Source organism: Nicotiana sylvestris, chromosome 9, assembly GCF_000393655.2.
Source record: "Nicotiana sylvestris chromosome 9, ASM39365v2, whole genome shotgun sequence".
Classification (NCBI taxonomy): domain Eukaryota; kingdom Viridiplantae; phylum Streptophyta; class Magnoliopsida; order Solanales; family Solanaceae; genus Nicotiana; species Nicotiana sylvestris.
Genome location: NC_091065.1, coordinates 39160229 through 39304407, shown reverse-complemented (window position 1 = coordinate 39304407; position 144179 = coordinate 39160229). Strand labels below are relative to the sequence as shown.

Genomic DNA, 144179 nt, shown 5'->3' with positions numbered 1-144179 from the left:
ATCTGTATGAGAATAGAAGAAAGAAACTTAGTATACCATCAACTGCATGACATAAGACGAATAAAGAGTACTTTCCTAACACCCTATAGCCTCTCGAAGATAACTACGGACATCTCCACACCGATCCGCAAGAATCTATTAGGCCTGCCCATCACTTGTGAGACCTACGTGAACCTAGTGCTCCAATACCATGTTGTCACGACCCAACTCCATGTCAGGTCGTCATGGCATCCAACACTATTGCTAGACAAGCCAACAGTGAACAACTTAGTGATTTCTCATTTTTATTAAGCAATCTCAACATCTAACTTTACTTATATTTAAAGCATTTGATAAATAACGGATTTTTAAGGCAAACAAAACGGAAACAACTAAGAGAAATCATAACTATAGAAATACAATCCAAAAATCAAAGTCTACTAATATGTACCAAGATTTAGTGTCACAAGTGTGTGGGCAACAAGTAGAATATACAAAAGATGACTATCCTACTCTCTGAAATAGAATAGACAGATACAAGCAAAAGAGAAACTCCGGTATGCTACTGAACAGCTCGGAAGGGGGAAGCTCACCGTGAAGTCTCAGTCCAAGATCAAGTATGCGAGCTGGGCGGATAACTAGATGCACCAGCCTCAGATCCTGTACAATTAAGTACAGAAGCCTAGTATGAGTACATAAACAATATGTATCCAGTAAGTATCCAATCTAACCTCGAAGAAATAAAGACGAGGGGTCGACTTGACACTTACTATGGCTAACAATAATATATTAAAATGTTATGCTAAGCATGGATATTATAAATAAAACTGACAGTCCAATAATAGGAAGTGATAAGTTCTTCTTTCACAAATATAATTTCAATTTCAGTCATATCATTTAACAACTTACATTTCAAGGCATTTAAGCAGTATATAACACGGAGAATTCCAAATAATTAACATGCGCAATTATGCCAAGGTCGTACAGCCCGATCCAACATAATATTAAATTGTACATTGTCGGAGGGTTGAACGGCGCGAACCATAGATGCATCTATTTACTACCGAAGTGCTCGACCCGATCCACAAATAACAGTTATTTTCAAGAAAATACAAGTTTCTCATTTACAGTCAAGTATCTCATACAAACCTTCAAGTAAGTGAATTTAACTTTATACAATTCTTTTTATAAATTCCTAACATGGCTTAAGTGATTACAAACCAAAAATACACACAACCTCAAAAACATTGTATGGACCTACTCGTGCGATCACATCATCAAAATAACATGTAAAATCATTAATTAAACCTCAAAACTCAACATTTTCATCAAGAACTCTCAAAGTCCATAACTCTCCAATCAGAAGTCCAACTCACGTCAAATAAACTCCGTTGTTCACCAAACTTTACAGACAACATATATAAATCATATCGAACCTGTACCGGGCTCCGGAACCATAATATGAGCCTGATACCGCAGGTTTCGCATCATATTTCACTTTCAAAAACCTTTATATTTTTCAATTTCTTTCAAAAATTCATTTCTCGGGCATGAGACCTCGGAATTTGATTTCGGGAATACGCCCAAATCCCCTATTTTCCTACGGATCCTCCAGGACCGTCAAATCATGGGTCCGGGTCCGTTTACCCAAAACGTTGACCAAAGGCAAATTAATTTATTTTATAGTCAAAATTTATCATTTTCACAGATTTTCACATTTAGGCTTTTACGCACCCGGAGTACGCACGCAAATCTAGGTGATACTAAAAAAGGTTTTTAAGGCCTCGGAACGCAAAATTTCATTTTAAAACAAGTGATGACCTATTATCCACCTCTAAAACAATCGTTCATCCTCGAACAGACAGAAGAAGGAAGTACCTGAGTCGGGGAAAAGATGGGGATAACGGCTCCGCATATCGGGCTCAGACTCCCAGGTCAATGCCTTAGGAGGCTGACCACTCCACTGAACATGAACAAAAGGAAAACTCTTTGATCTCAACTGACGAACCTGCCGGTCTAGAATAGCTATCGGCTCCTCCTCATAAGACAAGTCCTTGTCCAACTGGACAGTGCTGAAATCTAACACGTGGAAGGGATTGCCATGATATTTCCGAAGCATGGCCACATGAAACACTGGATGTACGGCTAATAAGCTCGGCGGCAATGCAAGTCTATAAGCCACCTCTCCCACTCGATCAAGAATCTCAAACGGGCCAATGAACCTAGGGCTAAGCTTGCCCTTCTTCCCAAATCTCATCACGCCCTTCATAGGCGACACTCGAAGCAATACTCGCTCACAGACCATAAATGCCAATTCACGAACCTTGCGGTCGGCATAACTTTTTTGCCTGGACTGAGCTGTACGAAGCCTATCCTGAATACTCCTGACCTTGTCCAAGGCCTCCTAAACTAGGTCTGTACCCAACAACCGAGCCTCTCCCGGCTCAAACCATCCAACCGAAGACCGACACCGCCTACCATATAAGGCCTCATAAGGAGCCATTTGGATACTCGACTGGTAGATGTTGTTGTAAGTAAACTCTACTAAAGGCAAAAACTGATCCCACGAGCCTCCAAAGTCAATGACACAAGCTCGGAGCATATCCTCCAAAATCTGAATAGTCTGCTCAAACTACCCGTCCGTCTAAGGATGAAACGTTGTTCTCAACTCAACCTACGTGCCCAACTCTCGCTGAACTGCTCTCCAAAAATGGGAGGTAAACTACGTACCTCGATCCGAGATGATAGACTCGATCACACCATGAAGACAAACAATCTCCCGGATATAGATCTCAGCTAACCTCTCGGAAGAGTAGGAGACCACCACAGGAATGAAATACGCTGACTTGGTCAGCCTATCAACAATAACCCATACTGCGTCGAACTTCCTCTGAGTCCATGGGAGACCAACAACAAAGTCCATAGTGACACGCTCCCATTTCCACTCAGGAATCTCAATCCTTTGAAATGAACCACCAGGCCCTGATGCTCATACTTAACCTGTTGACAATTCAAACACTGAACCATATATGCCATGATATCCTTCTTCATTCTCCACCACCAATAATGCTGCCACAAATCCTGATACATCTTCGCGGCGCTCGGATGAATAGAGTACCGGGAGCTGTGGGCTTCCTCAAAAATCAACTCTCAGAGCCCATCCACATTAGGCACACAAACTCGACCCTGCAATCTCAAAACTCCATCATTACCTAAGGTAACCTGCTTGGCACATCCGTGTTGCACCGTGTCTCTAAGGACACACAAATGGAGATCATCATACTGCAGATCACGGATACGCTCCAATAAAGAAGAACGAGCGAATGTGCAAGCCAACACACGACTGGGCTCTGAAACATCCAACCTCACGAACTGATTGGCCAAAGCCTGAACATCCAACACAAGCAGTCTCTCACCGACCGGAATATAAGCTAGACTGCCATACTGGCTCACTTCCTACTCAAAGCATCGACCACCACATTGGCCTTTCCCTGATGATATAAGATAGTGATATCATAATCTTTCAACAACTCCAACCACCTCCTCTGCCTCAAATTCAACTCCTTTTGCTTGAACAAATACTGAAGGCTCTTGTGATCCGTGAACACCACACATGCCACGCCATAGAGATAATGCCTCCAAATCTTCAACGCGTGAACAATGGCTGCCAACTCCAAATCATGAATCGGATAATTCTTCTCATGAATTTTCAACTGTCGCGAAGCATAAGCAATGACCTTGCCATCATGTATCAACACCGCACCAAGTCCAATGCGAGATGCGTCGCAATAAACTGTATAAGGCCCTGAACCTGTGGGCAACACCAACACTGGTGCCGTAGTCAGAGCTATCTTCAGCTTCTGAAAGATCGCCTCACACTTATCCGACCATCTAAACTGGGTACCCTTCTGGGTCAACCTGGTCATCGGGGCTGCGATGGATGAAAACCCCTCCACGAACCGACGATAGTAGCTTGCCAGCCCCAAGAAACTCGGAATCTCTGTAGCTGATGCTGGTCTAGGCCAATTCTTAACTGCCTCAATCTTCTTCAGATCATCCTGAATCCCCTCTGGATATAATGTGACCCAAGAATGCAACTGAACTCATCCAGAACTCACACTTTGAGAACTTAGCATATAACTGACTATCCTCAAGGTCTGAAGAACCACTCTGAGATGCTGCTCGTTCTCCTCCTAACTACGGGAATAAATCAAAATATCATCAATGAAGACTATCACGAACGAGTCCAAATAAGGCCGAAACACTCGGTTCATCAAATCAATAAAAGTTGTTGGGGAATTTGTCAACCCAAATGATATAACCAAGAACTCATAATGCTCGTACCGAGTGTGGAAAGCTGTCTTAGGGACATCGGATGCCCTAACCCTCAACTAATGGTAGCCAGATCTCAAGTCAATCTTCGAAAATACCTTGGCCCCCTGAAGCTGATGAAACAAATCATCAATTCTCGGCAATGGTTACTTATTCTTGATTGTAACCTTGTTCAACTACCGGTAATCAATACACATCCTCATCAACCCATCCTTCTTCTTAACAAACAACACTGGCGTACCCCAAGGCAAAACACTAGGCCTAATAAAACCTTTTTCAAGCAAGCCTTGCAACTGCTCCTTCAACTCTTTCAACTCAGGTGGGGCTATACGATACGGCAAGATAGAAATGGGTTACGTGCCTGGAGCCAAATCAATGCAAAAGTCAATATCCTTGTCGGGTGGCATACCCAGCAGGTCTGAAGGGAATACCTCAAGAAACTCGCGAACAACGGGAACAGAATAAATAGAAGGAACCTCAGCGCTATAATCATGAACATATGCCAAATAGGCCAAACAACCTTTCTCGACCATACGCCGAGCCTTCACATAAGAGATAACACTACGGGTAGAATGACCAGGAGTCCCTCTCTACTCTAAACGGGGTAAATCCGGCAAGGCTAAGGTCACAGTCTTGGCATGACAGTCCAAGATAGCGTGGTAAGGTGATAATCAATCCATCCCCAATATAACATCGAAATCGACCATGTCTAGAGCAACAAATCTACACGAGTCTCAAGATCCCCAATCACAACTATACAAGAGCGATGGACTCGATCTACCACAATATAATCACCCAGCGGTGTAGACACATGAACAGGAGCACACAACGAATCGCTATACATGACCAGATATGGTGTAAAATAAGATGACACATACGAGTATATAGACCCTGGATCAAATAGCACTGAAGCATCTCTATCACAAACCAGAACAGTACCTGTGATAACCGCATCTGAAGCCTCAGTCTCGAGCCTGGCTGGAAGAGCATAACATCGGGTCTGGGCCCCACCACCCTGGACTATATCTCTGGGATGGCCTGCAGCTGGCTGGCCTCCACCTCTAGCGGTCTGAGCTCCACCTCTAAATCCTCTACCTCCACCTCTAGCACCTCTACCCCCACCTCTAGCTAGTTGGGTGGGATGTGGAACACCTGGTGCCTGAACCATAGTACATGGACCCTGCTGCTACGATTGAGTACCCACCAATCTCGGACAAGCCCTCTTGATATGACCATACGCACCACGCTCATAGCATCTACCTGAGTGTTGCGGTGAGGAAACTGAGACTGACCTTGGCGACCTGAATGACCACCCCGAAAACTCTAAAGCGGCAGTGCACTGTGAAGAGTTGGTGGTGCACTGTAGGACTGCTGATCAGAATATTGCATCTGCAGACCACAGCTACCTAAAGCACCGTGAGAAACCTGAAGGGCTGACTGAAAGGGCCTAGTTGGATGGCCTCTACCATAAGAATCTCTGCCTCCAGACGAGGCACCACTGAATCTACCTAAATGATGGGGCCTCTTGTCCGACCCATGACCACCTCCCTATGATAGGACCATCTCAATTCTACGGGCCACATGGGCCACCTCCTGAAAAGTAATCTCACTCCCAGCCTCCCTAGCCATATGAAGATGAATCGGCTGAATAAGACCGTCAATAAACCTCCTCACCCTCTCTCTCTCGGTAGGAAGTATGACAATAGCATGGCGAGCCAAGTCGATGAATCTGGTCTCATACTGGATAACAGTCATGGAACCCTACTGGAGACGCTCAAACTACCTCCGATAGGCCTCTCTCTAAGTAATGGGGAGAAACTTCTCCAGAAATAGCTACGCAAACTACTCCCAAGTCAAGGCTGGCGATCTGGCTGGTCTAGCCAAGCAATAATCTCTCCACCAAGTCTTGGCGGATCCAGACAAGCAAAATATAGCAAAATCAACCCCATTGGTATCAACAATCCCCATGTTCTTAAGAACCTCATAACAGCTGTCTAGATAATCCTGGGGATCCTCAGTAGATACACCGCTGAAAGTAGTAGTGAAGAGCTTGGTGAACCTGTCAAGCCTCCACAAAGCATCGGCAAACATAGCCGCTCCATCACCGATGTGAGCTACCACACCCGGATGAGCTACTCCAACTGGTTGAACCGCTAGGGTCTGAATCTGAGGAGCTACTTGCTCCGGAGTGCAAGTAGCAGGAGTTTGGGCTTCTCCTCCATCCTGAGAGACAGCTGGTGCTACGGGAAGCAAACCTGCCCGGGTGACACTCTCCATGAGGCCCACTAGTCGGACCAGAGCATCCTGAAGAACTGGGGTAGCAATAAACCCCTCTAGGACTTGAGTTTGTCCCACCAGAACTGCTGGGGCCGGAACCTCCTCATCAAAATCAACCTGAGGCTCCGCCACTAGTGTTGCTACTCGGGGTTGAGCTCTGCCCCTACCTCGGCCTCTAGCACAGCCTCGCCCTCTGCCACTCGTGGGAGCTGCTGTTGGGGGCTCGGGATGCTAATTAGAGGATGAGGAAGCTCGTGTTCTTGACATCTGCGAAAGAATAGAGTAGAAACTCAATTAGCATTGAGAAACAACACCACACCACAAGAAAGAACAAATGTGAAGTTTTCCTAACTCTGTAGCCTCCGTACCGATCCCTCAGACTCTACTAAGATTGTCCTTGAATTGTGAGACCTATGTAACCTAGAGCTCTGATACCAACTTATCATGACCCGGATTTCCCACCCTCGGGAGTCGTGATGGAGCCTACTCGTAGAAGCTAGGCAAGCCACGAAATTTAGAAAATTTAACTCTTTTTGTCCTTTTTAACAACTTGTAATAACAGGTGATCAACATTTAAATAATAGCGGAAGATAAAATCAAGCGGAAGACTTAGACTAATATAATACCCAAAATAAATATGGAAATGCCAACATGCGTCTCTACCCAGAAACTGATGTCATAATATTCACGGACTATCTATGAATACTACATACAGATGTCTGAAGAAAAGAAATACAGTCTGCCTCGGATACAAATGAAAATAGAACAGATAAGTAGATAGAAGAGACGCCGGGCCTACGGACGCCTTTAGGACTACCTCGGGATCTTTGTGGACTGAAGGTTGGCTCCCCAAGTGCTACTGTCCTGGTGCTGCTCCGATATTTGCACAGAGTGCAGAGTATAGCATCAGCACAACCGACCCCATGTGCTGGTAAGTGTCTGGCCTAACCCCAGCGAGGTTGTGACGAGGCTAGGACCAGACTCCACAAAAAACCTGTGCAATTATATAATATACAATGGAAAATATATAGGTAAAAGCAGTTTAAATGGGAGGGGGTGCATGCTTCGGGGGGGACACATCGAATCCAGCTGAAATAAAGAGAAATATGAGAGAAACAACTCAAAATCTACAACAAGTAATAATAACACTGTTGCGGCGTGCAACCCGATCCAATATGTATAACATTGTTGCGGCGTGCAACCCGATCCAATATATATATATATACCTTAAACTCAACTGTACCACAAGTCCCGGCAAGGGATCAACAATAAACTACACTATCCCCCCGCAAGGGAGAATTATCTATAACCAATATTAACTCAACTCCTACTCATCTCAGTTAAAGCCAATACTAAATCATCAGTAATTTCCAAGAAAACAAACTAAATATTTGCTCAATATTGGGAATCACCCATTAAGCATCCGTAGAATCATTTAAGAACACAACAAATATCAATTTAAGACTCACGGTCATGCTCGACACCAACGTATAGATACTCGTCAAAATGCCTATACGTTGTACTCAAAAAGAATCAAATAGCAAATAGGACACAACTCCTAATCCCTCAAGCTAAGGTTAGACCGAACACTTACATCGATGTCACGAACACAATTCACGATTCAATTATAGCTTTACCCCTTGATTCCACCACCAATTCGCTCGTATCTAGTTATAAGTTACTTAATTACATCAATAAACACTAAATGAATCAATTGGAATGCATGAAAATGAGTTTTCTAAAGTTTTACCCAAGAAGTCAAAAATTGCCCCCAGGCCCACATGGTCCAAACTCGAGGTTCGAACCAAAACCCGATTACTCATTCCCCCACGAACCCAATTATATGATTTGTTTTGAAATCGGTCCTCAAATCGAGGTCCAAATTCCCAATTTTTGAAAAACCTAGGTTCTACCCAAAACACTCAATTTCCCCCATGAAAATCATTGATTTTGAGTTGAAATCATGTGAAAAGATGTTAATGATTGAAGAAAATAAGTTAGAAATCACTTACTAAGGTTTTGCAGAAGAAAGGTTATTTGAAAAATCGCCTCTTATGTTTTTTTGGGGTTTTGAAAAATGAAAAATAACTGAAAATCCCGTCTTAATATACTCCTCTCAGACTCCCTTGCGCGGACCGCACAAAATCAACTAGGGCCACACAGTCACCAGTGAACCTGTGCGGACCGCACAAGATCCATTGCGGCCGCACAGCCACCAATGCGGATAGCACAAAACCAGTGCGGACCGCACTAGCAGGTTCAGAGAGCTGCAATTTTTCTGAACCTCCAATAGCCATGTTTAAGCCTAAGACAACCCGGAACCTACCCGAAACTCACCCGAACCCTCGGGGCTCCAAACCAAATATACACACAACCTCAAAAACATCCCACGGACTTATTCGTACGATCACATCATCAAAATAACATGTAAAATCATGAATTAAACCTCAAAACTCAACATTTTCATCAAGAACTCTCAAAGTTCATAACTCTCCAACCGGAAGTCCAACTCACGTCAAATAAGCTCCGTTGTTCACCAAACTTTACAGACAACGTATATATATCATATCGAACCTGTACCGGGCTCCGGAACCATAATACGGGCCCGATACCATAGGTTTCACATCATATTTCACTTTTAAAAACCTTTATATTTTTCAGAAAATAATTTCTTTTAAAAATTCATTTCTCGAGCTTGGGACCTCAAAATTAGATTCCGGGCATACGCCCAAGTCCCCTATTTTCCTACGGACCCTTCGGGACCGTCAAATCACGGGTCCGGGTCCGGGTCCATTTACCCAAAACGTTGACCGAAGTCAAATTAATTCAATTTATAGTCAAAATTTATCATTTTCACATTTAGGCTTTTTGACTACGCGCCCGGACTGTGTACGCAAATCGAGGTGATGCTAAAAGAGGTTTTTAAGGCCTCGGAACGTAGAATTTTATTTTAAAACAAGTGATGACCTTTTGGGTCATCAGAATCTCAAACTAGGCTCTCCGACCTCGACGGGTATAACTGTGTCAGTCCCGTAGACTCGTGAATATGGTGTCTCACCTGTACTGGATTTTGGTGTTGTGCGATATGCCCATAATACTTCTGATAGTAGTTCAGGCCATAGCCCTTTGGAGTCCTCAAGCTTCTTTTTCAATATATTCAGTATTACTTTATTGGATGATTCGGCTTGACCATTACTCGCGGGATGATATGGCGTGGAGAGTATTCGTTTGATGTGCCATTTCTCGAAAAACTCAATCATTTTCTTTCCGACAAATTGAGGTCCATTGTCGCAACTGATATCTTTGGGGATGCCGAAACGGCATATTATGTTTTTCCATATGAACGCGATGACCTCTTGCTCACATATCTGCGTGTATGCACATGTTTCCAAACATTTAGAAAAGTAATCAGTTAAAACCAAAAGGAAACATACCTTACCTCATTCGGCTGGGAGGGGTCCGACTATATCCATCCCCCACTTTATGAATGGCCATGGTGAAGTGACGGAATGAAGGAGTTCCCCTACTTGATGTATCATAGGGGCGTACTTCTGACACTGTTCACATCTCCTGACATAGTCCGCGGCTTCTTTTTCATGGTGGGCCAGTAGTATCCGGCGCAGATGAGGCAGCGGACGAGGGCGCGGTTTCCCGTGTGGGCACCGCAGTGCCCTTCATGTACTTCTTCCAGTACTCGTCTTGTTTGATTTGGCCCAAGGCATTTGGACAAGGGTCCACCGAACATTCTTTAGAAGAGCACCGTTTACAAGGTTATATCTAGTTGCCTATATCCGAAGCGTTTTGGCTTCTTTCTTATCTTGCGGGAGCGTTCCGTCCTACAAATATGCTACGAGGCGGTTGCACCAATCCTAAGTCAGGCTTACAGTATGTACCTCGACGTGGTCTATTGCGGAATGGAGAAGGGTGACCACGTTTTCCTTGTTGATATTTTTGGTGGCTGTCGTTAGCTTGGCGAGGTCGTCTGCATCGATATTCTACGCCCTAGGTATTTGGTCGAGACGGCATTCATCGAATTCTGGCAGCAATTTGTGAATTTTCGACTGGTATTTTTGTATTCTCTGTTCTTTGATTTGGAAAGTCCCAGTGACTTGGTTCACCACGAGTTGAGAGTCGCAATGGAGGACGAGTCATCGGGCACCGTATTTGAGGGCTAATTTAAATCTTGCAATCACAACTTCATACTCGGCCTCGTTGTTAGTCATCTCAGGGCATCGTATGGACTGGCAAATTACTTCTCCCGTAGGAACTTTGAGGACGAGTCTCAATCCCGATCCCGAGGCATTAGAAGCACCGTCGGTGTAGAGGACCCAGAGGTCGGTGTGTGCGGAAGCACAGAGCGCTTCCTGCTCTACTTCAGGCAATATTTTTGTGCTGAAATCAACGACGAAATCAGTCAACACCTGTGACTTAATAGCAGTTCGCGGTTGGTATATTATATCGTGTTCGCTTAGTTCTATGGCCCATTTGGCCAATCTACCCGATAACTCAGGTTTGTGTAGGATACCCCTTAGGGGGGAGGTTGTCACCACTTTTATGGGGTGACATTGAAAATATGGTCTAAGCTTTCGTGAAGCTACGACTAATGCCAAAGCTAGTTTTTCAAGGTGAGGGTACCTTATTTCAGCATCGATTGAGGTTTTGCTGATATAGTAAATCGGAGATTGCATACCTTCATTTTTGCGGACCAAGACTGCGCTTACCGCGACTTCAGAGACCACTAGATACACAAGTAGACATTCACCTAGGTATGCCTTGACGAGTAGGGGTGGCGAAGATAGATACGCTTTCAGTTTTCTCAGGGCGTCGACGCATTCTGCATTCTATTGCAGTTCGTGGTCTTTCCTTAGCACATTGAAGAATTTATGGCATCTATACGATGATCGTGAAATGAACCTCGACAAGGCGGCTATTCATCCTATTAATTTCTGCACCTGCTTTTTGCTTGTCAATACATCCAGTATTCCTTCGATGGCTCTAATCTGTTCCGGGTTGACCTCGATACCCTTTTGTGACACTAGAAAACCAAAAAACTTTCCTAAAGTTACGTCAAAGGCTCATTTTTTAGGATTCAGCTTCATCCCGTATTGCCTTAATATCTCGAAGGCCTCCTTCAGATGGCCAATGTGATCCTCTTTCTTTGTCGATTTTACTAGCATGTCGTCGATGCAAACCTCCATGGTCTTACCGATTTGTTCTTTGAACATCTTGGTGACTAACCTTTGATATGTCTCCCCCACATTCTTGAGTCCGAATGGCATTACCTTGTAGCAGTACGTTCCTCGATGACTGATGAAAGTGGTCTTTTCTTGATCTTCTTCAGCCATTAGAATTTAGTTGTAACCGGAATAGGTGTCCAAAAAGCTCAGTAGTTCATGCCCCGTTGTTGCGTCGATGAGCTGATCGATGTGTGGTAACAGAAAGGAATCTTTCGGGCATGCTTTGTTCAGGTCGGTGAAGTCAACACACATCCACCATTTCTCATTCTTCTTTTTTACCATGACCACATTGGGGGTATTTTAACTCTCTGATGGAACCATTGGCGAGTAATTTATCAACCTCCTCGCTAATCGCCTCATTGATGGTGGCATTGAACTTTCTCCTCATTTGTCGTACCGACGGGTAAAGAAGATCAACGTTCAACCTGTGTGTGGCGATATCCCTTGGGATTCCTGGCATATCTGAGTGGGAAAAGGCAAATAAATTGGCGTTGTTAGCTAAGAACTCATGATATTTACCTGGTTCTGAGAGGTTATGTCCGACATAAGCCTTTTTTATGTTATCGGTATTGTCCAGTTGAATAGGATCAAGATCTTCTATGGTTGTTTTGCAAGCTTCTATGACGCCCGGGTCTTTGATGGCTTCTACTTGTGCGTCGGGTTTGGTTCCTGACATGGCTGATTGCTATGCCTCCGCACTTTCCCCTTTTAGTTGTTTGGTGTGTGTGTAATCTTGGGCTATTCGGTAGAATTCTTGGGTGGTGCATGGCTCGCCTCGGATGCTGAATATCCCCCATGGGGTGGGAAATTTGATTACTTGATAGAAACTTGACGGGACGGCGCGCATGGCGTTTATCCATGGTCGTCCTATGATGGCATTGTAGGCTGTTTCTTGGTTCATGACATGGAATGTCGTTTCCAGGGTGACTCCTCCTGCAAGGATGGGAAGCACTATTTCCCCAGAGGTTCATTCCATTGCATTATTAAAACCCGTTAGTATTATGCAACGCGGTATTATTTTATCCTCGAGCCTCATCTGCATGAGAACTTGTGGGTGAACAATACACGCGCCGCTTCCGTCATCCATCATTATTCTTTTTACATCGGTATCTGCGATGCTTAATGTTATAACCAAACATCATAGTGAGGGAAAGATACACCGTCGGTATCCGACTTATCGAAGATGATACTGTCTTCAAAGTTGTCATACCATTTGTGGGCAACTGTCCGTTTGAGTTAATGTATGGTGGTGAATTTCACATGGTTGATTATTGTGTCGTTGCCGCCACCAATGATCATTTGTATGGTACGAGCTGGTGATGGTGGTTTAAGAGGTCCTTGAGGTTGATCGCGTCCACGAGCGAAGTTGGCCCTTTCTCGGTCGCTCAACAGTTCTTTCAGGTTTCCCTAGTTTAACATTCTTACCACTTCTTGTCGTAGACCTATGCAGTCTTCGGTCTTATGTCCTCTTTCCTGGTGGAATTCAAACAGAACGTTCGACCTCCTGGTGCTCGGATCCGACTTTATCTTTTGCGGCCACTGCACCTTCGTGCTGAGCTTTTCCAGTGCGTACACTATTTCTGAAGGAGAAACACAAAAATTATGAGCAGATAATAGTGGAGGCATACCTCTTTCATTTCGGGGGGGGGTGCGGTATGTCGAGGCGTGGCGTCTGCATGTCGTGGAGGAGGTGGATTAGGTGTTCAGATATAGGGCTGGTGCCTTTCTCGGTTGAAATATGGTAGTTGATCCCTTCGACCATCATTACGGCGATCTCTCCTTGTCTTGGTTTGGACTGATGTTAATCGCTGGAGTAGACCGTTTAGGTCATCCTCGTCTGCCCTCACTTCGGCGCAACAGGCATTATGGATCTCTTCCTATGTGGTATTTCATGAGTCTACTTAGTAGTTTTTTGGTTGCTTTTGACCTGTTTCTATTCAGCCCATTTTGAAAGGCTGCTACTGTCATCCCTTATGACACGTTCGGTAGGCTCATCCTTACCCTATTGAATCGGGCTAGGAAATCCCAAAGTCCCTCGCCCGTCGTTTGCCTGACGACGAAGATATCGTTGACCCTGGCCTCTGCCGTTTTCGCCCCCACGTGAGCGGTGGCGAACTTATCTTCCATCTCTTCGAACGTAGCTATCGATTGCGCTGGTAGTTGGGAATACCATGTCAATTCTCCCCCTGTCAGAGTTTCGCCGAACTTTTTCAGCAGTACAGACGGCACCTGGCCCTTTGATAAATCGTTACCTTTTACTGCAGTAACATAAAAGTGATCCTCCGGGTCCGTCGTGCCATCATATATTTTTAAATATGGCGGCATTTTGAAGTTCTTTGGAATAGAATGGGGAGATGCCCCTTTTCTATATGGATGTTCGACGAATCGGCCTACATCGCATTTTGGTAACAACTTCGGAGCGCCTGATATTTTATCAACCCTTTTTTGATGTTCCTTCATCTGGTTGTGGAGTGTTTTGTTCTCGTTTTCCATCTCTTCCATTTTCTTTCAGATGACCGCAAGTGCATTGTTTCCTGCATCAGCAAAAGTACGGGTGTTACATGTTCGTGTAGTGTCTGGCTCATCGGCAACAGCTGCGGTTTTTTCGAGTAATATGTCTTCAATATCTCTATGAACGGATTTCTCGAGCATGTTGTTCAAGGTGTTTGTCAACCATTCTTCTAATAGCCTTTTCACGGCCGGTGGCGCTTCTCCTGCTGCAGATGTTGATGTTTCCCTCTAGCGCAAGATCGTAAGATCCTCATGCGGGGGAGGTGAGATCTCTCCCTCAGGTGTAATACTTGGTGTTGCATTTTCATTGTCTTCTCTACTGGTTTCATTGAAGGAATTCAAGAGGTTGTTTGTGACACCCACTATTGCCTTTAGCCTTGCTTAATTCTCCCTTTCCCGCCATTGTTGGCCTTTATGAGGCTAAAGAATAGTAATTATTTCTTTCAAGAATCTAGATGAAAACTACGATTTCAGCTATAGAAATCCCCACAGACGGCGCCAAATTGTTTGACTCAAAAGATATCGAAACCTTTTTGAACAAATCAATCACAATTGAAGGGTTAAATCTTAGCTAAGTATAATAATCTCTAGATTGGAAGATAGGTAAGGAGAAGATGGATAATAAGATTTCTTTATCGATCTGAATCAGTAAAATCCTTTCAAGCACACTTCTCATTCATAAGTAGAATTATAGCCAATATTCTTCATTCCCCCTTACAAAGTTATGGTTCACTGTATATATAGGGAGTCGGTCTCCTCTAAGCTGTAAAAGACAGATTCTAAGGAATATTCTTAGTATCCCCTAACGGGCCTATATTATTACAAGGGTCGTACAATCTCTTGTTTGTCTCAAGATCGTCCTATGCAAGGCATCAGGTTATGGGAAACTCGCCGTTTCATCGTACTCGTCGATGGTCGTGGTTGTTCAAATTTGGACACATACAACGTACACGCCAATGCGCAAGATTCAGAGTATAGCGTTGCATTGCGTGAATGTATGGTCAAAAACTACCTTACGTGCAATACAACAGCATAAACCATCTTAATTTGATTGATTTAGGTATAAAGCTTGAAGTGAGCAAGAGGGGCCAAAAAGATTGAAGAGGATCAAGTTTTCAGCTAAAAACAATAATTTTCAGAACTGCAGAACTTGGGGCAAAATGTGGAGACGATTTGTAATCGTCTCAATGATTGAAAGCTATCAAAAAATAAGGAAATACTGCCAGGTCCCCCTTTATTGAGTAATAAAGCTTTTTTATATCCATTACATACGTCTTACAATTCTCAACTAATAAAAGACTTGATGCATTATATACAATCATATATCCTTAGCTACTTGTGCGGTGCCTTGGGTGGCTTCACAATGAGAATGGGGCAATGCACATGATGAGCGCAATAGTCACTAACACTTCCTAGAAAAGCCCTGCAAGCCAAGTTTAAGCAGTGTAAAAAGGTTTTTACTTCAAAGATTTATAAGTCGCAAACTGTTATTACAAGCTGACTAACCTCGTCATTTCCAAAAGTATACAACACTTCTACTTAAACATCACAAAATAAGAATGTTTCATTAGTATCAGGGTCTACCTCACTTAAAATCTAAAACTACTTTTAACATTTTGATTGACGTTTATTTTGTCAAACTATATAATCCTCCTATATAATATAAGTTTCTTTAGAATCATCTCGTAAATAATAGTAAGAGTTATTTTACATACCCTGCGTTTTCTGTCTCTTCCTTATTTGTTTTTCGTACTGGACAAGGACTTTCAGATAGTATAAAATTCAGTGTTCCATATCTAATAAAGTTATTCAATTATGTGCTTCCACTGCTGTTTGTCTCACAATTTATTTGGAAAATGAAAAATTACCTTTTGATTTTGCCAAGCCCTCGGCTACCCATCACTAGAAGGTCAACGTGCAACTCATCAGCGGCTTGACATATCTTATCTTTTGGGTCCCCTTCAAGGATCAGAGTCTCCGCCTTCACCTGAAACAATCATACATATTTACTTAATTAATCAAGGTTAATTTAAAAACGAGTTACATAATCACCAACTAGAACTGAAATTTCAAACCAATTTATATGGCGTAAAATATTTCCAAATCCTTATCCAACAACAAGTACGGGGAAAAACTAATGCGAAATACTTGTCCATATTTTTACCTGATATGTAGCTTGTGTTTTCTGTTATTACATGAGTTGTACAAGGACATCATTTAAAGAAAAACTATAAGGAATAAGGAGATATTGCTTGATCTATTACATTTGGTATGTTTATTATCTTATCAAATCAATTGTGTTTTGTGGTCACCAGGGTTGCATTTGAAATACATTACATTTCCTCAATAAGTGTACAATACATGCATATTAGGTGATGATTGACAAACTACGTGTACAAATTAGATATTTATATATCTTCCACACGGTAATAGCAATATAGCAAATTGTTATAATATAATAATAAGTCATGCCTTATAATATCGAGATTGTGATACCAAGTTACAAACATGAAGACCTAGCTTCGTCATGATATATTAACATGTATATTCCAATTCTACGATCTAACTGGTATAAAACATACATGAATTCTCGTATAAGTTAGGAAAATGTAAGTATACAAGCTTAAAACGAAAGCTAATAAATGGTAATAATACAGTGTGATAATAATGAAGAGTTCCACACTTGAAACCAAATGTTGTATAATTTTTTTCTTTTTTTGAGGAGTTATATTTTCTTATACTGCAAAGCAAACGAGCTCCAAAAATATGAGTTAGCTAGACCCATCCTCAAACAATTTTAGTTGAAAGACTGGACTCATCCGCCAACTTATTTTGCTTTCTACAAAATATTGGTTGAGACTAATTCATTTTTTTTATGTGCATAAATAACGTATAAAAAATTAAGAAATTAAGAATGACAAGGAAATGGTTAAAGATACCCTCTTTTGTGTGCACATACGGAATGCCCGAGACAGTATTGTAGTTGCATTCTCTTGTTGTGCTTTTTTCACGGCTTCTACCATAGTAGGTGCTGCAAAGACAACTATAAACATAAACAGAGTTAGTATCATCGGGCAACGATCAAATTTAGGTAACCAAATTCCCATTAAATGAAGCATGGATCGGATCATGCAGAAAATTATCAAAACATGAAACTCATTTTCAATTTAATTCAATTAAAGGAAGGGGAGCGAGATTAATGACATATATGTCTCCAATCTGTTGCTTTAATAAATGAAGTTATATATGCGCTTATTTAATAAATACTTTAAATATTCTTCGTCATATGTAATTTCAAATTGGATTCTTTGATTTTAGCTGATTGATACAGATATTTAATTCAATTAACTTTTTATCCTTTTTGTAATTAAAGATCATGGCCAATTATATCTTATGTTAGCACACGTAGAGCTAATGTGCTAGATGCTAGAGGCAAAAGAAGGGGAAAAAGAAGGATGACAAAACTTATTGAGATATATGCTTTCCTGTATTTGGGCTTACTTTAGCTAGTTTCATTTTTGTATTAGACATGTGATTAATTATTGTAATTGAAAACCCATTTATGTACGGGTTTTAACCCAACACTCTTGTGACTTTGTATATAATGAGAATTGGCTCTACTTTGGAGCCTTAGTCGTTCATTTCCACACTTTTCTCTAGAACATTCTTATCTCTTCTTCATTCATCTGTTGCACATATTTTTGATCCTGAATCGATTCGAACATAGTATCAGAGCCATGGAAATCACGTAGCTTAGTTCATGTAGTGACTTTCGTGGTGAAGTTCATACGCTAATTTTCACGAAGAATTTTTGCTCAAAAAAAAGAAAAAAAGAAAAAGAAAACCCCTAATATTTTGATCAAGTTTTTTTCTTTTCGTCGATCACATATCGGAGTTTTTGCTTGGAGGATTTGTCTCCGATAATCAGTTTTTTGGCGAATTCCTTTTTTGTTCTACTTATTGCTACAGTTTGCTCTAGATTTGGTATTTTTTGCTGAATTCGATCCGGCGATTTGCTGAAATTTTCGTCTTTCTGGCCTTTTGCTACTGGATTTGTGACGAAGTTTCATAAGATTACCCTTTTCATCTCTTCAATTAGTGCTGCTTTTGTGAGGTTTGTAAGTGTGTGATAAATTGACCTTACAATGGGGGATAATGACTCTGCTAGCAGTGATAATGAATTCATAGACCACAGTAATGAAATTACTTTCCATCCTTCGCATCCGAATATCTCAGTTCCTCTGATAATCTAGGACTTATGTTAGGTGCTAAGCAATTTAATGGTACATGTTTTGGGGCCTGGAGGAGAGGGATTATAATTGCTCTGTCCGCAAAGAAGAAAATAGGATTCATAAATGGTAGCTTCCCTCAACCTGCGCCAACCTCTCCTCTCCTTGATCAGTGGGAACAAGTTAACCACATGGTCATCAGTTGGATCCTCAATTCTCTAGATCCTGAGATTGCACAAAGTGTGATATTCACAAAGACTGCAAAAGGAATTTGGGATGAACTAAATAAGAGGTACGGGCAGTCAAATGGTGCTAGGATGTATGAAGTTCAGAAGGACTTGGTTTCAGCCTCCCAGAGTTCATCTGATGTAAGTGGTTACTTTGACAAAGTGAAAAGACTTTGGGATGAGATGGAGTCACTGGATGCAGAGTCCTACTGTATTTGCAACTGTAATTGCGGGGGTAAACACAAAATGATGAAAAGGATGCAGAATCAGAAGCTAATGCAATTCCTCATGGGACTGAATGAGATTTTCAATAATGCCAGAGGAAATATTTTGATGATGCAACCTCTTCCTAATGTGGGCAAAGCTTATTCATTGGTCATCCAAGATGAAGAACAAAGAGACATTCATAATGCACCAAATTTTCAGCCTGACTCTGCTGCTTTCTCTGCTGAGACTTCCTCTTTCTCTGTCGGTTCAAGTTCCATACCCAAACCAGCCTACAACAATGCAAACCAACATCAGAAGTATACTTTCAACAATCAAACTCATAAAAGAAATTTTGATCCCAAAAAGCTATTCTGCAGATACTGCAAGAACAATGGACATACTATAGATAAATGTTTCAAACTGCATGGATTTCCACAGAATTTCAAGCTCAACAACAAGAATATGAGAGTTGCTGCTAATTTCATTACTACCCCAGAGCCTAAAGGAGAAGAGAATCCACATAACATGGCTACTTCAACCACCATAACCGCAGAGCAGTATAAGCATTTGATGAACATTCTTCAGAATGTGCAAGTCACTGATGGAGTTCAAAATACAAGAGCATCCTCTGCTACTGCTAATGCTACTTTTGCAGGTATATTTGCTTCCTGTTTTATGAGTTGTGGTACTTGCACTTGTCTAAGTAGTATGCTAAGTTCCGATGTCTGGATATTTGACTCTGGTGCGACTAACCACATGACCTCCAACAAATCATTGCTTTCAAACTTAATCACTTTACCAACACCACATCTTTTCTCTTTACCTAATGGATACAAAGTAAAGGTTTCTACTATTGGATCTGTTCATTTAACCTCGTCCATCACTTCGACCAAAGTCCTGCTTGTGCCCACTTTCAGCTATAACTTGATTTCTGTGAACAAATTTCTTTTCGATATTTTTTATATTGATATGCTTCTATCCTTCTCACGATATTATTGTTTCCTCCGGGGCCCTTCACTGAAGAAGCCATTGGTACTTGGTAAGGTGGCTGAAGGGATTTATCTCCTCCATCTCAATGAAGACTCATTTTTTGAACCCAGCTTTTTTGATCCATCTCCTATGTCTTCTGTTGTGTCTCTTCCTTTTTCTGCTCATGTAAATACAATAAGTGTGAAGAAAACTCATGTTTTGTGGCATCACAGACTAGGCCATCTTCCTTTCTCAAAATTGCAAAAGATAGATGCTTTAAATGTGCCTTCTTGTGATAAACAACCTTTTCTCTGTCATGTTTGTCCCCTTGCCAGACAGCAAGGAATTCCCTTCTCTACTAGTCAATCTCATTCTCCTCATATTTTCGATCTTGTTCATGTGGATGTGTGGGGACCTTATAACACTGTCACACAAAGATGCTACAAATATTTTCTAACTCTAGTAGATGACTGTAGCAGGACTACCTGGACATACTTACTCAACAATAAGGGAAATGCCTTATCCATTCTCAAATCATTCTTTTCTATGGATGAAACACAATTTAATCTCAAAATTAAAGCTATTAGATCTGACAATGCTTTAGAGCTTGGAACCAGTCTTGAAGCCACACAATTTTTTCAGTCCAAAGGTGTCTTGCACCAAACTTCTTTCCCTTACACACCCCAACAAAATGGGATTGTTGAAAGAAAACATAAACATTTACTTGAAACGGCAAGGGCTTTACGATACCAATCAAAACTACCACTTCATTTTTGGGGGGATTGTATCCTTACTGCTACATATCTAATAAATAGATTTCCAAGCACTGTGTTTGATGGTAAAACCCCTTTTGAAATTCTTTTTGGACATAAGCCTACTTATAATCATCTCAGAAGTTTTGGATGTTTGTGCTATGCCGTGATTCCTAAGCCTCTCAGAAAAAAGTTCTCTCCCAGATCCACCCCTTGTATTTTTTCCTTGGTTATCCCCCCGGAAAGAAGGCTTAAAAGTTAACGCAACTTTCTGATAAGAAAATTATTGTTTCTAGAGATGTTTTCTTCCATGAGAACATCTTCCCATATTCCGAATCATCTTCTCAAAGCACTATTTTTCCTAAATGGCCTATTTCACCACCTTGTTCTCACATCTTTCCTCATTCTCCAGATAATGGGATTCTTTTCCCTAGCTCTCTTGATATTTCTTCATCTTCACCATTTCTTTCTTCTCCTCCTGTTAATCATGACATTTCCTCTTCCCCTGCTAATACAGTTTCACCTCTTCCATCTTCTTCCCCTGTTCACACAGTTATTCCACCCTCTATGCCTAGATATCCTACAAGGATTCATCAACCTCCTTCCTATCTGAAAGACTACCATTGTAGTTCTGTTCAATCTATACCTTCTCCAACCTTAACCTCCCTTTCCACCATCCCTCGGTCAGTATGTTTCAGTAGTATGAGTTCCATTAATCAGAATTTAGTCAAAATCTTAGATACTGTAAATGAACCTTCAACTTATCAACAGGCAACAGTGCACCCTGCTTGGCAGAAGCTATGTTGCATGAGTTTGTTGCACTTGAGGCTAATCACACTTGGGACCTTGTGCCACTGCCTCATTACAAGAAACCAATCAGTAATAAATGGGTATATAAGATTAAACATAGGGCAGATGGGAGTATTGAAGGGTTCAAGGCTAGATTAGTAGTGAGGGGGGATACACAACAAGAAGGAATTGACTACACTGAAACCTTTTCACCAGTTGTTAAAATGATAACTATTAGAACTGTAATTGTTGTAGCTATAAAGAAAGGGTGGAAAATGTACCAACTTGATGTTAATAATGCTTTTTGCATGGGGATTTAGACGAAGAGGTATATATGAGAATACATCAAGGCATGGTTGCCCCTGGTCCCAACATTGTCTGCAAGTTAAATAAATCCTTATACGGTTTGAAACAAGCTTCTAGGCAGTGGTATCAAAATTAAGTGATTCTCTTATGTCTATGGGTTATGAGATTTCCAAAAATGACTACTCCTTGTTTTTAAAGTCTGTTGGTGCTTCTTTTACTGTTGTGGCTATGTATGTTGATGATATTCTTTTGAGTGGAAATGATGATAAGGAAATAGCCTCCCTAAAATTGTTCTTAGATACCAAATTCAAGATAAAGGATTTGGGACTTCTTCACTATTTTTTGAGACTGGAGATCCTAGCTGAACCTGGAGGTGTGATTATTTGTCAGAGAAAGTTTGCTACTGACCTTCTGTCTGAATTTGGTTATTTGGACTGTAACCCGTTAGCAGTCCTCTGGATGTTACTTTCAAGCTTCGGGTTGGTGAAGGAGAGCCTCTATCTGATCCAACATTATACAGAAAATTGATAGGGAAGGTAAACTTCCTTACTAATACCAGACATGATCTTGCCTTTCTTGTCCAATATCTTAGCCAGTTCATGCATGCCCCTATTTCTGCTAATCTTTCTGCTGGGTTTCATGTTCTTCACTATGTTAAGGGCACTTTGGGGCAAGGTCTTTTTATGGCAACAGATCCTGATTCCACTCTTCAAGCCTACTGTGATTCTGATTGGGCTTCTTGCCCTACTTCTCAAAGGTCTGTTAGTGGGTACTTGGTCCTCTTTGGTGGTTCTCTTCTCACTTGGAAATCTAAGAAGGAGCACACAATGGCCTTATCTTTTGTTAAGGCAGAATATCGCTCCATACGGCGGGTGATTGCAGAGTTAGCTTGGCTCACTCATTTACTTCCATGAGTTGTCTTTTGTTTCTGTGGTACCTGTGCCTCTTCATTGCGACAGCCAATCTGCCATCTATATAGCAAAAAATCCTGTTTTTCACGAACGGACTAAACATATTGACCTGGATTGCCATTTTGTTCGTGAGAAGCTTCATGATGGCTTGATTTCTCTTTCGTTTGTTCCCAGCAAGCTGCAACTGGCTGATATGCTAACAAAGCCCTTATCTGGTGTGACTTATCAGTTCATTTTAAGCAAGTTGGGTGTGGCTAACCACCCTCCAACTTGAGGGGGGATGTTGAGATATATTCTTTCCTGTATTTGGGCTTACTTTAGCTAGTTTCATTTTTGTATTATACATGTGACTAATTATTGTAATTGGGTACCCATTTATGTACGGGTTTTAACCCAGCACTCTTGTGACTTTGTATATAATGAGAATTGGCTCTACTTTGGAGCCTTAGTCGTTCATTTCCACATTTTTCTCCAGAACATTCTTATCTCTTCTTCGTTCATCTGTTGAATATATTTCTGATCCTGAATCGATTCGAACAAAAATCTACGCAGAGAAATTAGAGACTGGTGTGAATTTCACGGGTAACATTCAGCTAGAGCAAAAGACTTGATAACTTTATGGGTTCACATCGATGATTCTACCACAACTCATTTAACTTATTAGTCTCGAAATCAATTTTACCACATATATATACAAGGAGCCAATTATATTAAAGTTACTAATTTGAATGAATCCACATCTTCCTGATCTTTACAATCCGCCCATGCACAAAACTTTGATGTGATCTAGGCAACACAAATGGACATATCGCTGAGTTGGGACTCACGCACTAGTGTTAGGTAGCGGAAAAATTGAACCTGGCCTAGCCCCCTTGTACTGAAGTCGTACGTAAGGCTTCATGCAGTCGCGATTACACTACTGCACTGCCGTGATACTTCTCTTATCACAACCATTTGTTTTTCCAAAATCCTTCATGCTGAGATCACAAGTTCTTTATTACACTCCTACAATTCGATGTTTTTGCAATGGCCAAAAGCCCATCCTCATCTAAACAAACCTTGCAACAAGCAGAATATATAAAAAGTGACAATAAGACCATCGCAAAGTGGCTCCCCCTCCTTACATTAGGACTCTTTGGCTCTAGTTATTGATAGAGGCAGAGAATGCTTGGGTTGACTAGGATTCACGGATATATACCCTTTTTATGTCTTTCTTTAGCAGATCCCAGAACTATTGTGTTACACGGAATTTTCAAAATACGTCCGGACCTCGATCCCCAAAACTCAACTTTCATCACATCATAGACACTTATATCAACTCTATGGCATGTCTCATGCATGGTCAAATAAAAGGAGAGGTTGGAGTGCCACATTTTAATTAGCTGAAAAGCAGCTTTGGTGCTTATTAAAAATTAAAAAAATTTAAAAGATAATCTTACCTGCTTTTACCCAAGCGCCCTCTTAGAGCATATGAATAACGTGCGAGTGCAAGTACCGTCTCCGTCCCACTTTCATATTTATTTTTTCATTTAAGGAAAGAGGAATATTTTCTCTTTAGCAGTAAGTATCCTTTTACAAGTACGTACTAATTATTGTTAGAGAAGTGTGGTGTTTTACTGTCTAAATAAGCCACCATTTTGGGACATGTATAAATATAGAATTACGAGACAAATTAGATAGAGAATACCTGGTCCAGCAGGATAAACCATGGGGCTAAAAGGAGGTTGGACATTGATCAAAGTGATAATAGTGGTTTCTTCTTCAGAATTGTTGAGCAAGTGATCCAATGCCCACTTGAGAGCATAGAAACTCTCTTCGCTCTCGTCCATAGCAACCATTATCATCTTCCTCTTCGTCTCCCCCGCTGCTGCTGCCATGTGCGGTGGCTGATCCACCGTCACACTTGCCGGAGCTGCGCTTGTCTCCGCCGCTGTTGCGTCCATTTTACAGTCTGTCTGTCTCTCTCTCTCTCGGTTGGTCTTTTCTTTCTCTTTGGTAGCTTTTTATATATCTTTCTTTTTGGTAGCTTTTATATATCCTGCTTTCTCTTTTGACACAATTTTGTCCCGAGTTCTGGCGTAAAATGTTTGGTTGGCTTGAATGGAAAAACACAAAACCACTCAATATATACCAGGGTCCAGTAATTAAATGACTCGACGAATAATGCAATAGTATTAATAAAGCATTTTTACCGTATTATTGTTTAGAGATTCAAATAAAACTATTTTTTATTAATTTTATAAAAATATTTTTTAATGTTTTAAGTTATTAACTGACTTATAGTATTTTTATATAATTTTTAATTTTTTTAAAAAAAAATTCTGTTTGAATTTGTATAAAAAATTAATTAGTTTAACTGTGACACTCTGAAAAGATTCGGATTACTGAAAGGGAATACTAAAAGAAATAAAGTTATGCATATGGACACCTCTCATATTTTTACATTTAAAAGAAACCTTTGGTGCATATTTTCGTAAGATTTAGGTTTAAGGGAGTATATGGTTACAATATTAAAAGTATTGTTTGAAGACATAATAAAATTATTGTTTTTTTATCTTATCACTCCTTTTTAAGTAATTAATTTTGTGACAAAAAATTAATAAAAAAGTTATTCACGTACTTGGTTAAGTAAAGACGTTGTCAAAGAAACTAAATCCAATTTACGTCGACTTGCTCATCGGCAACTTTTAAGTGGGATCACTGTACCAAATATGTGCTCGATCGATCCAGTGGTTTAATTAAGATGCCTTCCAAATTGAGCGTTAAAATAAGATGTCTTGTTTATTAAATTCGAAAATAGATGTTTTATCAATAAATAATATTTTTTCTGTTTTAATTGATGTATCATTATTTTACGTTATGCACGAATTTAAAAAAAGTAAAGATTTTTTTTTAATTATATTTAGTAATATGGGAAGAAATCCATTCTGCACTAATACTGCTTTTATCTTTGTTCAAGTGTCTTAAACTAAAAATATGTTTAATATACCAAATTATTCTTGAATTTTGTTAATCTTAAATATGTCACGAAGAATTTAGAGTTAAAGAGCTATTAAATATATAAAAAAAAATATTCTTTTTAAAATAAACTTTTAAAAAATAAGACACATTAATTAAATTAAACATATAAGTACTTTAGAGGGTACTTTTACTCGTTATTTTGTGTGGACCTTCCAGTGTTTTCATCCAGTTCAATTTTCAAAACATCTTCGGTTGATCGAGTTAACAGTCCATACACAGGCTCAAATTTTTAAGAACATAAGATATGGATTGATTTAACAAAGGAAAAGGGTGGGGAGAGCAATAACTTTGAGGAAGAGACGTGGCTGCCATGCACGCAAGTAGTAGCCATTCGGGCAGACATGCAAAAAGGATGCAAAACGCCAAGTCGACATGCAGTAGTGAGGAAGCAAAAACTCCCCACGTTAGCTTCAAACCTGTCAAATGCTACCATTGTTTTCTGGTGGGCTTAACTTCTTAACTCTTATCCTCACTTGCGATAAACCCAACTTGTCGTCATACCCCTTGTACATCTTTTTGTCTTTTTCGGTTTTGTCGAGTACCGTATTATATTGCTCCCTCCATTTCGGTGGGAAAAAAAAATTAATTTCTGGTTTTAAATTACGTCTTTTATATATAACAACAATACTGTATTGGGGAAAAATTGAGTCTGAATATTGAAGATGACGTGTCATGACACGTGGACTGGTCAAAAGGTCAAAACGCAATAAATAGCCAAGAGGCACGGGCGACAACAGATAGGGGGAAAAGAAAGCAACATAGGTGTGGACCGTTACTAAAATAGGTACGAGTCTCGTACCTATTCGAGTCGTTTAAAGATCAAAGATCAGAAGAAGTTGAAGACACGAATCTGATGACTTAAAAAAGTCTAAATACAGCATTAAATGTCAAATACGTTAGAGAATCTGAATTAAATAGAAATGATTGTGTAACATTTCTTTTAAATATCATTTATTGCCCATAATTGCCTCATTAAGACAAAGACATTATATTTTCTCCTAGAATCAACTATAAAAGGGGAAAGACTCAACATCTGTAAGGACACGAAATACTATTGAGATCTTACTGAAATACAAAACTATTTACTGCTTTACCATCATTCTCAAAAATATTTTATTTTCGTCTCCTGATTATCAGTAACCCGAATTTCTTTCTAGCTTTGACCAAAGACTCAGATTTTTGGTTAAACAAATTGGTTCCGTTACCGGAAATCTGATAATCTTTTCTTTTAAGCTACATCTTGTCCATTATTATCACCATGTCAAACAACAACACCAACAATAACAATGAAAACACTTTGGGAAACCCTGAAAATCAAATCCATCAAAATCAAGGAGATTTACATAACATTAAAGTGGTTCCCTCCCCTCAAAATTCACCACGTCAATCTCGTGAAGGCACTCCTGAATCTCGTGCTGATCAACATGAACAATCTGAACACTTTGAAGGTGGTACAAATGAAGCTTTACAAAAGCTAATTGATGCACAGGTCGGCAAAGCTCTTCAGGCTCTAGTTAGTCGATTGCCTGCTGCACCACCCACACCAACTCCTAATAATAATACATTGGAGAATCCCCGTTCTGGTCTTGTTAATTCTGGAAATGGAGGAACCACCAGTGAACCACAGGAAGGGGAACCAGGTAATTCAAATAATTCCTATTTGCAAAATTTAGTACTAACCTTGCAGAAACAGATTAAGGAACAAAATGAACGTATTGAGCAAATCCCTGGAGTTCCGCCTGTAATAAAAGGAGTTGACATGGACAAATACTCACAACAACCTTGGAAGCCAAGTGTTGCTCCCCTTCCAATTCCGAAAAAGTTCAAAATGTCTGACATCCCGAAATATGATGGTACTACAGACCCACGTGATCACGTGACTGCATTTACAACAGGCGTAAAAGGCAACGACTTGACCAAACAAGAAATTGAATCAGTACTGGTCAAGAAATTTGGAGAAACACTCACCAAGGGTGCATTAACCTGGTATTCTCTTTTATCTGAAAATTCTATAAATTCTTTTGCTGAGCTTGCAGATTCTTTTATTAAAGCACATTCGGGAGCACAAAAGGTTGAGAAAAGAATGGAAGATATTTTCAAAATCAAACAAGGAGATTCAGAGTTGCTCAGAGACTTTGTTGATAGATTCCAGCATGAAAGAATGACTCTACCCCGTGTGCCTGACAACTGGGCTGCAATAGCTTTTGCAAGTAATTTAAATGACAAAAGTTCTGAAGCCACGAGAAGACTCAAAGAAAGCCTTCGAGAATTCCCTGCAACCACGTGGAATGATGTTTACAACAGGTATAGTACGAAGCTGCGAATTAAAGAAGATACCGTACCTAAATTTCATCATGAAGAAAGGGGTGGTTCCAGAAGATCAGAAATCGAAAAAAGATCAGGTAAAAACAGGTACGATCCATATATGGGACCTGTAGGAAAAGACCCACGGTCAAAACAAGATAGCCAGTAATATGATCAAAAATCGAGGAATAGGGACTCTGGTTCTTCATCGAAATTCAGAAATGATCGGAACAGACAAGAGTCACGAGATGATGACAGAAGTTTAAAGGCACGGTTCGGCAAATATAACTTTAATGTCACTATCTCCGAGCTCGTGGATGTTTTGAGAAGTATGGGAGATAAGGTGCGGTGGCAAAAAGAGATGCGGTCAAATCCAAATAGACGAAATCCAGATCATTGGTGCAAATTCCAAAATGATCACGGGCACAAAACTTCAGAATGTAGATTCTTGCAGAGTGGAGTGGACCATCTATTGAAGCAAGGGTACCTCACTGAGTTATTTAGTGAAAAAGGTAAACAAGCCTATATGAAAAATAGGCAAGAGCCACCAAAGCCTCCTTCACCCAAGAGAACAGTGAATGTGATAAGTGAGGGAGAAGATATTCACGGCATAACCTACACGGCCTCCAACAAGGTTTCTAAAGTAACAATTACACACGGGAAATGGGTACGGTAGGTTTTAGAAAATGAAAGTATTTCATTCGATGATGCAGATACCGAAGGAGTGAAAACTCCACATAATGACGCACTGGTAATATCTTTATTTGTACATGATACTAATGTAAAACGAGTATTGATTGATCCAGAGAGTTCCGTAAATATTATACTACTAAGGGTATTGCGTGAAATGCAAGCTAAAGACAAAATGATACCCAAGGCGCATACCTTGTCAGGCTTCGACAATTCAAGTGTGGTAACAAAAGGAGAGGTAATTCTAACAACCTTTGTTGCAGGTGTTGTTAAAGAAACTAAATTTCAGGTGGTAGATATGGAAATGGCTTACAATATGATCATGGGGAGACCGTGGATACATGATATGGATGTTGTCCCATCAACTATACATCAAGTTATTAAATTCCCATCACCATGGGGAATTTGCCAAATTCGTGGGGATCAGCTGACAGCTAGGAGTATCAACGCTGTAACAGGTACGAGCACTGTAAATAAAGAAAAATAGCAATTACATGAAACAGTTGAAGGACTCAAGGATCAAACCTCAGTTGAACAAGAAAAGACGGATTTACACTCGAGACCTGATATAATTCAAGAACCTGAAGAGAATGAAAATATCAAAACAACAATTGAAGAACTCGAAGCTGTGATATTATTCGAACAGTGGCCTGAACGGAAGGTTTACATTGGAGCCAATTTAAGCTCAGATATGCGAGGTATGTTGATTAAATTTTTAAAAGCTAACGTGGACTGTTTTGCTTGGTCCCATGCTGACATGACAGGGATACCACCGGATGTGATGACTCACAAATTAAACGAAGATCCATCCTTTACACCAATAAAGCAAAATAAAAGAAAGCAAGGGGCTTTCAAAAACCAGGTGATTCAAGATGAGTTCTAGAAGCTATTAAAAATTGGGTCAATCCGCGAGGTAAAGTACCCCAATTGGTTAGCCAACACAGTTGTTGTACCTAAGAAAAATGGTAAGTGGCGAGTCTGTGTAGATTATACAGATCTTAATAAGGCTTGTCCAAAAGATTCTTTTCCTTTACCACATATAGATCAGTAATTGATGCAACTGCAGGACATGAACTTCTAAGTTTTTTAGATGCATATCCAGGGTACAACCAAATTAAAATGGACCCTAGTGATGAAGAAAAAACTTCTTTCATTACAGACAGAGGGACTTACTGTTATAAAGTAATGCCCTTGGTCTCAAAAATTCTGGGGCAACCTATCAAAGGTTGGTCACCAAAATGTTTCAAGAATATTTAGGAAAGACAATGGAGGTATAAATAGACGATATGCTCGTCAAAACCCAACAATCTCATGATCATATTTCTCATCTATCTGTTACATTTGAAATTTTGCAAAAATTTAATATGAAACTCAACCCACAAAAATGTGTATTTGGAGTTGCGTCAGGTAAGTTTTTGGGTTTTCTTGTTTCTAACCGTGGTATTGAGGTAAATCCTTCTCAGATCAAAGCAATAGAAGAAATCCCTGATATCCTTACTAATAAAAAGGAAGTTCAAAGATTACGGGAAGAATTGCAGCTTTGGGGAGATTTATTTCCAAATCCTCAGAAAAGTGTTTTAAGTTTTTCTCTGCACTCAAAAAGCAAGATCATTTTGATTGGAATGAAGATTGTCAACAAGCCCTTAGAAATTCGAAAGCTTATTTGTCAAAACCACCGTTATTGGCAAAACCAAAGGTGAGAGAAAAGCTTCTCATCTATCTGGTTATATCTGAAATTGCGGTAAGTGTTGTTTTAGTCCGTGAGGACCAAGGTAAACAATCTCTTATTTATTATGTAAGTAAGTCCTTATTAGATGCTGAGACACGATATCCACAGCTAGAAAAGTTAGCATTAGCTTTTATCATGACATCTAGAAAATTAAGACTTTATTTTCAATGTCATCCCATTATTGTAGTTACTGCTTTTCCGCTTCGAAATATTTTGCATAAACACGAACTGTCAGGAAGATTAGCAAAATGGGCTATAGAACTAAGTGAATACGAAATCATTTATCAACCCAGGTCCGCTTTAAAATCTCAAGTACTAGCTGATTTCGTGGCTGATTTTAGTCAGGGGATGCATTTAGAAACAGAAAAAGAATTACAAGTTTTTAATGGTGCAAACCCGGGGACTTGGGTTTTACTCACTGATGGTTCATCTAATATAAAAAGAGCAGGTCTGGGTATAGTTCTCATACCACCTACGGGTGAAATTATTAGGCAAGCTATAAAATGTCATTCTATAACTAACAATGAAGCAGAGTACGAAGTTGTAATTGCAGGTTTGGAATTGGCAAGAGAACTCGGCATAACACAAATTATAATCAAGAGTGATTCTCAACTCGTGGTCAATCAAATGTTGGGGACTTATACAGCCAGGGAAACTCGAATGCAAGAATATCTCGAAAAGGTATGGGAACTAATTAAGCAATTCCAAACTTGGAGGGTAATGCAGATCCCAAGAGATGAGAATGTGGAGGCAGATGCTTTAGCTAATCTCGCATTTGCAGCTGACGTAGCAAACGACGCAAATGCTCTAGTCATACATATATTTCATTCTGTTCTCGAACCTGATAAGAATGAGGTAAATTTTAATCATCTAACATGGGATTGGAGAAACTAAATTATTGCTTTTCTACAGCACGGAACCGTGCCTATTGACAAAGGGAAGGCTCACGCGCTTCGCAAAAAAGCCGCTCGATATTGTTTTTATCAAGGAAATCTTTATCAAAAGATGTTGGATGGACCACTAGCACGGTGTCTCGGACCCTCTCAAACAGAATATGTGATGAGGGAAGTGCACGAAGGACATTGTGGAAATCACGCAGGAGGAAGGTCGCTGGTAAGAACATTGATTCGAGCAGGATATTATTGGCCTAAGATGGAAGAAGAGGCAAATAGTTTTGTGTCCAAATGTGATAAATGTCAAAGATACGGCAATAATATGTACAGACCAGCTGAGTTACTACACCCTGTTATAGCCCCGTGACCCTTTACGAAATGGGGAATAGATATCGTAGGTCCACTTCCACAAGCAAAAGGTCAGGTAAAGTTTCTACTTGTACTCACAGATTATTTCACTAAATGGATAGAAGCAGGAGCATTTAAACAGGTACGAGAGAAGGAAGTTAAAGACTTCATATGGCGAAATATAATATGCCGTTTTGGAGCACCAAAGGAGATCGTGTGTGACAATGGACCACAATTCATAGGAGCTCAAATCACAGAATTTCTTCAAAGTTGGCAGATTAAAAGGATAACGTCTACGCCATACTATCCAGTGGGTAATGGACAAGCAGAATCCACTAACAAAGTCATTATCAACAACTTGAAGAAGACGTTACAGGATTCAAAAGGTAATTGGCCTGAGGTATTACCTGGAGTATTATGGGCTTATCGTACAACGACAAAAACAAGCACTGGAGAAACACCATTTTCAATGGTTTATGGTGCGGAAGCCTTAATTCCAGTTGAAATAGGTGAACCAAACACACGGTACGTTCGGGCAACGGAGGAATCTAATGATGAAGAGATGCGGGTCAACCTTGATTTGCTTGAAGGAAGAAGAGAAGCTGCATTGATAAGAATGACAGCACAAAAGCAAGTAATTGAACGATATTACAATAGGAAAGCACGCCTCAGATTTTTCAAAATTGGGGACTTCGTGCTTAAAAAGGTGTTCCAATCTGCAAAGGCTGCTAATTCAGGAAAGTTAAGTCCAACGTGGGAAGGACCATACAAAGTTCGTGACATTGCGGGAAAAGGAGCATACGAGTTGGAGACAATGGACGGAAAAGTTTTACCCTCACATTGGAATGTCGTCCATTTAAAGAGGTATTACTTCTGAGAAAGTACCCACGGTCAGGTATCGCCATGTTAAAAAAAAATTCCTTTGAATTATTAAGGTTTTACTAACGATTTTAGATGCTAGGCAAAAACCCTAACTCGTGCCAAATGATGAGTCACGACCTGCAAGGCAAAATGGAGTGTTCTAAAATTTCTAGCCCAGGGTTACAATTAATCTGATGGAAAGACACACGAGTTAGGCAGTCTTCATCTATAATCACACCTCTGAGTCCCGTATCTTTTTCTGTTTCAGGAAAAGGACCAAATAGAAAGAAATAAACAAGTGCTCGAGGCTTCATACTTCAACGCTCAAACACTTGGGGGACTATATATTATACACAAATATGTGTAGATAAACAGATACAAATATCGAACAAAAGTCGGCCACAAAGAGACAAGTGTTGAGAAAAAATTACGAAGTCTTCAGCATTCATCATCGTACTCAACAAACACAAGACATTCATCATAATGTTTTTCCCATGAGAACAACAGAGTCATCTCTCAAACTCATAAACGAAGTCACCTCTCAAATCCTTCTTAATATATAAAGATAGGGTCTTGGCTATGTGTGAGCACATGATTTTTGCTTCACGGAAACTACTCCAAAAGAAATCGGAAAAGAAATAAAACAAGTTACCTTGGGTACAATTTTGAGGATTTATGTGACATTTTGATAATTGTTCTGTCCGTAAATGCTCGCCCTGCTATAGTTAGAAAATACAAAAAAAAATATACATGTTGCATACATTTGGGAATTAATTAACCATTATCTGGTGTGTAAAAGCGAAAATCACAAAAATAGGCATTTTATTTTATTTTGTTGTCATGGTAATTTTATTAAATGTTTTAATTCGTGTGATAACTATTGTTAGGTGTTAATTAATGTTGGTGTAGTTTAATTGTTGGTTTTTAGAAAATTTTGTTTAATTATAAGAGGGAAAGTATCAGATTTGGGCCAAAAATTCAAACGAAAAGCAGGCCCAATCCGCTGCACTGACCCAGTCCGATCACCTGACCCTTCAGATGCACCAAACGGTGCCGTTTTGGCTCCTCAAATCAGAGTCGTTGATCTGTTGTAATCAAACGGTCCAATGCAGCCCCTGCTAAGTCGAAACGACGCTGTTTTAGGCAAGTTGATCTGAGCCGTTCACCTACATGGATCCAACAGTCCCTGGCTTCCCTCATGACCCGACCCACCCCCTTCTTAAACTGAACCCCCACTTAACCAAACGACACCGTATGGATAAGCTCCCCTAATCCTGGCCATCGATCTTGATTGATCCAGCGGCCAGGATTACACCATCCACCCCATATATAAACCTAACCTACCACCCCACGCCCCAAACTAGACCCCCCCCCCCACACACACTATTCACCTTCGTCCTCAGAGCCCCCCCTCAAACCCTAGCCGTCTTAGGTTTCCCCCACCATAAACCTGGCCACCCGGACTCCGATGGCCACCAAAACAACACCCCTGATGCACCCAACCACCCTGAACATGAATCCACCAACCGTTTACCTCGAATCACCCTGCAACTCCTCGAATCTTCAATCGAAGATTCGAGCAACAAACAGATCTACACCCACCGACCCCAAACTCACACCACAACACCTCTTGACCTTCCTCGCCCCCTAAATGACCTTGGTTCCGTTCGAATCTGACCAGAACTGAACAAATCCCAAATCAGACCCCCAATAACCCTAGAACTCAGATTTATGGGGGTCTGTCCAAATCAACAAAAGATAAGGGTCTAATAGACTTTAACCGAGGTGTTCTAAGTTGAGAACACTGCGATTAAAGTCCATTTGACCCCAAAAATGGTCGAGTCCGAGTTCGAGCCTGAGGCAGTTTTAATTTCAAATCCCTGAGGTGATTTTCCCTTTTCTTTTGTTCTCTTGTGGATTCTATCTGTCTTTCATGTTTGGTGGTTTGTTTCTGATTTTTCTGTCAAATCTGTGAACCCTGAGATAGTGTTTAGTTTGTTTTAATGTTTTATTTGATTGCCTGTTGTATATCATAGCTTGTGTAGTCGTTTAAATAAGTGTCGTCAATTAATTTGTTTAAAATCAGAGGATACATGATAATAGTTCATTGATGTTCTCCATGTATACACCAGTTCAGCATCTGCTATGCTAACTTGCAATGAACCCGTTGAATATGTTCAGTTTTTGTCTTTGAACTAGATTGCTCGTTCATTCAGTAATCCCCTGTTCTTCATAGTTGACCATGGAACCTGATTGCCACTATTTCATCATTTTTGCTCCCTGTCGTTTGTTTGATTTAAGTTGATCAGGATTGGTTCCCCAATTTGATCAACTTATTTCACCTGATTGACACCCCTTTGTAATCTGATTTTAAGTTGAACTTAGGCTGAGTATTGGATATAGCTGTAGAAATCTAGGAGATCAATCAGAAATCAGTGTTAAGCTTCAGTTGGTAAGTTCAGACAAGTAAGGCTTAGGATAGTACAGTAATATGCAAGGGTTAAGGGGTAATTCTGGGGATTTAGTAACATACTAACAGGCTGTTAAGGATGGGGTCTGCTTAGGGGTCATTCATTAAGCTTATTTTAATGACAATGGGGAACAAAACAACAAGACATGGGAATTAAGTGAGTATTATAATACACCCATGACTCTTGATTAAAACAAATAGGACAAGCATGAGGGACAACATAGTAGGGATCAATAAAGGACACTTAGGCATGGGAATCAAAGAGGTATGGGCAAGAAAAGCTGAAGGGATCGAGGCAGCCTAGGGGCTTGCCATTTCTGGCCTATTAATAGGCTGATTTTTAGAGAAAAAGGGGCTGGTTTTTTCTTTTGGCTAAAATCTTAAGAGACCAGAGAGAAAAGAAGAGGATAAAAACTGGAAATTTAACTTTAATAGAAGGAGTAGGCTAGAGTTTCCTACACTAAAGTTCAGTGGTTTTGATATTTAAGAAGGAAAAATCTGCTTCATTTTACGGTTAAAAAATCAGTATCTACCTCGGTTACTGTGGCATTGAGAGATGTGGGAATTTTTCTTGAAATCTGTGGGTCTATCTTCTGTTGCGAACTCAAGTTTTTTTTGGGTCATTTGGTGTTGTTGCATGGTATTTTCTGAAGCTGTTGTTGGGTCTTGATCTATTTGCTGGGCTGTTTTTGGTTACTGCTGTTTGCTGAATCTGCTATTGTGCTATTGCAACTGCAGCTGACTTCTTTTTCTACTCTGTTTCTGTTCCTCTATCAGGTACACGACTTTATCCTGTTTGTTGAAAGCCGAAAAAATGTGAAGCATGAATTCATGTGAAAGTTGAAGTTGAAATGGAAACCAGAAAAAGCAAATCTGTTTTGTTTAAAACCTGTTGTTACTGTTTTATTTAGTTCCTTAAGGCATTGCTGAATCTGTAATTTGTAAAATATAATTTCATCATTCTAGTTATTTGTAAGGGACTGCATAAAACTGCTAGGCGTTAGATCGTGCATTGGAGTAATGTAGTTTAGCTCGTATTCAATCAGAACTTGGCCATGTAATGAATGTTGGATATAACTTCCGATAATTTGCAAAATAGCACTTGCGGTTTGATCCCGGAAATGGCTAGTAGGTTGTTAACTAATCTCGGATTGTAGCATGATTGTTTGAGTTCTCGGTCAACTAGATCTTAGCATTAATCTTACCCTCGATTGTTACTCATAAGGTATTGCAACACTTTAAGGAAAAAGAAGCATAGTTGTAAGTCTAAGATTGTTAGCTAAGGTAACGAGCAAGAGTAGGCTCGCGTGATGTGGTGAGTTAGCAATTTCCGGTGGCTCGAATCATGCCAGGATTCCGGTACGTTTTACTCTGTAACGACATTTCAGAACTAATCGAATTTGCAGAAGTTATTAAAGGGCCCGGACTTTTCAAGCATGTTGAACTAATTAGGACTTTATTTTTTTCATATTTAGAGACAAATTTAATAGAAAACCTTAGCCACTTCTAGGATTGCCCTTTTAATAATAAGAATGAGATGAGCCTCACCGAATAAAAATGCAAAAATTGCGGGGCCCTCAGTAAATATTTGCTTTAAAATTGCTTAGATTCCGGGACGGGCCGTTTAGCAAATTTCACGGCCCTACCCAAAATAATGATACGTTAGTCGCTTTAGGCGCGTATTTAATAAATTACATTCTTAAACTCGGGTGCACATTTATGTGACCCAAATCCAAATCTCAGCGGAGTCGAAATGCGTCTTTAATCACGGGTACATTGACTATAACGTGACTTAAGATGTATTTTCACAACGTTGCAAATTCGCCCAATAATAATAATAATAATAAATAATAATAACGAATGAGACGAGCCTCGATAAACGAGAATACCCAAAGTGCGGGTCCCTCAACGGATAGTTGTTTCGGGTACTTAGATTCCGGGACGGGGCGTTTAGCAAATTTCACGGCCCTACCCAAAATAATGACACGTTAGTCGCTTTAGGCGCGTATTTAATAATGTTATCTTCTTAAACTCGGGTGCACATTTATGTGACCCAAATCTCAATCTCAACAGAGTTGAAATATGCCAACAACCACGGGTGCATTGAATGTGACGTGGTTCGAGATGTGTTTCCACGATGTTGCAATTCTTGATAAAAAATAACAGTAAATGATAAAAGCGGTTAAAAGTTAAAATTCGCACATAGGTTCAACATGTATAAAATCAGATAATTAAGCCGAATATGACAGTTTGGCGACCGTGCTAGAACCACGGAACTCGGGAATGCCTAACACCTTCTCCCGGGTTAACAGAATTCCTTATCCGGATTTCTGGTTCGCAAACTATAATACAGAGTCATTCTTTTCCTCGATTCGGGATTAAATTGGTGACTTGGGACACCCTAAATATCCCAAGTGGTGACTCTGAAATAAACAAACAAATTCCGTTTCGATTGTCCTTTAATTGGAAAAACTCCTTCGCCCCTCGCGGGGGCGGAAAAAGGAGGTGTGACAGCTCTGGCGACTCCGCTGGGGAGAAATAGGGGAACCCAGAACCACTGGTTCAGGGTTAGAAATTCGAGCTTAGAATAATTGTTCTATTCGGCTTTGTTTATTATCTGATATTTTTATGAGATATGTGCTTCCTGTGCAAAATGATGTGTGTTACCGCTTTGATACTATTTGACTGTATATATAAACTGTGCCGAAACTCTTCTCTTCTTACCTTCGGGGATGCGGCTCACTGGTTTGAGACTCCCTATTCTGTTAGTGTCATGCCCAAGTAGAAAGAGGCTCGGATAAGTTACAAAGTCGGACGATCCCGCGGGCCCCCGGTACGTAGCCCCCTCCTCGACTCGAGTTGTCCGCTCGGGTAAGCCAGGTCTAGAACAAAGCCCAGTTTGAAACTTAGTAAAACATGACTTCATGCCGGATCCCTAGTAGGAAAACGCTTATTTGCATCACGTTGCATCTGACTTAGGGGGCTCAACACAGGGGTTGGGCCCGTCTAGGAATAGTAACCTGGAACAAAAAGGCCATCTTGTTGCATCTTGTCTGTTGGCGCATTTAATTTGCTTCGAATTTGCATGTTGACCGGTGGGTGAAAACGGGAATTTTGAAAAATTACGAGTTGCTCACTTAAGAAAAATCAATGTCCAAATAATGTGAGAACGCTGCCAAATTTTGATTTTTGAGGAAAGAAATTGGATTCAATTAATTTTTCTTACCCGAACTACGTCGGTTTGATTCTCACCGGATATGAGATACGTAGGCAACCCTTATCGGGTCCAACTTCCTATTTTTGCAAATAATATTATATATAATAAAAAATAAAAAATAAAAATAATAATAATAATAAAAATAAAAAAAATAATAAGAAATAATATATATACATATATTGCTTCTCTCATAAAAGAGTCGGGTGATGCCATTTTGCGGAAATAGTCGAATGTTCCCGAAAGGGACGCCGGAAGGCTGTCTTTGCACAAACGGCCGCTTTTGGCCATTTTTCTTACTTTTTGGCCGGTTAAAACCCCACTGCCTTAAAATTTTCATCCCTGAAGAGCTGAAAAGCCGTATTGGGAAAGTCAGTCTTTCTTTTCTCAAAAATTAAGGAAAACGGGAAAAATAATTTTGGAGTCAAAATAAAGGTTTCTTGCTTTCGTCTAAATCACCTTAATAAATGTGCAGAATGAGCACGAGTAAGAGTTCGTCGGGGGCCATTATAAACAGAGTCCCTTTAGGCTTATGCATGTGGTGGAACGACTTGGAAGAATCAGGGCGAGATACTGTCAAAATATACTTAGGAAACTTGGTTGGATTGCTGGACATCGATCCGCTAGGGGACATTATAAGGGATTTAATTTCATTCTGGGACTCGGCACACAATGTATTTCATTTCTCGGACTTTGAGCTCACCCCGACGCTAGAGGAGCTGGCAGGGTATATCGGATGTCCTAAAATCCCTATGAGAGAACAGTATCTTATTGCACCAAGGACCGTGACCATACACAGGTTCCTAGACACCATAAAGATCCGCAGAACTGTACACAACCCAGAGTTATCAGAAGGGTTTTGTAGTTTGGCATTTCTGTACGACAGGTACGGTCATCTTGGAGGGTTCAACAATCCCGAGAGTAAGATCTGCAGTGGGGAAAGCCGACCGAAATGGGAAAGACATAGGTGTATTGCTTTTATGATAGCCTTTCTGGGTTTTCTGGTGTTCCCTAGAAAGGATGGGAAAATTAACATACAAATCGCTGGGGTTGTCAGCACTTTGCTCAAGTAAGACAACAGCACTCTGGCACCGATGATAATAGCAGACATTTTCCGCACACTCACTGTTTGCAAAACCGGAGGAGGTTTCTTTGAGGGATGCAATATACTACTACAAATGTGGATGATAGAGCATCTATGTCATCGCCCTAAGTTTCTGAAATATGGGTCATCACAAAAGACTTGTATAGAAGAGTTTTCCACCAGGGTCGACGGGTTCATCCTGCCAGAAGGGGTCGTCGAATGGGTCACTCTGCTGCGCTCCGTTTCAGCAAACCAGATAGAATGGGCATTTGGGTGGCTACCCATAGATAAGGTCATACACATGTCAGCCGTCGAGTCTTATTTGTTGTTGATGGGTCTCCAAAGTATCCAGCCTTATGCGCCAAACAGAGTATTAAGGCAGTTGAGGCGATGTCAAATAGTCCCGAAGGAAGAGGATCTCAGTAGCCAGGTGGTCGAAATCGGGCCTGGTGGGCAGTTCCCTGAAGCAGTCGTTCGGAGAATCTGGAATGAATGTCAAACCCTGAAAGTAGATACTTGTGTACATGATCGGGCCAAGGGCGAAGTGTCGCTAAAATACCTCACGTGGTACAGAAGAAATCTTGAGCACCAGAGACCAACTAAGAGAGCTCACGTCCAAGACTTTGCAGAATCGTCGCATGCACAGTGGGGCTGGTTAAGGAGGGAGGAAGGCTACCGGGCTGAAATCGGGAAGCTAAAGTGACAAGTTGAAAGGCTTATTTTTGAGAACAACGTGCAAGTCGCCTCTGAGCATGGTGAAAAGAACAAATTAGCCAAAGAAAACCAGACACTGAAAGCCCGCATTCGCCAAGTCAGTAAGAGTAACAGCGACTGACAAAAACGTCGCTCTGACGAAAGATTGATAGCAGAGTTGAGAAATCAAGTCAGCAAAAGTCGAGAAGAATTAGAGAGATCGGAAGCTTCCATAGCAAGAATAAAGGTCAGATGGGCAAAATGTACAATGGCCCGGAGGAAGCATCTGCAACAAGTCATACGGGATTCTGAAATGAGCATCGGGATATTAAGGAAAACGAACTCCACTCTTTAGGAGCGGATCTTCAAACAAGCACGAGATGCCCAAGCTGACAAAAGGCACTGTTACGATGCGATGACCAGAATGGAAAGACAAATGGAGAAGTTCCAGGATCGACTCGCCGACAATGCTCAAGCACTGGGATTAAAGAACCGGCGAATAGAGCAATTGTTCGTTGAGAGGGACAACATTCGAGGAATGATTGATGAGATTGGGCACTACATCTACATGAGATGCCTAGCATGTGAGCAAATACCTCGGGATACCCTCCTTGCTTCCATCATGGGCTACGTCCACCGGATCATGAATGAGTTGAAGAGCTTGCAGAGAGGCCTTACACCAAAAGTCTGCGGAAAGGCCGAACGATGCCTCGCGAGACCTAAGTTGGAATTTTAATGTATCCCTAGTTCGAGTCTTGTTTGTTGGCTTTATTGTCTTCCCATATGTTGTTTTCTTTTTCTTTTCATCGAGTCAGGTTAAGAACTTTGGAGTCTGTACTATTGTTGTTCTTTGTTTGAGATAAGTAATTTGTAATAGCAAATTTTGGTGATGAATTGAATGATTCCAAAAAAAAATTGTGTCTTTACTTTGTGGCAGAACTACGCCCGGTCTGATTCACGTGGGGACGTAATACGTAGGCAATCCACATAAGATTCGACCGCCACTAAAAAGAAAAGAAAAGAAAAGAAAAAGAAGAAAGGAAAAGAAAAAAAAGAGAAAGAAAAGGAAAGAATAATGGAAAGAAATACAGGGGTTCCCAAAGCACTTTAAAGGTGCAAATAAGCAAGCCGGGATGACGCATGTGTTTGAAACAAAGCATGTTAGAAATGGTTAACTGCCTAGGAGCATTGCATCCCCAATATGCTATTATCAAATCTGTTAAAACTCTAACGCTAACAAGTTTGTTGTTTTACCACAAATATCAGACAGTTAGTTGTTAAAGAATTCTGGTAACACACCCTTATCAAACCAGATCCAAAGGACCAGTACCAACAAGCATGACTACTTCGGAAAATAGTACCGAGGAAGAAAGGCCGGTAAGCCAGTTGTTGAAAGAAGCGATGGAGAAGATAGAAAGGATGGGACTGGAGATGAATGCAATGCAGTTAGCTTTGGCCAAAGCACAAAAGAGCCCTGAACCACTAGGGCATATGCCGGAATACCCTCACTCTGGCCCTTCAACAAGCCTCCCGAATCACCGCTATCATCAGGAGAGAAGCCCCCATGATTCCCAAGCTCCACCACCCCATCAACCTCTCCCAACACCGAATGTTCCCACTTTTATGGGACCCACATCATCCACCCTACAAAGATCAACCAGCGAGCCGTTGTTTCAGGCTCACGATACGCAATACTATCCCCCTGAACCCACATTCAATGCACCAGAACCCCATACCTACAATCCGCACTTGGAGGTACCGGCGGAGATTGAAAAGCCGGTTAAGGTCCCAGAGCAAGATGAGGTAATGAGGAAGTTCAAAAGCCTGGAGCAATCCTTCAGGAGCCTGCACGGATTGGGCAACCAGGTCAGCGTGGCCTACAAGGATCTATGCCCTTTCCCGGACGTCCAACTCCCGGCTGGGTTCAAGATGCCTAAGTTTGATTTATATGAAGGGCACGGTGATCCCATGGCACATTTGCGGGGCTTTTGTAGCAAAATGAGGGGGGCAGGCGGCAAAGATGAGCTACTGATAGCTTATTTCGGTCAAAGCTTGAGTGGATCGGCATTGGAATGGTATACCAGGCAGGATTCCAGCAGATGGTACACTTGGGATGATCTAGCGCAGGCTTTCACGGGTCACTTTCAATACAATATCAAGATAGTCCCTGACCGTCTCACATTGCTGAGGATCGGAAAGAAGCCTGGGGAAAGCTTTCGTGAGTTTGGTTTCCGCTGGAGAGAACAGGCAGCCAGAGTTGATCCTCCCATGAGAGAGGGAGAAATGGTGGACTACTTCTTGCAAACGCTGGATCCAACTTACTTTGGTCACTTGGTGACGACGGTTGGAAAATCCTTCAATGAAGTAGTAAAGATATGGGTTATGATCGAGAAGGGGCTGAGGTCTGATAAAATCCTGAATTACTCAGCACTCAAGGCAACGACCCAAGCTATTCAGAGCGGCACGGGAGGTGCGCTGGGAAGGAAGAAGAAAGAAGAAGTCGCCACGGTTGAGGCAGGCCGTTGGTCCAGGTCCGGCAAACCATACTACAACCAACCCAGACCCCACAGGCCAAACTACCCATACAGCCCACCACAGCACTACTATCCACCTCAAGAACCACACTTCTCCATGCACCAAGCCCAAACATACACTCAGCCTCCGATTCGCCCGCAATAGCGCGCGTCGGCTCCCCAGAACACATATGCACCCCCACAAAACACCTACCCTCCGCCACAAAACACCTATCCTCCACCAAGAGCATACAGGAACCCTCCAGGGGCGAGCTTTCGAGGAAATCACGCTGCTAGAAATGACAGGTTACAGAGATAGAGAGCTTTTACTGAGTTGGGAGAGACCTATACCGCCGTGTTCCACAAATTGAGACTGCTAGGTTTAGTGAGTCCTGTCGAGCCTAGAGATCCAAACCCCCCACCCCAAAATTTGGACCGATCGATAAGTTGCGAGTACTGCTCGGGAATGCTGGGGCATGATACCGAAAAATGTTGGAGGTTAAGGCAGGAAATACAAGATCTTATTGATGCCAACAAGATCAAGGTCCAGGCGCCGGAGGCACCTAACATCAATCAGAACCCATTGCCAACACACCACGAAGCTCACATGATCGAGTTGGTGTATGAGGGAGGAGAGCCGAGGAAGCCCTCGCAGACAGTGATGATGATCCAGGCCGCTCCAAAAGAAGAATCGACCGGCGGAAGACCAGGGGTATAGTTGAAGGGGGAAGGTGTCAAGCCAGTGGTGATATTGGGAAAGAGTCCGTCCACAACAACAAAGAAACCAGAGCCAGCCAAATTGGTAATATCAGGGACATCACCAACACCCGCAGTTGTGTTGAAAGGGGTATGCAAGGAACTGGTCACCATAAAGCCGGTAGTCCAATTGCCAATGATTGATAGCAAGGTCGTGCCTTGGAAGTATGAAAAGACAGTGGTGATGTACAAGGGAAAACAAGTGGAGGAGGATAGTTGTGAGGCGCAGGGACTGACTCGATCAGGACGGTGTTTTGCTCCAGTGGAGTTGAGAAGATCCAACCCAACTGTGACAAAGAAACCTGTGTCAGAAGAAGAAGCTGAGGAATTCTTGAAAAAGATGAAAGTGTAGGATTACTCCGTGGTCGAACAGTTGAAGAAAACACCGGCCCAGATCTCGCTGCTATCATTACTGATCCATTCGGATGAACATCGCGGGGCCCTGATGAAGATACTGAATGAAGCTCATGTGCCCAATGAAATTTCAATAAACCACCTTAAAACGATTGCCAACAAAATTTTTGAGGTGAACAGGGTAACATTCTCTGATGATGATCTGCCAGTGGAAGGCACGGAACATAATAAAGCTCTCTACTTGACTGTCAAATGTGAAGATTCGGCAGTTACTAGAGCACTGGTGGATAACGGCTCAAGTGCCAATATTTGTCCATTATCCACCCTGAATCAGCTAAAGATCGACCACGGTAGAATCCACAAGAACAGCATTTGCGTCCGAGGATTTGACGGAAATGGAACAGCCACCGTAGGGGATATTATACTTGAGTTGACCATCGGTCCGGTCCAGTTTACCATGGAGTTCCAGGTATTAGATGATGCGGTATCTTATAACCTTCTGTTGGGACGACCGTGGATCCACGCGGCTAAAGCAGTGTCATCCACCTTGCATCAAATGGTCAAGTTCGACTGGGATAGACAAGAGGTCGTACTGCATGGCGAGGACACTGCGTGCACCATGGGAGGCGCCATTGTGCCCTTCATAGAGACCAATGATGACAAAGGTCGCTGGGTTTACCAGATTTTCGATGCAGTGTCGGCAAACAAGATTCTCGAGGGTGAGATCATTCAGCACCCTAGGGTAGCTTCCGCAACGGTCATGATGGTTTCAGAAATGCTGGGTAATGGGTTTGTGCCAGGAAAAGGCCTGGGGGCTGAGCTTCAGGGTATTGTCCAACCTGTCTCCTTGCCAAAGAATTTGGAGACCTTTGGACTGGGGTTCAAACCGACTGCGGCAGATGTAAAGCGAGCGCGGAAAATGAAGAAGAGAGTTTGGTTTCTTCCCAAACCAATACCGCGTCTCTCAAGATCCTTTATTAGAGCAAGTGCCAAGGGGTCACCGGTCCCAAAAATTCTCGGACCATTGATTGGTATGGACGGGGATTTGAATCAGAGTTTCGAAAGGCTGTTCGCTGATGTCAATATGGTAGAAGTTGGAGAGGGTTCGAGCAGAGCAGACATACAGTTTGTGGGGCCTGGGGCCAAAACCAACAATTGGACGGTTACTCCTCTTCCTATCCGGGGGAGTCCTGGTAGTAGGCTTTGATTTTTGCTTTCTTGTTTCGGATTATTCCAGGGTGTAATCCAAATCTCATTTTATTTTGTAAAGTGTGAACCCTGTTATCCCGCATTTTTAATAAAATTCTCTTCTCTTGTCTCATTTTAATTTTGTTTTGTTCTTTTTTCTTTCTGAACAGTTCTCTTTTTACTGGTTCTAATGACATGGCATGCACAGCGGATCTTCGACCTAGTCTAATAAATCAATCTGAATCCGACTCAATGATAAAAGAGGTCGATTGTGACAATGAGTCTGAATATGACGAGGATGAAGCCTTCGAAGAAATAAACCGAGAACTGTGCCAATTTGAAGAGAAACCCAAGCCTAATCTGAATGACACTGAGGCTGTGAATCTAGGGGATGCAGATAATGTTAGAGAAACCAAAATCAGCATCCACATTGAGCCAAACGTCAGGGATAAATTAATCAAAACCCTCATTGAGTTCAAAGATGTTTTTGCATGGTCATTGATGATATGTCGGGATTAAGCACCGATCTAGTGGTTCACAAATTGCCCACTGACCCGGCATACTCTCCGATCAAGCAAAAACTGAGGAAGTTCAAAACAGAGATGAGTGTGAAGATCAAAGAAGAGGTGACTAAGCAGTTGCAGGCAAAGGTTATTCGGGTCACTCGATATCCCGATTGGTTGGCCAATGTGGTACCAGTGCCGAAGAAGGATGGAAAAATCAGGGTATGTGTCGACTACCGCAATCTCAACAAAGAAAGTCCTAAGGATAATTTTCCATTGCCCAACATCCATATCCTGATCGATAATTGTGCCGGGCGCGAGATCGGATCCTTTGTGGACTGCTATGTAGGATATCATCAGATCTTAATGGACGAAGAAGATGCGGAAAAGACAGCTTTCATTACACCATGGGGAACTTACTGCTACCGAGTAATGCCATTCGGACTGAAGAACGATGGGTCAACGTACATGCGAGCAATGACTACTGTGTTTCACGACATGATACACAAAGAAATTGAAGTGTACGTAGATGATGTGATCATAAAATCTTGGCATCAGGAAGATCATGTAGCGGACTTAAGGAGGTTCTTTCAAAGACTTCGAAGGTATGATATTAAGCTCAACCCGGCCAAATGCGCCTTCGGGGTTCCATCAGGAAAGTTATTAGGATTCATCATCAGTCGACGGGGTATTGAGCTGGACCCATCCAAGATCAAATCCATCCAAGATTTGCCACCGCCAAAGAACAAAACAGAGGTAGTGAGTCTATTGGGAAGACTAAATTATATCAGCAGGTTCATCGCTCAACTCACGGCGACTTGTGAACCCATATTTCGGCTGCTGAAGAAAGATGCTGCGGTAGACTGGACGGCGGAGTGTCAAGAGGCTTTCGACCAGATCAAAGGATTCCTGTCCAATCCACCTGTGTTGGTTCCACCTAAGCCGGGGAGGCCATTAATTCTTTATCTAACTGTCCTGGAGAATTCGTTTGGCTGCGTGTTGGGGCAACACGACATTACAGGAAGGAAGGAGCAGGCCATTTATTATCTTAGCAAGAAGTTCACATTGTATGAGGTCAAGTATACTCAACTCGAGAGGACATGTTGCGCCCTAACTTGGGTGGCTCAGAAGTTGAAGCGCCACTTGTCCTCGTATACTACTTATCTCATCTCCCGTTTGGACCCATTAAAGTATATTTTCCAGAAACCTATGCCTACAGGGAGGTTAGCAAAATGGCAAATTTTGCTCACAGAGTTTGATATCGTCTACGTGACGAGGACGGCCATGAAAGCCCAAGCGCTGGCCGATCACTTGGCTGAGAATCCCGTTGATGAAGAATACGAGCCTTTAAGGACGTATTTCCCAGACGAGGAAGTAATGCACACATGTGAGCTGGAATTACCCGAGGAACCAAGCTGGAAGCTTTTCTTTGATGGAGCCGCAAACGCGAAAGGGGTTGGAATAGGAGCAGTACTCATTTCTGAAACAGGACGTCACTACCCTGTTACAGCTCAGCTACGCTTCTATTGTACCAACAACATGGCAGAGTATGAAGCATGCATTTTGGGTCTGCGACTAGCTGCATACATGGATGTCCAGGACGTTTTGGTCTTGGGAGACTCGGACCTCCTGGTGCATCAGATTCAGGGTGAGTGGGAAACACGGGATTTGAAACTCATACCATATCGACAATGTTTGCACGATCTGAGCAAGCGATTTCGATTAGTGGAATTCAAACATATCCAGAGAGTTCATAACGAGGTTGCCGATGCATTGGCCACCTTAGCATCAATGTTACACCACCCCGACAAAATGTATGTTGACCCCTTGCACATCCAGGTTCGTGATCAGCATGCTTATTGCAGCGTGGTAGAAGAGGAAGTGGATGGCGAGCCATGGTTTTATGACATAAAGGAGTACCTCAAGATGGGGATATATCCAGGGCAGGCCACTGGGGACCAAAAAAGAGCCCTTTGGCGTTTGTCAAATGGTTTCCTCCTCAGTGGAGGAGTATTGTACAGAAGAACCCCAGACTTGGGATTGCTAAGATGTATAGACGTCGGTCAAGCCATGACAGTTATGGCAGAGGTGCATGCTGGAGTTTGTGGGCCACATATGAGCGGATATGTATTGGCAAAGAAGATTCTTCGAGCAGGGTACTATTGGCTCACTATGGAGCATGACTGTATCACTTTCGTGAGGAAATGCCATCAGTGTCAGATACATGGAGATCTGATTCATTCTCCGCCGACAGAATTGCATACAATGTCAGCACCATGGCCATTTGTCACATGGGGCATGGATGTCATTGGGCCTATTGAGCCAGCAGCGACCAACGGCCACAGGTTCATTCTGGTGACCATCGACTACTTCACCAAGTGGGTTGAAGCTAAAACTTTCAAGTCGGTAACAAAGAAGGCAGTGATGGATTTTGTTCATTCCCATATCATCTGCAGATTTGGGGTCCCAAAAGTGATCATCACGGATAACGGTGCCAATCTTAACAGCAATTTGATGAGAGAGGTATGCCAACAGTTTAAGATTACACACCGCAATTCCACCCCATATCGTCCCAAGGCGAATGGAGCGGTCGAAGCAGCCAATAAGAACATCAAGAAGATACTGCAGAAGATGATGGAAGGATCTAGACAATGGCATGAGAAATTACCCTTTGCCTTGTTGGGTTATCGCACTACAGTCCGGACTTCCATAGGTGCAACTCCTTATTTGTTGGTATACGGAACTAAAGCAGTGATACCAGCAGAGGTCAAAATTCCGTCCCTCCGAATTGTCGCTGAAGCCGGGATTGACGACGACGAATGGGTCAAAGCTCGACTGGAGCAGTTGAACTTAATAGATGAAAAAAGATTGGCAGCAGTGTGTCATGGCCAGTTGTATCAGAAAAGAATGGCAAGAGCATACGATAAGAAGGTGCGCCCCAGAAAATTTGAAGTAGGGCAGCAAGTATTGAAACGGATCCTCCCACATCAGATCGAAGCAAGAGGCAAGTTTGCCCCAAATTGGCAAGGGCCTTATGTCGTGACCAGGGTGTTATCCAACGGTGCTTTATGTCTAACAGATATCGAAGGAAGATGCGTCGACATGGCTATCAATTCTAATGCAGTCAAAAGATATTATGCGTAATTTCTTTGATTATGATAGTTATTGGTTCGCTTGTTTGTACTTGGTACTTATTGGATAATGAAATGACGGAGGCAATTCTTTCTTCTATCCAAACACTTTTAACCTTTGCTTCCCCCCTTTGAGCCTTAGTTATTTCTTTCATATCCCTCTTCTGGAATCACTAAATGAAAAAATACATGAAAAAAAAAAGAAATTAAGAGAAAACGAAAACAAGATAAAGATCATAAGAAAAACAAAGGAACCTTAGGAACTACGTTTTGACCTGATTCCTCAAAGAGGATACGTAGGCGTCTCACGGCTCGGTCATAAGTGCACCATAATGTGCATAGTGTGCATAACTCCACATAGTGAAAATATAATATATATATATATATATATATATATATATATATATATATATATATATATATATATATATATATCCCCAAGCAAGAAAACTGGGGCAGGAGTTATGTTTTGAAGTTTCAAAAGGGGTTTGATTCCAAGAGTTGTAGTGTTTCACCCGTCGAAGTGATTTTTGAATTTTGATAGCTTTTCTTTAAACCCCCGCAAAACCAATGTAGATGTCCCAAAAAAGACCTCCCGATCAATATCCGAGAGGTGTCGAGTCAAGCAAATGAACACCGAGAGTAATACACTGATCCCCAGCAAAGAGGAGGATCATAAACTGGAAATGAATTGATAGCCGAAAAGAATCTCCAAAAGAAAGAGTCATATCGGCAGCACTCCAACCCCCCGCTAGAAAATAAAATGAGAGAGTCTTATCGGTGAAAACCTTCATAGGCACCATAGGCGACGAAAGATGAGAGAAATAAAATGAGAGAGTCTTATCGGTGAAAACCTTCACAAGCACCATAAGGCGACGGGAGCTGAGAGAAAGGAGAGATCCTTATTAGTGAAAACCCCTCGAAGGGCACTATAAGGCGCAAGATATATCGTCAAAAAGGATCCGCATTTGCGAAGAGGTGGGCACCTATTTATCCCCAGCAAGTAAGGCCATCAGGAAGATTGATTGATATAGATAGACTGGGTCGATTAATCCGCAATGCACGACATGATCGTTGGGACCGTTCCTACCATCCAGACAAGTTCTTTCCTTTTCTTCTTCCCCAGCATCTGTTCAGAAAGATTTTTCTCTTTGCTTTTCATTTTTTTGTCTAAAAGTATTTTTCCAGAAATTTGTTTTGAAAAGGATTTTTCAAAGTTTACTACCAGGGGCCAAAATGGTGCAAAGCAAAATGCGAATGGGACAGGCCAAAGCCGAGGCAAAAGACAAAAGGCATTTGTTGCAAAACCAAATGACAAACTAGATTGGAAAGTTAAGGGGGGACATGAAAAGAAGCGGAAAACGACGGTTGAGGGACTTATGAACCAAGTTCCAAGAAGACCCCCAGCAAAACTTCGATAGATCACGGACCAAGGTCCGAGGTGGCCAAACACCGCAGAAAGGGTGGAGGAAGAGAAAATTAATCCGCTGCAAGATAACCCTAACAGTCATCTCCCCAATAACGTTATCCCCGGGTGATAACATTCTATGCCCTGCATGGTTGGGAGAAAATAAACTTTCAAGGGAATAGTTTTGAAGCTGAAGAGGACTCCTACAGCATGTTCTGAAACAAAAGAGTGGGGAAGGGATAAATGGAAAACCATCCCCAGCAGAAATACCATCCCCAGCACACATATCATCCCCAGCAAGCAACTTTATCCCCAACCAGTTTTTGGGAGCACAGAGCAAGGGAAAGGGAAAGGAACAATCATCCCCCCAGCAGGAGTGATACGATCACTCACCATGTTAAAACTAACAAGATTCTCTTTGATTTCTACAGGAAAATAAAGGTTGATGATGGCAGAAAGACACGCCACAAGAAAGGTCACCAAAAACGGGGCAGAAAATATTCTGCCGTTGTCCAAAAAAAATTTCTCAGAGGAACGAGGAAACGAATTCATACGCATTTCTGTCTTTACATTTAATGTTCTAGGTCGCCCACCAGTATAATGAGGGTATACACATTTCTGTCTTTACATTTCATGTCCTAGGTCACCCACCAGTATAATAAGGGTATGCATTTCTCTTTTCATTTCATGTTCTAGGTCGCCCACCAGTATAATGAGGGTATACACATTTCTCTTTTCATTTCATGTTCTAGGTTGCCCACCAGTATAATGAGGGTACACATTTCTGTTTTCATTTCATGTTCTAGGTCGCCCACCAGTATAATGAGGGTATGCACATTTCTGTCTTTACATTTCATGTCCCAGTCTTTACATTTCATGTCTCAGGCGCCCACTTGTATAACGAGAGGAATACTTTTCAGTCTCATACTGCAGATCTTGAAATCAATAACCCACCGGAAGGCAGAAGGTTACAACAAGAATCCCCAGCAGGAAACAATAAAAAACAGCACCAGAAAGCAGAAGGTTGCAGCAAAATGTCCCAGCACAAATTCAAGCGCATGAGTCAAAAGGAAGAAAGGACGCGTCTTGAAAGAAGCGGCCTGTGAACATTAAATTATGCTCAGCACAACAAGTCTGATGAAGAAAGCCATATCCCCAGCGGACCAAGCAAAATGATGAAACCAGCGGACCAAGCAAAATGATGAAACCGGTATTCAGAAAAGTAAAAGGCCAGTGTCATCCCCAAGTTCTCGGAAGAAAAGCACCGGAGGAAGCACGAGCCGGCAAGAAAGCAAGGCAACAAGAACAAGTTTGAAGGCAGATGAGATCTCATGATCCGTAGCCTAGTCTAGCTTCTTGATTTTTCTTTTAAGAACGGTGTAACAAGGAGATCGGTAAGCAGTAGTAATAGCATGCAACAGCAGTAACCTTGCAGTTCCAGCTACAAAAATTTCCCGAACTACATTAACCTGATTCCCCTTTAGCCAGGGATATGTAGGAAACCTTTGAAGCAAAGGTTCGGTTAAATCTTTTTCCAAAAAATGCTTCACAGGGAGTATTCCAACGGGTAAAAATCGCTCGTATCCGCTCACTTTATCTTTGCACGAAAACTCTTTGTGTTTTCGGCCAAAGAGGGGCAGCTGTGAGCACATGATTTTTGCTTCACGGAAACTACTCCAAAAGAAATCGGAAAAGAAATAAAACAAGTTACCTTCGGGTACAATTTTGAGGATTTATGTGACATTTTGATAATTGTTCTGTCCGTAAATGCTCGCCCTGCTATAGTTAGAAAATACAAAAAAAAAATATACATGTTGCATACATTTAGGAAAAATGGTACATTTGGGAATTAATTAACCATTATCTGGTGTGTAAAAGCAAAAATCACAAAAATATGCATTTTATTCTATTTTGTTGTCATGGTAATTTTATTAAATGTTTTAATTCGTGTGATAACTACTTTTAGGTGTTAATTAATGTTGGTGTAGTTTAATTGTTGGTTTTTAGAAAAATTTGTTTAATTATAAGAGGGAAAGTATCAGATTTGGGCCAAAAATTCAAACGAAAATCAGGCCCAATCCGCTGCACTGACCCAGTCCGATCACCTGACCCTTCAGATGCACCAAACGGTGCCGTTTTGGCTCCTCAAATCAGAGTCATTGATCTGTTGTAATCAAACGGTCCAATGCAGCCCCTGCTAAGTCGAAACGACGCCGTTTTAGGCAAGTTGATCTGAGTCGTTCACCTACATGGATCCAACGGTCCCTGGCTTCCCTCGTGACCCGACCCTCCCCCTTTTTAAACCGACCCCCCACTTAACCAAACGACACCGTATGGATAAGCTCCCCTAATCCTGGCCATCGATCTTGATTGATCCAGCGGCCAGGATTACACCATCCACCCCATATATAAACCTAACCTGCCAGCCCACGCCCCAAACCAGACCCCCCCCCCTTCACACACTATTCACCTTCGTCCCTAGAGCCCCCCTCTCTAACCCTAGCCGCCTTAGGTTTCCCCCACCATAAACCTAGCCAACCGAACTCCGATGGCCACCAAAACAACACCCCTAATGCACCCAACCACCCTGAACACGAATCCACCAACCGTTTACCTCGAATCACCCAACAACTTCTCGAATCTTCAATCGAAGATTCGAGCAACAAACAGATCTACACCCACCGACCCCAAACTCACACCACAACACCTTTTGACCTTCCTCACCCCCTAAATGACCTTGGTTCCGTTCGAATCTGACTAGAACTGAACAAATCCCAAATCAGACCCCCCCAAGAACCCTAGAACTCAGATTTATGGGGGTCTGTCCAAATCAACAAAAGATAGGGGTCTAATAGACTTTAACCGAGGTGTTCTCAGTTAAGAACACTGCGATTAAAGTCCATTCGACCCCAAAAATGGTCGAGTCCGAGTTCGAGCCTGAGGCAGTTTTAATTTCAAATCCCTGAGGTAATTTTCCCTTTTCTTTTGTTCTCTTGTGGATTATATCTGTCTTTCATATTTGGTGGTTTGTTTCTGATTTTTCTATCAAATCTGTGAACCCTGAGATAGTGTTTAGTTTGTTTTAATGTTTTATTTGATTGCCTGCTATATATCATAGCTTGTATAGTCGTTTAAATAAGTGTCGTCAATTAATTTGTTTAAAATCAGAGGATACATGATAATAGTTCATTGATGTTCTCCATGTATACACCAGTTCAGCATCTGCTATGCTAACTTGCAATGAACCCGTTGAATATGTTCAGTTTTTGTCTTTGAACTAGATTACTCGTTCATTCAGTAATCCCCTGTTCTTCATAGTTGACCATGGAAACCTGATTGCCACTGTTTCATCATTTTTACTCCCTATCGTTTGTTTGATTTAAGTTGATCAGGATTGGTTCCCCAATTTGATCAACTTATTTCACCTGATTGACACCCCTTTGTAATCTGATTTTAAGTTGAACTTAGGCTGAGTATTGGATATAGCTGTAGAAATCTAGGAGATCAATCAGAAATCAGTGTTAAGCTTATATAGTTGGCAAGTTCAGACAAGTAAGTCTTAGGGTAGTACAGTAATATGCAAGGGTTAAGGGGTAATTCTGGGGATTTAGTAACATACTAACATGCTGTTAAGGATGGGGTCTGCTTAGGGGTCATTCATTAAGCTTATTTTAATGACAATGGGGAACAAAACAACAAGACATGGGAATTAAGTGAGTATTATAATACACCCATGACTCTTGATTAAAACAAATAGGACAAGCATGGGGGACAACATAGTAGGGATCAATAAAGGACACTTAGGCATGGGAATCAAAGGGGTATGGGCAGGAAAAGCTGAAGGGATCGAGGCAGCCTGGGGGCTTGCCATTTCTGGCCTATTAATAGGCTGATTTTTAGAGAAAAAGGGGTTGGTTTTTTCTTTTGGCTAAAATCTTAAGAGACCAGAGAGAAAAGAAGAGGATAAAAACTAGAAATTTAACTTTAATAGGGGGAGTAGGCTAGAGGTTCCTACACTAAAGTTCAGTGGTTTTGATATTTAAGAAGGAAAAGTCTGCTTCATTTTACGGTTAAAAAATCAGTATCTACCTCGGATAATGTGGCAATGAGAGCTGTGGGAATTTTTCTGGAAATCTGTGGGTCTATCTTCTGTTGCGAACTCAAGTTTTTTTTGGGTCATTTGGTGTTGCTGCATGGTATTTTCCGAAGCTGTTGTTGGGTCTTGATCTATTTGCTGGGCTGTTTTTGGTTACTGCTGTTTGCTGAATCTGCTATTGTGCTATTGCAACTGCAGCTGACTTCTTTTTCTACCCTGTTTCTGTTCCTCTATCAGGTACACGACTTTATCCTGTTTGTTGAAAGCCGAAAAAATGTGAAGCATGAATTCATGTGAAAGTTGAAGTTGAAATGGAAACCAGAAAAAGCAAATCTGTTTTGTTTAAAACCTGTTGTTACTATTTTATTTAGTTCCTTAAGGCATTGCTGAATCTGTAATTTGTAAAAATATAATTTCATCATTCTAGTTGTTTGTAAGGGACTGCATAAAACTGCTAGGCGTTAGATCGTGCAATGGAGTAATGTAGTTTAGCTCGTATTCAATCAGAACTTGGCCATGTAATGAATGTTGGATATAACTTCCGATAATTTGCAAAATAGCACTTGCGGTTTGATCCCGAAAATGGCTAGTAGGTTGTTAACTAATCTCGGATTGTAGCATGATTGTTTGAGTTCTCGGTCAACTAGATCTTTGCATTAATCTTACCCTCGATTGTTACTCATAAGGTATTGCAACACTTTAAGGAAAAAGAAGCATAGTTGTAAGTCTAAGATTGTTAGCTAAGGTAACGAGCAAGAGTAGGCTCGCGTGATGTGGTGAGTTAGCAATTTCCGGTGGCTCGAATCATGCCAGGATTCTGGTACGTTTTACTCTGTAACGACATTTCGGAACTAATCGAATTTGCAGAAGTTATTAAAGGGCCCGGACTTTTCAAGCATGTTGAACTAATTAAGACTTTATTTTTTTCATATTTAGAGACAAATTTAATAGAAAACCTTAGCCACTTCTAGGATTGCCCTTTTAATAATAAGAATGAGATGAGTCTCGCCGAATAAAAATGCAAAAATTGCGGGGCCCTCAGTAAATATTTGCTTTAAAATTGCTTAGATTCCGGGACGGGCCGTTTAGCAAATTTCACGGCCCTACCCAAAATAATGATACGTTAGTCGCTTTAGGCGCGTATTTAATAAATTACATTCTTAAACTCGGGTGCACATTTATGTGACCCAAATCCAAATCTCAGCGGAGCCGAAATGCGTCTTTAATCACGGGTACATTGACTGTAACGTGACTCAAGATGCATTTTCACAACGTTGCAAATTCGCCCAATAATAATAATAATAATAATAATAATAATAATAATAATAATAATAATAATAATAATAATAATAATAATAATAATAACGAATGAGACGAGCCTCGATAAACGAGAATACCCAAAGTGCGGGGCCCTCAACGGATAGTTGTTTCGGGTACTTAGATTCCGGGACGGGCCGTTTAGCAAATTTCACGGCCCTACCCAAAATAATGACACGTTAGTCGCTTTAGGCGCGTATTTAATAATGTTATCTTCTTAAACTCGGGTGCACATTTATGTGACCTAAATCTCAATCTCAACAGAGTTGAAATATGCCAACAACCACAGGTGCATTGAATGTGACGTGATTCGAGATGTGTTTCCACGATGTTGCAATTCTTAATAAAAAATAACAGTAAATGATAAAAGCGGTTAAAATTTAAAATTCGCACATAGGTTCAACATGTATAAAATCAGATAATTAAGCCGAATATGATAGTTGAGCGACCGTGCTAGAACCACGGAACTCGGGAATGCCTAACACCTTCTCCCGGGTTAACAGAATTCCTTATCCGGATTTTTGGTTCGCAGACTATAATACAGAGTCATTCTTTTCCTCGATTCGGGATTAAATTGGTGACTTGGGACACCCTAAATCTCCCATGTGGCGACTCTGAAATAAACAAACAAATCCCGTTTCGATTGTCCTTTAATTGGAAAAACTCCTTCGCCCCTCGTGGGGGCGGAAAAAGGAGGTGTGACACTATGTACTAAAACAGGTTATGAAGAAAAACCTTGTTTATTTTATATTATGTAAAAATCTGTTACAAGAAAAACAGTTATGAGAAAGTCATAGATGGATTTTAATACATGTAATAGTCAAAAAAAAACTTGTTAAAGTTCATGAATAAATCTTGTCAAAGTTGTTTCATACAAAACATGTGTATTCCTATTTCTTTCATCGTATTATAACACCATTGTGAAGTTGAGACGTCCTCTTCATTAAGTGTCGATAAAATAAAAGGGCCCTCTTTTATAAACCTCATGTTAATATGTCATAAGAAGAATCATAAAGCATTTTCAAAGGATAAAAATGCTAAACTATTCTATAAGTCCTAAATAAGTAAGGAAAAGGCAAGGATAGAACACATTGAAGTACTAACAAAACTTCTTAATATAATTAAAAAGACTAAGTAGAAACTTAGTCAATAAAAGTTTATACAAGTGCCCCATTATGATAACTGAGGACTTTCACCAAAAAATACCTTAAAAACTAAGGGATAAAACCATCATCCAATTGAAGGGGTTAGCACATCAGAAGTTGCAATATTAATTTCACTTTCAGCCACAGGCACGGTGGCAACTTCTGAAGAAGCAGCAACAGGAACGGTTTCAGCTGAGCTTGAAATGTTAGGATCAACGAGGGAAGCAAGAGTCACGGAAGCTTCAACTTCCACAGACTGAGTCATAGAAGTTTCACCCTCTGAAGCTGGAATTGCAACATTTTCAACTTCAACTGCCATAGCAACGGCTTCTTCATTTAAAGGTTCTTCAGCCACGGGAGCTTCAATTGACGGAGAAGGAAAGTCAAGTGGTTGTTGGGTTCTCTCAATGGTCTCTAAAACTTTGGCCAACTCTGAGTTTAAATCAAAGTTTTCTTGACTGACCTCCATTAAAGCATCACGACGAGAGTTTAGAAAAGCCCAACTCACCTCTATGTTAAAATTCTCCTCAAGAAGTTCATACTCCCTTTCCCACATAGCAAGATCATTCTTTAACACTTGATTTTCAGCTAAAGAGGATTCAAAGGATGCTTCAAGGGAGGCATGAGAACTCTCTAAGGTACGTACCTTATCAGAAGAGATTTTTAAATCAGCTTGAGCTTGAGTCAAGCTTTGCACTAACTCCCCTGCATACTCTTCTTTCTTGGCCAAGAGTACCTTAAGTTCTCTGATCTCTTCACTACAATTTGATAGTTGTTCTGAAAATGAACACTCAAGGCGCTCCTTATCTTTCTCAAATTGGCTTGAAGAAGCCTTGACACCTGCTAGCTCAGAAGTCAGACCTCGCTTTTGTTGCTCCAGGAGATTTCTACTCTCTAGCAATTCTTCTATAGTTCCCTGAGCATTCTCAAACTGCTCTTTCCAATTGGCTGCTTCTAGCTGTGCTCCCCTGGCTATTTTCTCAGCCTCGTGGATAGACTTTTCAGACTCACGGGCTTTCTTTTCCAAAAGGGAAATTCTTCCCATCAATTCTGTACCAATGAGGTTAGCCTGCAGTGACAATTCATAGAAATAAGAATTTTTTTTAAAAAAACAAACTTGTTAGTAAGTAAAGGAAGAATACCTTCAAAGTAGAATGAACAATGTCATTCATCAAAGTTAAGCAGCTATGACTGTCCATCTTCTTCTTCTCAATATCTCCAATCAAAGGCCTAAGCCAGTCATCTGCTCCACCAGACTTCCTTAAAAGGCTGTTGTTAGCAGGAACTTCAAGCGTAACGCTCCTCATAGCCAAGCTTCTGCTACTAGAACCCTCCTCTGCATATTGAACAAAGGAAGGGGGAGCTATAGAAGGAAGAGTGGTAGAAGAAGTGAAAATAACAGGAGTCATAGGACTCGAAGCAGGTAAGGGAGTAGAAGTAGGTAAAGAGCAGGAAAAGAAGGAATGGGAACAGAGGAAGAAAGAGGAACTTCATCTAAAACTGGACCTAGTTCTCCACTTTCAAAACCACCAACGAAGAGACGATGAATAGATTCGTTGGTGTCCCTCGGAGTGGTTTCATCTTCAGAGGGAATGTGAACAGGTTCAGTAAGAGAAGCACAGACAGGGGTAACTTCAACTTCATTCTCGGAAACTATGTGTCTCCTGGCTCTTGGTCTAGCTATCAAAGAGGTGTTTTCGTCTTCATCGTCCTCAGAATCTTCTTCTACAACTTTCCTCTTTGACAGCCTAGCTTGTGTTCTCTCCACAAAAAGAGAAGTACCAGAAGAGGCTCAAAGGGCAGTAGCCACTTCGGTTGTCATTCCTCGAATAGCAAATCCTGACAAAAACAAGGATTTTAACAAAAAAGTTAGAAAAGATAAAGAACTTGTCATACGAAAAATGATAAAGAGATGCATACCGTGAGTCTTCACTTTCCAACCATGTAAATTGGAAATGGATTTCCACGTTCTCGCCTCCATAGGCACGACTTTCATGATTAAATCTACCCAACCACGGAAATTAGGAACGGGTTCCACATCTCCCATGGTTGCTATAGAAAAGCAAAAAAGGATGAAATTAGAAAAGAAGTTTAAATTCTTAAGAGGTAAGAACGGTAAGTAAAAAAAAACTTACGAGCAAAGTTCCACTTCTTAGAGAAGGGGATATTTGTTTCACCCACCAAATCAATTGTGTGTACCGCAACATAACGAGTGTACCACCCGCGGTCCTTGTCATCTTCAGGGCTTACTAAGACCCTTTTACTTCTTGCAGTTAGAGTAAAAACTCCATTGCGAAATAACTTGGGGTGGTAAAGATGAATAAGATGGGGAAAGGAAAAATCAACACCGGCTTTAACAGATAAATACCTCAAACAAGCCACTGTTCTCCATACAAGGGGACCAATTTGTCCCAAACAAATTTTGAAAAAACGACTGAAATCAAGTATGATTGGGTCAATAGCAGGAATAAATCCCAAAGTGAAGGGGTAAGTATAAACAAAAGAAAATTCAATCCTAAAAGAAGATATTCTTTGATTTGGATTAGGGATTACTATACGAAAATCACTTCTCCAGTTGCAATCTTTTCGAACAATAGAAACCAAAGGTTCAGTGATTAAAGAAGGAAAAGTGTCAGCTTTCTCTAAATTGACAACTTGCTCACGAAGAGATTTCCTATCATTCTCAAAAGATAGGTCGTTGGGTACTATTTCCTCAACTAAAGGCTCTTGAAGAGGCTCAGGAAGTTCTTTACCTTTAGAGGAAGATTTCTTAGAGATAGAACCTCTGGAAATAGTACCGGAGCTAGAAGAAGGCATGACAGAACCAGAGGCACCACCACGAACGGATCCTAGGCTACGAAGCCTGCCCCCTCTTTCTCTTCTATGTCTCACAGGGGCATTGGGGAAGCTATCAAGAATTGGAATTCTTTTAGGGTTAGGATTCAGAGATGCCATTGTAGAGAAAAGGATGAACTCAAGGAGAAAGGAGTAGTAAAGGATCTGTTAAGGGTTTATGAAGAAAAGGACAAAGGGAAAAAGGATATATATGTATATAATAGCAACTGTCAAGCAAAGAAGTGCAATGATGGAAAGCCTATAATAAAGGCAACTATCGCTTCGTGAATATAAGGGATGAATAAACCTTGGAAAAAGGCTGCAGAATTACAAAACCAATCGGAAGGTGACACGTGTGCAGAGCATTAAATAGAAAAGACAACTGGGGCGTCAGTACTGTTATAGCATTGATTACAACAAAAAAATCCCTTTTTATGAAGGTCCACTTCCCAAATATTTAATGGATAAATAAATGGAAAGTGGGGGGACTATCTGTATTGAGAAAAAACTGAGTCTGAATATTGAAGATGACGTGTCATGACACGTGGACTGGTCAAAAGGTCAAAAAGCAATAAATAGCCAAGAAGCACGGGCGACAACAGATAGGGGGGAAAGAAAGCAACATAGGTGTGGACCGTTACTAAAATAGGTACGAGTCTCGTACCTATTCGAGTCGTTTAAAGATCAAAGATCAGAAGAAGTTGAAGACACGAATCTGATGACGTAAAAGAGTCTAAATACAGCATTAAATGTCAAATACGTTAGAGAATCTGAATTAAATAGAAATGATTGTGTAACATTTCTTATAAATATCATTTATTGCTCATAATTGCCTCATTAAGACAAAGGCATTATATCTTCTCCTAGAATCAACTATAAAAGGGGAAAGACTCAACATCTGTAAGGACACGAAATACTATTGAGATCTTACTGAAATACAAAACTATTTACTGTTTTACCATCATTCTCAAAAATATTTTATTTTCGTCTCCTGATTATCAGTAACCCGAATTTCTTTCTAGCTTTGACCAAAGAAGTGTTTTTGGTTAAACAAATACCCAATATACTTCCAGGTCTAAAAAAGATTTTAAATTACGTCTTTTTAAATTTTTAAGTTATATTACAAGGTTAAATTTCCTTTAGATGTAAAATGTTTTTAAAAATAATTAGCAAGAAAGTAGCGTCTAACTAAATGAAAAAGAGAGAATACGTTTTATGACTATGAGAAACGAGATCATTTTTTTGGATTTTCACCTGCAAAGAAAGTTTTATTTTCTAAAATTGAAATTTAATCTTTCTTTTTTTAAGAATAAAAATTTAGGTTATAGTATGATCACAATATCTATAATAAAAATAAAATATTTTTGGAATTTTCAATTTTTATTAGGCAAATTGACACTTGATAACTGATATCTTATAGATTCGGTTATCGATTCGATTATCAGTTTAACATATTTATAAACCGATAAATGGTACGTTGAACCGATAATATCATAGTAGAGCTAAACCGATCGATATTACCCCTACTTGTACTTGTATGCTTTAATATATGTTGTAAGCCTTTATCAGCAACAAAAAAAATTAAAATACATTTAGAAAACTTAAGCATTACGTGATAATATATACTCCTTATTATGTAATTTGTCATTTTTAATTTATTGTATTGTCAAGAAAAAATTCTAAACTTGAATTCAAATTAGCTTTCGAAAAGACCAATTTTACCTTTAAAAATTAAATCTACTTGATACATAAATTTTGACCATAAATCCTATAAACATTAGCTAAATGAGATATTTAAAGAAGAACATGTTTAACATTGCTGTCGTTGGGATTTCCTTATTTTCTCTTAATACAATTATTATCTTTCTTTAGTATTGGAATATTGGGAATTTTTTATTTTATTTTTTTATATTCAAAGTTTTTGTTTTTATTGAGCTCTTTATTTATTTGTTATTATAATAGATATATTTGAATACATAACTACCACTTATTTATAATTAATATCTTATATTTTATTCATTGAATCACCTGAGCATGACAAACAAAATTAATTTAATGTAATCATCTAATTTAATGTCGAGGAATTAAGAGCCCGTCTCGACATAAAAAAAATGAATTTTTTTCACTTTTTTTCGAAATCAGTGTTTGACCATAAATTTTTTAATTTTCACTTAAAGTTGAATTTTAAAAATTTTCGAAAATTTGAAAAATTTCAAAAAATTATTTTTTAAAATTTTCGCTCATATCACTCACGAAACTTCAAAAGCAACTCAAAATATATTTATGTCCAAATACAATTCTAATTTTCAAATATCGTTTTCACTTAAAAAAAATTGATTTTTTTTTAATTTTACATTTCTTATGTCCAAACGCCCACTAACTCTCCCATTCAAAAGTCGTGGTTGTAAAATGATGAGCCGATGCTCTAAGTAGCAAACAATGGGCATGATGCAAGTGGGACCCATAAATAATAGTACTCCTAGTATGTTAAGGGGTGCAATTGCCTTGACAAATGTGTAAAGCAGAGGTCAGAAAGTTTGGGTGGGGCCAGGACGTGCTGTCCTCGTGAGGGACTACAATAGAATTCCTTTTGACCAATTATATTGCTCCATTTTCACTGCAATGACTAAATTACCCTTAATATCCCAAGCAGGCATGTTGACCATCAACTCCTTGCTTATCCTCACTAAAAATATATATATAATAATAATAGATTCTAAAAAAATTTAATTTGTGCATAAAGTTTTGTAGTTTAACGGTTATAGAGGTAAAATGTAATTACTTTAATATGACAAAATAATTTTATATTTTTATTTTTTAGGAGGAAAATTCAGTAACAATACATAAAATAATCCAAACATTTAACTATTACATTGTTTCATTTGGAATGAAATCCCTCTGTCCTATGAAAAAAAAAAGAAGGAAAAATACGTTTGCAAATATTACACAATTTAGGTTGCTATAAGAAAAGTAGTATTTTTTCCTTTTTATTTTATGTGGCAATAGTGATTGATGCATAACAAAAGGGGCAGCTTGCTCCACAAATCATCTTGCGTTCATGTAGAATACGAAAAAAAATTACATTCCAAAAAATATAGTGTAGGTTAATTCATGTGTTCACGCAAACACCTCGCACTCATACAAACATCAATAGCTGATTCTACAAATCGAATCTGTAACTGATTGGTGCATAATTTAATAAATAAAAAAGACTCTTGATACATAAATTAAATTTGAATTTATTAAGTTTTATATATGGCAATATAAAAAATATTATTCCATCCGTTTCTGACTGGTCAAAGAGTTTATAAAAAGAGAGAAGACTTTTGAATTTGTGGTATAAAATGAGGTGCATATATTTTGTGTGGCTATAAATAATTGCATTAAGGTAAATTATTTTCAAATAAGGAAAAGAATCATTAAATTATTTTCAAATAAAGAAAAGAATCATTCTTTTTGTACGGACCAAAAAAGAAATAAATTCGTATAAATTAAAATAAAAAGAATATTAAATTACCATCAAATATCTACATGCAAGCCTCTAAAAAAAAATATGAAATTTATAAGCTTAAAAATATATCACGTTACCTGATATAAAATAAAAATTTATTTTCGTCTTTACTATCAACAATAGTATCGGTCCTGAATCATATAAACGGAAGGGAAGGCGGCGTAATATTTTCGGAACGAACTGAGGGAACAGGAGTCGTTGCCTTGAAGTCGTAGAACACTCTAGTGCAAACTCCAAAGGTAAATTCCAAAATAGCTTACAAGAAACGTCAAGAGGTTGTCAATCTATATGGGCGTTTGGACATAAGAATTATAAAATTCTAAAAAAATTAAATAAAAATAATATTTAAAAAATAAAATTGTATTTAAATATAAATATAATTGTTTTTGAAGTTTTACGAATGATCTAAGTAAAAAAATTTAAAATAATTTTTAAAAATATTTTAAAGTTTCAAACAATTTTAAAATTCATAAAAATTGAAAGTTGTATGGACAAACTAATTTAAAGAAAAAAAGATCGGAAAAGAATAAAAAATTCTTATGTCCAAACGGGCTTGTATATCCAAAGAAACTGATGCACTCAAACCAAAATTAAGAAATAAGAAAAGAAGAAGATGAGAGTGCTAGTGGCGATTGACAATAGTGAAGAGAGCTTCAACGCTCTAAAATGGATCCTTGATTATCTCCTCAGGCAGCCATATCATACAACGGAGGAGGTGAAGGAGCCTTGTATAAAGCTCAGTCTTGTACATGTAATGGAGCCATTCCCTCAATACGCCTATCCTGGTACTCATGGTCTGTACTCCCTTTCTCCAAACTAACGGTTGGCTATTTTCATTTCGAGAAAATAACAAAGAGACAGACTCGTTAACAAATAATATTTTGATTTTCGACCATAGGCTTGTCGATTGAAGAAAAATAAATGAATTCAAGTGAAATAGTTTTTTTTCCGAACGTATTTGATAAGCTGGAGCCATACTGCAAGTTGCTTCATGCCATGAATAAAACGACGATTTTAGGCTTCCTAACTTGTTGATGTATTTTTGTGTTTGGGCAATAGTGATAGAATCAGCAACTCGGGCGCAAGCGCAAGAGGCGGCACGAATACTGGCGCGTGCCTCTGAAATGTGCAAAGACAAAATGGTTGGTTATTTCTCTAATCTATCCTTTAAACTTTCATAAGTTATTATGGCATTTTTTTCATTTAGAAAAAGTTTTATTCAATAAAATTTGACAAACACGGGTGAAAAAGAGTGTGTGTATATATATATATTTGACATTTCAGGCGAAAAGTGTTCGTCAATTTCGATGATACATTGTGCTCTACATATTATGCTACCACAAGTCGACATGCATGCACAATTTAAGGGAATGTTCCCTTTTGTTCCTTTTTCTCAATTTTGACTCATTTTGTTTAGTAAATTTATGTTTCATGTTTAGATCAAAGCAGAAACTCTAATTCTTGAAGGTGATCCAAAGAACATACTGTGTGAAGCGACAGAAAAAATGAACATCGATCTTCTTGCAGTTGGTAGCCGTGGACTGGGCCAAATAAAAAGGTGATTTCAAACTTTCCTAATATATTTTCCGATAATGCTTTTTTGTTGAAAAACAAAACAGAATTAGCTAGTTGGTTTATATTTATTAATGCTACCTGGCCGTAAGTATTTATTAACTCAAAATACTCGCGTTTTCAACCGAACAACAGAATCTTAGCAATTGAGTTCCCGGTCCGGAACTTTCAAACTTCAATTGGATTTTAGCAGTTAGTAACTGTTAATCACATCATTAATTTCAATGTCAACTCAATGTAGATTCGAAAGCCAGCAGCTATTTCTTTTACGCAAACCTTCAGCTCAACAACAATTCTAAAAACTCTAATTAATCCCATGGAAACACCCACCTTTTATCCTCCATCACCATTAATCCTTCTCTTTACCCTACCACCACTGCTTTTTCCAGAAGAAGAGAAGCAGAGTTTGTGTCAAACCCAGCAAAATAGAAGGAAAGTATCATTTCAATTGTCCAAAGACAGTAGTAGATAAGTACCAAAGCAACCACTCCAAAGAAAAGAAAGAGAAAATTTTCCTTAAAAAGTTAACAGAATAAGAACCCCACAAAAAATAGAATCCAAATGGAGAGAACAAAAGGAGAAGAGAGAAAAGTAGAATACAAAGAGATAAAAGCTAAAGAGAAGCCGAAAAAGTATATATATGAAGACACTCTCATACAGAGACGTGAAAAGAGAAAAAGAGATAGGTAGAGGCTGCCAAAAAGTTGTCAATTTTTACCCAGCCCGAATGTTTATAATGAATAAGGCCTTTTATTTTAAATAAGATTAAATGGGTTGTTAAATATTTTGTATTTTATAGCTTAGTGTTTTTCGGGGATTAAAATTTTTAGGACCCTTCAAAACTTATATAAATTTTTAAGACAAGAGTGTTAAGAATGGGATAGAAGGGACACTTTAAAACCCCAAAGTTTTCTTATTTACAAAAACGTCTTATTTCTCCTCCACGCCGATGGATATTTGAAACATCTCCCGTTACGTTTGAAACATCTCCCGGACGTTTGAAACTATCCCGATGGATGTTTCAACTATCCTGAGAGATGTCTCAAACATCCCAGGGATGTTTCAAACATTCCGGGAGATGTTTGAAAACATCACGGGAGATATTTCAAACAACTTTGAGATGTTTCAAACATCATGGGAGATATTTCAAACATCACGGGAGATATTCAAAATTACCCCCAACTTTTGTTATTTTTAATTTGACCCTCGAACTTCTTGTGTCCTGTATTCTTACACCAGACTTGAGAAGTCTTTTTTTTACCTCTTTTCATACGTCTACAAACCTGCATATGGGTTTTGTAAATTCCTACTACTTGTTAGATGGGATGGCATTTAGACCTAATGCTTCCAACGTGTAGTACACCGAGAAATATTATGATGTGTCTTAGTCTATAAATAAATAAATTTTGTACCGAAATTCTTTTCACTCGTATGGATAATTTTCTTTTCCTGTAAAGCCACTAATTCGATTTTATCACTAAGGTTTTGTTGCTAAACACGTTTAGAATAATTTGCTTTACATTTTTGAAGTTCACAAAAATGTGTTCATCAATTGAACATCCACAGACTTAGAATTCACTACTGTTGTGGATATCCATTTAGTACTCCATTTTCCTATAGAGACTTACAAACCAGCAAGTAGCTAGCAACTTCTAGGAAAAGCTTACAAATAGCTTCAAGGAATTTTGTAAGTAACTTACTGAAGTATCTTATAAATTCTTGCAAGCAAGAAGTTTCAAATGGCTTGCAAGTAGCTTCGTGAAGTAGCTTGCAATAAGTTTGAAGTAGCTTACAAATAAGTTTTTGTTGTGGTGTAAACAGGGAGTTAAATTTAATTTATTTTGTGCATAAGTTTAAAGTGAAATAATATATCAGTCTTTCCTTATACTTTTCTCTGTTTTACTTGCTTTATAATGTTATTTTAAACACGTTATGAACACGACACTATGTCATCTTGCACAAAATACTTCGAAAAAATTTAAGACATGAATTTTCTTCTTTGTGCATCATGACAAATCTGGCTAAATTTGAATGCATAACTCTGGATATTTCAGGCAAAAGTTATTTGTCATGGTATTATATTTTGAAATTCATCCTAATGAGATGTGTTTTGGAGACCTCATCAAAGATAAAAATCATGTATCAAATTAAAAATGTGCCAAAGCAATGATATTCCTAGTCCCCACCTTGATGGAGGTTTAAAAATAGGATATATTATTGTGATCCGAAGGAACCACTTATATTGTGGAATACCTGAAAGAAAGATATGACCCTGGGAAGATAGTCATGCTTTCATAAATATGTTGTGATTGGTCCATCTAAGCCAACAAGATTTTATATCAATTAGTGACTATAATTCTAATATATTCAGAATTATTTCAGAATTGAAATTATATGGACAAAATGTCATTGATATGATACGTTGGAGAAAATATTCTCCACTTTTCATGTCTCGATAATGCGCATGCAACGGCAATATCGAGAGTTGAGATTCAGGAAATATTATAAACTAATTTCACATTATTCATGGCGAAACTACATAATGAAATATTTATGAAAATCATGAAAGTTGATTTACTGATTCTATTTCATTCCTTAAAGTAAATGAGATGATACTACGTTAATCTAAGCATGAAAAAGGGTGGTATGTACTATTTGTGATCGAGGAAGAAATTCTTATCAAGATGGTCATTAAGCGCCGAAGAATACCTTTCACCACCGATAGTGAAAAATGACAAAATCATGAAGCAATGCAAATAAAAATTCAAAAACAAAATCAATGTGGAGCACGTCTTAATGTTTTGTGATGGTATTTCTTGCGCATATAAAGCATATTCAAGAATTCATGGATGAAAAATATTTGGTTTATGACGAAAAATAAATTGTGTCAGAATCATTTATGATAATTTGTTGGTATGCAATCAACAAGTGTTGCTGCATATAAATAGCATGATTATAAGTAGTGCCCTTAATATTAGTTGTAAAGTGTTTGATAAATGACTCTATAAGGTATTTTTTACTATGAACAGGGACCCAAAACTTTTATTCCAACTAATAGAAAATAATCATCAAAAGTTTGAGATGAGAATCTCCAACGTTATCAAGGGGAATACCCTTAATGGGATAACTCAAAAATTGGGCTCCTGATCGAACTATATGTGAGTTGCGATGATGGCACACATGAGATCATCTTGAAGATGCATTGAATTTTCTTATGTTATATGATGGTGGTGCTCGTGTCGACTTGCCTAAACTTTGAGTAATTTTAAATGGTAGGTGCTGCCTCCGACCAACATAATTACCGAGTGTTTCTACCCGACAAGATTTTGACAGATGAAAATATGTTATCTAATTTTTTTTTGCCTCCACTGAAGTTTTAATCTGGTCTAAAAGATGCATCTCACAATAAAATTAATAACTTGTAAGAATCTTCAAGTTCTTTAATGGTTGTCCATTTTAATTTCAATGTACAAATGTATTTAAATTGATTAATATCTAGGTTATGACAAAGTATTCCTCATTGTGCTAATTTATGTAAAATTTAAGTCAGAAGACAAAATTGACTTTTTCTGAAACATATTTCTCACCGAAGGTATTCTTAGTAATATAGAGATATTCAACATTTACTTCATTTATTCTCTAAACTTGATAACTATTTTGGCGGTTATATTTAATATCTAATAAGTTTTTTTAGACAGAGAAGAATAATGCACCGTCTATAATAAGCAGGGGCGGTCCATCCATAAAGCAAGTAAAGCAACCGCTTTATGCCCCATATTTATGGAGGTCTATTTTTTGTTACACCTAATAAACTATGTATAATTTTAAAAGAGTTCTGTAAAGTGAAAAAGTTTGATTTCTTTCTTTAACAAATATAGAGAAGAAGGATTTGGAACTGCTATGATTTCTACCAAGAAAATTGCACTTGAAATGAATATCAAATCCGAATTTCGTAAGAAACGTATGATATATGGGAAGTAACAATTTGATGCGAATGTTGATAATGAAATTTCAAAAACTTTCAAAGAGTCCTTTAGAGTTGATTACTTTTATGCATAATAGACAACGCTATTTTTCACTTCAAAATAGATTTGAACAATTCCAAGCATATGAAAATATTTTTGGTTTTCTATTTGGCAGTAAAACTAAGATCATTAGTTGTTGGAAATTTGAAAAAATATTGCATTATTCTTGAATGTTCCTTAAAACACAATAATCAATTCGATATTGATGGTTTGAATTTATTTCCTGAATTAAAAGTATTAAGGAAAATAGTACAATTAGAAGATAACAGTTTAATTGATACACTTAATCAAATAAAAAAATTTAATTCTTTTCTAAATGCCTAAATTGCTTGTGAAATAATGTTACTGTTGCTTCAGCGGAAAGAAGTTTTCAAAATTAAAATTGATAAAATCTTACCTAAGAACAACAATGTCACAAGAAAGGCTTAATGTATTAGCTATATTGTCAATTGAGAAATACTTATTAGGAGTTTTTGATTATAAGAAAACTATTAATAACCTTGTATCGAAAAAAAACTAAAAAAATAGACTTAAATAAATAAATAAAAAATTTAAAAGTTAAGGTCCATCATAAAGTTTGACTTTAGGCCACAAAATTCATCGGACCGCTGCTGATAATAAGTTTGGTTCTATAAGGCAGAAATATATTGGCTCTTTGGAATCTTCAATAAAATTTGCATTACAGAAATTATAGTGACGTTTGTCTTTCCTATTAGCAAATAAGAAAAGTATTTCTGACATTTTCATATAACATGTGTTGTTCCATTGTCAATTAAATAAATGTCTTCGTGTTTGACTAAACAAAACTTGAGAAAGATCCATATATTCTTCAAAATGAAACGACATAGATAAGTGAATATTATAGTAAATGTCATTACCAAAATAAAACATGACTTGTACTTTATTTACAGGAGTCATGATCATATTAGTTAGAACAAATAACAGAAATTAACATCAATATATTTAAGTTTCCAGCTACAGATCCATCATATATATGATCTATTCCTTTTTAGAGTGTTCAAGGAAATCTACTACGACTAAGTGCATAAAGTCAATATAATCTTCAGAAATAGTGTTTCAACATTATTTTCTCTTCTTTAACATTCTTCATAAAACTCAATCACATGCTTTGACGTACAAAAATGTATGTGATCAGTGTCCTTTTCCTTCATATCGAAAATATATACTATTTTTTAATTTTTGTTTGCATCGTTTTATGCTTTCGCCCTTCTTCACTGCTGATGTTAAAGGTATCCTTTGGTACTTACCATTATTTCTTTAACATTCTTCATAAACCTCAATCACATGCTTTGACGTACAAAAATGTATGTGATCAGTGTCCTTTTCCTTCATATCGATATTATATACTATTTTTTAATTTTTGTTTGCATCGTTGGTGTTAAAGGTATCCTTTGGTACTTACCATTATGATAAGAATTGTTTTCTCGATCACGATTGGTACTGCGACCCTTTTGATAGAGTACACAAATACTTGAGTGATTTTGGCTGGATATCCCAAATTCAATGTCACAACCCAAAATCCAACCAAAGGTCGTGATGGTGCCTACTTGCTTGCTAGGCAAGCTAATATACAACAATAATAACATAAACAAATTATTAAGTCTTAAATAGATTCATGATATAAATAACAATTCGGAGTATGCCTCAAAGCTCAATATCATAAATACAAAAGTCGAGACAAGGTCATATCTGTCTAACAACACCCGAAGTTTGGTGTCACATCACGACGAACATCTAATAAGAGTAAACGGTGTCAATCGAATAACAAGATTTGTCTGAGTACATAGATAAGGAGAGAAAATATGGGGAAGAGGACACCAAACGGATCAAGTAAAATAGCTCACCGCGAAGTCTCCACACTAAACTCCTATCAGCCAAGTGGGTACCTCTAATACGTGCCTCAGATCCTGCATAAAATGTGCAGAAGTATAGTAGGAGCACAAAATTAAAGTACTCAGTAAGTATCAAGTCTAATCTCGAAGAATTAGTTGAGCAGTCGACATAGACACTTACTAAAAGTATAATAATCAGGCGAAAACATAAATAAGATACGGAATAAAGCATGATATCACCAAATAGGCACAAAAACTAGGAATACCATATATGTAGAATTAGACATACTTTGGAGATAAAGAGATCGAAACAGATATAAAATACTTCAATTCTCGCGCAGAAACATGATGTACGTCAACCAATAGCTATATAAAAGTTACGACATCAGTCATATCATGCTCAAGATCCCTTCTCAACACGTCACAACACAAAATTCATGTGCCTCATACATGCCACGTGTCTAAAACCAAGCACCAAAAATTCGGGTGCCTACGCTCACAGAGCTCAAAGTAACATGAGTAATCTCCGGACTTCCAGGGAACAGATCCATATCCAAGCGTTGATCAATTTTACAATCAATGATCAATAGTCAAAATCAATATCCATTCATAGTCCATAGTGCCAAATTTTTTAACTTTTTACAATAATCAACTCTCCAACTCATGCATATTTGTGTGAAATAAGATAATAAAAGAGCATCGGACATAACAATAAGGATGCAGCTAAAAGTTCATATGGCTATGGCTAATCACGTGATTCAATTTATCACGACGGCTCAATGAGCTAGTTCAACGAGCATAAGTCTTAATTTTATTATTTAACATGAGCAAATTAAGTCATATAACCACCAAATCATGAAGCAATTAAGGCAAGTGTATAGCTACATATTAATAATAAAGCTCAATATAGCAAAATAATTCTCTACACGAAATTCAATAAGTTATAACCTTAAGCATGTTTTTAAGTCAAAATTATGAGTTATCACATAGTCATAGATTCAATAAAATATGGATAAGTAATTTACACAATCCAAACAAGGCATTCAAACTCTACTTGATACGATCATAACCTAGCTAGGCATATGTGCTCGTCAACTCGCATATACGTAGTTCCTAAATCCATTAAAGTAGCAAATAGATCACCTATGGGGAGAATTCCCCCATATAAGGATAGGCAAGAGACTTATCTTCATCCGGTGAGCTTTACACAATCAACAGCCGCCTTCCGTCCAAATTTAACTCTAAACGACTCAAGTCTAGTCAAATGTAACTCAATAATGTCAAATAATGCAGTAGAAATCATTTCCAAACAACAAAGCTTCAATCCTTTATCAAATCCTCCAAAACTCAAATAAAATTCAACTTGCGCCCACGAGTCCAAATATATGATTAGATTCCAAAATTGACTCCAAATTGACCCTCATATCCCTAAAGTACATTCTTTTAAAGAGCAGACAAAATTTCAAATTTCTTTTTAAAATTTCATGTTTTAAGTTTATAAATCTATGAGAATCAAGATATATAAACAAATTAACCTCAAAGTAGTAGTAAAAATCTCCTTCAAATCGCCTCTTTCTGTGCTCCAAAACTCAAAATAATGAAAAATGAGCGAATTCCCAAAATATGTAGTGTGACAGGCAATCTTGCATCTGTAAGGTCGCATTTGTGGCTCTGTTTCCTGTCAGCCTACCCTCGCACCCGCGACTCACCATCTGCTTCCACGGCATTGTAGGTGCACATTCCACTAGCCAGTTCCCCCATCGCAGGTGCGCGACCAACTCTGCTTTTGCGACACCACATCAGCGCAATCGCCTCTCAAATGCGGCCACCCACTGGATTAAGCCCAAGCGCATGTGCGCGCAAATCCATCGCACGTCCGACTTCGCACCTGCATACTTATGCACGAGACACATGCGAGGCCTTTCGCGATCTCGTCCAATCATACCAACATGTCCCCATATCCAATTCAAACTTATCCAAAAACTCAAAACACTACAAATAACAAAAAATCCAAGAATCGAAGATAAAAATTCATCTTTTAACTTTCAAACATTCCAACTTCGCCAAATTCATCCGAACCATGCCTAAACATTTCGGATTTCAATAGAACTTTGCACACATGTTCCAATCGACTAAATGAACCAATCCAAGGTCCCGAAACAATAGGCGAAATTTGATGACACCAAAGTCAATTTCCGGTCAAACATATGAACTTTCAATCCTTCCAATTGTCAACTTTCGGCAAATAGAGTCAAAACCTTCTAGGAACCTCCAAATTCGAATCCAAACATATGTCCAAATCTAAAATCACTATATGAACCTATTGAAACCATCAAATCACCAATATGAGGTCGTCTGCTCAAAAGTCAAACCTAGGTCAACTCTTACGACTTAAGCTTCCAAAATGAGAGAAAGTGTTCCAATTCACCTATGAGCCTTCCCTAAACTAAACAAATCATCCCCGCAAGTCATCAAACATCAAAAAAAACATACGGCAAGCATAAAATAGGGGAACAGGGTCATAATACACAAATATTACATAAAACGACTTGAGTCGTTATTACATTCAAGAAGCAAACTTCCTCTGGTTAAAGAATAAGAAAAATAAAACTTTTGACAAATTTCACTCTCTTACAACCAACTATCCATTTCGAGAGCTCATGATAAAGAAATTTTTTCTATGTTGCAGGGCGTTTCTGGGAAGCGTAAGCGACTACTGTGCCCACCATGCGAAATGCCCTTTGCTTATTGTGAAGCCAACTAAGAATTTGGTTCAAGAAGTTGTTCAAGTTTAAGTATAAGAAGTTGCTGTAAGTATAGGATGCGCATAGTGCAATAAGGTAAAAGTAAAGGAAACGTTTTCTCCCCCTTCTCTCTGTTGTAGAATATGATCTGGCTGTTGTAGAATATGTAGATAGTTCATGTCATAAAAGCTTTTAAAGAATCTTTTTTTTGTTCCTATTGTCCTTTAGATTGTTGATGATTATAGATAGTGTCTTTTGACGTAAAATACAATGAAGTGAGGTGTACAACACATTAACTCCACTCTCAGGCTGTCATACACCAGTATATTTGGTACACAAGTTCTTTCCGTATTCGTGTCCGTAGGGTTTAATTTTCGTTAGCGGATTGCAGACCATATTAACAACATTTTGGACTCTCTGTGGAAGAACTGCTATGCATATTAAAGAATAGAGGGAAAGTTGCTTCACTAACCACTGACACCTCCAGGCGCCATATCGTTTACTACTAAATATCTCATAAACGAAAGTATTATCAATTTAGTTAATGTACTTGATGTGTGATGCTTTTATCTCCGGCAATTCACTAGAGTTTGTCTGAATTTTAAAAGCGATCACTCTCCCCCACGACGAAGTAATTTAGAAAGACTTTTACCGGAAAGTTACCATTATATGCATAGGCATATGCTGCATTCCATTTTCTCGACAACCGCTACCGGTCTGTTAGTTTTTCCATCTCTTCGGTTCCCCGGTTTTCGTTCGAGTTGTAAGAGGCAAAAACTTGTACCACATACAATTTGGAGGACCCATTATATAATTTGGAGCCCCAGAGGTGGACCTAAGTTGGTGGCAGATGGGTTACCGAAATATGTTAAGCCTCGACAAATATATACATACATATAGGACCCATTATATAATTTAATTGTGTCCCTCAAAAATGAATGCAGGATGGTTTAGCATGGAGAATTGGCTACTTTCCGTGGCCTGCTGACCCAAGACCAAGACAGAGCCAACATCAGCACTTTGCTCTTGTTTTTCCCCCCTTTCTACTAGGTGCCCCGCTATGCTCAAATTTTGTGTCCACCTCTGCCAGAGTCCCATCCCATCAATAAGGGTGCGGCTTGAGTCAACTAATACAAATTTTTAGAAATACCTTTATCGAAGATGAAAGTTACCATTGTATCCATAGGCATTAATGAAATTAACCGCATCTCATTTTCCTGACGTCTACAGCAGCAGCAGCTTTTTAAGGGGACTTAAAGAAGAGAGGTTAAAGAAAATAGTGCATATTGTCATCTTCTAAGTTTATTTACTCCACCCTCAAATTGACTCATATTTTTTTTCTTCTGAAACCTAACTCTTGGAAAAATCTACAGGTATATTACCGAAGAGTGAAAAAGTAGTTTGCCGCAACAGCAATTTACTCAACAAAGCTACTTCAGCTGTAACAATCAAGCAACAATTTGCCGTTATTTTGAACCATCTATATCTAAAAGAAAATCACAAGTCATGCAACCTGTCATAGTTGACTATTTAAATAGGTCATCATGATGACCAACTGTCATAATATTTGCCTCAGAGAAACATTGAAAATCTCCTAAATATGGATTATTCCTTTTTTGGTAAATCCTAATTCTGGATTAATACTTATGACCGTTGGTTCTCCCAAAAAAAAAAAAAAAAAGAAATACATGTTAGAAAAGAGCATCATTCACTAAGTCAGCTGCAGCATACAAACGTCTTTATGCAACTTACGGACAAAGAGGCACTCGTGCTTTCAAAGAGGACGAAACAGAGACGATCAAAACAAAGGAAACCAAGAAACATATACTTAACTATATATTACTACTATAAAAAGACAAAATTTTACAACCCATTGCCCATTGACACGATATTACATACAGCTGGAAGAGGGGACGGGAGAAAAGGATTAACAGATATCACAAATCTATAATGTGCCGGACTATCAACTATACATTCCCTTCAAAATCTTCTATGCAGATGAAATAATGCAAAAGACGTGAAAAGAAAAAAGATTTGAAACAAAAGGGGGGAGGGGGGAAGAGGCCCAGCCCTCAATAGAGCAATAACTCTGAAGATTGACGACGATAACTAAAGCCATATCCTAACCACAAAGAAAGAAGCGAGTACAACATTCGCTTCCCCAACCAAATCAAAGGAAGAATAATAGCCTAAACTGAAGAAATCACCTTGAGAAAACAGAAGCAAGTCCCCTTTATGTAACTGAATGAACTTGATGCCACTTCTCTGCCTTCCTCATCGTCATTCCACAGCTGTCAAAACTTTTATGTGTCCCTTCTATATATAGAAGGGTCATTTGCTAGCTCCATTGCACGGGCAGTGAATTACAAGACCTTTCAGTTGTATATCTTGACAGGCTTTTCAAAGGTGTGTCGATTCTGCAATTATAATTGAAGATTAAGCATGAATACTTTTTTGCTTTTCGGAGATTACATACACACTGAATCCTTGTCTAATACTTGATGAAGGCTGTCAAGCAGAGGCGGATTCCGGATTTGATGGCTACGGGTGCCACTATATTAATGCAAATCGACCACTAGTGAAGGAGATTGAATTAGGATGTACATACAGTCAACTTGATCCACTTTAGATTAATTCAGTTGGTTTCGATCAATTTTGAATTAATTCAGTTCAATTTGAAAGATCTTTTATGCATAAATGAATATGGGATACGCCCCTTCAATCTACATGTAGATGGTTAATATTATATCTTTGATGCATCACTCTAAATATTTTCTGAAATTAATAAAATAACATCTGATGGGTAAAAAGAGAAAATGATTAAAATTAGAGCTAAATAAAAATTGAAGATCGAGAAAAAAACAAAGGAAGCACAATTTAAATAAGCAATAAAAATGGCATTGTACAAAAAAAGTCAATAACAAAGATGAAGAAAAGAAAAGAAATTAAGAAAAGGAGCATAAAGAAAAGAAAGGAAAGGTAACAAAGGAACAACTAGGACCCATCATAATCCAAAGAGTCGATCTTGAGTCTTGCATATGGGATTTTAGCACTTCAACTGTGGCACTAACAGTCATTTTGTGATTAGGGGTGCCACGCGTTGTGTATGTAGAATTTTTTTAGGAATATACATATATATAAGATTTTATCCGAGCGACCGGGTGGGGTGTCATCCCTAACCATAGATCTGCCCCTGCTGTCAACTGAATTCTTATCTCATAGTAAACCTAAAATAGGTCCTGATCACTAAAACCCAAGCTCTATATGACAAAATTCCTCTCCCAAAAGCTTGAATAGACATACATAACCACTTCCATTTTAATGTCACCATATTGTTTCATAAACTATTCACCTTTCATATTCCTACTAGTATTCAAATATTCCGCAATCTAGGTCTAGTACAAATATGTATTTAATCTCTATACCTAAATCTCCACGAAATCCAGGGGAAAAGAAACTCGTTTCATTCTAGAAAAAAGAGTAACTTGTTAAAATGTTAAAAAGGAAAAGAAAAAAAAAACGAGTAGCAGATTATGTTGCAATTCAACATTTTGGTTTTTTTTTAACTTCTGGATTTTGCATTATAAGTGAATAACTACTGGTTTTCTTTTGGTTCCTCATTTTCCATCAAAGATGGAAGCATGTCACACATTGTCATTCATCTTTTTGCATTATTTACTCTTATTCATGTAATTAGGATGAAAAGGTTGGGATGGGGAGTTACTCATCAAAAAAAAAATGTTGGGATGGGGAGTTTCTGAATGAACTGATTTTGACATTTGCCAAGCATAGGTGCCTGTTAGACTCAACATCTGCAGAAATATTTTTATGAGATATAAACAACGAAGTTCCCATACAATAGACAACAACGAACACATTTTTCTAGAGTTAAAGATTTACCTCTCTTTAGCGAAGGCTAAATCTAAGGCACATGAGTTTGTTGTTTTTTTATTTATTTATTTTTTGGTTTTTTATTGTCTGTCTCCTAATCAGTTACTTAGGTGCCATTTATACTGCTGACATAGAAGTGCTTTCCAGTTATTAGAGATCACAAGTCAGCTTTAAGTAATAGAAAGTATACCTGGCTAACTGAGTAAGCTCTCTTAGGTGTATTATCTGCATGCTCCAACCCAAGATACTGTTCCCAAGCACCATAAACATCTCTTCTCTGCATACGGGAATATTTAAGCATTTTCGGTTTGGGCAGGAAGAAGAAACAATGAAAACAGAAACCTAATTGAACCCGTAAAAACTTGCGATCAATTTCTGGGGGGAAGGAAACAAAAAATGAACTTTAACCTGGAAACGACTGGATACAATGTCAGAGTCCTGAAGGTAATCTGGGCGGCCCAATGACAAAAATGCAAACTTCCACTAGTCACAAAAAGAGCACACAGTCAGTCATAAGACTCTTAACAGTTAACAGCAACGGCTAGAAGCACAAAAGCATGGGTGTCAAGTATGTATACTTGACTGCAAAACATTTTGCTGCCTGAGCAATGTACCTTAGAGAACTCCTCATCTGGAACCTGCAATTTCTTTTGAATGCGCACTTTAATCTCAGCTAAAGTTTCACCTTCATGGATAACCAGAAAGAAAGGTTCCCCGAAATTCTGCACTTGCTGTTGAAAACCAATCCAATTAGTAATATCTATTGCTAATGCAGCAGAATTCAGAAGTATTGATACAGTAAACATAGACGAAAAGTAAAATACCATTTGATTCTGTGGAGTCTCTTTCGTGAAATGGTAAACATGAATTAAACGATCATGGGGACCAAGATTTTTCTCTTCTTCTGGTATCTAGTAACAAACAACGGTATGGTTAGCAAGTAAAGAACAATTATAAGTGCTGAACAGTATCCCAGAAGCTCTCAATTGCAATAAAGGTGGGTGTATGAGAAAAAAACAACATAAAAAGTTAATTTCTAACTACTTTACTTTTGTGAATGCACATTCAACAATTAAAGCTGACATGGGGAAAAGCACTGAATTGAGTTATAGGATGAGTCCTAGATTCCCTATATTGGAAGTTTGGGGGCTTGTGGAGTTGAGTGAGGGAGAAGCTTAATTTCTCTGCATAACTTTCCAAGACTCCCGCCATTTTAAGGAGGTTTTTTCTTCTTTTTTTTAAGAAAAAACAGACGAGGATATGAGGGAGAGAGAAGAGCAAGCATATAAAACCAAGAGAACTCACCTCCTCTGCCCGCAATGTCCAGTACTGGTCATTTATATTCTCAATTTTCTCAGTGAGTGGAAAGATCTGCACATCAACAATAGCAAGGGTGAGATGCGCAGACACACCTAAAGATTAAAGTTTAAACATTCTTTGAAAGATCACCTATGCTATTAAATGTGCAGAACTAAAATTTAAGCATAAAGTAGAATTAATGACAGAAGGATTGTACTTGTCCCGGAATCCTAACCTTATAGATCTTGTGATAGAAGACTTCAAGTAATCTAAGTTCTGCATCTTGACGAGACAAGTCAACCTGTTTCAGCGGCAACAGTTAGTAATTATTTCACATGCATAAAATAGATGATAGATTTAATCTCATACTATAAGTAAATTTCTGAATGATTCTTTTCCACTTTCGTTTCTAGATGGTAACTAAGTCCATAGGCAGGTAGAACTCCTGCAAAAGGAGGAGGTACAGATGTCCTCTCGACCAAATAACCAACAAGAGACCATCTCTATAGACTGAACATTGATCAAGCAATGGTTGCTAAACAAGATAATCAGAATACTCCCTCCCCCTAAAATTATCATTTTTTCCAGTGGTCTAAATGATAAATGCAAAAATTTGCAGTTTTATGACTAAATTATAGTTTGTAATCTTCATTCTCAAAAGTAATTTGACCAGAGCCAATTCCACTCAGAGAGAAGGTCAAGTAGACTGTTCAGAAGAAATATCCCCCAATCAAACTGAGAAAGAAGGGGAATCATCCCAATTAGCAAAAAAGCAGACAATAGTCTTGTGTGGGATAGATATATATTTGAACAACTCATCGAGAGGAAAAAAAAATTGAACACCGTAAAATTTTGAAAAGAATAGGAGATACACAAGACTGTACTTTCTAAATGCGGTTTAAAAATAACCTGAATACATTAAGGAGTCATCTTGTTCCATTAAATAAATCACTGGATTATTGTTGGTTAATCATAATAAAATTTGGATACACGGTGTATAGTTTATAAAAATTATTACGTAGAATGGTTTTGTAAATATATATATATATGTATTTAGCTCGAGTCCCCTATGTGATAGGAGTAGGTTATATATTATGTGTACTTATAAATAGGGTTCATTGTATTACAATTAACATCAATAATAAGATTTATCTCCCGTGCATTCTCACATGGTATCAAAGCATTGGTGAGATAATTATTGTGGTGTGTCCTTCCAACGACACTCGAGAAGAAATCAGTCGTCGCCGTGCAATTTTGCGGTGACCTGAGAAGCTGTTCGCGTCAAAACTATTTTTTACCAGTGTTGTGCGTAAACCAACACCACAACAGTGTTCTCCATCCCCGGCGACCAAACCCTACAAAACCCCACCAGAAAAACACCACCCACGCGCCGACCAAAGTGAGAATTTTCCGGCGAGATCTGTCCACGGGCCGGTGCGTGGACCACCTTCCGGTCAGTTTCCGACGAAGCTCCTTTTGGACAGCTTTCTCAGGACGTTATTTCAAGTCCGTCTATTCAAGTTTTATCAAATTCCGGCAACCTTTTTTTATTTTCCGGCGAGTGAACAGTGTTTTCCCCAAAAAAAGGAAAGGTGTTTCTGATATGGCATTCAAAGGTTAACCATACAAGTTGTAATCAAGAGTTTGAGAAATTGGTTGTAGCAAAATGGAATCCAATACTATGAATAGTTGGATGGTTTCTCTACCGGATTATATTGAGTTCCTTCAATACAAAGCATGTAAACAGACATCTTCGGGGATAGCTTCCGTTGTTCAAACAGATAGTAGCGTGTTGTAAGTCAGTTTATGGATTCTCCCTGTGATAGTCATTGGGATGCAGTTATCCGCATTCTTTGGTATATAAAATCAGCTCCAGGCAAAGGACTATTGCTTGAGGATCGAGGCCATGACCAGATTGTTGGATACTCAGATGCTGATTGGGCAGGATCACCGTTCTACGTCTATTGTGTTTTAGCAGGAGGTAACTTGGTGTCTTGGAAGAGGAAGAAATAGAACGTCGTTGCTCGGTCTAGTGCAGAAGCAGAATATCGAGCAATGGCTATAGCAACATGTGAGCTAGTTTGGATCAAATAGTTGCTCAAAGAGTTGAAATTTGGTGAGATTAGCCAAATGGAACTTGTGTGTGATAATCAAGCTGCCCTTCATATTGCATCGAATCTGGTGTTCCATGAGAGAACTAAACATATTGAGATTGATTGTCACTTCATCAGAGAAAAGATACTCTCAGGAGATATTACTACAAAGTTTGTGAAGTCGAATGATCAGTTTGCAGATATTTTTACCAAGTGCCTCACTGGTCCTCGTATTAGTTATATACGTAACAAGCTCGGTACATATGATTTGTATGCAGCAGCTTGAGGGGGAGTGTTAGAATGATTCTGTAAATATATATGTAATTAGTTCGAGTCACATATGTAATAGGAGTAGGTTATATATTATGTGTATTTATAAATAGGGTTCATTGTATTACAATTAACAACAATAATAAGATTTTTCTCCCGTGCATTCTCATAAAATCATATATTATTTTTAAGTAAGAAAAAAAAATTAATTCTCCAATAATACTCTTGACCTACTTACCTACTTTATCAAATTAATATTTCAGTTATTCTAATTGGAAAATTGTCTAATATAATTAAAAATCAAAATATATTTTAATTACCTATCTTTTAATCATCTCAAATAAAGACCACCATAGGACGAACTTTAAGGTGAGCGGATACTAAATCATGGTATAAATGATTAAATAAATATAACTAAAACATTACTCTTCTAAAAGTGATCCATTTTGCTAAGGTGCTCTTGTAAAATTGATTAAAAATTATAAGCTAAATATAATTTAAGAATAAATATAAAATATACTATCATTAATGTTAATTATCTCAAACATACAACATTTTCAGCAATGTTAAGGTAAGATATGCTAAAAGATGAGATAAAGAATCTGCTACCCCCTTTCATATATTCAATGCAGAATTCAAGATAGTAAAACCCCGGTACTTACCTTTGATTTGATTTCATTAAGCACATCACCCACAGTACTCTGCTTAGGCAATCTTATGTTCAGAATTTCAATCTGAAAGCAATGTAAAACTCAATTAGAGAAAGCACTAATCAAAGAAGAAAGAACAAACTTGGTCATCTCAGACGCACCTCATCCTTTGTGGAATGATGAAAGGCGACCTTGAGTGTCTTCAGACATTGCAACTCTGGCAGAGGGATGTCCAGAACTTCATAATACAGAATATCAGAGATCTGTAAAGGGATAAAAATAACAAATCAGAAAGAACAAGAAAAGAAAATCTGAACAGAGTAAGTCCATAGCCACATGTATCATTGTAACAAAATACTGTGCTACTTTGTCATGTTAATTAAAGCATACAAAGAGCACCTATACACTTCCCTGTTGAAGTCAATCCATGTATACGAACCTGATTGTAGTGGATAAGCATGTCAACCAGATGATCGACAGACCGATACTTAATGGGGTTGGGCTTTGGTTGCTGTGAGTAGCAGTTATGAGGAGTCAGCCTAATTTTTGAAGGATCATCCACACCAAGACGCTGAGCTACTTTGTCCACTACTTCATCATATGTGTTGCTTTTTGCTCTGAAATTCATTAAAGATGGATGAATCATTAGAAGCAAGTGCTTTGTACTACTGCCGGCAAGCCATGAAAACATCAAATATACTCACAACTCCAGACAGAAATCAACTTCCTTTGGTTTCTCCAGAGCTCTGAAATGGACAATCTGTAATCAATTTTTTCAAATATAAGCAATCAAAATTGATGTCCACAATGGAGACACTATAAAGAACCTGCTGCACCATACACAGGCATCCAGAGAAAATTAGCGTTGAACATTAGTATTCCCCTCCTCAACACACGGGCACCCGTAACCAAAGCATAAATGGAAGAAGATATATCCAACTAAAACAGAAAGGTACAGTCGCAAGAACGGGAGCCATAATCGAAAGTTGCGATTCACCTGGCGATTTTTCACATATTCCAAAAATGAAGAAACATCCGGGTATCGGACTTGTTCTTCAACTTCAGGAGAAGGTTTCTTCTGAAAGCAAATAATGTCTCCATCTTCAATCTGTCAGAAATAGGAAAGTCGATAAAGCTAATCTGAACAACGAAAGATAAACAATTAGCGTTAAGAGTGTGTGTGTGTGTGTGGTTGGGGGGGGGGGGGGGAGGAAGCAAAGACCTGGCTAAATCGAAATGAAGCCTTCTTGTCTAGGCGTTCACACATGACAGAAGGTTCAAATTTTATTTCCTGTAGTGGATCAATAACATTAGATATGTAATCACCATGGCATCAATAACAAAAAGAAGGCAGCATTAACACACCTCAAAAAGCTCAATTTCTTGGTTGGGAGCAAATCCAGCCAATTCATTCAGCTTTCCAAGTATATCAGTTGGCTTACTGGAACTCTTCACAAACAGCCTACCAATATAACTGGAATTCCAAATTTGAAAGAAACTGAGCTGCTAAACCTCCACAAGAAAATATGTAGCATGTATTCTCGAATAAAAACACACTTACCGTAGTTCTTCTTTCGCAGGATCATAAAGTTTGAAGAAAAGGAGTATATCATCTTTACTTTTTTCAAGTAGAGGAATAGGAAGCAGATCCTGATATTTTTCCATGCAAGTCGTCAGAAATAGCAAACTCAAAAAATACCTGTCAACAGCGAGAACTAAAACTAAGCAATTGGAAATATAATCTTTAGGATATCTAAGGAGGTACCAGCCCATGGTTCACTTCCAAAAATAACTTCAGTTCCGCAGTGTTGGTTTTGTTAGAAACTTCTCTTAACTGCCCAACCTGCACGTGCAAACGGTTCTCGTATATGATAATATTCACAGATTAATGAAAAGATAAAGGCGAATTCTTAATGAACTGGAGCATCAAGCTCGACAAGGCAAATGGTGAGGGTTGTCATAAAAGCATTGAAGAACAATTAAGAAAACAACTGGTAAGGAAAATAGAACCATTAACAAGAATATAGTTCAAATTATCGATATGTTTGTATAAAGTAAGAATCACTAGGTGATAAACAAGGATATACTGAAATTCGTTCTACACAACACAAGTGAAAATCTTATTCGCATGATCCAGACAATTTAAACAACAACAACAATAACAAACCCAGTAGTTTCCCACAAGTGGGGTCTAGGGAGAGTAAGATGCACGTAGCCTCACCCCTACCCCTGGAAGGGCAGAGAGGTTGTTTTCGATAGACCCTCGGCTAGAGAACGACTGAATAAGAAAATGTAATTACAACATAGGAATAACAGCAGATGAAATAAGATCGAATCCAAGAATGCAGTCAAACTCTAGGTAGTAATAGCCATCTATGAATAAAAGATATCATACTAACACTAATGCTAGCGAACTGAGTAAGACAAAGAGAAACGCTCGATTATGAACCTTTTACTCTAATCTTTGACCTTCACACCCTCCTGTCTAGGTCCATGTCCTCATTCACCTCCAGCAGCGCCATGTCCCGCCTAATAACCTCTCCACAAGGCTTCTTAGGCCTACCTCTACCCTTATTGCTGCCCACCGAGACTAACCGCTCGCACCTTCTAACTGGGGCTTCTATACTTATCCTCTTAACATGCCCGAACCATCTCAACCTCGCCTCCCGCATCTTATCCTCCACATGGGCCACTCCCACCTTTTCCCGAGTAACTTCATTCCTAATTTTATCCAACCGAGTATGTCCATACATCCACCTCAACTTCCTCATCTCAGCTACTTTTAGCTTTTAAGTCATGTAGAATATTGGAATTAGAGAGTTACCAAATCTGGAAAGAGGCATTCTTTTTTAAACAAACTAAAAAAGAAAGTAAGACACTAAGAATGTTAAGATAAAATTTGAAATTGAAAGTGATACTACTCATTTAGCTTTTAAATCCACAAGTTTAGTCAAACAAAAATCTTAGTCATTGTTTAACAATATAATGGAATTGATAAATTAGAAATAGAGGAAGCAAGTGATTGACATTAAAGAAAATCCTTTGAATTAAAAGTATCAGACATAATTAGTAAGCATTCCTGTATTCTGACTAACAACATAATCACACTCACTTGATACTCTGATTATAATGTACAGTTCGCATGTTTAGGACTACCCGTCGCAATTTACTTTTCAAAGATTTTGATTAGGTTGTTAGAAGAAAATAAGTAACCAAAACTAGTTATGAAACCACTGCGGGAGGATCAAACTTTTGTAAAGGATCAATATTTATTACTACTAGTCTAAACATATATTGGGAAACAATGTTCACACCTCCAATAAATTCTCAACTATTATAGTTATGCAAAGGATTTATGAAAGTACATCCTTAAATAACTCAAGAAAGCTGAATGGACAAGCCTGCAGAAAATAGTATTCCAATAACTATTCCATGATTAGTTGGACAAGGATGCACCCAAGAGTGTGGCCTAGTGCAGTGTTATCAAAGGCGCGCTTAAGTTCTGAAGCGATGCTCAAAACATGTTAAGCGCTTCGCCTCGCTTACGGGACGCTTCAGTGTTGTCATCAAGGCTCTAAGGCATACTTTTCCTTGCCAATGAGCGTAATCCTGAAGAGGCGACACTAAACAATTGATTTCACTATAATAAATTTTCTTCAATTTCTTTGTCCGTATATTTGGTATTCATGCTTATAGATATTAGTCTTGGACTACACTTGTAGTTTTCCATTTGTGTCTATCTTCATTAAAGCCCACGCTTTATTTGCGCTTTGCGCTTAACGCTCCAATAGACATTATAGCTTTTTGCACTTTCCGCCTTCGATAATACTGGCCTAGTGGTCAATGAAGTGGGTTGAGAACCTGGTCAAATCCAAGCAGAGGCAAAAACACTAGGTGATTAATTCCCATATGTCCAAGCCTTGGTGGATAGAGTTACTTGGTACCTGTTGTTGGTGGGAGGTAGCAGAAATCCCGTGGAATTAGTCGAGGTGCATGCAAGTTGCCCGAACACCACAATTGTCGGAAAAAATTATTTGCACAAGGATATAAAACAAATAGAATAACCTTAGAGAACTTTGCAGAAAATTGAATATTAACATCAAAGAGCCGCCCTAACAATTCTTCCCCAAATTTGATTTCCTAATATCAGAAGCGGATCCAGGATTTGACTTTCAGTTCATATTCGAAATTCTACTACATCCAATCTAATTTATTGGGTGCAAAGTCTATTATTTGTACTTATTTAGTAGGTCTTTTAACATATATATGGTATCTAGGCCAAAGCTATTGGGCTCAGATGAAAACATAGCTCCTCCACTAGATCCACCTCTGCCTATTATTTCGTTTAATATTTCTCATTCTACCGAAGTGGCAAGCATGAAAATGCTAGTGCAGCTCTACGAGAAAAGAGACTCAAAACATTTTTCTTCGTCACCACAGGGAAGAAAGCACAATCCAGTAAATATTGGTTTAGTGAACCCCTTCCTTTTTATGGATGGAGGAAGGAACAATGTTTATATCTCAGAGGAATGTTACTGACTTTTGAAGCAGTTTCTGGGTTGAAAATCAATCTGGGGAAGAGCAATATTTATAGCTTTAATGTTGATGACAATATAGAAGAACTAGAAAATATTCTAGGGTGCCGGATGGATAAACTCCTTACAGTTTATCTAAGATTCCCACTCGGTGTGAGAACAAATGACCAAAGTATTTGGCAAGGGATTTTGGATACGCGTGCTAATAAAATGACTCCATGGAAGAAGCAGTATCTATCATTTGGAGGCAGACTAACTCTGATAAATATATTTTGGATGGGAAGCCTTCCTACTTAATGTCTTTTTTTCCTATGCCTACTGCAATTGAAAAGAAGTTGAACTCCATATGGAATAAGTTTCTATGGGATGGAAATAATGAAAATAAAAAGATTCACTTAATCAGAGGGGGGGGGGGTGTCAGGAACTTGAGACTTCATAATAAAAGTACGATGTTCAAGTGGTTGTGGAGATTTCATAGGGATGAAGAAGCAGATTGGGTTAAAATAATTGAATATATTTATAGTAGTCGACAAGGATGGAATCCCCCTTTCAGTAGCATGTATACACGAGGGGGAATCTGGAAAGAAGTTTGCAAACTATGGGAGGAGTTCAAGTAGTTTACTAGCCTGAAGGTGGGCAATGGAAGAAAGATTAGATTTTGGATTGATTTATGGAATGGTGAGGAATGTTTGAAAAATAAATTCCTGTTTTATTTAACTGCTGCAATAATAGGGATGGAGTGGTGGCTGATTTCTATTCAGATTCAGGCTGGCGGATAAACTTCAGAAGGAATTGAATGATTGGGAGATAGAAAATTTCGGTCAGTTGCTCCTTCAGTTGAGTTCTACCCACATTGATCTTAGTAAGAAGAATTCATTAATATGGAATGCTAGTAATGACAGAAAGTTCTCGGTCAAAAGCTGTTACAATTTGCTAAGGAAAAATGCAAGTCACTGAGAACTTAATTGGCCTTGGAAAGTGATGTGAAGGAATAAAGCTCCTGTAAAGGCTGCGTGTTTTGGTTGTACTGCTGCTTGGGAAGCTTGTCTTACCCAAAATAATCTTCAGAAGAGTGGGCTTTGTTCTTTGTAGCAGATGCTATTTGTGTGAAGAAGAACGGGAGACTACTAATCACCTTCTTTTGCATTGTAGATATGCTAGACAGTGCTGGGAGCTTTTTTTCAATATATGTGGGATTTCTTGGATGTCAGGCCCTATGAATAGTTGGCAGCATCAGAAGACACATAAAGCTCTTAAACAGATTTGGAGAACCATACCTCTGTGCATATTCTGGACTATTTGGCTAGAGTGAAATAGCACTTGCTTTGATGAAATATCATATCTTTAGAAAAAATTAAGTGTTTGCATAATCTATTTCCTTGGTGTAATAGTAGTATGGTAGATAGTATTGATCATTACATGGACTTTATGGAGTTAATAAGAAAATGCTATAATTAACTGCATGGATATTCCCAGCAGTTTGTATTTCTTTCTGCTACCATCTTGGTACTCATTTAATAAAACTTTACCTTTTCAAAAAAAAAAAAAAATCACTAAAAAGAAGCAGAATAAGCTCTCCGGAGTTGTTCTAAACCTTACTTTCTAAACTAACCCTAATAGCTTTAGTAAGTTTTTTCCTACACGAGATCTATTTCCCTCAAATCACAAGGTCAATTCCGAGATGAAGCAACTTTACAGCGAGCTTATCAACCAAAAAAACCTGAAGCACTTCGACGGAAAGTTTAAGCTTCGACATCAATGCAAACTCTAAAATAACTCAAAATAGGTTGCTAGAGATCTCTGTTTTAATTAAATATACTTTACCAAGAAGGCAATTCAACATCATTACATGTATTTCCGTTACAACAGACCAACTCAAAAAAGGACCAAAAAATTTATTGCTTTGCCGGAGGTAGTCAATTTAACATTGGGGCAAGCAAATGAATCTCTTATACTCTCACCAGCAGATACTAACATACAACTGACACCAAGTGACAAATCACACAAGCATTTCCACTGAGCATGTTAGAGTGTCAAATATTGGTTGAGGGAAGTTGTTGTCTTCTTATATGGTGTTGGACAACCCTTACCTCATGAGCTAACATTTGGGATTGACTTAGATCCAAGTTCCATTGTATTAACATGGTATCAGAAATGCTGGCTCCATTGTCTTAACATGGTATTAAAACTAGAACTTACTGTTTGTAGTTCCTCCTGTGAACTCAATGGACGATTAGGCCGATAAGTGTGATTTTGCCGCTTTGCCCAAATCCAGAAACGCTGAAATGGAACAGGTATACCCAATTCCTTTGCAACTTCCTCCTGCAACAACCAATAGTTTGGTTAGGTATCCGTATTTCAAGGGAAGTGGAACAAAAAGTTAACATACATAAGATATTTACAGATATAATAGTAATACAAATGGCCCAAAGTAACATAATAAGAGTGAGGCGTTCATAAGGAGAAATTAGTACAGTTTTCCTAAGCCAGCAGCAACTAGGAGGAAGAGAAATGCTTCATTGAATGCAAGCTTCATTAATTAGGTTAAGCAAATTATGCTTATGGAAATCTAATGGTTTATAGAAACATATGTTCCAAGTTACCGAAACTAAATTTTCAACTCTCATACTTCTATCATTACAACCGCTTTAAATCTCTCGTCAGTTGGAAGAACAAAAAAATTCACAAATCATGAAGGATGATGTGATATGCTATGCCGTTACAGGAAAACCAACAAAAATCACAGGTTGGTATGACCTCAAGGCTCTTGATACAGCATATAGTTCGCCAATAAGAAACCAAAAAGATTGAGGAGAAGAACAAAAAACTGCCTACAACCTAGAGTCAAAAGGCATTCAGAAAAAAGTATCACCCCTTGGCTTTTGTTACATTCTACATCCCTTCTGGCATAGTTTATACAACTGGCAACCTCTGCAAATCATATTTGTTTCGACTTCACAGGCTTAAATTTCTGATCAACTTACTTTGGCACTTCTGTTATGCAACTTATTTTTCTTTTTGTGAAAAGGTAAGTAATATGTAAATGCAACTTATTTTTCTTCTTATGTTGTGTAACTGCGGAGACTTGCTTCCGGTGTTTTGTGTGATAAGAAGGTGCAGCAAAACTTAAAGGTACGTTCTACCGAGTGGTGATCAGGCCGACTATGTTGTATGGGGCTAAGTGTTGGCTAGTCAATAGCTCTCATGTCCGTGGAAGGAGCTACATCTCTCAAAGATCGACTCGAAGGTAACCATATTTACGATATAAGTGGACTACCCGCGATATCGAAAACCATGAGAGATAAAGCAGAATCGGTCAACCTTTGCATCACGACGTCGAATCATCTTTCAATGAAACGACGGTATAATGCGAGGAAGCCCGTCAGCGTCAATGATATAGCGGGTGATATCGTAATGGCCTTATTTGGGGCACTTCTATCTATTATTTTGGAGATTTATAATTCTTCCATTTTATTGGATGGAATTTCAATGAATTAGATCTATAAGAACAGCAAAGTTCTTGCTTTTGAGTCCAAAAGAAGAGTGTTTACGATCAGAGCTCTTCTAAAGGTAGCAGAGATGAGGATGTTGAGATGGATGTGCGGGCATACAAGGTTAGATAGAATTAGAAATGAGTTATTCGGGACAAGGTGGATGTGACCCCTATTGAGGACAAAATGCGGGAATCGAGGCTTAGATGGTTTGCACATGTGAGGAGTCGGAGCACAGACGCTCCGGTCAGGAGGTGTGAGAGGTTGACATTGGAGGGCCTAAGGAGAGGTAGAGGTAGGCCGAAAAAGAATATGGGAGAGGTGATTAAGCAAGACTTGCCGCAGGTTCAGCTGACCGAGGACATGACCCGTGATAAGAAGGTGTGGAGGTCGAGGATTTGGGTAGCAGGGTAGTAAGTTTAGTGTTCTCCCTGTCATACCGATTGTATTAGTACGTACTTCCGTATTCTGTTGGTATTAGATTTATATGACCACCTGTTAATTCAGGTTTCTTTCATTTCGGTCATCTGACTATCCGATTGTTATTTATGATGCTTTGACATGGCTTCTCGTTGTTGCTCTTCTTGTTTTTCTCTTTAGTAATGTGGTGCTTATGCTTCTCTGAGCCGAGGGTCTATTGGAAACAACCTCTCTATCTCCACAAGGTAGGGGTAAGATTGCGTACACACTACCCTCCCCAGACTCCACTATGTGTGATTATACTGGGTTTGTTGTCATGTTGTGTAACTGCCCCAGTGTCTGCAGGCTGCATCACTATCTACTTAGTCTAGAGAAAACGATACAGACCCCAAGCAGGCCTCAGTCATAACATTCCATCAATATCTGGGAACAGGCATCCCTTCACTGGACAATCTTCATATGAAACTACCGGCCAAACCACTAAAACAAACTCAGAAGTGTACTACGACTCCTTTTGCCTCTAGGAACCTTCTATCCTCTATTCACAGATATTTTTGCCTCTTGTAAATGTTTCTTTTTCTCATTCACGGACTGTTTACCCCATATATGCGTATACATTCATCTCTCAGTCCCCCCCCCCACCTCCCACCAAATCTCTCAGGGGTGTTACAGTAGAAAATATATCCTTGTTTCATTTAAGTTTGCAGAAAAGGTATAGATGAGGTCCAGGTCAATCACTGGATGTAATGCTTCATCTCACCTGAGTTAGCAATGACAAACAGAAAGTAATCAGCTATGTTGCTCGAACTCTCCGAAAATGTGGTCGGATACGTGTCGGATCCTCCAAAAGTAGTGCATTTTTGAAGGATCCGACACGGGTGCGGCTACATTTTGGAAAGTCCGTGCAACATAGGTAATCAGTACCTTGAAAAGGTTAAAAGGCATCTGTTTCTGAATCCGAAAGCTATGAACTTTGTCATGATCCACAAGATCAAAATATATCTCCCTTCCAATCTGTTCCTTAAGATCTTCATCGCGTGCAACCTACAAACACGAGTGGATTCAACACAACATTTTGTAGGAGACAGATCAATTTTTAATGAGAAATTTAACTTTTCAAAATGACCTTGATAATTGTATAAAGGTGGGCCTGCGCTTTGTATCTTCTCTTGTCCTCTTTCTCTTCTTGTTCTTTCTTTAACCTTATCTAAGATGATCAAAAAGGCATTTATTTATATGTAAACCGAGTAAACGGTGTAGACAATATATTTCTAGACCAGGCAAGCCTTAAAACTTACTCTCAGATGTTCTGCAATGTCCTTCTCATCCACATCACATATTATTTTATCCTTGTCGCTCTCACGTATGTAAACCAGCATGTAAGCATTTGAGTATTTTGTAAACTTAAAGGGAGCGTTATTGAAACCTGGATTTGTCTGTGGCAACTGTTGCACAAAAGCAAAAGTGAATCCAAACGAAAGTATGGACACAGAAACACAAAGTTATAGAATCATTGAGACATACCTCCTCCTCACCACCATACTGTTCCTCTAAAGCCCTCTTCATGTCTTCTTTTGTCACCCGTTCATCATCAAACTTGTACCTATCATAGAACAACAGATCACATTGAACAGAGTTTACCAGCATTGGCTAAATATAGCGGTCTACTGAAAACTCAAATGGCATTGACTTTAATTGTCTTACCCACAAAAGCGTGCCTTTTCACATATAAAAAAGAACTACCTAGTAACAGTCTCTTCATGATATCTGACCCCACAACAAAGCTATACATGTAGATGCAGCCCCTCTTCTCATCACCCCACCCAAACCAACTCAGCTCTTTTTTACCTTACGGCTACCTCTCCTCTAGTTTATGAATATTAAGCCGCCAAAATCTTACGTTTAAATCTCACGGAAACATCCATTTTTTAAAACTTCCATCATAAAGACCTCCACTACACTTGTTTCTTGGTAAAAGGTCGACCAAGAAAATATGATTTCAGTTGAAATTAATGACATATTGCCAAAACTTCCCTTCTCCCACTTGATCAGTATCATTCTTCTTGGTATAACATTAGCCTTAACTTTAATCTGTTATTATTCCGTGTAAAATCCTAATTTATCTTTAAAAATAGTTTCCAATTATATTCTTATTAAGTAATAATATACAGGAACACGTGCTGCAAATACCAATTTAAAATTCTCAAAATTCCTTTCCACCCAGCTAACAGAAGCAAGACATCATGATAAAGAAATATTTCTCTATTGACTGTATAATTTAACTAATTTCAGACTGTCTTCCTTAGATAGAGTTCAGAATACAAAATTATTTATTTCTGACTCGAGAGAAGTGCTAAAAAGTGTTTGCTCTTCAACGAGAGAAATACAAAAAAAGAGATTTAAGTATACAATTTTGTTAGGAATTTGGAAGAAAAAAGTGAAGGTTGCACTACAGAAGAAGGAGAAAACAAATACAAGTAATCAAGGAAGGATATAATTGTCGTTCAGATATTCTAGCAACCTCAATGGTCCTTTTTAGTAAAATGGCTGTCAGTTTGAGTTTCTATAAACAGGAGAGGAGGTGTGTCTTGTAATCATACTAAACTAGATGAAAGTGAGCTGTTACAACAACAGAATCTTAGAAATAGAGGTGATGAAGGTATTTTTGGATTCTCCTAGAGCTCAACATTCTTATAGTATATAATATTACATACATCAATGATTTCTGAATGCATGAGCAAAGTCGTGTCACGGGGTTATGTGCCTGTCAGCGAGTCTAAGTGGGGGATTAAAAGAAATATAAACAGAGACGAAGGAAAGCATACCATTGGTCTGATAACGTTGGCCTGATGAAAGCATAATAATGTCCACCATGCACCCCACCACTATGAACCAAAACACTGAGAAAGAGAAAAGAGCCAGAAAATGCAGTTAGCCTAAAGATAAATATAGTGGCTTGAAACTGTAGTTTATCTCATTTCATTAAAGAGAAAACAACAACATTTTGAGTACCTGGCATCTAACAACAGATTATGTCTAAAACATCAGAATATGTATAGCATCCACATCCATTAAACAAAATTGTGATAAACAATCTATTAACGAGTTAGCCAAACCTCTCAACAGGAGTGTGTACTAATTTGGATTAAACCGGCAAACCAGACCAAATAGAAAATTATGGTTTTCGGGTGTGGTTTGGATTAATAAATTTAAGATTTTTGGTTTTCCATATAGCCTCGGATTTCTCGAAATAAAAACTGAAAAAAAACAGAGTACTTACCTACTATCTAACTATCGAATTTAAATATCTTATGCTTACAGAGTTAGGATTAATAAATTTGCTTAAACCTGAACAATTTTTTTCAGAGTTCCAATCTTTTTTTGTTTTTCTCATTTCCTTACTTCCGCAATTGTGAGCTACTTAATGGTTGGCTTCGGAAGTATGGAACTTAGAGAAAAACTAATGTAAATGTATATTCAAATAATACTTACTTAGTTTATTTGTAATTTTGTATTGAGTACTAAGATTCTATCTTTCTTTATTTGTTTGCTATAGTTTGTCATTTTTGATAGTGTGAAATATGTAAGTGAGTTAAGCATCTGGATGGTGGTTTCATTTTCCAATATTTTTTGGTCATAGTGATTTCCTGATGGTTTTATTTTCCTATGTTTCTTGGTCATAGTGAAAATTAAAAAGGGCGGTTTTCAAAATATAAGATAAAATTTTATTAGTTTGCTTGATAAAATATTTGTTTAAGTATCTCTCTTCCATCAAAAAACTCCTTAAGACAATCCACATTTTGTTGTTTCATGAAATTTTCTCTTTTTCTTGCTACTACTTGTTATCAGTACCCCTTTCATATTATTTGTTGTTATCTTCGATTTAGTTTTCTAATTATTGTCTTGCTATTACTTGCTACCAGGGTTTCTCTCAACTTCTTTAGCCGAGGGTCTATCGAAAATAGTCTCTCTGCCCTTCCAGGGTAAGGGTAAGGCTGCGTACATCCTACCCTCCCCAGACCCCACTTGTGGAACCACACTGGGTTGTTGTTGTTGTTGTTGCATGAAATTTTCTCTTTTTCCAGAAAGCATTTAAATTACAATAAGTTTATGACCCCATCTAGTTTGCAGTTACTAATCCATTCAGTACATCGATGTGGTATGCTCAAAATTTGCGATATACATTATTTTACTCAATCTCATAGCTAAATAAGCATTAATAATGATAGCACTTAAAAAGAGAAAAGTTGTACTTTCAAAATCCCAAAAAAAGCAGAAAAACCAAACTGTAAAGAGAGAAATATAAGAAACCGAACCATAAAGAGAAAAACAGAACTAAACCAGTTCAATTTGGACTAGATTACATTAATTCAAAACCAAGAAGACCGAATCCAAATAATACAAAACCAAATGCAGATCCGACCTCTCAGAACAATGAGATACCATTTATCGTTATGTCTAAAACATAAAACTAGCAGTATGGTTGAGACACTACTAGATTAACATATACTCCCTTTATCCAATTTTATATGATACATTTCCATTTCCAAAGGTTCCAAAACATTAGACACCATTTCGCTAATAGTATAATTACATACAACTTTGAGTGATTAATGAAGTGGGTGCAAGTGATTTTCTGCCTAAACCTTGATGGGCAAAGTCAGCCGGCACTTGTGCTAGTGGGAGATAGCATAGTAGGTGCATGCAAGTTGGCTCAGACACCATAGATATCAAAAATAAAACCAACATTTAATCCATTTTAATAATTTCTCCCACTATTAGACAAGTCAAATCATTATATTAAACTTCATGGGACATTGAATAGTGTCAACCAAGATGGGATAGAGTAATTTATTAAAATAATGAATGCTTTATAGCCACAAGCATGTTTAGATGATACCTATTTGGTTTAAAGTACAAATAATTCAGACATCAAACTGCAGATATGTTTGCAGCAACTATGGTATGCACAAAAAGTAAAAAAATCAAAGGGAACACGTGTTTATTTGTCATCGCGTGTTAGTCATTGTTGGGGTCTACATGCAATGGGGAGAGAGTAAACTTAGAGAGGGAGAGAGAGAGCTAAGTTTACCTATGAAGTGTATAGAGGTTTCGGACACTCCTGTCTGCATCGGGAGATAAATATTTGCCATTCTCCCTATCAAGGTCAAGTTCCAGAGGAAATTCGTAGCGGTCATTTATCTGTGTGCCATAGAAGGAAACATTATCGAGGTGCCATAGAAAGAACCTGGACACCATAATTACAAGACTAAATACTCTTTCATTTATATTAGGGGAATTTTTAAGCAACGTTTGAGACGCAACATATTTCCTGCATTACATGGACTCCAGTATGGGAATGAATGTAGAAAGAGTGAGGACAAGTATCTGACATAGATAAATCAATTTTCAGCATGTTTTATATATTTTGAAGGATATGAATGAAGTATCCATACTTTGTTGCAGCCATTTAACGCAGGTATGTCAAGGCACATTAAGAATCCACATAATATAGGACATTTCACAGTGAATGATGTTTAACAGAGAAAACTAAAGTTCTCAGTTTCCAAAGTTCAAACAGAAATGGAAAATTATTAGTTGCATACTAGTAAGAGGTGTTATCTGGGTTGTTGCTTAATAAAGGTAATAGTCAATCACAAGAAATATTAGGGGTCAATCGACAAATTATATAAGGAGGAGTAATAGTGAAATTACCTTACATATTACATTTTTTGATAGTTAGAAAGACATCATATAACAGATAGTCATTGTAAAAGTTCCGGTGATATTCTTTAACTGGTAGAAAAGATTTATGAACATAGACAGAACAGTACCCACATTAGCCAACTGTAGTCCTAAAAATAAGAAACTCTATCATCGAAAATCCCCCCCCCCTCCGACCTCCAAATACAGGACCTCACATATGGGAGAAGGGAAACATCACATTGAATAAGTAAATACTGTGGTTCTGGACTTTTGACAGATAATGAACCCAAGAAAAACCCTTTGTGACTGACGCTTGTCCACCTTGATTTTCTTACTTTGTAATTTCTGATTTTTTAATGCTTTCTCTTTCTACATTTTCTCATTAGCAAGCCAAGTGCGGTCCCTGAAAAAGCATACTATAAATGCTTGAAGCAAAAAATAAGAAATGACACCATTCCCAGTAGGGAAAACACGAAACCAGCATGAGCCTAACCAAACTGGCAATAGAAAAAAGTAAAAAGTATAAAGTCATCTAGAAAGAATAGGAATCAGACGCCAACAAACTTGCAAGTACTAACCTTAACCATTGTATCTCGCATGAAATCATATTCAAACCGCTTTAACTGAAGCTGGAGAACTGGAGGAAAGTCAATAAACAGTACACCCTTCTTAGCATCCTGAAATAAAAACAAGAATCCCCTTTTGTAACAGAAACAAGCCAACAAATACGACACAGTTTCTGGCTTAAAGAAGTCCTTTGCTACACTCTATCTTAGTCTCTGAATTTCTTATGAATGAATTGCAGAAAGCTCTTAGAGGTTCAACACATCGGCACCCTAATCCTTCTCGTACTGGCGATATCTTTCACAATTGCATTTTAGACCCAACCTTAGCCTCCGCCTCAGTCCCCTCAAATAAGATGTCTCCCCTTAGACTAAACATATTATTCCCCATGCATTTTGCAATCTTCGGTTACATGTGATACCCCGTACAACCGCACCCCCACCATCCCCAAAAGACTGAAAGGAAAAAGAAAGGAGGAATCAGGCTCCAAAATTTTATGCCTATCCAGTCCAGCAGATTGAAAGTTTTATTGCTTTCTCACAAAGATATCACGTGTAAGGTTATCGAGAGCTGTTAATAAATCACGAGCTCAAGTTCAGGGGTTTTGGATTGAAGTATCCAACCACCACCTTAAGCTTCTACTTTACAATACCGTATTTCTGGAGAAAATAAATGGTCACCATACTTAAGATTAAAGCTAGGGACATCCCCACCAAATAAAGCCGTCAATTAAATGCTAATAGTAAGGAGTACAAGACCTGCAAACCATGTTCTTCAGCATGGTACTTGTTATCGCCTTCTAGACGTTCAACTTCTACATACTTGTCAAAAGAGGCATAAACATCGCGACAACCTTTGACATCAAGTTGAAGATCTGCAGAAGTGCATAAAATGAATAAAGGTAAGTCTATGAACAGGCCAGTTATGATCCTACAGAAAACACAAGTATATATAGATACCATAAAATGACTCTTTTCTCGTCGATTTAAAGTCCACATTAATACATTCGATGTAATTCATGTGGTGGCCCTCAAATAACTTCTGAATTGTCCCTTCCACAACCGTGCCCTGACCAAAGCAATTATTAGAAAATCCAACAAGATGTCAAGAATGAGCAAGTCATATTTTTTGAATTATACCTTCATCTTGTCTTCAAGCTTTTCACACAAAACTCTATTTAGTTCTTGCACATCATGCTGCATAAATGAATCATAAGTGTCCCAGCCAAAGGATTTTGTTAATTCTTTTGTCGCCACACTCGTATCACTGTACTGGAGCTTATAGAATAAACTCTGCAAAGCTAATGGAATGCTCCCTGAAGGCATATCATTCTCTGTAGTCGGCATATGGTACACAGCCTGATGAATTATAATCAGGGTGAGAATCACTTCATTCAAGAAAACCAGTGCCAAGAATCTACAATTTCTAAATAACTTAAAACACAATCCAACCTTTCTAAAGTAGGGAATATGGTATTGGGTTTGTAGGAGAGAGTTCATGTAACAAGTAGCTCCCTGATTTTTAAGCCCAACATATCCAGTCTCCTTCTTCGAGTCATATGTCCAGTAATCAATGACCTTACGTACAGCAACATCAGCTTCAATAACAACTCTATCATTTACGAGATATCCCTTGTTGGTATCATAAAGCTCACTTAGAAGCATGAAAGATGTGAAGCCCCAGTCACTCTCTCTTTGGTTAAACTGGTGTTGTGTCTCTGCAAACCAAAAAGAGTCCAAATGTAATGAGGATGAAAAAGACACGATCATTCTACATTAACTGGCATTTTAGGCTTCTCCGAGAGCAAAATGAGCAGGATGTTCTTGGTTTGCATTCTCACAATCAGGCCAATCTTTTATACAAAATCGTAAACACTAATCCGACATAAGTTTCACTAGACAATGTAATTGCTTGGATACAGTCAAATGCTCAAGAGCCTTTTTCTTGCAAATTTCCGTTTAAAGTGCGTTGTTTACAAATTTATGAAATCTTGAATCAAGAAGCACAAATTCTCTACTTCAAAGGTTAGGTCCACACACAAAGTTCTCCATATGTCATGCATGTGCGTTGCACATGTATGACGAGTCATATAGTACACGCTTTTGTAAAATAATATAAATATTATTAAAATAAAATTGATAAATAACTATAAATGAACAGATAAAATAGAAGTTTTTCTTAATGATCAATGGATCATCATATGACGACTTTTTCTTTTGTCAAGATCAAGATGATTGAATATTGTCTAAACCTACAAAATAAATAATTAAAGCTTAATTAGATACATGAGATTTTGGGATCACGTATTAAAAAGGTTGGTTGCCACTGTAAGTAATTACTTATTGTGAGGCTTTAGTCCCATCCATCCCTTTTGAGAACTCTACAACTTGCTTTTGGCAAGTCTTTTCATTAACGGATCCGAAAATGTTTCTTGAACAATGAACAAATCCAGCTCGATTACTCCATTTTGAAATATTTAACTTGGAATTGTTTTGTACCTCGAGCTGGATGTACTCGTTTGCTCATTTGAGTCCTTTGTTTGAATTTCCAATAGTGTTGCGCCGTTTCATTTAGGCTTATCATCTCAAAATTTCATATATCAAAAATGACAAATACACGTTTACTTGTTATAAGATTTCTATTTCATGAAAATATTCATTTGAATGAAATTTCTCACACATCATCCTAACCAATTTAAAAATATGATATGCCTCCACATGTTAAAATATTATTGTATGATCAAACCATTTGAAAATAAGCATAAGTCTCGAATACATTATAACATCATGAGACACAAAAACATTTAACACCATTTTTGAGTTGCAAATAATTCACACGCGATTTAAATTAACCCTCACATTTTATATATTAACACATGAACTCCAAACCATGTTATATGCATGCATGTCAAGCAAAGAACACAAATTAATCCTACTATGCGTCCACAAGGTAATATCATTATGATTTGATATGCACATTTTATCATGAAATAGGAACATCTAAGATGTGAGAATATTTACCTTTTTTCAGTAAGTGTCAACTTGCAACTTTATTATTAAATAAGTTATGCCCAGAATTGGACCGAGTATTATATATTATATCAATGAGTTGATGGGCTATGGGAAACAACCTCTCTATTTCACACAAGATAGGGATAAGGTTTGCGTACACCCCACCCTTCCCAAATCCCTATTGTGAGATCATTTATATGATACCATCCATGCATATAATTCTATTACTTGAAAGTGATCTTTATATGATTTCATGCATGTATTTTATATGTATGTCAACTAATTTGCATAGAAATAATAATAACTTTTAAACATATATTATCGTAATCATAACACATATGTATGTTCAGTTAAATATCTTGAGATCGTCACTTTAGTGTCTACCCTATTATTTATAGAGGTTGAACTTTATCAAAAATCACATGAAGTAGTAATAGATAAGAAAATAATAAGTGAACTTAAGAAAGTAGAACCTGATTTAAGAAAACACAAAGTACAAATTTTAATTTTCTATACTAAAACTGAAAACTACGTTAAAAATTAAAATTATGATCTATAACCACTTTAAAAATGTAAAATAGTCCTTTTTCGCAAACAAAAGTGCATTTTGATACATATTTCTTTAAAAAAAATTACTCTAGTTTTTTTACTTTAAATTTGTTAAATTATAACGTACTAAAATATTCTAAAGTAAATTCAAAGAGCATAATTAATAAACTAAAGTAACACAAAACAAAAAGAGAGCTATAAAGTAAATACAACTAAGAAAGTGTAATAGAACTATAGAAGAAAGAAAGTTTTGCTGGAGGGAAATATATACGTTATTATATAAACTATCCAAGGAAATATATACGTCAATAACGGATTAGTAAACCATATATGCGGGCTTATAATTTTTATTTTTCTCAAATAAACAAAAGTTCAAAATTCAACAAAAGTAAATATCAATAATTTATACGTATAAAAAAGAAACTTGATAACTGGGAAAAGGGGAGGAAAAATGAATCAGCACAAACTAAAAAGCACAACTTTATGGAGATTTTGAACCTGATCAACCATTGCTCCACAACTATTGTAGATGTCAAGCATGTTCATTAGTTACTATACATAAGGAGTTTTGTCTTCTTTTTTTGCAGTATATTTTTATACATATAAATTGAAATATTTTTTGCAAAGCGGATTGTCAATTGTACACCCCCCCCCACCACCACCACCACCCCACACACACACACGCTCTTTAACGTAGTTTTGCCCCTGCTGTTAAAAAATGGGAGTGACAATTCAATCTCAAAGTTAAGAAGAAGATAGGTTTGCAATAAATGATTGTAACTTTTGGTACAGAGTATGAAGAGACAAGTTTTTCAACCAATCACACGAAAATTCAAAGTGCTTCAAACTTTTACGCCTGACAACTTGACTGGTTTATTTCACACCTCTAAAACAAGTGCTTTTGCAGAAAGATATATAGTGTGGTTTTTGAAAATGAGAAACGAAAAGATAAACCTGGATGGGAAATACATTATAAGTTGCATTTGGCAGATGAATTTGATCTTTACAGGGCTGGCAATAGGATCAAGCAACTAAAGCATATGCTTGAGGCCCCCATTTTTACCAAAAATAGGCTAATAGGTTAGTTTTTTTGGAAAATAATGACTACTTTTAAACAGAAAAGTAGATATTTTTATAAAAGGAAGTAGTAGATTTGAGTAAAAGTTTGGTAAATGTGAATCACTTATCCAAACTTTTACGGTGGATAAAAAATCTAACAAGTGAAATCACTATATTCTACTTCTTACCTTCATTTTTTTCATCAGAAAATATGTAGTACAAACTTATTGTTTTATACTATTCACTCTCTTTCTTGGTTTGTCCAAGAGTCAATCTCTCACATAACATTTATACTCTTCTATATTCTCTTTCTTGCTTTTTCTGAATTCTTGTATGATAAGTTAGTAGTATTATTCTTAGAAAAATCATAGCTTAAGAGAACTATTGATAAAATATACTGCACCACTCTTTTTTCCCCACGTTTCAAGCATTGCGATTTATTGAAGGAGCAATAAGATATTTTAGAATCAAGTCATCAATTTTCTTGAATTAAATTCTATTATTCTAAACTTCAGATGTTATTATTATCTCATATTTGTTAATTTTGTTATTTTTACTTCATAGTTGATAGTTATATATAGTCTTTTTAATCATTTATTGGAATTTACATATGTCAACTAAACAATATGAATCTATTTGTTCAAAACCAAAAGAAAAGAGTTAAATTGTAATACAATCCTAAAAAAGATTATTAGGAGAAATCGATTATAAAAAGTTATTAATAATTTTGCATCTCAAAATGCTAGTAAAATAGAATCCAATTAAGTGTGTGCGCGCGTGCGTGTATATATATATGATTTTGTTTAAAATGCTTAAGGCCTCTCATCAATGTTGGTTTTAGGCCACAAATACTGCTGAGCCGCCAATTCTTTAAATTTACGAAAAGTCATGTTGGTTAATATATGATTTGATTTAATGTATATTAATTAACTTAAACATTGAGTATGAGGTAATTTTATTTTGGTGAAGGGCAAAAAGGACAATAAAATTTGAAGGATATTTTTGTAATTCAACTTTTGAAGGTCTTCCCACTTTTAGTATAGTATAAAATAAATGTGTGTGTATATGTATTAATTGTGCATTATATATTGGACAAAATAACAACTTTTTGACGGCGGGCAAACACTGGTACACAAATGGTATACAAAATATTGGAGAGCTAACACAACACTATCGCAACAAATGTTACCAGATCGCAGTTTTCAGTTTGAATTCCCATGACGCAAAGGCATGTTAGTTCTCGTGGCTAGCAAGAAGAGCGATGGTTTGGATAGTTGAAAATGTGAAGGAGAAAAAAAAGATTTTAACAGTTAAGTGAGAATTGAGGATGGACAATGTTGAACCTGTTTAGAGTATAGTGGTCAATGCGGAGAATAATTCAGGATAAGATACATAGCTCATAGCTGGACAACCAAACGTAGAAGGAGATGTCGAGCATGGAACATAACCCTTGTAGCTCTTATGTGGGTGCATTGGAGATAGAAGAATACAAGGGAGCATTCGTAAAAAATGATCTCTTGTATTAGTGGTTGTCTCGTCTTTTTGGTGCATACTTGGTGAGCCGACAAGGTCCTTGTTAGTGTAGATAATTGGTGTCACTGTGTAGAGAACTATATCTTTTTATAGATCCTACATTATTTTGGAATGCCACTCGTATATTGGTTCTTCCTCACAGCAACAATAAACTTATTACCCCTCTGTCCTAATTTATGTACGGTGTTTGATTGGGCACGGAGTTTAAGTGATGTTAAACAAGGCATAGACATTGTATGGCTATATATCATCTCATCAACGGTAAAATAAAAAATTTAAAGTAAAATTGTTTCTAAAGGTAGAAAGATGTCATTCTTTTTGGACAGACTAAACAAGAAAGAGTGTCACATAAAATAGGACTGAAGAAGTACTTTATTTATTTAGAAAAAACACAAATTAATGTAGCAAGATCAAGCATACACAAAAGTTTTGCAAGTTTTATGCAATAAACAAAAACACTTGCAATACCTTTGGTCTTAGTCTGGCAGAAGAAGGTTAGACTAATGCTACTGTTCCCTCTTAATTCTGTTTTCCACTCTAACCTAAGCTGTTGACCCTATAGTAGCAAAAGAAGAGGATGCACATTCCACCCCCGCACTCAAAAAGTATCGCCAGAGTTCTATCCTTCTGTCACCATTTAGGGAAAGAATTCCACACCCCAATTTAACGGAGTACAACCCCTTTCGATCATGAGTCCGTCTCAAAGTCTTCTCCATTGATCACCCAGTTGCTATTCTTTAATTTTGTGATAACCTGAATCAAGCTCTTCACTCCCAATCTTGGCAACTCCTTCTAAGGAAGATGCTCCAACTTGTCCAGCCTACACTGAGCTGTAGTCGCATTAGGATGAACATATTTTTAGGATGAACTTGTTCTTTTTTGGGCATTAGGATGAACTTGTTTTTGACAAATAGTAGCATTATAAACTTTCGATGTAACAATATCAGGATAATCATTCTTCAGACAGTTTGGCCAACCAAATATCCTCCTAGAATCTACTCTTCTGCTCATCCACAACTCTCAGAGAATTATTAATTTGAAACCCATGCCATAGACTACTAATATATCTCCACAATCCATGACCATGTGGGATCCAACTCTACTAACGCACCAGCTATCACTTTCCCATCTCAAAGTCTTCCTCTTGACTATATCCGCACAGATATGTAAACAAATATCTTTATTACTGGGAATAAGGATGGCCTTGGAGAAAATTTGGAAATGTAATGCATCCCCTAGAGTATCATGCTTTGGTTGGATTGTTTTAAAGGAAGCATGTATAACTCAGAATCTTATAAAAAGTGAGATTTATTTGTGCAGCAGATGCTTCATGTGCAACATGGAAACAGAAGATGTAGATCAGTTATTTCTGCACTTCAGAATAATATCAGAACTCTGCAAAATGTTCTTGAACATTTTGTAAGTTTAATGGGTGATGCGCACATTCAAATGTCAATATTTCTAAAGCTTTGGGAAGTTAAAAAGCTGAAAAAGGAAATAAAAGCCATCAGGGAAACCATAATATGTGCATCCCGTGGACCATATGGGGAGAGAGAAACACCAGATGTTTTTAAGGCAAAAGCAGATCACTTCATCAACTAAAATATTACTGTATACATCCTTTAAATTGTTGGTGTTAACTAAATGATGGGAAGAGTACTGAAAATCTCAGACTTTATTACTCCCTCCGTTCCAATTTATGTGGAGGTGTTTCATACGGGGCAAAGTTTATGAAAAGAAGGAAGACTTCTGAAATTTGTGGTTTAAAATAAGCCATAGATATTGTGTGGCTGTAAATCATTTTATTAAGGGTAAAGTATAAATTTTAAAGTTAAATTATTTCTAAATAAGGAAGTATGACATTCTTTTTGGGATGGACTAAAAAGAAAAGTATGACACAAAAATTAGGACAGAGGGAGTAACTTTTTAATTCTTTTTGATAAACACAAACTCTTTAACTCTATAAATAGATGAAATCTATTTAAAACTCTTATATTGTATATGGCACCCTCTTGGTGCTTTTACATTAATAAAACTATGTCGTACTTCCTCAAGAAAACTCTATCTTCTTTATTGTGTCTATGCACTAATTTACCCAAAAAATAAGTAGAGCATCTCAGTGTTGTCAAAGGCGCGCTTAAGCTCTGAAGCGGGGCTCAAAACATGTTGAGCACTTTGCGGTCGCTTCAGCGTCGTCATCAACTTTAAGGCATACTTTTCCTTGCCAATGAGCGTAGTTCTAAAGAAGCGATACTAAACAATTGATATTTCACTATCGTAATTCTTTTTCAATTTCTTTGCCCATATATTTGTTATTCAAACTTATAACTATTAGTCTTGGACTACTTATCAAAAAAAATATATTGGTCTTGGACTACACATACATATTTCTATTTATTTGTTTTCCATTTGCGCGTTTCTTCATTAAAGCGCACGCATTATTTGCGCTTTACGCTTAAAGCCCCAACAGACCTTAGAACTTTATTGTGCTTTTCGCCTTTCACAACACCGGAGCATCTACCAAGTCCGAACAAAACGATGGAGAAACAACGAAAATTCAAGAAAGAGAACTTGATATAATGGTAATACTAAACAGATTTTTTAAAACGAAACAAAAGGTCACAATAAAGATGGTTTGAGCAGATTTAATTATTCAATTGTGCCGATTCTCTTGACCATGGAGAATAAAGAGTATTCTGACTAATCATTTTGCTTTTATGCAGTTTCTGGATGAGACAAAGCTGATTAGATGATAAATTTTTCTAAATTTTGTTGATTTGTGTCGTGTAATTTTTTATATTGAGCAGAAATAGATACCTCGATAGGTATGAAAATTAAAGAAAGTATCTAAGTTTACTTGATAACAACAACAAGAAGCCCAGTGAAATCCCACAAGTGGGGTCTGGGAAAGGTAAAGTATACGCAAACCTTACCCCTACCTTATGACGGTAGAGAGGTTGTTTCCGAAAGACCATCGGCTCATGAGAAGTGAAAAATATGATGATAATTGCGTCACATCTTGTGTAATAATAGTGATAGTTAATGTGCATTATGAAGTCTTGAGCTTTATCGAGTGGTTGGAAGAAGAGTGGAGAAAAGAATGAAGCAGTGACATAGCCAGTGCCTCGCACCCACTATAGCACTAAATTCCAGTGCTATCCCCAGTGCCCAGCAGTCACCATAGCACTCAATTTCAGTGCTACCATTCGTGCGGCGCACCCCGGCCATTTCGGAGGCCAAGTTGTTCCTATTTTGCTTGGATTCGGTTAAAATCATCTAGGACTTTTCCTACACATATAAATAGTCTTTAAACTCAATTTTTTTAGGGGAGTTTGACCCTAGCAAAGGAGAAACGTTGTCGGGCAATTTAGGAGTCGAAAATCATAGAGTTTTTCTTCCTTTCTCTCACTACTAGTTTTATGCTTTCAAACATTCTTTATGATGATTAGCATGACTATGAGTGGCTAGTTCTTTTTGTTCTGGGTTATGGATGCTACATGAATGTTGATGTTTGAAGTTTGCATTGACAATTTTGATTTTATCATATTGGTTTGTTTATTTAATCATGCGCTTAATTATTTGTTGCGTAGCTAACAGTGAAATACTATCTACGATTCTAGAGTTGAACTCGAAAATGAGAATTCTAAATTGCATATAGGATTAAATAGAGCAAGTTCTTGAACCTGGACATTGGGAAATGGATTCGCGGTTAGGATCGACATATACCTAATTGCTTTGCTTGGTTGATATACAGGAATTATAAATGCGTTCTTGTTAGTCATAATTCCATAGACATATAAACGTTAGGTTAACTTGAATAGGCGAGTAAGAACTCGACGGATTCTTACGAGTAACATCAACAAACCTGATAAATCAATTAGTTGGTTTAAGCAGAGAACGCATATAGGATTGTTAGCTAGCCTATAACCCTGGAATATCTTCTCCCATAGATTTTTATCCCGAGTTGCCCACATGCTTCATACGATCTCTAGTTTACTTGATTGATTTATCAACAAACCTGATAAATCAATTAGTTGGTTTAAGCAGAGAACACATATAGGATTGTTAGCTAGCCTATAACCCTGGAATATCTTCTCCCATAGATTTTTATCCCAAGTTGCCCACGTGCTTCATACGATCTCTAGTTTACTTGATTGCTTTACAGTTTATTTTGTGGTTAATTAATCACTAACATACTTTGAGTAAAACCACCTAAATAGATAATTAGTTTGAGTTTAATTTAGTTAATAGTTAGTCATAAGTCTCTGTGGGAATGATACTCTGTGGGAATCATTAGTTTGTGTTGCATCTGCCTCTGCCTTTGACAACCCTAAGAAAAGGCGAGTAATGATAAAGAAACCTTTTTTTAAAGAAAGTTTAAGATAGGCGCATAGCATACAAACATAAAGGTACAACTGAGAATGAGTTAACAGTTAAAAAGTGAAATTTTATACTTTCTTCCAAAATAAATCCCAATAAGTGCTTCAAACAAGAAGGCTTCCTAATATATAAAACGGCAATGAAGAACAAAGCACACTGAAATACCACATTAATACATTAAATAGATCTGGCATTCAAACTTGAAGTGCACAAGATAATACCTTTTTTCACAGTATACTTGGGATTTACTTGATTCACAACAGCTAAGCTGAACTGGGCATACCTACTCCACCCATATGGAAGTGTAGCTGAATCTGCTACATCTAAGTACATCGACAAACAATCCACATTATTTCCTTTCGGAAATATTAGCACTCTCCTGAAAAAAACCAATGACATACGGACATCAATTATAACACTTTATTACGAAACTTAACGACCAAGATAACTGATATACTTCCCTTTTTTTAAGGGAAGTCTCAGATAAGTGATAATTTTTCACTAACCATTTATAACTACCAACACTGAAAACCTCAGAATATAACTTCTTCACTGATAGCCGAGAGAAATTATCAATTGTCCAAGTAAACCGCGAAGCCTGCGGCTCATCCACAGCTTGATTCTCCACTGCACTAGCATTCTCAGTCGGCGTCACTGAAAATCACATTGACCAATATAAACATGGGAATTCTAAGCATAATCCTGATCAACTCGAACCTATAATATTCTTTGTAATAGGGATGCAGGCAGAGCTAAAATAATACAAGGATGTGGGAGCAAAAACTTTTATAATTAAATCTTAAATATCTGAAGCTGTCAAAAAGGGGCAATAACAGAGATGTGTAGGAAAAAGTTTGGAGCACCAAATCTCCTAGAAAGTAGCTTAGTTTGTTTAGCATTCTGTGTGAGATGCTATTTTAACAGCATATAAATCAAGAAAGACGAGGATAGTTGTGAGTTGGTGTTGTATATTCAAAGAATCGGGAGAAAATACTAATCATCTCTTGTTGCATTGCAAGTAGGCTACAACTATCAAAACTTGATTGACAATGACAAATAGTTGTGGATGTTGCCAACGACAGTGAAGAAAGCAATCACAAGTTAGAGATTGGAGAGGATTGGAAATGAAAGGAAGGTAGCATGGAAGACGGTGCCACCTCGTCCTTTTTGTAGTACATGGAGCAAACTAAAAAGGAAATTATATTATACTAGTGAGAACAGTGCAGAAAGCATTAAGAAAGCTCTTTGTTTCACTTGTATTTTTGGTACAAGGAGAAGAAACCATGGTGTGTGGACAGTTCTTCAAACTTGGTGAAAATTACTTGTAGTTAATTTTTTGACACCGAATTGGTGCTTATTAATGAAGGAAATACCTTGCATTATCAAAACAATAATCATAATGATAAACCAAGACAGCTAAATGGTCAAGATGACCCAACCTTCCATGGGCTGAGGACCTTCAACTAAGGGTTGAGGACCTTCAACCATGTCTGCACGCGGCACCAGCATCTCCTCCTCTTCTTGATGCTGCATTTTGGAATTTCATTAACTACTAAAATAATTAAACAAAAAGCAAGGAAAAAAAAACATATGGACAAGAAAATCAAAAACCTCACAAAAGCATATAATGATTAATGAATTCAAAAATCTATGATCCTTTAAAACCCTAACCCTCTTACCCTAATTCAAGAGTCCTACAGTATTCAATTCATTTATTTATTTAAAAAAGACTACATTTTTCTCTATCCACAGTGGTTCAATTCAATTCACTCCAAAACCCATAATTTCACAACCAAAACCAAAAAGGATCACACCCCACCCACCCCTACACTTTACCCCTCCGCCTTCTCCCTCCCCCTCCCCCCTCATGTACACGCAATCAAGCAAAATACCAGCAGCAATTAATATTTTTACGGCCAACAAACACATACATAACGATAGTAAAAAATGAAGATTGAGAGTTAGTAATGTAGGAGAAAGAAAGACTCACATCCAACGGTTGAGAATTCAGCATGGTCATGCTTGGTGATAGAACTACCGTCCGATCACACGAACGAAGGGAAAGAGTAATAGGGATAGGACTGAGGGGTGTGTGGGTGGGTTAGGAAGAAGAGAGATGTAGAGAGAGAGATTCTGAAAATTGGTGTTGTATTTGGGGGTGGGTTTTCGATGGGGGGGAGAGGGTATGAATGGAATTAAGGGAAAGGTTAGGGATAAATTAGGGGAAGGAGAAATATTTGTGGGAAACTACTACACGTTTCTTGTGTGCACGAAGGCATTTCTGACATCTAATAAGAAGCTGCCACGTAGAAAGCAGACCTCTTGGCGGCGGGAAAAATGATTGACGTGCAACACAAGGAGTGGATAAAGGCTCTCATCGTCCTATAATACATGTCAATTAATTCGATGCTTGTAGGCTGACAAATTACACTTTACGTAATTTAGGAATTATTATTATTACTTATATTTATTTTGAATAATAGCATCCAGTCAAGCATGTCAATTGGGTTGGGTTGGCTCGTGTCCGGACCAGCACGCCTCTTATAGCCTATTTGGCCAAGCTTCTAAAATCAACTTATTTTGAGAAATATATTTTTTTAAAATACTTTTCTCAAAAGTATTTTTGGTGAAATCAATTTGTGTTTGACTAATTCATTTTAAAAGCAGTTCTAAGCAGCAATTATTGTTTGACCAAGCTTTTAAAAAGTGATTCTAAGTGTATTTTTTCAAAAAATGTTTTTTTAAAAAGTGCTTTAGGAGAGACACTACTTTTTTCTGCTTCTCCAAAATTGTTTCTGCTTCTTCTCAAAAGTACTTTTTTTTCCTTCCAAAAGCTTGGCTAAACATTTCAACTTTGAAAAAAAACACTTTTTTTTTGAAGAAAAATTGTGTTTGTAGGTTTGGAGAAGCTTGGCCAAACAGGCTATTAACGGGACTGGTAAGGTATGGTCGGATAGGGGGTGTTAGATTAGTTAGTATTTGATAGGAGTGTTTGAGAAAAGGTTGTTTTGTCCCTCAATGAAAAAAGAAAGAAAGGAAGAAGCTTTTAAAAACACTTCTTTGTCTTATATAGTTTGAATATTTTAAAGGATTTTTTGGAGAAAAATTAGAATTTGACTATATTATTAATAATCAAGATTGGGGTTTGGGCCAATTATGTAGCCTTGAATTATTATTTTATTAATTAATAATATTTTAAATTAATTTTAGGAAAAAGTTTTTTTAAATAGTTTTTTTTAAAATTCAAAATAGGTGACTATTAGTTATAAAAGGGGTCTCTTATGAAGAGATGGGTATGTTAACTCTAATAGACTCCTAGAGGTATTATAAATACTCGTATCATCTCCAAAACGCAAAAAAAACTTATGAAAATTTCCTATCTCTTTCTGTTATACTTATTTTATTTTTTAACTCATAAGTATTCAGTTCTTGTGAAAAATTCGAGTTAATTGTTGAAACTCAAATTTCAAAGGCTTTGTAAAATTCTGGAGGAATTCTGCTATTATCCTTGCAGCAACAAAGTAGGAAACTTAAATTCCTTAAAGACGGTGATTACACTATCAAAGTTATATTATTTCATCCCATTATTTTTCTAACAGTCTTAAGAAAATTTAATCAACATTGCAATGGAGGCTTCTGGTAGTGATTCTAGTTTCACAAGATGTTTGAAGTGTTCTAACTAGATTGATTTGATGTTCGAATTTCACCCGCTGGAAAGACAATTTATTGTTCTTTCTCACGGAGTTGGGAAAAGCATATTTGTTGAGTACTGATCTTCCTGCAATACCAGAATCTACTGCTCAAGATTCTGACGAAATTAAAGCGGCACTAAAAAACGTGAAGATTATTTGTAGAGACTTTATTTTAAACTTACTTTTTGATCATTTATATAATTTGTTTTGTTATTGCAAATCACCACAAGAAATCTGGAAAGCCTTGGGTAAATATACTACCATGAAACAAGGAACAGACAGATTCATTGGAATGAATTTTTTTGAATTTCAAGTGGTAGATGGGAAATCAGTTATGGAACAGGTTGATGAGTTGCTTGTCTTGATTTCTAAACTCAAAGATTTTAAAGTTGATGTTTCTGAATATCTTGAAGTGGTTGTTGTACTTGCAAAATTACCAACCACTTGGAATGACTATAGTAAGAAATTATTACATTTTTTCGAAGACTTTAATGTGGACCACTTGACAAAGCATATTCGAATTGAAGAACAAACACGAAAATGTGAAAATAAATATGCTGCAGGAACTGGTTCAAAGATGAATTATGTTGAGTCTAGTAAGGAAAACAATTCTGGAAACAAGGCTAGAAAGAAAAGAAAGTTTGAGGCTTCTCCAAAGGAAAATTCTTCTAACAATAAAAAGGGATTGTGTTATACTTGCGGTAAAATGGGTCATTATAAGAACAACAACAACAACAACAATAACAATAACCCAGTAAAATTGTACTAGTGAGGTATGGGGAGGATGGTGTATACACAGACCTTACCCCTACCCCGAAGGAATAGAGAGGTTGTTTCTGAAAGACACTCGACTCAAGAAAACAAAAAGACAAAAGGAGACAATATTAGTAACACCACATAAATTATAGGAAAAATAGGAACAACATGAAATCCAGAAGAAAGATGCAAAGCAAAAGTGATAGCTAGTAAATAGGTTATGCACTGGAAAGCGAAATAGTAAGACATAATATTGTCACTATCTATCTTAGACAAAACCCTATCAGACTAGTCTCACAAAGGTACGAAGTAAGGCAAGACTCAACTACCTACTAACCTACAATCCTAATACTCGACCTCCACATCTTCCTATCAAGTGTCATGTCCTCGAAATTTGAAGTCTCGCCATATCCTGACTGATCACCTCTATGGGCCATTATAAGAGAGATTGCATATTTCGTAAAAAACAGAAAAATGAATATAATGCTGGACAGAAGAGGGTAAATAATGTTGAACAACAACAAATTTATTATTCGGATATCGTTGCTATAGTTTCTGACTTTACTAATTTGAATCATAGTATGGTGACCGAATATAACATGGCAACAATTATGAAATCTGCAGATTGGTGGTATAATTCTGGTGCTATAGTTCATGTATGCAATGACATGAATTTCTTCAAACATTATAAAGTTGCAACAAGTGAAGAAAAGTTTTTAATGGGATATCATGATACTGTCAAGGTCTTTGGAAAAGGAACAGTTGAACTACAATTCACTTCGAGAAAGAAGTTGATTTTTATGAATGTTCATCATGTGCTCGATGTTAGGAAGAATTTAATTTCTGCAAGTTTATTATGTAAGAAATGCCTCAAAGCTGTTATAGAGGCAAAAAAGATTACTTTCTCTAAGAATTGTGTATTTATAGGACAAGGCTACTCTTGTGAGGGCATGTTCAAATTAAGTATTAATAAATTTGAAGTTTCAGCTTTTATGATTGAGTCATCTATTAATTTATGGCATGTTAGACTTTCACATGTTAATTTATGATATGTTAAGTTTATGTCGGGAAAATAAATTAATCCTATTGTTGAGAATAATGATAAAAAATGTAAAATATGCATATAAGCTAAGATGACTAAGAAATCCTTTCTAAAGAATGAAAGATGTGATTTGCTTCAACTTGTGCATTTCGATATATGTGAATTGAATGGTCATTTAACTAGAGGTGGAAATAGATACTTTATTACTTTTATATATGATCATTCTAGATATACACATGCTTACTTATTGAAAACAAAAGATCAAGCATTTGATATGTTAAAGAGTTACAAAGCAATAGTTGAAAATCAATTGGAAAAGAAGATTAAAATCCTACGTAGTAATCGAGGAAGCGAATATCTTTCCAATAAATTTTTTGTATTTTGTGAAGAAAATGGTTTGATTTACCAAGTTAATGCCCTGTATACCTCACAAAAAATGGTCTTACTGAAAGAAAAAATAGAACGTTGGTAGATATGATTAATGCCATACTTTTAGATGCTAGATTGCCAACGAATTTGTGGGGTGAAGCTTTATTAACAGCTTGTTTGTGCATAATAGAGTACCTTCAAAGAAGTTTAAGGTTTTACCATATGAATTATGCAAAAGAAGAAAGCTTAATTTAAAGTTTTCAACGGTATGGGGCTGTTTAGCCTATTATAGAATTCAGATCCTAAAGAACTAAGCTAGCACCTAGAGGAATTAAAAGCATATTTGTAGGATATGCTGAGAACTCAAAGGCATACAGGTTATCAGACATTGAGTCTAAATATATTGTGGAATCTAAAGATGTTGAGTTCTTGGAAACAAAGGTTATTGATAATTCTAATAATTCACACGAGGATACAGAAATTACTAAACAAGATGGTAATGCAACAAGCATTGGTGATAATGAAGTAACTCAAGAAAATTGTGCAAAACATAGTTCTTCTTCTAACAATAAAAGAAAGGCAATTGAATCTCCCGTAAAACCAAGAAAAAGCCAAAGCGTTAGAAAGAAAAAAATGTAGGTTCTGATTTTATTTCTTCTCAAGCACTAGTCTTTTTGGTAGAAGGAATTATAGATGAAGTAATAAATAAAATACCATTGTTTTAAATTTATAATAGGATCCTAAAACTTATTGTGAGGCTATGACTTCGTCGGATTCGACTTTTTGGAAAGAAGCTCTAAATGATAAAATGGATTCTCTTTTATCAAATGGTACATGGGTATTAGCGAATTTACCTTGTAATACTAAACCTATTTAGTGTAAATAAGTTTTTAAAATAAAATACTATATTGATGGTTCTATACAAACGTTTAAAGCTAGACTAATAGTAAATGGATTTAGACAAAAGGCATGAGTAGATTGTTTTGTTACATATGCTCATGTCGTCGGGATTACCTCAATAAAAGTATTGTTCGTTTTGACATCAATATATAATCTAAATGTCTATCAAATGGATGTTAAGACAGTATTATTAAATGGTGATCTTGATGAAGAAGTTTATATAGAGCAACTCGAAGGGTTTGTGCTTCCTGAAAATGAGAAAAAAGTTTGTAAATTAGTGTAACGACCTAGCCGGTCGTTTTGAGTGTTGTAGTCTCGTTCCTCCATTTACTGCTTATTTTATGCTCAATTATCATTGTGTGACTTGTTGGGGTAGTTGGTTTGGTTCTGGGGATATTTTGGAATGAGTTGAGACACTTAGTCTCAAGGTTGGAAGCTTGAGTTGAAAGGGTTAACCGGATGTTGACTTATGTGTAAATGGCTCCGGATAGAGTTTTGATGCTTCTGATAGCTCCGTTGGGTGATTTTGGAATTAGGAGTATGTCCGGATAGTAATTTGGAGGTCCGTAGTTGATTTAGGCTTGAAATGGCGAAAGTTGGGAAATTAGAAGTTTTGAAAATTGAGAAGTTTGACCGAGAGTTGACTTTGTGGTTAAAGGGCTCGGATTCTGGTTCCAAAAGTTGGAATAGGTCCGTTGTGTCATTTATGACTTGCGTAAACAAATTGAGGTTAATCGGACTTGATTTGATAAGTTTCGACATTGATTGTAGAAATTGGAATTTCTTAGTTTTTGTTAGGCTTAAATTGAGGTGTGATTCATGTTTTTGATGTTGTTTTATGTAATTTAAGGCCTCAACTAAGTTAGTATCGTATTTTAGGACTTGTTGGTATGTTTGGTTGAGGTCCTGGGGGCCTGGGGTGGATTTCGGAGGGTTAGCGGATCAAAGTTTGAACTTGAGAAATAGTTGATGGGTGATGGACTAGTGTGATCGCACTTGCGAGGGTCATGGTCGCAGATGGGGGTGGCGTCGCAGAAGCAAGTTTGATTGGGATGCCTATGGGTCGTAGGTGCGAGGGAAATGCCGCATCTGTGAGCCTACAGATGCGTTTATGGCTCCGCAGAAGCGGATGGTGAACTGGAAAGGGTAGTTCGCAGAACCAAACCTTGTTGCGCAGGAGCGAGCCCGCAGATGTGGGATTGGGGGCCACAGAAGCGATGGAGCAGAGTTTAATTCAGTTCTGTAGATGCAGAGATTGACCGCAGAAGCGAAAATAAGGGTCGCAGGTGCGAAAAGCACTAGGCAAAATAAAGGTCAAAGGGTTTTCATGATTTTTTCTCATTTTGGATTTTGCAAACTCGGACTAAGGCAATTTTTTAGAGGGATTTTAAGGAGTTTCTTGAGGTAAGTCACTTCTGATCTATAACGACCCGACCGGTCATTTTAAGAATTTACGCCTCGATCCCCTATTAACTGCTTTTCCCGTATTTGTTTCAGCTATTGTGAGTTGCCGGGAGGAATTATTTAGAGTTTTAGAGAGTTTTGGGACACTTAGTCCCTAAATGAGAGCTTAAGTTCGAGAAATTTGACCATAGTCGGAACAACGTGAAGACGACCTCGGAATGTATTTCTGATGGTTTCATTAGCTCCGTTGGGTGATTTCGAGTTTAGGATCATGTTCAGATTGTTTTTTGGAGGTCCATAGCTAATCTAGGCTTGAAATGCCGAAAGTTGAATTTTTAAAGTTTCCGGTTCGATAGTGAGATTTTGATCCGAGGGTCGAAATGGAATTCCGGAAGTTGGAGTAGCTCCGTAGTGTTGAATGTGATGTGTGTGCAAAATTTCAGGTCATTCGGACAAGGTTTGATAGACTTTTTGATCGAAAGCGTATTTTTAGAGTTTTTGAAATTCTTAGGCTTGAATCCGATGCTAAATTGATGTTTTGATGTTGTTTTGAGCACTCCGAAGATTGGAACAAGTTTGAATGATGTTTTAGGATTGGTTGGCATGTTTGGTTGGGGTTCCGGGGGCCTCGGGTGTGTTTCGGATGCTCAACGGGTCATTTTGAAACTTGTTGGAATTGCAGAAAAATTGCAGCAGCCCAGTTCTAGTTTCCTTCTTTGCGTTCGCGAAGAGGAGCTGGGCTGGGGGAGTTTTAATGCTTCGCGTTCGCGAAAGTTTTCTTGCGTTCGCGAAGCTAGAGGAGTTGTTGCATCGCGTTCGCAATGAAGGAAGCTGGACTCAAACGTAGTTATACTTCGCAAACGTGAGGGTCCTTCCGCATTCGCGAAGAAGGAATATCTGGGCAGTATTTAAATAGCCTATCCACGACCCTTCATCATTTTTCCGCCATTTTTTGAACGGGATTGAAGCTTTTGAGAGAGATTTTTGAGGAAACTAAAGGGGAATCACTTGGAGGTAATATTTTTGACTTCATAACTCGTTTATATATGATTAAAAGTCTAATTAGTGGTGAAAAATTAGGGAAAAATCAGTGCAAAATGGGTAATTAGGGCTTGAGATTAAGAGACCTTAGAATGGGAATTTGAGGGGTCAATTAAACTTTGATTTCAGTGTTCTTGATATATATAGACTCGTGAGACTATGAGAATTCTGAAAATGTAAATTTTATGCAATTCTGAGACGTGAGACCGAGGGGCATTTTGGTCATTTTTCCTAATTTCGCGTATTAGCTTAGAATTTCTTTGTGGAATCAGTTACTTGAAGTGTTATTTACATTATGCAATTGAATTGAAGTGATTTGGGCCATTTGGAGTCGAGTACTCGTGGCAAGAGCGTGGTTTCGGGTTGATTTTGAGCTGGTTCGAGGTAAGTGGCTGGTCTAACCTTGTGTGGGAGACATTCCCCTTAGGATTTGGCATTGTGGTAACTGAAATGCCGTACGTGAGGTGAGGAGTGCGTACTTGTGCTAATTGTTGAAAATCCTGTTTTCACTAAAATAGCTTTAATTGTGTTTTCTTTTCCTGCTTATTCTACTTGAAATTTAAGCCTGTTGTTAGCTTAGAGAAGCATGTTTAATTGACTTAATTGACTTATTGCTTGAACTACCTTATTTGTATTACGTGAAGCATGCTAGGTTAGAATTACCTGTTTTACTTGGTACAAAATTGAGTTTAATTGAGTATTCCTTGTGTTATTGCTATGTGTTTTACTTTGGGACTACGGGACGGTATCCCGGGAGATTCCACGTACGTATTTTATGATTTGAGTTGAGGTGCGGGATACCGAGAGATTCCCAGCACGTATATTGAGGATACCAAGAGATCATCGGGATACTAAGAGATCCCTAGCATATATTGAGGATACCAAGAGATCCCTGACATATATTGAGAGTACTAAGAGATCCTCGGGATACTGAGATATCCCCGGTTATTACCTTTGTGAAAAGTGGTATTCCTGGTAATTGTTTCTGTTTCTGTTCTAGTTCTAGTTATCCTTATTATCCTGTATTGATTCTTATTGTTATCTTTCAACTATACTGCTTTATCTTATACTGTTGCATCTTATATTTTATTTAATCTTAGTAGGGCCATGACCTTCCTCGTCACTACCCAACCGAGGTTATCTTGGCACTTACTAAGTACCGATGTGGTATACTCATGCCCTTTCTGTGCATGTTTTTCATGTGCACATCCAGGTACCTCCACTCAGACTTATCACGCTTGAGCCGAGGCGCTTGTAGAGACTCCGAGGTATATCTGCCACATCCACAGACCGAAGAGTCCCTTTCTACTCCCCCTTTTAAGTATTAGCCCTTCTGTATTTTCTTTCCTTTGTTAGATATTCTGGAGTTAGATACTTGTAGGCATTCAAAGGCTTGTGATCATGAGATTTCGTGTTTTGGGAAATGTATTTAGATTTCGAGAGTGATATTGTGTATGCCGAGCGACACTTTTAAACACTGTTTTATTTCACTATTCCGTTTTATTATTTCTTCCGCAAATTGATTTATTTTCCATATTGTTAGGCTTACCTAGTCGTAGAGACTAGGTGCTGTCACGATGGTTCATGGAGGGCGAACCGGGGTCGTAACATGATCATTTTTATTCAATAATATTGTTTCCCCATTGAATTTCTCACCTAATTTGTGTGTTTTAGATGGAATTTTTGGAGTTTGAGGCTAGGGATTTGGAGAGTTAAATTTTGGGATTTGAGTGACGATTTGGTGTAGGAATTTGGTAAATTTGGTATGGTTGGATTCGTGGTTGAATGAGCTTTCAGATTTTGTAACTTTTATGGGATTCAGGGGTGTGAGTCTGGGGACCGACTTTTGAGTTGATTGTATTGAATTATTTGTAGCTAGATTTGAGGCATTCAGAGGCCGATTCGCGAGGCAAGGGCTTATTAGAGTAGAGTTTTGCACGGTTTGAGATAAGTAACACTTCTAAACTTGGTTCTGAGGGTATGAATCCCTTAAATTAAGTGCTATGTGATTGGTGTGGAGGTGACGCACATGCTAGGTGGGCGTGTGGGGCGTGCACCGTAGTAATTGTGATTTAGTCGATTCCATGAAATTGTGTAGCTATCTTATCTGAACATTATTATTGTACTCTATGTGTTAAAGCATTTAATCTGTGATTTATGCTAGAAATCAGGTTTAGGCTATATGCTGGTACTATTGAGACTCACAGTGGCCGTTCTTTGCTATTGAGTTATTTGCTTAATTGAAGTTATGTACTTGGTCGCATTCATCATTGCATATTATATCTCAGTCTCTGTTATCGTATATTGTCACATCTTGTATCATTGATTTGGGTTGCTTAGCATGAGCGTTGTGAGCCCGAGAGACTGGAGATATTAATGACTAAGTGAGGCCGAGGGCCTGTTTGCAAGTGATATTTATGAGATCTGGGTGCACGCCACAACAGGCTTTATTGATTCATGCTAGGATTTGGCTTATTATAGTGCTTGGGCTAGATCTGCTCCTCCGGAGTCTGCACACCACAGTGACGTAGTTGCTATTGATTCACGATATTTGATTTGGGATGGATCTTCCATGTACAATGCTGAGTGATTGAGTGTGATGAGTGAGAACTGAGATTGTCAGGTTGAGTACTCCGAGAGTGTGAGTACATGAGGCTTTCATTGTGTTGCATCACGTAGGATATGCATATTGGCATGTAGATATATCGATGTCTTATTCCTCGTATCATCTAGACTTGACATATTTTATCTGTTCTGAGTTTAACTCTTAAACTTGAAAGCATCTCTATATTTTTTGGACTGTATTTCTATAATTGGATTGTACCTGTGAGATTCGTCACTACTTTCAGTCTAAAGGTTAGACTTGTTACTTTTTGAGTTGGTTATACTCATGCTACACCCTTCACTTCGTGTGCAGATCCAGGTGTTTCCAGGCCCGGTGGTTGTTGATCTCAAAGTTTCCAGTCGTTCAGAGATTATCGACGTAGTTGCCTTGGCATCCGCATACCTTGACTCTCCTCCCCTATTCCTCAGTCTTACTTATTCAGTTCTACTCTCTTAGATAATGTATCATACTATGTATTTGTATATATGCTCATGTACTCAGTGACATATGGATTTTGGAGACTTCTATATTGAGTTGTGATGTTTTCATCCGATTTTTTATGAGATTTTCACTTATTTAAATCTGCTTTAGTATATTCTGAATTTGAAAGTATTGGTATGTATGAGTTTCAGCTTACCTAGTATCATGATAGGAAACATTACGACAGGTTGAGTTTTGGGTTGTGACAATTAGTTAAGCCCTTGTATGGATTAAAACAAGCTTCAAAACAATGGCATTAAAAATTTAATGGTGTTATATTATCAAATGATTTTAAACATAACATAGTAGATAAAAATGCATTTATTCGAAATTCACAAAGAAATATGGAGTGATAGTATGTCTTTATGTTGATGACATGCTAATCATAGGAACTAACATGCAAGGCATAAATGAAACTAAGAAGTATTTAACTTCTCAATTTAAAATAAAATATTTAGAAGAAGTTGATACTATCTTAGGTATTAAAGTTAAAAGTCATAGTGGGGGTTTTGCCTTTTGTCAGTCTCACTACATTGACAAGGTTCTTTCCAAATTTAATCATTTGGGTATTAAAGAATTTAATACTCCATTTAATGTTTCTAACAAAATGGTTGAGAACCCAGGAAGATCTATTAGTCAATTAGACTATGCTAGTACAATTGGTAGTTTGATGTATGTTATGCACTACACTAGGCCAAATATTGCCTTTGCGGTTTATAAATTATCAAGATATACTCATAATCTAATTGGTGATCATTGAAAAGGTATAGTGAGATTTGGTTATCTGAAAAGAACAAAACTATTGCCTTGTATTATACCAATTTCCTTCGATATTAAAAGGATATTGTGATGCTAGTAGGATAACTTGTGTTAGTGATAACAAGACAACGATTGAGTGGATATTCACTTTAGGTAGAGGAGAAATTTCATGGGCTTCTAAGAAACAGACATATATTACTCATTCCACAATGGAATTTGAGTTTATTGCTTTAGCAGCTGCGGGAAGAGAGGCAGAATGGCAGAGAAATCTATTGTTAGATATAGAGTTGCGGCCATAACCAATGCCGGTTGTTCTCTTGCACTGTGATAGTGAAACAACTATGTCTAAGGCATTTAGCAAAATATACAATAAAAAATCTAGACATATTGCTTTGACACATGAGTACATAAGACAACTAGTTTCTGATGGAATTATTACTGTTATGTACATCAAGTCTAAAGACAACCTTGCTGACCCATTCACTAAAGGACTCGCGAGGGATATGATAATAAGCACAACATATGCTATGAGTCTAAGGTAATTTATATTGGTCACTAGTAACGGGAACCTTACCTTCTTATTATTTACAATATTAAAGGTTTAGAAGGTAATAACAAGTTATAGTTGTAATAGATAGCAGGTACGAAAAATTAGTAAAGGTAGGTAAGTATAAAAAATACTTATAATGAAGAAGCAGAGTTCGATTTAAGAACTAAAGAAGTCCGTGTTAAGGAGTTGGTCAAATCTTCACTATATAAACACAAGAAGTGGTGTTGTTTCGGTCAAAGTTTGGGATACAAAACTTGATAAGTGTTTATGAATTCAGGAAGTAGCACAAGGCCATAATCGGATGCTAAAACTCACAGTGAACAAGTTGTGGAGTTGGTACGATTTATGTGTATAAAGCTTTTTCGTCTTGTCATATAGGAATTATGGTTTAATAGAACTTTATCTAGCCATCAATTTCGACAAGGTCTTGAATAGTTTATATATATAGTAGGTTTAAATCGAAAGGTACCTACTATATACATGAATCTTATAAACAACATCAATCACTAACTAAGTGAGGGGTTGTTAGATTAATTAGTGTTTGATGGGACTATTTGAGAAGAGATTATTTTGTCCCTCGTTGGAAAAAAAGAAAGAAAGGGAGAAATATTTAAAAGCATTTCTTTTTCTTATATAGTTTGAATATTTTAAAGGATGTTTTGGAGGGAAATTGGAATTTGACTATATTGTTAATAGTCAAGATTGGGCTTTGGGTCAATTAAGTAGTCCCGAATTATTATTTTAGTCACCTATTATTTTATGAATTAATTAAAAATATTTTTAAATTAATTCAGGAAAACTTTTTTAAACACTTTTTTTTTTAAATTCAAAATAGGTGACTATTAGTTTTAAAAGGTGCATGTTATGAAAAGATGAGTTTGTTAATTCCAATAGACTCCTAGAGTATTTTAAATATCCATATCATCTCCATGAAAAAACATCTAAAAAATTTCATCTCTTTCTCTTCTACTTATTATTTTTTCAACTCACAAATATTCTGTTCTTAAGGAAAATTTGAGTTAATTATTGAAACTCGTATTTCAGAGTTTTTGTAAAATCCTGGAGGAATTTTGCTATTGTCCCTACCGCAATAAAGTGGGAAGCTTAAATTCCTTAAGGACATCGACTACACTATCGAAGCCAGATTATTTCATCTCATTATTTTTCTAATAGTGGGTACCGGGGAGGGGTCTAGGCCGGCCAAGGCTTTGGGATTGTAAATCGGCCCAGGTGCAAGCCCGAGTCTAGTCCCACTAGGACAACGGCCTGGACCGGCCTGGTTGGTAAGTCATTTTAGTAGCTTAGCCTAATCTAATTTAAAATTTTATGTCATAAGTCAATTAGATAACAAAATAGTAATTTTGAGAAAAACAATTATTTTTTTTAGCTAATTTACATTTTCTTCCAAAGTAGTACAAAATTTTAATCTTTCAATATCTAAAATTTTACGCAAAAAAATAGAGTTCAAAATCAAAATAGTTTTCTATAACTTATACGAATGTAAATTTTAGTAATAAAATAAATATAAAAAAATTAAAAACTATATTTGTCCTATCGCATGAGCTGACCCACTTAAATCCCTTGCTGTGCAAGAGATATTGACCGGACAACTATTTCTTTTAAAAAATATTGGCCCCCATCTCAACCCCTAAAGGCAGCTCGGATCGGGAGTAGGTAAGGCTCGCCCTTAGGGGGTCGAGTTGCCCCATACCGACCAAGTTGGCAGGCTTGATCCAGTTCTTCTAGAATAAATTTAGATAACTGGAGCTAATTTGGTATTTCCTTTGTAAGTCGGTGTTGGAGAAATTGAAGTAAAAACTTCTAGGGATCGTTTGGTTGAGAAACATATTATATAAATATTGTAATATAGATTAGTAATGCAAGAATCAATAATACGGGATTTATAATGCACATATCTTTTTATCATATGTTTGGTTTATTATATTAAAAATTAGATATACGTTGTATAAACTAAATAAGGATACCTTGACTCAAACTTCTTTTATTGAAATTTCTTTTTCAAAGTATTTGCCAATCATAGCCAGTCGTGGTTAACTTGATGCCTTTGCCCATGCAGAGTGCTTTGGATAAATCAACTTGATTTAACAGGGACCCTGTGATCAGTCTTGGTTGTCCTTTCTTTGCCTTGCTTTTGGGCAAAGAGTTAGACCGAAGGGATTCAAAGGAAAGTTTCGATTGCACACATAAAGCAAACAATTTGAGAAAATAAAGAACTTAAAAAAGAGGCGCCCCTTTCGGGGATTGGAGAAGAGAACTTATCTAGAGGTACATGACGACTTTAATGAATATGACATGCCTTTTGGATTGGAAGGCTGATCAATATAAACTGTCCAACTCTCAGAAATTCATCACAACCTTTATCTTGAAACCAAGAACCTTTGCTTTAGTTTGCGTTGATTCCATGACGGTGTGAGCTCTCTTTTGATCAGCAGTGCCCTTTGCGGGTTTTCACTAGCCAATCTCTCTTATTTCTCTTCTTACCATCTCCTTATAGTGCCTTTTGCGGGAATTTACCAATAAGACTCTTATTTTTTTTTCTTTACTCACCATCGTCTTACAATTCCTGTAAGGGTTTTCACCAACAAGGTTCGCAAATTTTATTTCTCTCAATCTTGATAGTGCAAGGTCCAATATCCGTGTATCTTCTGATCTTAAACATTCTCGCTGATTGGTCGGAAAGTCTTGACATGGTTTTAGGTGAAATGAATACGGATTGAACTACAAATTTGGAATCCTTCAGACGGAATAATCAATACAATAACTGCTGCCCCAATGTTAACTTTTGGGGGAATGTAGGTTTTTTATTTAGTGTGATCGAATCCCAGAGTAGGGCTGCCTATGTATCAAATTACCCCAACCTGAGAATATTTGTGCATAACAATATGCCAAGCATAGTACCTTTTGACTGCATCATTGTTGATGGCTATATCTGGGATTTATCCTTCTATGTCCCCAAAGTACAACGGTTTTTTTGGCAGCACTCTTTTGACAATGTACGGACCTTTTCAATTTGAAGAAAAATTTTCTTTAGCTTCTTCCTAATGTGTAAGGATACATTTCAAACAGTCTGGGCAACACTCTCTTGTTATAGGTGCAACCCATTCTTTGTTGGTACAACTGTCCGTGATAAACTTTGGTTTTGATCCATTCATCATCCTCGATCTCGACTTCAACAATGATCCAAAGAGAGGGAATTTTGACTTTTACTGGTATTATGACTTGTAATGACCCGACCTGTCGTTTTAAGAATTTACGCCCCGATCCCTTATTAATTGCATTCTCGTGTTTGTTTCTGCTTTTCTGAGTTGCCGAGAGGAATTTTTTTGGAGTTTCGGAGAGTTTTGGGACACTTGGTCTCTAAATAAGAGCTTAAGTTTTGAAAATTTGACCGTAGTCGGAACAATGTAAAGACGGTCTCGGAAAGAAATTCCGATGGTCCGTTAGCTTCGTTGGGTGATTTCCGGTTCAGGAGCGTGTTCAGATTGTGTTTTCGAGGTCCGTAGCTAATTTAGGCTTGAAATGCCTAAAGTTTAATTTTTGAAGTTTCCGGTTCGATAGTGAGATTTTGATCCGAGGGCCAGAATGGAATTCCGGAAGTTGAAGTAGCTTTGTAGTGTTGAATGTGATTTGTGTGCAAATTTTCGGTCATCCGGACAAGGTTTGATAGACTTTTTGATCGAAAGTGTAATTTGAGAGTTTTTGGAATTCTTAGGCTTGAATCCGATATAAAATTTGTGTTTTGATGTTGTTTTGAGCGTTCTGAAAATTGGAACAAGTTTAAATGATGTTTTAGGATTGGTTGGTATGTTTGGTTGAGGTCACGGGGGCCTCGGGTGTGTTTCGGGGTGGTTTCGGATCATTTCGGGCTTTTTACAATAGCTGAAGCTGGTGTCTGGTGTTGTTCTTCACGTCCGTGAGGGTCCTCTTGAGTTTGCGAAGAAGGATTTGGCTTCTGGGATTTTATTCTTTGCGTTCGTGAAGAGAGCCTCGCGTTCGCGAAGAAGAAGAAATTCTGTTGCACAGGTCTTACTTCGGAGGCTCATATCTCTCAATCTACAACGAAATTTGAGATGATTCAAAAACAAAAGCTGTAGTTCTTTGAATCTAGTTTCCAGAAGCATATAATAATAGACAGTTGGACATATGAAGCAAAAGTTATGGCCATTATACTAGAGGCTATCCGAGAAGAGTTTGGAAAATGATTTTTGGAAAATTTTGTTCTTCGTGAACGCGAGAGGAGGACCGCGAACGCGAAGAACAAATCCCTGGGCAGCAGAATAAAGTCCAAACTCGTCTCACTCTTCCACTCTTGAACCAAGGGAGCTCGGGTGAGGCGATTTTTCGAGAGATTTTCAAGGAAAACATTAGGGTAAGTGTTCTTAACTCAATTTTTGTTAGATTACCCGAATCCATTGTTGTTTATAACATTCAATTAGTGATTTAGGTTAGAAAAGCTTGAAAACCCTCTTTGATAAAATTGAGGATTTGAGGGTCGAATTGCTATCGGAATTTAGTAATTTTGGTATGGATAGACTTGTGGTTGAATGGGTGTTCATATTTCATAACTTTTGTCGGATTCCGAGACGTGGGCCCTGCAGACGATTTTTGAGTTAATTTCGGATTTTATTGGAAAAATTAATATTTTCATATGGGATTGATTTCTAAAAATTTTATTGACGGTATCGAATTATTTTGTCTCGATTCGAGCCATTCAAAGTTGGATAATCGAGGAAAAGGCCTACTAGTGGACTAAATTGGAGCAAGTCGAGGTAAGTATCTTGCCTAACCTTGTGTGGGGGATTTTTCCTTAGGATTTGAGTCTTCTATGCTAATTGTAGTGCATGCATGCGAGGTGACGAGTGTGTGCTCGGACTTATTTGTGGGAATTTGCCTTTAGGTTTCTTAGGCCCTTATGTTCATTATGTGGGAAGTATTTCGTTATGATTAAGTTTTCCTAATTGCTTAATTACCTCTATATGCTCCACATGATGTTGTTAGCTTCCTTCTAACTCTTACTTGTTACTTGGCCTTATTTGCTTAATTGAAGCGATTGTTCTTCTTATCGTTTTATTATCTCTAAATTTTGAATTCCTCCATGACCCCGTGTAATATGTTGGGTGTCCAAATTGTTATGGTTGTCGGTGTAGTTATCACGTGCCTGTTATGTCTTGTTATTTTGTTAAGGTTATTGCGCTTCTTGGTTTTCCTGTGATTCTCTTATTGTCGTGCATTCATACTCTTGGTGGTGGAATTACTTGTGATTGGGTTGTTGGATTGTTTTTGAGTATTCTTCGTGTTGCTGCTGTGTGTTTACTTTGGGACTACGGGACGGTATCCCGGGAGATCCCCTGCATGTTTACTTTGGGACTATAGGACGATATTCCGGGAGATCCCCTGCACATATATTGAGGATACCAAGAGATCCTCGGGGTACCAAGAGATCCCCAACAATTATATTGAGGATACCAAGAGATCCTCGGGATACCAAGAGATCCCCAACACATATATTGAGGATACCAAGAGATCCCCAACATTTATATTAAGGATACCAAGAGATCCCCAGCATATATATTGAGGATACCTGTCACGACCCGAATTTTCCACCCTCGGGAGTCGTGATGGCGCCTACTAATGTAAGCTAGGCAAGCCAATCCTTTAAACTAATTACTCCATTATCCAATTAATTCTTTTTAACAGATATAAAGCGATAACGTATAAACATCGAAATATTTAATTAAGTGGAAGAAAAACAATAAAATATCTGATTCTGTAGCTATTACAACTACTTAAGCCTTAATCACCTAAAACCTGGTGTCACAGTGTCACAGACGGTCTAAGATTTACTACATACAAAGTCTGAATAAAATATCAATACACTGTTTCTGAAGCGAAAAAGATGAAACAGAAAATAAAAGATAGAGGAGATGCCAGGGCCTGCGGACGCCTGCACGTCTACCTTGGATCTCCGCGTGGACTGAATGTAGCCTCCAAACTACGGTCCAAGAGCTGCTCCAGGATCTCTGTAGTTGATGCTGGTCTAGGCCAGTTCTTGACTGCCTTAATCTTCTTCGGATCAACCTGAATACCCTCTGCTGATACCATATGTCCCAGAAATGCAACTGAACTCAACCAGAACTCGCATTTCGAGAATTTAGCATATAACTGACTATCCTTTAAAGTCTGAAGAACCACTCTAAGATGATGGTCGTGCTCCTCCCGGTTGCGGGAATAAATCAAAATATCATCAATGAAGACTATCACGAACGAGTCCAAATAAGGCATGAACACTCGGTTCATCAAATCCATAAAAGCTGTTGGGGCATTTGTCAACCCGCATGACATCACCAAGAACTCATAGTGCCTGTACCGAGTGCGAAAAGCTGTCTTAGGGATATCGGATGCCCTAATCCTCAACTAATGGTAGCCAGATCTCAATTTGATCTTCAAAAATACCTTGGCACCCTGAAGCTGATCAAACAAATCATCAATCCTCGGCAGTGGGTACTTATTCTTGATTGTAACCTTATTCAATTGTCGGTAATCAATACACATTCTCATCGATCCGTCCTTCTTCTTAACAAATAACACCGGTGCACCTCAAGGCGAAACACTCGGCCTAATGAAACCCTTCTCAAGCAAGTCCTGCAACTACTCCTTCAACTCTTTCAACTCAGTCGGGGACATACGATACGGCGGGATAGAAATGGGTTGAGTGCCCGGAGTCAAATCAATGCAAAAATCAATATCCCTATTGGGTGGTATACCCGACAGGTCTGAAGGGAATACCTCAGGAAAATCACGAACAATGGGCACATAATCAATAGAAGGAACCTCAGAACTAGAATCACAAACATATGCCAAATAGGCCAAACACCCTTTCTCGACCATGCGCCGAGCCTTCACATAAGAGATAACATTACGGGTAGAATGACCAGGAGTCCCTCTCCACTCTAAATGAGGCAAACCCGGTAAATCTAAGGTCACAGTCTTGGCACAACAGTCCAAGATAGCGTGGTAAGGTGATAACCAGTCCATTCCCAATATAACATCGAAATCAACCATGTCCAGAAGCAACAAATCTACACGAGTCTCAAGACCCCCAATCACAACTATACATGAACGATGGACTCGATCTACCACAATAGAATCACCCACTGGTGTAGACACATAAACATCAAAACTCAAGGAATCACTAGGCATAACTAGATACGGTGCAAAATAGGATGACATATACGAGTACGTAGACCCTGGATCAAACAACACTGAAGCATCTCTTTCACAAACTAGAACTGTACCTATAATAACTACATCTGAAGCCTCAGTCTCGGGCCTGGCTGGGAGAGCATAACATCGGGGCTGGGCCCCACTACCCTGAACTACATCTCTGGGAAGGCCTGCTACTGGCTGGCCTCCACCTCTAGCGGTCTAAGCTCCACCTCTAACACCTCTACCTCCACCTCTAGCACCTCTACCCCCACCTCTGGCTGGCTGGGCGGCCTGTGGAACACTTAGTGCCTAAACCATAACACGAGAACCTTGATGCAGAGAACTGCTCGAAGCTCGAGGGAAATACCTAGCAATGTGCCTCGTGTTGCCAGAAGTAAAACAAGCCCTCGACTGCTGGGGCTGACAACCCTGGAAACTCTGAAGCGGGGGTGCACTAATAAGAGCTAGTGGTTCACTGTAGGACTGCTGATCAGAATACTGCATTTGAGGACCACAGCCACTTGAAGCACCATGAGAAACCTGAAGTGCCAACTGAAAAGGCCTAGGAGGAGGGCCTCTACCATATGAATCCCTACCTCCAGACGAGGTACCACTGAATCTGTCTGAATGACGGGGCCTCTTGTCCGACTCATGACCACCTCCCTGTGACAGAACCATCTCCACTCTCCTGGACACATTGGCCGCCTCCTGGAAAGATATCTCTCTCCTAGTCTCCCTAGCCATCTGAAGACGAATCGGCTGAATAAGACCATCAATAAACCTCCTCACCCTCACCCTCTCTCTTTCTCAGTAGGAAGTATGACAAGAGCATGACGAACCAAGTCGATGAATCTAGTCTCATACTGGGGAACAATCATAGAACCATGTTGGAGACGCTCAAACTGCCTCCGATAGGCCTCTCTCTAAGTAATGGGGAGAAACTTCTCCAGAAATAGCTGTGTAAACTTCTCCCAAGTCAAGGCTGGCAATCTGGCTGGTCTAGCCACGCAATAATCTCTCCACCAAGTCTTAGCGGATCCAGACAAGCGAAATGTAGCAAAATCGACCCTATTGGTCTCAACGATCTCTATGTTCCTGAAAACCTCATGGCAGCTGTCTAGATAATCCCGGGGATCCTCGGTAGATGCACCGCTGAAAGTGGTAGTGAAGAGCTTGGTGAACCTATCCAACCTCCACAAGGCATCAGCAGACATAGCTGCTCCAACACCGGTTTGAGCTACCACACCCGGCTAAACTGCTCCAACTAGCTGAACTGCTGGAGTCTGAAACTGGGGAGCTACCTGCTCCAGGGTGCGAGTAATAGGAGTCTGGGCTCCTCCTCCAGCCTGAGAGACGACTGGTACTACAGGAAGCAAGCCTGCCCATGTGACACTCTCCATAAGGCTCACTAGACGGACCAGAGCATCCTAAAGTACTAGGGTAGCAATAAACCCCTCTAGGACCAGAGCTAGGCCCACCAGAACTGCTGGGGCTGGAACCTCATCATCAAAGTCAACCTGAGGCTCCACTGTGGGTGCTGCTGCCCTGGGTTGAGCTCTGCCCCTACCTCGGCCTCTAACACGGCCTCCGCCTCGCCCTTTGCCCCTCGTGGGAGCTGCTGCTGGGGGCTCGGGCTGCTGGTCAGTGGATGAGGAAGCGCGTGTTCTCGCCATCTGCGAAAAAATAGAGTAGAATTTCAATTGGCATTGAGAAACCAATCCGCACGACAGGAAAGCATAAATGTGGAATGTTTCCTAACTCTGTAGCCTCTAAGGGATAAATACAGACGTCTCCGTACTTATCTCTCAGACTCTACTAAGCTTGTCCGTGAATTGTAAGACCTATGTAACCTAGAGCTATGATACCAACTTGTCACGACCCAAATTTCCCACCCTCGAGAGTCGTGATGATGCCGACTCGTAGAAACTAGGCAAGCCACGAAATATAGAAATTCTAACTCTTTCATTTTAATCATTTTATCAACTTGAATTAACAAGTAATCAACAATTTAAAGATTAACGATAACAGAATAAGCAGAAGACTTAAACAACTACAAATGATCAAAGTCAGTACTACAATGCCAATATACTCCTCTACCCAGAATCTGGTGTCACAATATTCACAGACTGTCTATGAGTACTACATACAAATGTCTGAAAAAGGAAATACGGTCTCTCGGAAACAAGTGAAAATAGAGCATATAATTGGATAGAAGAGAACGTCGGGCCCGCGGACGCCTGCAAGACTACCTCGGGATCTATGGATGGACTGAAGACTGGCTCCCCAAGTGCTACTGTCCCAATACTGCTTCGGTATCTGCACAGAGTGTAGAGTGTAGCATCAGCACAACTAACTCCATGTGCTGGTCAGTGCCTAGCCTAACCTCGGCAAGGTAGTGATGAGGCTAGGACCAGACTCCAGATAAACTTGTGCAGTTCAAATATATACAGCGGGAAAGAAAATACAGAAATAAACAAGTAAATATGGGAGGGGGTACATGCGTTGGGGAATAACAGGTAAAACAGAATATCAAGAGGATTATAAAGGAACTAAAATCCAACCACTAACAAGAATGAGGAATGCAAAGGCAGATTTCACTTTATTTTCACATCTTGTTGCAGGCGTGCAACTCGATCCCATTCCCTGTATCTCGTGGCAGGCGTGCCACCCGCTCCCATTTCATGTATCTTGTGGTAGGCGTACCACCCACTCCTATTTCATTATATCTTGTGGTAGGCATACCACCCGCTCCCATTTCATTATATCTTGTGGTAGGCGTACCACCCACTCCCATTTCATTATATCTTGTGGTAGGCGTACCACCCACTCCCATTTACAAGCCAACAATAATCGCAAGGAATCCCGACAAGGGAACAATAATATCAAACAAACATCCCGGCAAGGGAACAATGATATCTCAAAACTATCCCGGCAAGGGAACAATAATATCTCAACAATATCACAGCAAGGGAACAATAATATCTCAACAATATCCCGGCAATGGAACAATAATATCAGACAAACATCCCGGCAAGGGAACAATGATGATAATAACATGTGAGGCACAATAAACCACGACAGAGTCATAACAATTTATAATACAAGACCCACGAGCATGCTTGACACCGACATATAGATACTCGTCACCATGCATATACGTCTTACTCCACAATTAACACGTAGCAAATAGACACAACTCCTAATCCTTCAAGCTAAGGTTAGACCAAACACTTACCTCGAACTTCCACGACCACTGAAGCCTCAAACATCGCTTTTCCTTTCGAATTCGTCTCCAAATCAATTGTATCTAGACATAATCGACTTAATAACATCAATAAACGCTAAATAATCCAATTCCAATGCTTAATTATAGTTTTCTAATCATTCTTCCCAAAAAGTCAAAAATTGACCCCGGGCCCGCTTGGTCAAAATACGAGGTTCGGACCAAAACCCGATCACCCATTCATCCACGAGCCCGAATATAATTAGTTCCAAAATTCGACCCCAAAACGAGGTCCAAATCACAAATAATCAAAAAGCCCTAACTCTACCCAAATCCCTAATTTTCTATCCTTAAGAACATGATTTAAGCCTAGAAATTTAATGGGTGTTAATGAAAATTGAAGAAAATGAGTGTAAGATTACATACCTATGAATTGGTGGTGGAATCCCCTTTAAAAAATTGCCCAATTTGGGATTTAGATGAAGAAGTTATGAGTTTTGGAAGAAGTCCCGTAATGGCTATTGTTTCTGGACTTTTAAAATAACTGGGCGAAATTGGTCATCGCGTTCGCGAAAAGACCATCGCATTCGCGATGAGTTAGGTCTGACAGACCTTCGCGTTTGCGGAAGACGGATCGCGTTCGCGGAGCTTTGGCTCCTCAATCCTACGCGTTCGGGGCCAGTTGCCACGTTCGCGATGCACAAAATGGTGACCCCTCCCCAGGCCTTTAACCTTATGCGTTCGCGAGTGCATGGATGCGTTCGCGAAGGGTATTCCGCCCTCAGCCTCGTGTTTGCGTCACAAGCTTCGCGTTCTCCAAGAAGAAATCTGGCACCTGGGAGATTTGCCTTACGCGTTCGCGAGAGGGATCACGTGAACTCGAAGAGTAAAATCCTTGGGCACTGAACAGTAAAAACCTACAACCTTTTGAGTTCCAAAAACCTTCCGAAACCCACCCGAAGCACACCTGAGCCCTCGGGGCTCAAAACCAAACATACGTACTAACTCAATAACATCATACGAACTTATCCGTACAATCAAATTACCAAAATAACCTCAATAACAACGAATAAAACCTCAAAATTAATGAAATATTTCAAAACTTCTTACAGCATCAAACTTTGCATTTACGGTCCGAATCAGGTCAAACGGATTTCATTTCTTACCAAACTTCACTGAGTTATCTTAAAACATATATAAGACCTGTAGCAGGAACCAGAACCAAAATACGGGCCCGATACCAACATGTTCTAATCAAAATTCATTTCAAATTCCTTTAAACAATTTTAGAAAATAATTTTCTTTAAAAATTCATTTCTCAGGCTTGGGACCTCGGAATTTGATTCCGGACATACGCCAAAGTCCCATATTTTCCTACAGACCCTCCAGGACCGTCAAATCACGGGTCCCGATTCGTTTACCTAAAATGTTGACCGAAGTCAAATTAACTCATTTTATAGTCAAAATTTATCATTTTCCACAGATTTTCACATATAAGCTTTCCGACTACGCGCCTGGATTGTGCACGCAAATCGTAGTGATGCTAAAAGAGGTTTATAAGGCCACGGAGCACAGAATTCAATTTAGAAACAAGTGATGACCTTTTGGGTCATCACAATACTAAGAGATCCTCAGGATATCAAGAGATCCCCAGTATTTATATTGAGGATACCAAGAGATCCTCGGGATACCAAGAGATCTCTAACATATATATTGAGGATACCAAGAGATCCTCGGAATACCAAGAGATCCCCAGGATATATATTGAGGATACCAAGAGATCCTCGGGATACCAAGAGATCCCTAGATCATATACGGAGGATACTGAGAGATCCCCGAGTATTTACATTTGGGACTACAGGACGGTATCCTGGGAGATCCCCGATTGTTATCTCTGCGTTGAGTTGTACACCTTCTGTAATTATTTTGTCTCCATTGTAATTGTTGTTATCAATTCAAGTGTTTTAACGGTTTAGATTCCTTTACTGATGTGATCCTTTGTGTTGGAATCTATAGTGTTTACAATACCTCGCCTTATATATATATATATATATATATATTTCAATACTTCAAATTTCAACAATTGTTACATTTTTAACTCAATGGATTTCTCAATTAAATTTTCCTTAAACCGTTTGAGGTTGTATTTTACTTGAAAAGGAATTTTTACTAAGTTAATTTATTAAATCCCTCGTTAAAGGTGAAAATATCCGATGTTGTATTACAATTGAAAATGGTACCTTACTTTATGTTATGTAAATGAGACTCCTTGAACATCTTAATTGTATTGGTTATGGACCATATGTACTGGGTGTCACACCTCCTTTTTCCGCACCATTAGTTATTTTTCATGTTTATTTCATGATTGTATTGTTGTTTAAGTGAATATTTGTTGGTTTAATGTTTGTTAGATTCAAATTGAAATTTAATTAATTATTTCTTCAATTTGTTTCATGTGTTATGTATTTTTCCAGAAAATATTAATGTTGTTTGAATCGTTAGAATCCGTCATGTTTGTTGCTAAAAATAGATTTAATCCATGTTCATCTTTGTTTGAAGTTCATGTGTAAATTCAGTGATTTAATGTGAGTTTATGTTTGTTTGTGATTCGCTTGATTTAATTTGAATCATGCATATTGTTGTTTGTATTGTTGTGTTCTTGCTCATACATTCATGGTCTAAATTAACCAGGATTGGTTCCCGATATGGTTAATTCATTCCATTAATTTTGAGTTGTGTTGTTCATCGTGTTCATATAATTGTTGTTGAAGATTGTTGAGAAATTGGTCATCTTGACTATATTTTGGTTGAGTTATGATTAATTGATTGTTTAGAGCAGAGGGGTAATTTGGTAAATTGCATTGCATTCGGGGGTAGATTTGTAATTGCAATAAGGTCGGAGGGGTAGTTTGGTAATTGAACATTATTTTGATTCTTTATGTTAAGCATGGGGGACAAATATAATGGGGTGGGGTTTTTGAGGTATTTGTTTAATATAATGGGGGACAAGACAAAACATAATGGGGAGGAATCTTGTACTTTTTTAATATAGGCATGGCGTTCTTATTTCCTTTAAATGCTTTGATCACCTTCTCAGGGTTTTATGATTAACTTTTAAGACTAGGCCCAAACTGGGTGCGCATGTCATGTCCCTAGAATCGGCATTGAACAAAAATGATAAAAGGACTAAACAAAAAGATGACTGGAAATAATAAAAGACCGGATTTTGTATTAGACTACCGGTGAAATGGTTTAAATAACAAAACAAACAAAACAATCCAGAACAAAATCCTAAAACAAACTGGACAAGACAACATCCGACTTATAACCCTAATAATCCGAACAACAGAAATGACAACAAAATGAGCCACCACAAGCTTCTCTCTTGCTGACCAAGGAACGAAACGTCCTCCCACTTTATCAAAATTGGCATTTTAGCCACTGAGCTTTGCATCAATACTGCCGAGACCATTACCAGCTTCAATCTCATCAACCTCCGTCGGCAAGTTCTCGAGGGGGTTCGAGTGCTCCATGTCACTGTTATTAATCACAACCCGCCCTTCTCGGATCATTTTCTCTACTTCCCTTCTCCAACTATGACAGCTCTCAATGTTGTGCCCTATGACATTGGAGTGGTAGGCGCATCGCGCTGCCGGATCAAAGCTCCTTGCAAGTGGATTTAGAGTACATGCGGGGAGTGGCTCAATCGAGCCAGCATGCCTTAGCCTTTCAAACAGACTGGCATAAGATACCCCGATGGGGGTGAGAGCCTTTCCTCGTTTCAGCAACCTCTTCATTCTTGCATGTTGACAGGGCCGGAAACCTGATCCAGACGGCTTTTGATGGGCTTGTATGGGTGGGCAAGCATTTCGTGGAGTCGGGTCCCTGGGAAGTAAGGTATGGCTTTTGAGGTCACGGGGAAAGAAGTGGTGTTGGGGAGCGGAGAAGCATTGAGGAGTGATGGAGCTACTCGGATAGCTGGGAAAGCTGCCATAAGTGGGTTGGGACTGGAATGTATGCCTCTGTTATCTGGGCGGGCTCCCAACTTCAATACTTGAAAATTAAAGACTGAATGTATGCCTCTGTTATCTGGGCGGGCTCCCAATTTCAACACTTGAAAGTAAAGACTGAAATATATGCCTCTGTTATATGGGCGGGCTCCCAACTTCAATACTAACTTAGGAGGAAATGCCTCTCATATGGGTAAAACTAAACTTAGGAGGAAATGCATCTCCTATGGGTAAAACTAAACTTAGGAGGAAATGCATCTCCTATGGGTAACACTAAACCAAACTTAGGAGGAAATGCATCTCCTATGGGTAAAAATAAACTTTAAGGAAGTGCGTCTCCTATTGGGTACAATAAACTTAGGAAGTGCGTCTCCTGTGGGTACAATAAACTTAGGAAGTGCGTCTCCTATGGGTAAAACTTACTTAGGAAGTGCGTCTCCTATTGGTGAAACTATTCTTAGGAAGTGCGTCTCCTACTGGTGAAATAACTTATCTTAGGATGTGCGTCTCCTTAGGAAGTGCGTCTCCTATTGGTGAAATTATTCTTAGGAAGTGCGTCTCCTTAGGAAGTGCGTCTCCTATTGGTGAAACTTCTTAGGAAGTGCATCTCCTATTGGTACAATGGATCTAGGAAGTGCGTCTCCTATGGGTAAAACTTAACTTAGGAAGTGCGTCTCCTATCGGTGAAACTTAACTTAGGAAGTGCATCTCCTATTGGTGAAACTTTTTAGGAAGTGCGTCTCCTATTGGTGAAACTAAACTTAGGAAGTGCGTCTCCTATTGGTACAATGGATCTAGGAAGTGCGTCTCCTATTGGTAAAACTTAACTTAGGAAGTGCGTCTCCTATCGGTGAAACTTACTTAGGATGTGCGTCTCCTATTGGTGAAACTTTTTAGGAAGTGCGTCTCCTATTGGGTGAAATAAACTTAGGATGTGCGTCTCCTATTGGTGAAACCTTTTAGGAAGTGCGTCTCCTGTGGTAAAAACTGAACTTAGGAAGTGCGTCTCCTATGGGTAGAACTGAACTTAGGAAGTGCGTCTCCTATCGGTAGAACTGAAACAAACTTAGGAGGAAATGCATCTCCTATGGGTGAAACTAAAACCAACTTAGGAGGAAATGCATCTCCTATGGGTGAAACTAAAACCAACTTAGGAGGAAATGCATCTCCTATGGGTGAAACTAAAACAAACTTAGGAGGACATGCATCTCCTATGGGTAAAGACGTGGAATGTATTCCCTTGTTATACAGGTGGGCGCCTAATGGTAACATTCGGAATATTTGGGACATTAGTCAAACTAATAACTAATAAGTTACGTTTTTTCAGCATGTAAATAATTAAGAGATTTTCTTTTATTTTTATAGACGAATTTAATAGAAAAATGTAGTCACTATAGGTTTATCCTTTAAAATAAAAATGAGACGAGCCTCGCCAAATAAATCACAAACCGCCGGGGCCCTCAATAAAATACATAACCATTGACTAGACTTTGGATTTGGCCGTTTAATGAACCTTCACGGCCTCTTCCTAAAATAACAATACGTTAGACTCTTTAGGACGCGCCTTAATAAATCTTACCTTCTTAAACTCGGGTGCACATTTATGTGACCCAAATCCAATTCTCAACGGAGTCGAAATGTGTTTCTAATCACGGGTACATTGATTGTGACGTGGTTCGAGATGCGTGTCCATGACGTTGCAAATTCATTTTAAAAAAAAATAAGAATGAGATGAGCCTCGCCAAATAAAATACAAATTGCGGGGCCCTCAGTAAATATTTGCTTTAAAAATTGTTTAGACTTCGGGATGGACCGTTTAGTAAAATTCCACGGTCCTACCCAAAATAAATACGCTAGTCGCTTTAGGCGCGCCTTTAATAATTTAATTTCCTTAAACTCGGGTGCACATTGATGTGACCCAAATCCAAATCTCAACGGAGTCAAAGTGTGTCGACGACCACGGGTACATTGATTGTAACGTGGTTCGAGATACATTTTTATAACGTTGCAATTCTTGATAAAAATAACAGTAAATGATAAAAGCGGTTGAAAGATAAAATTTGCACATAAGTTCATATTGTATTTAAAATCAGATAAATAAGCCAAATATAACAGTTGAGCGACCGTGCTAGAACCACGGAACTCGGGAATGCCTAACACCTTCTCCCGGGTTAACAGAATTCCTTATCCGGATTTCTGGTACGCAGACTGTAATATAGAGTCATTATTTTCCTCGATTCGGGATTAAAATTGGTGACTTGGGACACCCTAAATCTCCCAAGTGGCGACTCTGAAATAAATAAACAAATCCCGTTTCGATTGTCCTTTAATTGGAAAAAACTCCCTTGTACCCTCGTGGGTGCGGAAAAAGGAGGTGTGACAGCTCTGGCGACTCCGCTGGGGATTAGACCCAGAATCACTGGTTCAGGGTTAAGAATCCGAGCTTAGAATAATTGTTATTATTTGGCTTTATTTATTATCTGATTTTATTACATGTTTTGAGCCTAATGTGCTAAATGCTGCTTTTACCGCTTTGATATTATTTGAACTGTACATATAAACTGTGCCGAAACCATTCACTTCTTACCTCCGGGGAGAAGCTCGCTGGTCGAGACTCCCTATTCTGTTAGTGTCAATGCCTGAAATAAGAAAGAGGTCGGACAAGGTACAAAGCCGGACGATCCCGCGGGTCCCCGGTACGAAGCCCCCTCCTCGACTCGAGTCGTCCGCTCGAGTACACAGTCTAGAACAAATACCTAGGTTATGAACCTAGAATAACTCAGCTTCATGCCGGATCCTTAGTAGGAACGTTTATTTGCATCACGTGCATTTGACTTTGGAGGCTCAACACAGGGGTTGGGTCTGTCTAGGACAGGTGCACCAAAAAATGAAAATGACCATCCTGATGCATCTTACTTGCTACTGCTTGCGCATTTATTTGATTCGGACTTGTGTGTTGACTGACTTGCGAATATCAGGAATAATATTTTGAAACTGAAAAATAGCGGTTAGGGAATTGATTGTTTATTTTTGAAAAAAAAACAATACACAAATACTGTCAAAACTCTGCCGAGATTTTGAGAAAATGAAAAAAAATGTCTTATTAGTTTGTTTTATTAAAAGCAAAGGAAAAATAGAAAAAAAAATCATCATTGTTCTGTCTTGTTTTTTTTTTAAAAAAAAAAATAGAAAAGAAAATAGTTTGTTTTGCCATGAAAATGAAAATGAAAAAGAGTCTTGTTTTTAAAAATATTTTAGTTTTATTTTTATTTTGTTTGTCTATAAAAATGCCAAAAAAAAAATAAAAAAAAAGTCGTGTGTTGAACGTGGTTTTATTATTTATACATATATATATATATATATATATATATATATATATATATATATATATAATCCAAAAAGTATTTTTTTTTACTTCCAAAATATATATATATATATATATATATATATATATATATATCTTTATTTGTTGCAAAGAGTATTTGTCATGCCAAGAAAATTCAAAGTAAAATTCCAAAAAGATATGTCTTGCAAAAATAATATAAATATCTTTATTTTCCATTGTTGATAAAACAAAAAATAATAAAAATGTTTTTTTAAAAAAAAAAATAATAATAAATAAATAAATCCGAAATATTTTGATTCTTCTTTCAAAATTGAAAAGAAAATTCAAAATTCAAAATATGTTTTAGAAGCATTTCTTTTACTAAAAGTAAAATTCCAAAAATATTTTCTTTTTCCTTTAAAATAAGAGAAAAAAAAAACAAATGAAAATTCAAAAAAATATATCTTAGAAGTCTTTCTTTTAAAAAGAAAATCAATCAAAAATCCAAAAAATACTTCCTTTAAAGTAGTTCTTTCACAAGTTCAAAAAAGATAATAATAATAAAAAAAAAGAAGTTAGTTCATCTACTTATTCTTGATTGCCCGAACTACGCGGGTTTGATTCTCACCGGATGTGAGATACGTAGGCAACCCTCATCGGGTCCAACCCCACCTTTGCTAAAAAGCCAAAAACAAATAAAAAAAAAACAAACAACAAAAAAAAAACATGTCAAGATATGCGTCAACTTCCCCTTTTACAAAAAATAGCAAAATAATAATATGTCAAAATTTTAATCGGATGACGCTGTTTTATCAAGACATAGCCGAATGTTCCCGAAAGGGACGCCGGAAGGCTGACTTTGCATTAACAGCCACCCTTGGGTCATGTTTAAGATTTGGTCCAGTTGACCCCCACAGCCTTAAAAATCTTCGTCCCCGAGGCGTTGAAAGGCGTGTTTGCTATGTTGAATCTCCTATGGATGAAACTAAAACAAACTTAGGAGGAAATGCATCTCCTATGGGTAAAGACGTGGAATGTATTCCCTTGTTATACAGGTGGGCGCCTAATGGTAAAGACACAAAATGTATTCCCTTGTTATACAGGTGGGCGCCTAAAATATGAAATGCACAGACAAAAGTATTCCTCTCGTTATTCAGGTGGGCGCCTGTCAAGAAATTTAAAGACTGAAATGTATTCCTCTCGTTATACAGGTGGGCACCTGGTAAGAAATTTAAAGACTGAAAGTATTCCTCTCGTTATACAGGTGGACGCCTGGCATGGACAACAACTTTGAAAATAGATCCTATTCGAGGGCGGATGAACCCAAAATATCCTATTCGAGGGTATGGGGGATCTTCCATTATGGTGTTGGGTGCTTGGGAAATGACCGAGTTCAAGAGACTTGGCGGTGGAGGGGGTGGTGCTTTTCCCGTTATCCATGCCTGATACATGTCTGCCACATGCTGTCTCAGCATTTTCACTTCTTCTACCAACCCGTTGTTCCGTTCGACCAATTGTTGTCGGTCATCAGTACCGACCCACTCGGTTCTGCGGTTCTGAGCCATTGTCCTTTGATTTTGCTTTGCAGGGAGGAGTTACCACAACCAACCACTCTCTATATATGGATACATCAAAGGGAAGTCATCACGTTAGTGTTAGGGCATTGGACAGACAATCATATATCAGAGATAAAATGTACCCAAGCAGTTAGACAATTGTGCCCCCTGAAAATCTTCCATACTCTCTTTTATTTATTTATTATTATATTTTTTTTATTTTAGTGGTGGTCGAATCTTATGGAGATTGCCTACGTATCATGTCCCCGCATGAATCAGATCGGTCTTTATTTTCAAGCGTTGAAGTTGGGAGCCCGCCCAGATAACAGAGGCATACATTCCAGTCTTTATTTTCAAGCGTTGAAGTTGGGAGCCCGCCCATAATAACAGAGGCATACATTCAGTCTTTATGTTTCAAGCGTTGAAGTTGGGAGCCCGCCCAGATAACAGAGGCATACATTTCAGTCTTTAATTTTCAAGTGTTGAAGTTGGGAGTCCGCCCATACAACAGAGGCATACATTTCAAGATCAAGTCAGAAGACAATAAAACAGAGGGTTACAACAAGAATCCCCTACAGGAAACAATAAAAATCCTCAGCACCGGGAAGCAGAAGGTTGCAACAAGAGATCCCAGCACAAATTCAGGCGCATGAGTCAAAAGGAAGAAAAGAGGCGTCTTGAAAGAAGCAGCTGGTGAACATTAAATCATGCCCAACATAACAAGTCTGATGAAGAAAGCCGTACCCACCAGAGGAACCGCCAAAAAGCTTAATGAAGAAAGCCATGTCCCCAGCGGACCGAGCAAAATGATGAAAACTGGTATTCAGAAAAGCAAAGGGCCAGTATCATTCCAAAATTCAAGAAAGAAAAGCACCGGAGGAAACACAAGCCGACAAGAAAGAAAGGCAACAAGAACAAGTTACAGTCTAGCCTAGCTTCTTGTTTTCTTTTAAACACGGTGTAATAAGGAGATCGGTAAGCAGTGATAACAGCAGGCAACAACAGTAACATTGCAGTCCCACGGTAGTCCCAGCTACCAAAACTTCTCGAACTACATTAACCTGATTCCCTTTTAGCCAGGGATATGTAGGAAACCTTTGAAGCAAAGGTTCGGTTAAATCTTTTTCAAAAAAAAATGCTTCACACGGAGTACTCGGATGGGCAAAAATCGCTCGCTTTATCTTTGCACGAAAACCCTTCGTGTCTCCGGGCAAAGAGGGGCAGCTGTAAGCACGTGATTTTTGCCCTATATGAGAAATACTCCCAAAAAATGCAAAATAAAATGATTTTCCTTGGTGTGCAATTTTGAGTATTTTTGTGATATTTTTGGCTGATTATTTGTATTTGTCTGTGTTTGCTTATTTGTTAAATTAATAAAAAATATAAAAATATGTCGCATTTTGCATGTAGGATTTAATTCTACAATTGTTAGTAATTAAATTAGTTTTACAAAAATTAAAAATTACAAAAATAGGCATCTTTGCATTTTTAGCATTTAATGTCCAAATGAACAATTTTATGCTTAATTGTTACTTATTGTGCGTTAATTGTTATTGGGAGTTAATTTGCGCTTTTATAACTTAATTTAGTTCTTAATAATAATTTAAGTATTTTCATAATTTAGTTTTAGAAAACAAAAGAAGAAAAGAGAACAAAAATACAAAGAAAAATCGGATTGGGCCACTTCTTCAATTGTAAGCCAAAGGCCCAAAAAATTGGCCAATCTTCTCCATGACCCAGTCCACTTCAGACCGGGTCGACCCGGTCCGCCCCATTAACCCATTGACCCTTCATTTGAAATCTGAAAAATTAATTTAACAAACAACACATGAACATGAACTAAACAAAAAATCAAATATCTAAACATAGACATGAACAAAACAAACATTTGCCGATTTTAGATTCGAAAATATCAAAACAAAATACGGACGAAATAAAATTCAAAATCTACCAACCAGATTGAAATGACGAACAACGAACAACTAACGACGAACTCGAACAATGATCGACGACCTCGTTCAAAAACCCATCCATGTGCGCGAGGCAGAAGTGAAGAAGACGAAGTGAGGCAGCAACTGTTTGGACGCCATGGATGTGGGAGAGCAGAAGCAACGACGGACAGCCATGGATAGCCATGGACAACCATGAACAACCATGGATGCCATGGACGTGAAGAGCAGAAGCTGTATCCTGGAAGGAAACAGAAGCAGCAGCACTGCTTGGAGTAGCCATGGACGCACGTCGCAACTGGACGCGGGCAGTAGCGTGACACAATGGCGTCGACTTGCCGGCGAAGAAGATGAGGGCAGTAGCAGCAGCTCGATGGGTTTGTTCGGCTTAAGGACGTCGAAGGAGAAGGACGCAGCAACAGCTACTCGAGTTCGGACGAGGGGGGGGGGTGACGACGAAGACGCAAACAAAGCCATGGGAGGCAGCCATGAACGGGGTTAAAGGTTTTTTTTTTCAGTTTTTCAAGAGGAAGGAAGAAGGTGATGAGATAGAGGGAGCTGGAAGTGGGTTGTTGTCGACGGGGGGGGGGGGGTGCGACGACGATGGGAAGGTGTGCTCGTGTGAATGTGTTGACGCAGCTGTGTGTGTGTGCGTCGATGAGGAGCTTGGAGGTGGAGGGTGATGAGGCTTGGTGAGGGCAGCCATGGATGCTTGGTTGGAGCTTTGGAGGAGTTTTGAGTTTGGGAAGAAGAAAGCCAAAAAGGGTGGGGGCGGATAGTTTTTAGGTTTTTTAGGGTTTTTTTTTGGTTTGTCTTTTGACAAAATGAAGAGTGGGTCTTGGGTCAATGGGTTAATAGGGCGGACCGGGTCGACCCGATCTGAAGTGGACTGGGTCATGGGAAAGATTGGGCAATTATTTGGGCCTATTGTTTGAAAATTGAAGAAGTGGCCCAATCCGATTTTTCTTTGTATTTTTGTTCTCTTTTCTTCTTTTATTTTCTAAAACTAAATTATGAAAATACTTAAATTATTATTAAGAACTAAATTAAGTTATAAAAGCGCAAATTAACTCCCAATAACAATTAACGCACAATAAGTAATAATTAAGCATAAAATTGTATATTTGGACATTAAATGCTAAAAATGCAAAAGGTGCCTATTTTTGTAATTTTTAATTTTTGTAAAACTAATTTAATTACTAACAATTGTAGAATTAAATCCTACATGCAAAATGCGACATATTTTTATATTTTTTATTAATTTAACAAATAAGCAAACACAGACAAATACAAATAATCATCCAAAAATATCACAAAAATACTCAAAATTGCACACCAAGGAAAATTATTTTATTTTGCATTTTTTGGGAGTATTTCTCATATAGGGCAAAAATCACGTACTTACACTGGGTAGCATGAGAACGTCACTACGCAAAGTGAGATAGAAATATGTGGGCACGAGGTGCCGGGTGTGCTAAAGCTTTGGTAGTTGAGGTTATGATATAAGACATCGAGTTTGAGATGGATGGAATTGTGCATCAGGAATGATATAATTTATTGAGTTGACATCGCCTTTCTTAATTGAGTACATTTTTACTTGTCTTCTATGTTGGTGTTAATTTACTTGGTTATCTTTGTTTCCATATGTGTTTCCCTTATTGTTTCTACTGTATGTGGTTGAGTTTCTCTCTGTTGATGATATTACCTTGTTATCGTATCTTGATAGTTTATCGTTATATCCTGTTCAGTTTATTTGACCAGTAGGTGCCTTGACTGTTCCTTGTCACTACTCTACCGAGGTTAGTCTTGATACTTACCGGGCACCGCTGTAGTGTGCTCATACTACACTTCTGTACATTTTTGTGTACAGATCCAGATATTTGATCGATAGTAGCTGTGCGGGTCGTTGCGATGAAGACTCAAGGTAAACCTGCTGTTGTGTTCGCATTCCTTACAGTCACCTTCAATAGTACTTATTTCCATATGTTCCTTTTGCTTCGGAACAATAATGTATCTATTTTGTATAACTATTCCTAGAAAGACTTGTGACTAGTACTACCGGTTTTGGGAATTGTAATTTGTTCAGAGTAATTTAATTTAAAGTTAGTGAATATCCATATTGTTAAAAAATATGTTAGGCTTACCTAGTTTAGAGACTAGGTGCCATCACGACTCCTTTGGAGGGATTTTTGGGTTGTGACAAGTTGGTATCAGAGCCCTAGGTTCATAGGTGCTACAAGTCATAAGCGAGTTTAGTAGAGTCTTGCGGATCGGTACAGAGACGTCTGTACTTATCTTCGAGAGGCTACAGAACTAGTAGGAAAAATTTCCACTTCATTCATTCCTTATCGTGCGACATTTATTCAGCTTGAAACATATATATTATGATCTTTTGCATCCACTCATGTATGTAATTGCGCACTACGCCAATGGTTTGTGATACCGTAAAAGGGTTATAAGAGAGCCAGGGTTACTCAACCATTGTTACCACATGTCGTTCAAAATCGAGGATATGGAAGTGCAAAGAGATCTTTTAGTTGTGCGCATGGGGGTGCATCAGATTTTGATATCTGGTTGATAAGTACAATCTTAAGAAGGTTTAATTGGTTGCCTAATCATCACAAGTAGGTGTAGATCTAAAAATAATTGGTCGTATTAGAGGTTATATGTTTCGTATGAGATTTCTATTTAGCAAATGGTATTTACTAGCAAGCCGAGACACTGGGGGAAGTGAGTTTAACTGTCATGAGGATGACAAATGCCAAGTAAATGGCTTGAGGTGTCTTATGACTGGTTTCATACGAGCAGTGAAGGTTAGTATTATGGATCATCGAAAATGTATCCTATGATTTTGCA

The 144179-nt window shown here is 38.3% G+C and overlaps 4 protein-coding genes across 4 annotated transcripts; 1 reads left to right on the top strand and 3 right to left on the bottom strand.

Annotated features, from left to right (window-relative positions):
- Positions 1-15668: 15668 nt before the first annotated feature.
- Positions 15669-24618, bottom strand: LOC104211490 (uncharacterized). Its single transcript, XM_009760550.2, has 4 exons — positions 24414-24618; positions 17276-17379; positions 16205-16323; positions 15669-15759 (listed from the first exon to the last, which is right to left on the bottom strand). Exons 1-4 carry the CDS (start codon positions 24601-24603, stop codon positions 15669-15671), a joined length of 504 nt encoding a protein of 167 aa, XP_009758852.2. The 5' UTR covers positions 24604-24618.
- Positions 24619-54165: 29547 nt separating this feature from the next.
- On the bottom strand, positions 54166-57853 carry LOC138877473 (uncharacterized). The gene is made up of 4 exons (XM_070157083.1): positions 57637-57853; positions 57558-57586; positions 56554-57513; positions 54166-54234 (listed from the first exon to the last, which is right to left on the bottom strand). Exons 1-4 carry the CDS (start codon positions 57851-57853, stop codon positions 54166-54168), a joined length of 1275 nt encoding a protein of 424 aa, XP_070013184.1.
- Positions 57854-63350: 5497 nt separating this feature from the next.
- Positions 63351-73460, top strand: LOC104242017 (uncharacterized). Its single transcript, XM_070156540.1, has 4 exons — positions 63351-63584; positions 63850-63932; positions 64230-64348; positions 72930-73460. Exons 1-4 carry the CDS (start codon positions 63404-63406, stop codon positions 73033-73035), a joined length of 489 nt encoding a protein of 162 aa, XP_070012641.1. The 5' UTR covers positions 63351-63403; the 3' UTR covers positions 73036-73460.
- Positions 73461-74794: 1334 nt separating this feature from the next.
- LOC104242015 (ubiquitin C-terminal hydrolase 12-like) lies at positions 74795-108680 on the bottom strand. Its single transcript, XM_009796985.2, has 32 exons — positions 108426-108680; positions 107875-107962; positions 106942-107089; positions 106657-106814; positions 97355-97620; positions 97043-97261; positions 96863-96971; positions 96662-96777; positions 95918-96016; positions 94726-94835; positions 92459-92533; positions 91158-91236; positions 90932-91078; positions 90760-90840; positions 90558-90677; positions 87922-88044; positions 82953-83030; positions 82749-82837; positions 82553-82661; positions 82410-82478; positions 82185-82295; positions 81892-81947; positions 81627-81804; positions 81349-81450; positions 81200-81271; positions 78410-78475; positions 78181-78246; positions 77700-77786; positions 77490-77606; positions 77284-77358; positions 77066-77152; positions 74795-75401 (listed from the first exon to the last, which is right to left on the bottom strand). Exons 1-32 carry the CDS (start codon positions 108453-108455, stop codon positions 75360-75362), a joined length of 3372 nt encoding a protein of 1123 aa, XP_009795287.1. The 5' UTR covers positions 108456-108680; the 3' UTR covers positions 74795-75359.
- Positions 108681-144179: the final 35499 nt, after the last annotated feature.

What these genes read in the sequence shown, in the direction of transcription:
- LOC104211490 (XM_009760550.2), bottom strand. Translation starts at nt 24,603, where the DNA reads ATGGCAGCAGCAGCGGGGGAGACGAAGAGGAAGATGATAATGGTTGCT. An exon ending in GTATGTGCACACAAAAGAGG is followed by an intron (nt 16,324 to 17,275) that starts GTATCTTTAACC and finishes TGATTGTTTCAG; the next exon opens with GTGAAGGCGGAGACTCTGAT. An exon ending in GGGCTTGGCAAAATCAAAAG is followed by an intron (nt 15,760 to 16,204) that starts GTAATTTTTCAT and finishes CTTGGCTTGCAG; the next exon opens with GGCTTTTCTAGGAAGTGTTA.
- LOC138877473 (XM_070157083.1), bottom strand. Translation starts at nt 57,853, where the DNA reads ATGACTCCTGTTATTTTCACTTCTTCTACCACTCTTCCTTCTATAGCT. An exon ending in TGAGAAGAAGAAGATGGACA is followed by an intron (nt 57,587 to 57,636) that starts GTCATAGCTGCT and finishes TCTACTTTGAAG; the next exon opens with GTATTCTTCCTTTACTTACT. An exon ending in CTTTACTTACTAACAAGTTT is followed by an intron (nt 57,514 to 57,557) that starts GTTTTTTTAAAA and finishes TTGTCACTGCAG; the next exon opens with GCTAACCTCATTGGTACAGA.
- LOC104242017 (XM_070156540.1), top strand. Translation starts at nt 63,404, where the DNA reads ATGAGAGTGCTAGTGGCGATTGACAATAGTGAAGAGAGCTTCAACGCT. An exon ending in CGCCTATCCTGGTACTCATG is followed by an intron (nt 63,585 to 63,849) that starts GTCTGTACTCCC and finishes TTTGGGCAATAG; the next exon opens with TGATAGAATCAGCAACTCGG. An exon ending in AAATGTGCAAAGACAAAATG is followed by an intron (nt 63,933 to 64,229) that starts GTTGGTTATTTC and finishes TTTCATGTTTAG; the next exon opens with ATCAAAGCAGAAACTCTAAT.
- LOC104242015 (XM_009796985.2), bottom strand. Translation starts at nt 108,455, where the DNA reads ATGACCATGCTGAATTCTCAACCGTTGGAT. An exon ending in TGAATTCTCAACCGTTGGAT is followed by an intron (nt 107,963 to 108,425) that starts GTGAGTCTTTCT and finishes TCCAAAATGCAG; the next exon opens with CATCAAGAAGAGGAGGAGAT. An exon ending in CACAGGAGGAACTACAAACA is followed by an intron (nt 83,031 to 87,921) that starts GTAAGTTCTAGT and finishes TTGCACGTGCAG; the next exon opens with GTTGGGCAGTTAAGAGAAGT.